Consider the following 113,002-nt stretch of genomic DNA (forward strand, 5'->3'; position numbering starts at 1 on the left):
TATTCCTTTTTGTAAAACATAAGGCATTTGGTATTGAGGGATGAATTTTCCTCCCACAATGTTGCATTGGTTCAGGCCCTCCTGGACCCGTGTGTAAATGGGTGTGTGCTTATTCTAAGTGCATGTGTTTCCCAAAGGAGATGTGATTTATTTTTTTAAAGAATTGGAACAAAAATAATCCAAATTTGCCTCACATTTCCTCTTCAGCTCCTTCTATTTAGGTGTATTTAATGAACCCTGGTGTAATCTGAGAGTCAACACAGTAATCCATTTACTAAACGCATATTCAGGCTCCTTTTCTGGACAAAAAGGGAGGAGGAGTGGTGGTGACAAAATTCCAAGTTCTAATGAGGTAATTTTTATTTTTGAAAATTCATATGGAATGTTTAGTCTTTGAAAACTGTTTGAGTCATTTTAAAGTTTTTCTCCCTAAAACATTTCCATGCTATACACAAATTTACTATTAGGACAGTCTTAGATACATGCATCCAATCTATGCTGCTTTCTTCAGGATTGTGGTTGGCAACTTGTAGCTCCTGTGTTGAAAAACATGATGACGGTAAAAATCAATTCTTCATAGAATTGCTACTGGAGAAGTTAAGGCTTTCCTTTTTCTAAGTCTTTTCACTTTTTTTCCCTAGTGATCCGTATTACTTGCTGAAAAGAAATTTTACCCCTAGTGTCATCCTTTGTGTATGTGCATGTGTGTGTGTCAAATATTTAAAACATTTAAAAGGAAACAATTGGATATTAGGAGGGACATCTGGCTATGGTCGTGTAAAGAGGTCAGCCAATCCTTCCTGCAAAAAACAGATATAACACTAAAGTTGTCAAAAACAACCATGTTGGGGCTCTGGAAATTGACCAAAGGCTGACAAACTGAGAATTGTTTATTTTTTAAAAGCTTCTCAGCTTCAGGTTAGAACCACTGGAGTCTGTGGCCTTCCTACCTGGGGCTTCCCTCACCCCCCGCCCCTCCCTGCTTTTCTAGCCCTGAGCTGGTTATGAAAACCAGCAGCTTTGTCGCCAGAGGGGGTGGACTCGGTGGTGGAGGGTGAGGGCGGGTACAAAACCCATGATGTCAATTAGAAGTGGGAACTTGGAAGGACACAAATGGAGAAAACTCAGTTCTGCTGGCCGGAGGTTACAATTCCAGATGGGCAAGTGGCGGAGCAGCAGAAATTTAATGTGGAGATCCCGAAACTGAGTCATGGAAGGGCCCTGGCCGATGGGAAACCACTCAACCGGTGCACAGATCCCTCGGAGCCATGGGCGTGGATGGAAGGCTGGGGGCTGGAGGTCTTTACCCAGCATGGCCTCTGCTGAGCACCAGGAGCGACCTCTGGGAAGCTGGACTGAAAAATAAAAACAAAAATGTCAAACTAAGCAGACACATCAGCAGCCACACTCTCCTGTGGGGGAGAAAGATTCTGAAATTTAAATCCAATCAAGCTAGGCCGGGGGCGGTGGCTCACGCCTGTAATCCTAGCACTCTGGGAGGCAGAGGTGGGCGGATTGCTCGAGGTCAGGAGTTCGAAATCAGCCTGAGCAAGAGCGAGACCCCGTCTCTACTATAAATAGAAAGACACGAATTGGCCAACTAATATATATAGAAAAAATTAGCCGGGCATGGTGGCGCATGTCTGTAGTCCCAGCTACTCGAGAGGCTGAGGCAGGAGGATTGCTTGAGTCCAGGAGATTGAGGTTGCTGTGAGCTAGGCTGACGCCACAGCACTCACTCTAGCCTGGGCAACAAAGTGAGACTCTGTCTCAAAAAAAAAAAAAAATCCAATCATGCTGAAAGAAAATCAGAATCAATAATTGCTACAATATAATCTAATCATCCAGTTTTCAACCAGAAGTTGAGAGCAATGCAAAGAAGACAGACCCATACTCAAGAACAAAACCGTCCAAAGAAACTGTGTGGGCCTAGAGTTTGGATTTAACCCACAAAAACTTCAAAGTGGCAATTGTAAATGCAAAGAATTAAAGGAAAGTATGTTCAAAGATTACAGAATAAGATACTAAACACTTGCATACTTATTACCCGACTTTATCAAATCTTAACGTACCATATTTTCTAAATAACCAAAACCTTTTTATTAAAGGAAACTTTGAACATAGACACAAAAGTAGAATAAAATAACGAAGCTGCAGGGATGTGGGGCCTGGTGTTCTCTGATGCCCCCTCAGCCTACCTGGGGCTCCTACATCGGCCTAATCTCAACCCTCACCTGGGTGAACCCAGGTAGTTCCTTACTGCAATTGTATCCTGTGATCCTCTCTACCTCCTGACTTCTGCCTCAAATGTATTTTCTTGGTTACCGAAAAGCTGTTCTGGTACCATAAAATTTATCTACTTATGACCTTAGAAAATCTTTCTTCCAGCAAAGCCTGTATTTCAAGATTGTCTCATTGTAGATTTAAAAAAGTCTAATGTGAAATGAAATTGTCATCGTCCTGCTGTCATAATTTCTCATCCTAAGCCAACTTCCAGTATAGCTTTACACTGGGCTTTTTGGAATAAAATGTGCCTTAGAGCAATCCCAGCGGTGATGAGAGATCCAATCCATAGATTAACATGCCAACACAAACTCACCAAATGCCCATGAATATTACTGGCAGATCTGGGTCACAGATTTCCTGAAGAAAAGGAGAATGGGTTAAGGGAGAGGGGAAAAAAAGAGGAAAAGTCAAACTTTCATCACACATGTTAAAGTGAAAAATACCTACTAAAACTCATTTTTAAATTTAGTTATATAATTCTTCACAAACAGAAAACTAGAAAGAAGAGTTAATGAATTTCCATGAACCCATAATCCAGCTTTGACAATTATCACAGTTTTCTCAGTCTTACTTCATTTATCCACCATGATGTTTTTAGCATGACTTTCTATAATAACTGATAGATACATAAGAAATTAGCAGACCTTACAAAACTAACAATAATTATTTTTCAAAATATATTTTTATTTTATTTTTTTGAGATGGTGTCTCGCTATATTGCCCAGGCTGGCCTGCAGTGGCACGATCATAGCTCAATGCAGCCTGGAACTCCTGGGCTCAAGCGATCCTCCCTCCTCAGCTTCCCTCGCAGCTGGGATTACTGGTTCGAGCCACCACACCTGGCAACAATAATTCTTTGTTATTATCTAACACCCAGTCCATATCCAGATTCTCTCACTGTATCAAAGGTGTGTCTTTTTACACACTTGGTCAATTCAAGTCAGGATCCAAACACAATCCAAACGTTGCATTTGCTTGTTATGTCTCTGTGCCAGTCATTTGTCTCTGCTGTCAGATCCAATCTGAACCATTCATTGTCCTGTCCCTTCCTTGCTCTATTGGTATCCTGCAAACTATTCTTCTCAGGCTCCCTTGCCAACCTTGCCTTCCAGTTGAGTTTAGCCAATGGGAAGTACATGTGGGACACTTGAAAGATGGGAGGAGGTGAAAAGCCAGGGCATTTCTCCCAGCACTCTGCCTCTGGCAGTGACCCCATCACTTCAGTGGGCCAACTCTCCCTGGCAGTCTCCACTGTGATCCTGGGCTCTGGTAACATTATCTCACCTTCTCCTTTGGTACCTCTAACCCTACAGGAGGTAGTGGCTTCCTGATGTCACATATCTCTGGGCCACCCCAACATTCCATCTCGCTCTTTTGCTTTTTCAACACTTTTGTAACTAGTTCCCTGTATTAAATTCCTCTGTCAAACTACCTGGTACAGGCTGCTGTTCCCTGGACAGATCCTGATTGATACTGGCTTTCCCCCCTCCCTCTCTTTGTATTTCTTTACACCATTCTTTTTTGCTATCAATGCTTCCTTGTGGATCTTTTAATGTTTTCCTCTATTCTCTATATTTCTTGCAAATGGGTAGTCACATCAGATCTAGAGCCATGCTGGGCAGTATGAGAACTGCCAGCCACGTGTGACTATTTCAATGTACACTTAAGTTAGTTAAATTTAAATAAAAGAGAAAAATTCTCACTGGCCACATTTCAAGTGCTCAGTGGCCTCGTGTTGGGCAGTGCAGATACAGAACATTTCCTCCACAGCAGAAAGTTCAGTCAGACATCGGTGGGCTAGATGTCTGATTAGATTCAGGTTCAATACTTTTAGGCAAGAATACTTAGGAGAGAAGACTTACACTGGAAGAACTTAATAGCTGCTTTCAAAAATCAATCCGAGCCGCTGAGAAAGTAATAATTTCTCATCAGAATCACCTGGGGTGTTTGTTAAAATGCAGATTCCTTAGCCCCCACCCCATCCTCCATAATCACTGGATCAAAATCTCAGGGAGTAGGGCCTGTATGAATTTTAACAAGCATCTCAGATGATTCTGTGGCACTCTGACACATTCAGAACCACGGTAAGCTCTTTTTGCACTTGTGTTCTAACTGTAAACACAGAACCAGCAAGGAAAGGGCTACAACCAAAATGGCTTGAAGTAGCTGCAGGGTGGTAGCAGGAAGGAGTCTGTAACTAGAGAAGAGCTGATAGGTTCTAGAACATAGTTGACCGTTTAAGTCTAACTGCCATGCAACTCGCTTCCTATGGGCAAGGTGTGCCTGTCTGGGTGGATTTCACCAGCCCACCAAAAATGAGAAAAACAAGTACAATGATGTTTCATGAGCTCCAACATTCAAGCTACGAGAGAGACCCAGTATCTCTGACATTTGGTATGAAAAGTTCTTTCTCTTGTAAAATATGGTGACATATGATGGTTGTGCATATTTTTGTTTTTATTTGGCAAAATTAAAAGTTGGCAGCATAATATTGTTCTCTCCCCTATTTTTTTTGAGGTACTCGATTTTACTAGCCTGGCAAATTCAAGAATCTGGGATCCACTAATAGGGTCTATCTGATGTGGGTTGTAAATAGGAAATGAGGTAATTTGAGCATCACACCATTTTACAGTTATATTAAATATATTAGGTTTGCCTCAAACCTCAATCCAAATTAAGTGTCAGAAGATAGACAAGAGTGAAACAGAAATGGCAAATTGAAGAATACCATTAGCTATTCCTTGAGTGCAACTCTGGGGCTCCATGGCAAAGAATCTGCTTGCCGAAAGCCTTTATTTATAGTGCAGATCCCATATTTTGCACATGATTACATGTTAAAACCACAGTCAGTTAAAACAGTCCATAAGAAAAGCCCTCATGTTTTCATTATTTGCTGAATTTCCTGGAAATTCCAGGTATGTGCAGAAAGGCATGACATTCTCAAACAAGTCGGTTGCATTAGAGTACAGTTAAAACCACAAGGAACGGGGGGAAGAAATCCTGGAGCAAAAGTTAGGAAACCTGGGTGCTAATCCCAGTTCTGCCTCTAATTATATGAGCTCAAGCAGTTGTTCCTCTGGGCCTTAGTTTTCATGTTTGCAAAGTTAGGGGGTTACGGTAAATGACTCATAAGGGTCAGGACCCAGTCTCCCCCTCTAGGCAGCATCTTTTTTGAGACACAGTCTCACTCTGTCGCTGGGGCTACCGTGCAGTGGCGTCAGCCTAGCTCACAGCAACCTCAAACTCCTGGGCTCAAGAGATCCTCCTGTCTCAGCCTCCCCAGTAGCTGAGACTACATGGCGTGTGCCACAACGCTGGCTAATTTTTTTCTATTTGGAGTAAAGACAGGGTCTCACTCCTGCTCAGGCTGGTCTCAAACTCCTGAGCTCAAGCAATCCTCCTCCCTGGGCACCCCAGAGTGCTAGGATTATAGGCATCAACCACCGTGCCTGGCCAGCATCTTTTTTTTAACATTCCCAGGACTGGTGGGGGCACCTCCTTGTGTGCCCCGCTGGTTTTGACCTGTGCACACCTATTTGCACTACTGACAAATTGTGGTTTAAAAAAGAAGAGAGGGGCCAGGAAAAGATTTTTTATTTTTATTAAATTATTTTTTTTAAGTTTTAATTATTATGGGTACATTACAGTTGTATATATTTATGGGGTACAGGTGATGTTTTGATACAGGCGTACAAATGTGTAATAATGCAATTGCTAATTGGGGTGTTCATTACCTCAAGCATTTATCATTTCTTTGGTTAGGAACATTCCAACTCCACTCTTTTAGTTATTTTAAAATATACGATAACTTATTGTTGACTGTAGTCACCCTGTTGCGCTATCAAATACTGGACCTTGTCATTCCATTGAACTATACTTTTGCACCCATTAACCATCCCTACTTTATCCTTTCCTCCCCAGAGGGAAATATTTGCAACATAAATGGCAGTGGTTTATCTTCACTCTAGAGAGAAAGATGGGCAGAGGAGGTAGGGAGACAGTTGATGCTCCCTAGAGTTTCTGGCTGAGATTGCTGCTTGTCCTACCATGTCCATTCTCTGCTTTCCCAGTGAGAGAATTCCAGATTTTGAGATAAGTAGGTACGTGATTCCTCGGAACACGGACTACATCTCCCAGCCTCCCTCGCAGCTAAGTGCAGCTGTCAACTTCTTCCGTCCTGTTTCTTGAGTGTGGGTGTGGTCGTGGTGAGCCATCCTGGACCCTGTAGAGGTGGACAACGCCCTGGATGACTTCATGGGACAGAGCTGCCATACTGTCCCTAGACAACCAGCCTACAAACTGCAACGTGAGAGCATATATCCTTTATCATCCAACGTAACCACTGAGCTGTTTCTATTTTGATAAAAGCACCCAAACCACCACCACCCAAAATCCTCAAACGAAAACTATCACTGGGGTGGAATCTTTTTGAACTTTTCTTTATAATAGTCCACAGAAAGTGAAGTGATTGCCCTGACTTCATGCCTGATAAGTCAGGAGAGTGTGTAGATTTGGGGGAATTTCCCAGAAGCAGTTGAACCTTCCGGTCTACAGAGTGAGGGAGAAATTAGGGATGGGAAGAGGGATTTAGTCAAGAGTCATGGGCATCATGGGGCCAGGTGAAGCTACGGGACCGTTGACTATTCCCAGGACTGGAGGGAAGTGAGAAAGAGTGGACAGGTTGGATCTATCTTTAGAGGATTCTTTGGTTAGGGAGGAAGAGAAAGAAAAGGGCTGGATAAAATGTACTGAGAGTCACAGAGCAAAAAGCTAAAGTCACGGATGCAAGAGAGGAGACAAGTCATCAACATGCAGTGCTTTAGAGACATGCACTCATTGGGAAGTCTGATGGAGGAGGAGCGAGGAAGCCTACGGGGTCGTCCGGAACAACAGAAACCCCCCACCTGGCCCCAGGTTGGGAAGATCTTTTTGGAGTGGAGCCCTTGCCCAACGCTGAACTCAGGTGTTGGCTGTTGTTTTATAGTACACAGAGTTCACTCTCTGTGGACTAGTAGTCAAAAGGTCAAAAAGATTCCACCTCAGTGATGGTTTTTGTTTGAGGATTTGAGGTGGTGTGGTGGTCTGGGTGCTTTTTTCAAAATAGAAATTTTCTGATTGTTTTGGGTCAGGTTTGGATAATATAAAAAGCAAAAGGCTTTACTAGTGCTCAAAAATGGGAGAGAGAGAGAGAGAGAGAGAGGAGGCAATGATGGAAGGGCCCGGGGTGTGTGTGTGTGGAGGGGAGAGAGAGAGAGAGAGACAGAGAGAGAGAGAGACAGAGAGAGAGAGAGAGAAATGATGGAAGGGCCCAGGGAGTTCTGGAGTATTCCTGGAGAGCTAAGGCTGAGGGAGGGAACTGGCCGTGGAAGCAGTGAGTCAGAGAAAGCAGGCTGGGTACGCTGGAAGGAATGAGTGTTCTAGAATCAAACAGGCCTGGTTTGGGCTGGAGTTTGGACTGTTTATTACCTGAATGGCCCTAATCTCTCTGGGCCTGTTGCTTTGCAAAATGGAGGGTTCCTATTTCGCAGGGTGATTGTGGGGGGACCAAGGGGAGGGTAGGTGTAGAGTCTAACATGATCATAGACACTCAATAACATCCCCTTTTCCTGTTTTGCATTTGCCTGTAGAAAGGCATTATGGTGTAAATTATTTTTGGAGAGTGGAAAGAACATAAACAACCTTATTAATCCAAATATATCATTAAATGTATAATTTTGTGGAGTTTCCCTCAATTTGACATATTGCCTTTTTAAAATAATTGCTCATTTGTCTTCCAACCCAGGGCACAGTGAGGAAAGTGAGCTTCCCTGGAACCAGGAAGGTCTCATTCAGCCCATGACAACCTCTTACATTTATGCCACAATCTACATTTTGTAAAGTTGGTTTATTGTTTTGATTGTATTTAATTCTGATGAGGTGGGGTAGACGTTGGGATCCCTATTTTGCAAATGAAAAAAAAAAAAAAAAAACTTAGAAAAAGAAGCCAGCAAGGGTCATGCGGCAGTTCATGCCAAACTAACTTCATTTTCTTTCTGAAAATAAACTTGCTAGACAAGGAAATACTATGGATAACATGTGTTTTGATGTTAGCAGAACATCTGACCGTCTCTCCCAAAGTCTTTGTGAAGAACGAGGGGAATGAGGAAGCTTGATATCTAGAAGAGAGAGGAGTCCAAAGTTGCAGAGGGGAGAATGAGGATCCACAGACAAAGCAGATTTGGGTTGAACTGAAGACAAAATCTTCTAACACTCTGAGACAGGCTCTTTTGTGAGGTTGTGGTTTCCTCGACCATAGAAGTGGATAATTTACTATCTATTAAAGATATTTTGGAGGGGATTGTGGGGGGAATGGGAATTTGGACACAGTGACAGTCATGAAGATACCTAACTTTTATTTCATTCCCACAAGCACCCTGAGAGGTAGGCGTGACCGACTCCATTTTGCAGGTGAGAAAACTGAGCCGTCAAGAGGTTAAGTGACTTGCCCAAAGTCACCCACTGGTAAGTGGCAAAACCAAGACTCAGGTCTGAGTCCTTTCTGGCAATCTTCATTTTCTCCCTCCTTCTAACCCTACAACATTAAGATGGAGACAATCTCTGGTCCCAGATGAGTCTCTGGACAGTTTTGTTTCAAAGGTTCTCAATTTGCTCATATAGAAAACAGGCATAATGAGTTTCTCTCTCCCTGTCCTGCAGAAAGGTTGAGTGGACTAAGCAGTTTAACACTCTCCCTACCCTGGCAACCAGCTTGACATAATATAATATTAATATATATTAAATCAAATTAACCTCATATATTGAACAGGTAATACATGTACATGGTGCAAAATTCAAATTATACCAAAAGGCAAGCAAGAAAGATCAAATTTTCCGCTCATAGCTGTACTCCAGCTACCTCCCTAATTTCCCACCTAGGAGACTGTCACACAGTGAATGTTTGTGTCCCCTCAAAACACGTATGGTGAAATCCTAACCCCCAATGTGTTGGTTTTAGGAGGTGAAGCCTAGGTCATGAGGGTGCAGCCCTGAGGAATGGAGTCAGTGCACTTATGAAAGGGACTCAGTTTCCCTCTTTCCATGATGTAGGCCTACAACGAGAAGAAGGCCATCTGCAACCTGGGGAGGGCCTTGGCCAGAAGGACCCAAACATGCTGGCACCCTGATCTTGGACTTCCAGCCTCCAGAACTGTGAGAGTTAAATGTTTATTGTTTAAGCCACCCAGTCTATGGTATTCTGTTATAGCAGCCTGAACTAAGGTGAACAAAGCTAACAATTGCTCACACATCCTTCAGGAGATGTCTTTTCTGTACACGTGCAAGCAAGACCTTGTGTTACCTATTTTTTTTTACAAATGGTGGCATGCTGTACCCACAGTTCTACTTCTTGTACTTAGTAACATATTAGATTGCTCTATGTGAAGTTACCAATATTCTACTGTTTGTACCTACAAAATATGTTGGCCATCCTTCAATATCAGCACATAAGGAGCTACTTCGGTCTTTTTTTTTTTGTAGAGACAGGGTCTTGCCATATTGCTGGGACCAGTCTTGAACTCCTGGCCTCAAGCGATCCTCCTGCCTTGATCTCTCAAAGTGCTGGGATTACAGGCTTGACCCACCTTGCCCAGCCCTTTTTTTTGTTTTTGTTTTTTTTAATAAAGTGTAACATAAGACTTTACAAATGTTAAGTGTACACACCCCTATGTAACCAGCACCCCCGATCAAGAATTAGAAAAGTACCAGCACCAAGAAGGCCCCTGTGTGCCCTCCCAGGCACTACCTAACTTTGAATTTTATATAAATGGAGCTGGCCAGTATGGACCCTTATGTGCATAGATTTGTTTAATTGGTTGCATAATAGTCCGTCTTTGCAAGTCTCTTCCTTTGTTTAACCCTATTGGTGCCCTACTGATGGACCATAAGGGTATTTATAATCTTCTGCTGTTACAAACAGTGGGAGGATGAACAACCTTGTAAAGACAAGATGTTTTAAAAATATGTTTTATGGGAAATTGCCAACACATACAGAGTAAATAAAATAGTATAACGGATACTCGGCTTCAACAACTGTTGACATTCTGCTGTTCTCGTTTAGAGTAAGGAATTTTCAAAGTAGGATTCCACTTACCCCAAAAACGCCCTTTGGAAAGTCTGGAAATGTAGGCTGCAGAGGCTCAGCGTGTATCAGTGAATAGCTGTGTGACCACGGGGAAGTCACCTAACCTCTCTTATCTCCCCCTCCAGTAAAATGGAGATGACACTTCCTACCGCATGGCGCGGTGGTGAGGGGCAGGACGGGGATCCGCGCGTTCCCGACGGCGGGAAGCAGGTGGGAGGGGGCGCGTGGCGCGCGGCCAAGCCAAACAGTGTGGGATCCCGGGCGTAGTGAGCGTGCGGGGCTCGGCGTCGCGCCCCAGCGTTTTCTCCGCCGCTCTGCTTTCCCAAACCGTCGTCCCTTTGTCTTTTCAAGCCACCTTTTCACTTGCTAAAGTCACTTTCGAGCCCGTCCGGGGACGAGGGCGGGGACAGCAGCGTGTCCTCACCGAGGTCTGCATTGCACAAGCTCAGGGCTCCAGTGAGCATCGCGGGGTCCCACCCTCCTCCTCGTCCCCACCCGGGCTTCGGGAAGAGCGGGCGTCCCCCCAGATCGCTTGCCCGAGTCCCCACCGACCCCCGGTCCCCGCAGCCGCGCCGCGAGTCGCGAGTTCGAGTCCCCCCTCCTCCCGCGCCACGCCCGCGCCAGGGGCGCCCCTCCCCCGCGGCCACGCGGCCGGCCCCGCCCTCCCGGGTGGCCGCCGGGGTCCCCGCGCGCCGCCCCCCGCCCGCCCCGCAGCCGAGCGCGCCGGGCAGGCCCCCCCAGCGCGAGCGCCGGGCCTGGCAGGCGCCCCGAGATTGTTGTGAGGCGTCCCGCCAGTTGGTGAGCGCTGTAATCTGAACCAGCTGTGTCCAGACCGAGGCCCCATTTGCATTGTTTAACATACTTAGAAAATGAAGTGTTCATTTTTAACATTCCTGCCCCAATTGGTTTAATGCTGAATTACTGGAGAGGGCTAAGCAGAACCAGGTGCTCGCCCCGTGGGCTCTGCAGCGGCTCGGAGGACCCAGGCGCTGCCCGCGTCCTCTCCGCGACTCGCCGGCGCGTCTGGAACGGAGTCCCGCGGCCCGGGGCGCCAGGAGGCCGGCGCGCTCGCCCCCGCCCGGTCCCGCCCGCTGCTGGTCCCGCCGCCGCCGCTGCCCCGCGCGCCTCGGACATGCCCGGACTCAAGAGGTGGGCGCGGGCGCGGGCGGCTCGCCCTCCCGGCCTGCAAACCGCGCGGACGGCGGGTGGGAAACGGCTGTGGCTGGGGTTCAGGCTGGGCCAGGATGTTGGAAAAGGCATTAGCTAGTGATGCAATGACATCGCTAATTGCAAAAAGCTGCGCCTCTGCGATTTCCATCGCCAGCCGCCTTTTGGGAGTGGGGATTTGCTAGCAGTTTCGGAAGTCAGCATCCGAGAGGGCTGCAAAAACCTCGGCGCTGCTTTCCTCTCTATTTCTCTCTCTCTCTCTCTCTCTCTCTTTTTCTTTCTGGAAGAGCAGAAACTTCGTGTGCCTTCTATAAAAAAAAAGTTTTTTTTAATGTAGTTTTTTAAATGTGGGAGAACAATCACTAGTTGACTAGCAATTCCTAGCAGCTACTCTGCTGCGTGGGGCTGTTGGACAAGCAAACGGGCGCGCTGAACGTCGCAGGGCTGGACTTGCTCTATGTCTGTGCGGGACTCACAGAGGGCATGGGACCCAGAAGTTTCAAGCCAATGAGAAGAGGGGACTGCACACGCAGATACATGTAAGCAAATGTTTTGCTGTCCTTTAAGGAAATTGCAATTCCAGTCGAGTGATCCTTAAACCTTGAAGAACTTTACATAGATGACATCTGTATAGGTTTTATTCAGCCAACTCTTGAAAGCATCGCTGCTTTAAACAAATTAACTGTGTGTGTGTGTGTGTGTGTGTGTGTGTGTGTGTGTGTGTGTGTGTGTGTGTATGCTGAAAACTAAGCTGTAACAATGTCATCCTGGATTGGGGACCGGCACTTCTCTGTCAGACGGTCCTGATATTGGTTCGTCTCTTCCGCTTTCATTGCATCTTAGGCTGGTGCACCAAGTGGGTGAACCCACCTGCTTTAGAAAGTTCCCAGCAGCACCAACCCTCCTCCCCCAATATTCCTACAATCAGTTCATTTTTGGAGTTTTTTAGGGTTTTTTTTTCGTGACAGAGTGCAGCTATTTGTGATGCTGTGAGAGCAACGGTGCTTGGGTATTATTTCATTTTAGGAAAACCCGCTCTATTAGCCTGGAACCTGTTTGGCACCCCGGGACCCAACTCTTCTAGGAGGCTGGGGTTGAGGCAAGACCTGTCCCCCAGCTGCCGCCAGCCAGAGGGAATGGGAGAGCGGGGTGCAGAGGGAGAAACGGGGTTAGCACGCCTTTTCCACTAGCTCTTGAAGTCCACTGCTTTGCAGTCAGCCTGTTCTGTCTCCAACATAAACGAGACAGGGTTTTATAACCAACTGAAAGGAAACTTCATGCGAAGAAACAGGAAAACATTGAAATTCATAATATACAGACTGGAAAATAAATTTGTTATTGTTCTTTCATTCCTTCCAGATATAAATCTGGCCTTTGCAAATATCAAAAAGCCCTGGGATTTGGCTCTGCACTTTATGAGGTCAGAGCTGTCTCCAGCGTTCTAGAACCTGGCTCGCATGGGCGCTTAGATGAAATGAAAACTTGTGGACGCTCGGGGTCTTTATTCTTTGGATTGGGGACGAGAAGGAAATGGGTTTGCATCTCCTAGCACCAGGTTAGGGCTCTAACCTCGCTGAGTGCCACCTTAACTCCAGGCCCTCTAATACCCTGGGTTGCTGAATCGGATGAGCCATGTGTCCTGGATGTCAGTGAACTTGGTAATCTATCGAACACTCTGTAAAGGGAGGGATTATAATGTGGCAGTGCATGTTGGCAGCAACAGGCCACTGAATCCAGCCAGGTCCCTTGATCCACAGGTCCTTTAAAATCACCTCCTCCAGGAAGTCTTCCCTTCCTGTTCCTACTCCCAGCCTTCCTGCTACAGCACTCAATGGGGATATCAGTGCCCTTGCCAAAGTCTACAGACGTTACCGATTCATGCAGCTCTCCAACCAGCTCTCTGGGTAGTGACTGTTTCATAGTCTTGCATCTCTTCCGCCTGGTGTCCACACCTGCAAGCGGTAGTTGCTTGGTTAAATCGCTGCAGAACTGAATCATAGCACTAAATAAAGCTCTGCATTTCATACTATACTGCATTCCGTAGATTTTGCATTTTTCCACCTTAACCATGTTTGAATGTCCAGTTTAGTATGTTCAGTACATTGACATTGCTGTGTAACCAATCTCCAGATCACTTGTCATCTCCCACAGCTGAGTCTCTGTAGCCATTAAGCAACAATTCCCCATTTCGCCCTCCCCCAGCCCCCTGGCAACCACCATTCTATTTTCTGTCTCTATAATTTTGACAACTCTAGGGACCTCATATAAGTGGACTCATATAGTATTTTTTTTTTTTTTTTTTGAGACAGAGTCTCGCTTTGTTGCCCAGGCTAGAGTGAGTGCCGTGGCGTCAGCCTAGCTCACAGCAACCTCAATCTCCTGGGCTCAAGTGATCCTTCTGCCTCAGCCCCCTGAGTAGCTGGGACTACAGGCATGCGCCACCATGCCCGGCTAATTTTTTCTATATATATTAGTTGGCCAATTAATTTCTTTCTATTTGTGGTAGAGACGGGGTCTCACTCTTGCTCAGGCTGGTTTTGAACTCCTGACTTCGAGCAATCCGCCCACCTCAGCCTCCCAGAGTGCTAGGATTACAGGCGTGAGCCACCATGCCCGGCCCTCATTTAGTATTTATATAGTATTTGTCTTTCTTTGTGAGTGGCTTATTTCACTTAGCATAATGTCCTCAAGGTCATCCACACTGTAGCATGTGCCAATATTTCTTCCTTTTTAAGATTGAATAATATTCCCTTGTATGTTTACACCATATTTTGTTTATCCACCCATCCATTGATGGACGTTTGGATTGTGACCACCTTTAGGCTGTTATAAACAATGCTCCTCTAAACATGGGTGTATAAATATCTCTTCAAGTCCTTGTTTTCAATTCTTTGGGGCGTAGAAGTAGACTTGTTGGATCATGAGGTAATTCTATGTTCAATGTTTTGGCGAGCTGTCATTCCTATTTTCTATAAAGGCGACACCATTTTTATATTCCCGCCAGCAGTGCACAAGGGTCCTAATTTCTCCACATTCTCCCCAGAACTCATTAGTTTCTGCTTTTTTTTTTTTTTTTTTTTTTTTAAATAACCATCCTAATGGGTGTGAAGTAGCATAGAGTTTGTATTTTTTTTTTTTTTTTTGAGACTGGGTCTCACTCTTTCCCCCAGGCTGGAGTGCAGTGACATCATTATAGCTTACTATATAATCTTGAACTCCTGGGCTGGAGGGATCCTCCTGCCTCAGCCTCCTGAGTAGCTGGGACTGCAGGCATGCGCCACCACCACAATTGGCTAATTTTTCTATTTTTTCGTAGAGACGTGGGGTTTTGCTATGTTGCCCAGGCTCATTGAGAACTCCTGGCCTCAAGTGATCCTCCCACCTCGGCCTCCCAAAGTGCTAGGGTTGAAGGCATGAGCCACCTGGCCCAGCCGAGTTTGTGTTTTTATTTATTTATTTTTTTTATTTTTTTGAGACAGAGTCTCGCTTTGTTGCCCAGGCTAGAGTGAGTGCTGTGGTGTCAGCCTAGCTCGCAGCAACCTCAAGCTCCTGAGCTCAAGCAATCCTGCTGCCTCAGCCTCCCAAGTAGCTGGGACTACAGGCATGCGCCACCATGCCCAGCTAATTTTTTCTATATACATTAGTTGGCCAATTAATTTCTTTCTATTTATAGTAGAGGCGGGGTCTCGCTCTTGCTCGGGCTGGTTTTGAACTCCTGACCTTGAGCAATCCGCCTGCCCCAGCCTCCCAGAGTGGTACGATTACAGGCGTGAGCCACTGTGCCCGGCCAGTACGAGTTTGTGTTTTTAAAGTGTACTGGTGACCGTGATTTTACTGGGTAAAACCTGTGAGTGATGAGGGGCCGAAGTGCAGGCTCAGAGGGGATTAGTGGCTTTTGAGCGGCAGAGCTGGCTTGGCCCCTGGTTTCTTGGCTCCTCCTCCTAAGCTTTCCTGCTCTTTCCTTTGCTCTGGGTTGAGCAGGTCCCTGGGTCCTCTCCTCCTGCCTGCTGGTGGCAGTTCCCCAGCCCATCCGCTGACCGGAGGTTTTCTGGTGGGCTAAGTGACTTCCGTTACACCTTTTTTTCTCCATTTTACTCAAAGTGCCTCATGGTCCCACTTTCTTTTCCTTTTGTCATTTGAGGGCCTGTTGGCTTATTCACTCTGTAATCATTTGAGAAAAAAGACGCTTAAAACTCAGGCAAATCTCGTGTCAGGGGGAAAGATCTTAACTGGTTAATACCATGGTGGTGGGTTTTAGACCTTTTTTTTTTTTTTTTTTTGAAGCAGCAGCAAACCCCTTTATTAAAACGTGTTATCTAACACGTTATCCCACTTTATGGAGCAAGCAGAAGAGGCATGGTTATGTTCGTGATGGTTGGGGTGTCTGGAATCCCTTGGCCTCTTCTACCCAGACCTGAACACATCTTGGGCATTTATATCCACCTTCTCACCCCTGCAGGATACTCACCGTTACCATCCTGGCTCTCTGTCTTCCGAGTCCTGGGAATGCACAGGTAAGATTTTGATTTTTTCGATTATCTAGAAGTGTATTAAAAACCAGAGTGAGGCAGTCCAGCCATGCATTTTAGAGTCCTAGGCTTGTGGAGGTGGGAGGGGCTGAACAGTTCACCTAATCTGAGCCCTTCATTGCACCTGAGGCTACATCCGAGGCTGGGAGAAGTTGAGACTCAGCCCCAAGTGACATCATTTACTAGGGGCAGAACCTGGCAGATCTAGGTGTTCCAATGCCCCGTCCAACACTCTTCTGAGCAGATCATACTGCATTTATGTCCCACAGAGGGCCTTTTTATTTTGAGACAGAGTCTCGCTTTGTTGCCCAGGCTAGAGTGAGTGCCGTGGCGTCAGCCTAGCTCACAGCAACCTCAAACTCCTGGGCTCAAGCAATTTTCCTGCCTCAGCCTCCCGAGTAGCTGGGACTACAGGCATGCGTCACCATGCCCGGCTAATTTTTTTCTATATATATTAGTTGGCCAATTAATTTCTTTCTATTTATGGTAGAGACGGGGTCTCGCTCTTGCTCAGGCTGGTTTCGAACTCCTGACATCAAGCAATCCACCCGCCTCGGCCTCCCAGAGTGCTAGGATTACAGGCGTGAGCCATCGTGCCTGGGCCCACAGAAGGCCTTGATTTATCATCAGTGTTAAGAAGTAAAATGTGGGGCAGTGTTCCTGGACGATAGTTCCCCCAGGATGCCCGCGTGTGGCCCCCAGGGGCCTGTGTGTGTCTCCCTGTGCACACCCCCTACTGGAGGGGGCGGGCGAGGAAGTCCCGACATGCCGCGTTGAGTAATTGAGCTGCAGACCTGGGCCGAGACCCCTCCTTGAAGGGCCGGGTGAGGTTAGGCTCAGGGCAGGGTCCGGGGGAAGCCTGCAGCGCCTGCACCATGTACGGCGACAGGAGGCGTGGACCCGTGTGTGCCAGCCCTTGAGCAACGTGAGCAGATGCCTCCTGAGAGCTCCCAGTGGCCTGTTTGTGTCTCCGGCTCAGGGAAGAAGTGAGAGAAGCCCCACCTCTGAGCAGGGCTGAGGGCTGTGGACAGGGGAGTGTCTTCTCCCTTCATTTTAAGAATTTTGAAACATAGTCAGGCCTCTGGGGATAAGAGGGATCTTGGGAAGGGTAATAAAGCATTTTAGACCTCGGAGGGACCTTGGAGTCTTCCGACCCAGCCTCGAGGTGTGCAGACAGGGACATGTGGACCCAGGGAGGGCCAGTGGTTAATTACAAGATCTGTTTACTGCACTTTAGGAACTTGACATATACCGTGTTTCTCTGAAAATAAGACAGGGTCTTATATTTATTTTTCCTCAAGAAGACACGCTAGGGTTTATTTTCATGGGATGTGTTATTTTTTTTTTAAAGTACGGTACAACAATCTACATTTATTCAAATATAGTTAAGTCATCTTCTTCTGGAACATCATCATAACTCTCCAAACCCCGAATTCCATCCTGAATTTCTTGCTACTCTATTTCCTTTAGAACCATTGGCCCCAATCTCTCGTGTTGAGCAATAGAGCTCTCATGGGGCAGATGAGAAGGGCTGCTTGTGTTCTTTACCGCTCAGTGACGAAATGCATGGGTTGTGCAGATACCCTGCGTAGCCACGCCCGTCACTGGGTCTTATTTTCAGGGTAGGGCTTATATTGCGTAAATGCTTAGAAATCCTGCTAGGGCTTATTTTATGGGTAGGTCTTATTTTCGCGAAAACAAGGTATTAACACATGTAATCCTTACAATCACTTAGAACTAAGTACATACTATCACCCCCATTTCACAGATGGGGAAACTGAGGCATGGAAAAGTCGTGCAGCAAGCAGGGGCTACAGTGAGAATTTGAAGCCAGGCAGTCCAGCAGAGTTGAACCCACGCCAACACTTAGTTGGAGAGCCTAGGCTGGAACTCAGGTCTCCTGGTCTATGGAACTTTCTGGCAAGCCTCCTGGCTCCTCTGCTCCATTTTCTTTGCCCTGAGGCCCTCGCCTGGGAGTGCAGGCCAAATGCATCATCTCCACAAATCAACCCACAGCTCAGGGAAGCCCAACCACTGAAGCCTTAGGGAAGGCCAGAGATGGGAGCTCCCACAGCCAAAAACACACCTCCTGGGCGTAATCCTATATGATGTCAGGCTGCAGGGTCTTCTCCAAGAGCCCACCGATTGTCTACCCCCAAGACATTTTTTCAAAGCGCGTAAAGTTGTAGCTCAGGTTGTCCATAAAACCTACAGACCTCTGGGATTGTTGAGATCTGTGTCTTTCTGGAGGCATCTTCGTGTAATTGTCTTGCTACGGTCGAAATGGAGGAGTTTCCCCAGTTCTGTTTTTCTTAGAAAACTGACTGCATCTGCTGTGTAGCTTTTATTTAATGTGCAAACTTCAGAATCAGGTAGAAGATTTCATGGGGACAGGGAATCCATACTGGTTGCTTTAAAGGAGAGGTTACACAGCACCCAAAGAAAGCGTCACTGCCCTTGAAAGCAGCATCCACTCCCAGAAAGGAGATAAACACAGGGCAGGCTGCACTGGGCGCCTTAGATGTGATGATGATGATTATTATTGCCTTTCATAACTGAAGCATTAAGCCTGATAACCATCTGCTACAAATGAAGCAATGATGCAGGGAGTTTAAAAAGAGATGCTGAGTGTAAACAATTATAAGAAAAAATTAAAAAAAAAACAATAAATAAGGGTTATAATGCAAGTATTGGTGTTATGGATGCCTTTTTTCTTTATTCCATTCCCCCAACTTTCTGCGACGCAGCTATATACTTTTATGGTAGAAAAGAGGTGAAATGACCGTGCCTGTTTCTTCTCTCCCCTTCCCTGCAGGCGCAGTGCACTAATGGCTTCGACCTGGATCGCCAGTCCGGACAGTGTCTAGGTATGAGCCACCAAACGTCCTTCGTGGGGTGGGGGCATTCGGCCCCGTTGCAGGGCCGCTTCCTCCCTGGCTGTCGTCCAGGGTCGTCAAATCTTTGTTAGCCTTGCCCGTGGGAGGACGTGACGCGGTGATGTGAAATGATTGGACCCAACGATGCCCTTTGATCCGTCGCTTCTCTGTGCCCGGCCCTGGGCTAGGCTCTGCGGGGAGTCAAAGAATCGGTCTCTGTTGTGGCTTAAACGACACAAGTTATCTCCCAGTTCTGTAGGTCGGAAGTCCAGCGTGGGTCTCTCCCAGAGGAAAATCGAGGTGTCATCAGGGCAGTGTTCCTTTCTGGAGGCGCTCGGGGAGGCTCCATTTCCTTGCTCATGGGGGTTCTTGGCAGAGCTCAGTTTCTTGTGGTCGTCGGACTGAGGTTCCCATTTCCTTGCTGGCTGCCAGCCCAGCCCCATTCCCCGATTCTAGTCGTGCCCTTATTCCTTGGCGACGGCCCCTCCCTCCATCCTCAAAGCCAGCACAGCCAGTCAAGTGCCTTTCACGCTTCAGATCTCTTCTTTCTCTGCTGTAGCCTCTCTCTGATCAATCCTTCAGCCTCTTCTTTACTTTTAAAGACTTACGTGACTGCATTGGGACTACCCAGATAATCCTGGATAATCTCCCCATCTCGAGGTCAGCTGATTAGCAACCTCAATTCCAGCTGCTACCTGTAATTCCCCTTTGCCATGTACCCTAACATATCTACGGGTATGGGGATTAGGAAGAGGACTTTTACTGAGGGGGCGCATTCTCTTAGCACACCACACAGTGGGAAAGATGGACTTAGACGTGAACTTTGAGACAGGGTGGCGGAATGAAGTAATTGCAAAGTGGAGGTAAAAGCCCTGCAAAAGAAGAGGAGAGAATGATGTCTTATGTCCAGGGTCAGGAAAGAAATTGTCGCTGGGGGTCACATTTGAAATGGGTGTTGAAGGATAAGTAAAATCCTGAGAAATGGCATTCTGGGTAGAAGGGACAGCATGAGCAAAGACTGGGGTGCACAGGATGTTCAGGGTATAGAACAGTGTGTCTTTGATGGAGTACAGGGCATATGAAAAGAATAAGACATCATCACTTGCCCCCAGTTTGTTTTCTTTCTTTCTTTTTTCTTTTTTTTTTGGGGGGGGACAAAGTCTCACTCTGTCACCCAGGCTAGGGTGTCATGGCATCATCCTAGCTTACAGCAACCTCAAACTCCTGGGCTTAAGTGATCCTCCTGCCTCAGCCTCCCAAGTAGCTTGGGACTACAGGCATGCGCCACCGTGTTTGGCTGATTTTTTTCTATTTTTAGCTGCCCAGCTAATTTCTTCTTTTTTTTTAAGTAGAGACAGGGGTCTTGCTTTTGCTCAGGCTGGTCTTGAACTCCTGACCTCAAGCGATCCTTCCGCCTTGGCCTCGCAGAGTGACAGGATTACAGGCATGAATCACTGTGCCCAGCCTAGCTTTTAAATTATATTTGATTTAGGCCAAGTCTTTAGTCCTCCCTGAGCTCACATCAACTACGCATCAGAGGGGAGATAGATGGCTTGAAAAATGACAAGTGGCAAAAAATAAAGCCCTGCCCTGGGAAATCTGGAAATTTAACTCCACTTTGATTTAAAGGAAGGCTCTGATTTGAAGTTGTGCCAAGGGACAGAGAGAGAGAGGCAGCAGCCTTCTTTTCTGGCCCACCGGTTTTAATGACAATTTCAGGCTTCAAGCTAGAGCACAAGCTGCTGCATTCTGAGCCTCAACGTTCCCCTTTCCGGAGATTGTCAGATGAGGTGAGGAGGGGTGGTGGCTGTCGGGATGCAGGCATCTCTTCCCCAGCCTGAGTCCCACGTAGAGCAGACGCCAAGGCTGGTGAGAGGGCCCCTAGGATACGGAATCGGGTCTGCTGCTCACTCGGGCCAGAGTTCAGGCCTCCCCCGTGCCCACCCTAGCAGGGCCCACTTTCTAGACAGCCCGCCCACCCCTCCAGGCCTAAGAGGCTGAGCACCAGCCAGGCTGGAAATGGGCCCTGCTGGCTGCACAGTGTGAGCTGACTTTAAAGTAAGACTCTTGCTTTCTTAACAAGTAACTTGCTCTTGCCCAGACCTTGTCTGTCTTGATGCAAGGGACTCTTTCCACCCTGCCCAGCTGTTGTTATTTGGAATAGAACTGGGAACAGTTCTTAGGCCTATCCTAGCTCAGAGTGACATGTTTTTAGATGGTATACCCACAGATAAACACTCTTTATTCTAACAGTTATATATTTATTTTTATTGTTTCTATTTATGCTAATCGAGAGTGTTTTTCATGTGCTGTAGTCATGTAAGATTAAAAAAATTCACTTACTTGGGTTTCAAATGTGGGTTCATTTAAAGAAATGCATTAAGCAAATGATAGTATGGGTTTGTATTAGTTCATTTTCTGTTGCTTATAACAGAGTACCTGAAACTGGGTAATTTATAAGGAAAAGAAATTTATTTCTTACAGTTATGGAGGCTGAAGAGACCCAGATCGTGGGCCGGCATGTGGTGAGGGCCTTCTCGCTGGGCAGGGCCTCTGCAGAGTCCTGAGGTGGTGAGGGGCCAAGCGTGCTAGCTCAGGTCTCTCCTCCTATTTTTTTTTTGAGACAGAGTCTTACTCTGTTGTCCGAGCTAGAGTGCTGTGGCGTCAGCCTAGCTCACAGCAACCTCAAACTCCTGGGCTCAAGCAATCCTCCTGCCTCAGCCTCCTGAGTAGCTGGGACTACAGGTACACGCCACCATGCCCAGCTAATTTTTTCTATATACTTTTAGCTGTCCAATTAATTAACTTCTTACTATTTTTGGTAGAGATGGGGTCTCACTCTTGCTCAGGCTGGTCTCGAACTCCTGAGCTCAAACGATCCACCCGCCTCGGCCTCCCAGAGTGCTAGGATTACAGGTGTGAGCCACCGCACCCCGCCTCTCCTCCTATTCTTGTAAAGCCATCAGCCTCATTCCTATGATAACCCATTAATCCATAAATGGATTAATCCATTAATGAGGGCTGAGCCCTCATGAGGTAATCACCTCTTAAAGGTTCTACCTCTCAATCCTGCCCCATTGGGAGTAAGTTTCAATATGAGTTTCGGAGGGGACATTTAAACCACAGCAAGGGTTTTGTGGACATGGTCAATTTCGTGCTGGTGGTATTTGAAAGACTGCTGTTTGGGTGGCGCTGGTCACTTCCATTCGGTTCTGCCAACAGTGGGAGTGCCTGCCTGCGGCGAGCGGGCGCTGTCTAGGTGTTGGAGAGCAGATGCTGGTGGAGTGTGTTCGGGGTCCTTCGCGCCACTCCTGGTGCAAAGCTCCGCTTAAATATGCCCCGTGCACAACGCGTGTAGGGGCCACTAATGCTCGTCCTTTCTTGGCCCTTGCAGATATCGACGAGTGCCGGACCATCCCCGAGGCCTGCCGGGGAGACATGATGTGTGTGAACCAGAATGGCGGGTATTTATGCATCCCCCGAACAAACCCGGTGTACCGAGGGCCCTACTCGAACCCTTATTCGAACGCCTACTCAGGTCCATACCCCGCAGCCGCTCCACCGCTGTCGGCTCCAAACTACCCCACGATCTCCAGGCCTCTCATATGCCGCTTCGGATACCAGATGGATGAAGGCAACCAGTGTGTGGGTGAGTGGCCCGGCCTTTCCCTCGTCCCTCGGGCTTGGCGAGGGCCTTGTCTGCGTCCAGCACGTCCGCCCCACATGGGTTGTTAGCTACTAGTCAGTGCACCAGCAAAACAATGCCTCACTTTCTACATTCTCTCTCTCACTCTGTCTCTCTCTCTCTCTCATCTATAGATATGAAAACAAGTTCATACTTCCTCAGTTAAATAACAAACGCATCTGGTCAGACTTAGTAAGTAAATCCCAGAGAGAGAATCTAGAAGGGGCCCGAGCTCTGTATTCAACACCCCTCACCCTTGAAAGGCACGCGTGCTCCTGCAGTAGACGAAGGCTTGAGGGCCAAGGCCAACTGTTCTGGGAAGAAAGTAGGTTCCTTGGGTGGGAACTACTGTTCTTTTGGCCAAAAGGAGCCTGTCTGATGGGCACGCACAGCAAGGGTGGAACTCTGGGAAGAAGCAGACGTGGGATACCATGAGCCACCAAGGGACTGGCAAGGGGTGTGACAGTGTCTTAGAGAGCTTTGGGTTCTGTCGGCCAGCGTGGCCTTGGAGGAGCAGTACCCGGATCCTCCCTGGTCCCTTTGACTGTGGTCACACCAAAACCTTGTACGTGTCTCCAGCGTTGGCAGATGGTCTAGAGTGAAGGCTCTACCCTTTTCTGATTGTGCACACCATCTGCAAAACCTTTCTGAGCCTGGACCTCCATTATGTGGATATTTATAAATTACATGCATACCCTGTCTTACTAACGGTTTGAGGAGCATAGAGGTCATGTAAGAACCAGGAAATTTAAAAGGATGTGATCAAAATAAAAATGAGTTGAAGTTCTAATATTTCCTTCCTATACCCCAAAGGTTTTGGAGACCATTAGTCTACATGGTGAAGTTTTTGCTGGTTCCATTTCAGGGCTCTAGAGTGTTGAGTTGTAACCAACCCTAAGAGAGGCTGTGCTGGCTATATTACACTACTTTCTATGTTTTTGTTTTTTTTGAGACAGAGTCTCACTCTATTGCCCAGGCTAGAGTGCCGTGGTGTCAGCTCAGCTCACAGCAACCTCAAACTCCTAGGCTCAAACGATCCTCCTGCCTCAGCCTCCCAAGTAGCTGGGACTATAGGTGCATGCCATGATGACCGGCTGCTTTTTTCTATTTTTGGTAGAGACAGGGTCTCACTCTTGCTCCGGCTGGTCTTGAACTCCTGAGCTCAAGCAGTCCTCCCACCTCGGCCACGCAGAGTGCTAGGATTACACGAGTGAGCCACTGTGCCCAGCCTGTCTTCCATATGCTCATGGGAATGAGTGTGCGTTTCCATTGGAACACATGTAAAAAACATGCAAACAAGCGTGCTTCAGAGGTCAAAGGGAAAATTGGATACACCTGAACTCAAGCTTCTGCATTCTTACTGGTCTCAAAGGCTGTGTGTGTGTGTGTGTGTGTGTGTGTGTGTGTGTGAGAGAGAGAGAGAGAGAGAGAGAGAGAGAGAGAGAGAGAGAGAGAATGGAGCTGGTTGATGTTTACCTTGGATACAGATGAGGATGCGAAGGGAAGGAGGGTGGCCCCAGTAGAGCCATGCACTCCTCCAGCTTTCGTAGGGAAGATGGGAACATACTTCCTCATAACAAGCAACAGAACAATAGACCATTGTAACTGGAAGGGACTTTGTGCCAATCTTTAACTTCAGCCTCTTCATTTCGTAGAGAGGGTGATGTTAACTCCAACCAGTGGGGTGTCACAGAGGTAGGATGTGAGTCCAGCTCCCCTCACTACTCCCCTGTCCACGATTTCCTAACTATATGACATGACCTCACCCATCTGGTAGAAAAGAAATGCTCCTAAAAGAAAAGGCAGAAATAGAGAAGTGCAGGGGGGCAGGGGTCCTGCTGCTCTTCCAGGGGACAAGCTGAGTAACCAGCCCTACACGTGCACATACTGAGGTGAGGACGAGGGTGCACTGCAGGTTTTGGGGAGGGGGCCTTGGTGGCTACGGTGTAGGCAGCTCTCGCTGATGTCTTGGGCAGTCCCACTGGCCGCTCTGCAGAGCGGCGGGGAAGTGCTGCAGGGCTCTCCGAAGTGTCTCCCTCCCTCCCCCAGACCGCTTTCTGGGGTCCCAGTGCCCCCGACAATGAGGACATGGCTGGGAAGCCTATTCATCCCGTCCCTCTGACGTCATGCCGTTTATGGCTCTGAACCTGTCACACGGGAGGTGCGGAGCCTTCATAATGGCCCTTTTGTGAGAAGAATACAATCTAGGAACCCCAGTGAGGACTGGCAGCAGGCCCGTCCATTTCCAAAAGTGCAGCATTATGCATTCATGCGTCCCCGGTTCTTCTAACTTCCCTTCCCTCCACCCCGTGGTTTCCTGGTTTACAGAGGACTTTCAACCAGGCCCTGACGGTCCCTCTGGGCATTGTAAGAGGTGGCATGGGAGGCGGGGACAGGAGGGACTGGGAAGGGAGGCTCCTTCTACCCACTGTTCCTTCCAGGAACGGGGATGGGGAGCGGTGGGCCTGGGAACAGGGGAAGGGAAGCGAAGCATGGCGGCAGAGGAGGGGAAGGGAACCAGAGGGGAAATTGTTAAGGAGGGACAAGGAGATGAGTCTGGAGGTGTCACTGCCCAGAGAAGGAGAACGTGGGTGTTTTCCAGAGCCGGGCTCCGGCCCTGTGGCGGAAGCATCCTATGAGCAGGGTGTGTGTCGGAGACAGGCAGGAAATGTTCCTGAAACTTTAGCATGCTAGGAGAGGTGACGACATCTCCAAAGGAGTCTCGTCCCCCTCCTCATCAGAATAAAAAGTAATAAACAACAGTGGCAGCAGCAGCAGTAATAATATCAGACACTTGGATAGTGCTTGCGCGCCGGGATCCTTACACGAGTTCATGCACTTAATCCTCATGACAACCCTCTGGAGTGGAACTGTTAATATTATGGTTCCTATTGCACCCATGAGGAAGCTGAGGCACAGAGAAGCTCAGAAACTTGGCCAAGGTCACACAGCCAGTGAGGGGCCAAACCGGGATTCGAACTGTTCATGCTCTGGATAAGGAAACTGAGGCTCAGCGAGGTAAAGGTTGGTTTGTTCAGGGGCTTCAGAGGGTCAGTATGGGAGCCAGGATTAAAAGCAAGGTCTGGCCGGGCACAGTGGCTCACGCCTGTAATCCTAGCACTCTGGGAGGCGAGGCGGGCAGATTGCTCGAGGTCAGGAGTTCAAAACCAGCCTGAGCAAGAGCGAGACCCTGTCTCTACTATAAATAGAAAGAAATTAATTGGCCAACTAATATATATAGAAAAAATTAGCCAGGCATGGTGGCGCATGCCTGTAGTCCCAGCTACTCGGGAGGCTGAGGCAGGAGGATCGCTTGAGCCCAGAAGTTTGAGGTTGCTGTGAGCTAGGCTGATGCCATGGCACTCACTCTGGTCTGGGCAACAAAGTGAGACTCTGTCTCAAAAAAAACCAAAAAAACAAAACAAAAAAAACCAGGTCCTTCTTTTGCTCTCTTTCTCTCTCTCTCCTTTTTTTACTTTATTTTATTTTATTTATTTTTTTGAGATAGAGTCTCACTCTGTTGCCTGGGCTAGAATACCGTGGCGTCAGCCTAGCTCACAGCAACCTCAAATTCCTGGGCTCAAGCAGTCTTCCTGCCTTAGCCTCCCGAGTAGCTGGGACTACAGGCATGTGCCACCATGCCCGGCTAATTTTTTCTAGATATTTTTAGTTGGCCAATTAATTTCTTCCTATTTATAGTAGAGATGGGGTCTCACTCTTGCTCAGCCTGGTCTCGAACTCCTGACCTTGAGCGATCTGCCCACCTCGGCCTCCCAGAGTGCTAGGATTACAGGTGTGAGCCACCACACCCGGCCTCTCCCTTTTTTAAATGAAAGTTTCTGTTCCGTAAAATTTTGAACCCAGACAAAAGTAGAAAGACCACAATGGACACTTAGCTCCTTACCACCCAGATCTTGTCGTTCTTGGCACGGGCACAATCTCCTTTCTCTTTTACCCCTCCACTCAGTGCATTAATTTAAAGCAAGTCCCAGACGTCATGCAATTTCATCCTTAAATACTTCAGAATTATCTCTAAGAGAGAAAGATTCTTTACAAAAATTTCAAAAACATGCCCCTCCAGCCACATTTAACATTATTAAACCTACAAAAGTCAACATTAATCCCTTTTTATCATTAAATATCCAGATAGTGCTCAAATTTCCCTGGTTGTCTCATGAATGCCTTGTGATTTCACAAATGGTCAGCATCGCTGCAGTTTCTGGACTAACCTGGCCCTAGCAAAAGGCTGCTTTCTTAGCCACAAAACATTTCACAAATGCTAGTTACTGGTGGAGCCCCTAACTGACACCAAGCCAAGTTGGTTAGCGAAACCAGAACTCGAAACATCCGCCCAGAGTGGTGACAAGTTGAGCCCCAAAGGGGATGAGCATGTGGAACCATCTCGACAGCTTCTTTTCTGTTGGTTTGCTCGATTCAGAGTCAATAAAACAAGGTCTACAAATTGCTTTGGTTGACAAGTCTCTTAAATGTCTCTTGGTCTTTATTGTTTCCTTGCTACTTAACTAGTTGAAGAGGCTGAGTTCTTTGTCCTGCAGAATGTCCTACGTTTGGGATTTGGCTGGTTGCACTCTGTGGTGGTCTTGAACTTACTCCTTCCTCCCCTGTAATTTTCTGTAAACTGCTGGTGGATCCTAGAGACCTTGATTTAATTCAGGTTTCATTTTGGGGCAGACCACTTCGTAGATAACATCTGGATCTTTTGCCCTCTCCACACCCTGGTTTCTTTTCCTAAATTATAAGAAAATCAGCCTTGAGGAAGCAAATGGGTACCCCCTTTCCCTGTGGTTTACTCTTTCTGGGCTTTGGACCCACTTCTAAGGAAGCCTGGCTCAGCACCTGGGGTCCCAGCACCTCTGAGCTTCCTCCTTGGCTTCTCTGTTTTGGGTTCCACTTTAGGAGGTGACAAGACCCTGCTCTGTCTGGAACAAAGTGTGTGTGGCCTTGGGTTTGCGTCCACAGGCCCCTAGATATAAAGCTGGATCAGTTGGGACATTTTTTGTAGACAGGATGAACAGTGATCCAAGAATTACAGCCCGTGAGCCAAGCGAGTTTTGTGTCATTCATCTTGGCATGAGGGTGTGCAGCTCCAGGGCAACCGCCAAGAGGGTGATGGGACTCACGGTGGGTTGGAATGTGTCACCCAGATCCCGGACCCTTGGGAGATCTGGTGACCAGATTCTCAGGGGAGGGAAACCAGACAGACACAGTTAACTGGCAAGGAGGGAAGGGCTGCTGGAGGGAGTCTTGGCCATCCAGAACAACACAACCAAGACCCAGACAGGTTCTCCCTCTCCCCCTCCCCCTCCCATCCTCTCCCCCTCCCCCTCTCTCGTAGGCTGGCCAAACAGGCATCCCCCAGAAGGACGGTTGGGGTTAAGGATGGTGTGTGTTGAAGGCTCAGGGTGTGGCATCAGCTGTGGCTGAATGAATGGCCGACGCACCCACCATGTGGGCCTGTGTTCAGGAACCTTCCTCTCGTGGCCTGCTGCTTCTGAGACCCGGTCCCTGAATGCGGCTGCCACTTGTCTCTTCATGCTCATCCCCTTTGGGGCTCAACTTGTCACTGCTCTGGGTGGACATTCCAAGTTCTGGCTTTGCTAACCAACTTGGCTTGGTGGCAAATTAAGGGGCTCCCCCAGTAACTAATGTTCGTGAAATGTTTTGCGGCCGAGAAAGCAGCCTTTTGCTAGATCCACGCTACTCCAGAGACTGCAGGAATTCTTCGGCCATTTGTGAAAATTACAAGCAATATCTTTATTCTTTCTTCTGGCCCGGGATATTTTTGTTTAATCAGAGTGCCCAAGCAGGCAGAGAGCAACACATATGGATCCTTTTGGAAGATGGATGGTGTTGGCCTGAGGCTTGCTCTTGAGTTATTTTTCCTGAAAGCCAGCCAATATTTAGTCAAGTGATGTTTACAGAGCGCTCATTGGTGCCAGGCGCTGGCCTAGGCACGGAAGAGGACATGGGGTTTGCGCACAGCCATGGGCTCTCTCTAGAGCGTGTGGTCAAAGAAGGCAGATGAGACAGAACACAGCAGCTGAAATTCAAGGCAGCCTCTGGTAAGTTCCTGAGATGGTACAAAGAGAAGGCAGAGATGGGAAGACTTCTAGAGTGGAGGGGGCTGAAACTTAGAAATCGGACAGGCCGGCTGGGCGCGGTGGCTCACGCCTGTAATCCTAGCACTCTGGGAGGCCGAGGCAGGCGGATTGCTCTGCTCAAGGTCAGGTGTTCGAAACCAGCCTGAGCAAGAGCGAGACCCCGTCTCTACTATAAATAGAAAGAAATTAATTGGCCAACTAATATATATAGAAAAAATTAGCCGGGCATGGTGGTGCATGCCTGTAGTCCCAGCTACGTGGGAGGCTGAGGCAGCAGGATCGCTTGAGCCCAGGAGTTTGAGGTTGCTGTGAGCTAGGCTGACGCCATGGCACTCACTCTATCCTGGGCAACAAAGTGAGACTCTGTCTCAAAAAAAAAAAAAAAAAAAAAAAAGAAATCGGACAGGCCTTGGTTCTTACCTTGGTTTGGCCACTTTTTACCTGTGAGGTCTGGGGCTTGGTTTCCCCAAAGCCTGTATCCCAGATTACATCTAAAAACACTTTGTCCAGTGTCTGCATGGAGCATCACACAGTAAACGGTAATTGGGAAGGATTGTGGAGGTGCCTGCTGAGGTCTTGGGATGATAACCCATGGAAAGATCTGGAGTCTGAAGATGTACTGAAGGCCTAACTCTTTAACACCTTTCAAATGACCTCAAATTGAGCTCAGGGCACACCCACCTTTCAGGCCTCCAGGGGCCTTTGCCCAGCTAGGACTTGATGAGGCTTCGCTCAGAATCTGCTTGGAGATGCCATCGAAGCCTGGGTTTATTTAAATTGTAAAACAAAACTGCGGGAAGTCAGTCCAGTGTGGCGAGCGGATATGGCAAGGCCGGGAGCACGTAGAAACCTCAGCCCTCAGTGCGGCCGGCTGTGGCTGGCAACGATGAGGGAGGACCGGGTGGCCTCTACTTCCGCAGATTTTTCTTATTTTTTGTTCAGGCCTCCGGCTCGGGCTGTAACTTGAAACTCAGTCCTCAGGTTGAGACCAGAAGGAAACCGCGTGAAGCTGAGGCCACAGGGTTCTTGAGCTGCTGAGAACGCCAGAGCCAGGCAGGCCTGGAGGGGCAGGGGGACCCAGGATGGAGGCAGGGGCTCCACAGTTGGGTGGCGCTCAGATGTCCCTGTGAACTGGCCCCAGCAAGCTTGTCACGAACAGCCCCCAACCTAGTTTTCCCAGCTTGCGTCAAGTCTTTCTCTATCGTTGCCTGGGACCGTGGGCAAACGGCTTAACCTCTCCGAACCTCAGTGTGTCCATCTGTAAACAGGGATAACAGTACAGACCTCCATAGGGAATTTGGTGACTTAAATGAGATAATGCATGTAAATTGTCTAACATGGAGGCTGGCTGGTGGTAAGGGCTTAATAAGGGAGATATTATCATCATTGTTTTCATTATTTCAAATCTCATCATTCCCTTATGATTTCTCCTACTCCAAACCCCTAGTCTTGTTATTCTGTTATTGTTTTTTCTTTCCTGTGGGAATTAGATTTAATAGCATGTGCCTTCTAGAGGGTTGAGGGTTGAATTCCTGCCACTTTTCAGCAGTAGGAGTTGAGGTGAACTGGAACTTCTAAGGGTAGCTCAGCAGAGCTTAGAAAAGTCTTATCATTTAAAATATTTTATGTTCAGAATATGCTTAGATTGATGGGAAAGGACTCATAAAGAAATTGGAGTAAGGGAAATGACAGATGTATGTATAAACCCTGTAAAAATTGTTGAAAGTGTTAAGAGCCAGCATGTTCTAATTGGAAATCTAGCTATAACTTAGATTTCCTATTGGCTTAGAGAATTTATAAAGAATGAAGTGCAATGATAATTGCGTATCCCTACTTGGTCATACTGGACTGACTTCATTCTCTTAAAATACTCAGTAATGACTCAAGTATCTGGCTATTAACATATACCCTAGTTGCCATTTTTTAATTGCCATGAGCCAAATATTTCTTCTATACAATTGATCCATTTATTTTAATGGCTGCCTTTCAATTTTCATCTTCCTTTTCTTGCTGCTACCCATCTATGATGTAGACATTAGAGGAAAAAAAATGTAGTCACATTTTTTTGATGGAAAGACTTTGTGTTAAAAGTGAACATTTTGAAGGTTTTTTAATTGGTGAGAGAAACTAGCCTGGAATAATGCTACCAGAAACTGAGTAGAGATTGTCCCTTTTGAAGGTGCCATTCTTATGAGCCAAGAGTTTGGTGTTTAAAAGTTCATCTTGGGGAAATAATGTGTAATATAATTTGAAATAAAAGTATAGTAATCTTTAAAAGAGCATTATATGCATGTAAATTGTCTAACATGGAGGCTGGCTGGTGGTAAGGGCTTAATAAGGGAGATATTATCATCATTGTTTTCATTATTTCAAATCTCATCATTCCCTTATGATTTCTCTTACTCCAAACCCCTAGTCTTGTTATTCTGTTATTGTTTTTCTGAAAATATTGTGAATGGGGTGAATTTGTTAAATGAATAACTTTGATAAAGTTTTCGTGCACAGGCAAAATGTATTCACTAGATTTCTATGTAGTGATCTGCTTTTACTTTGTAATTTGTAGTCCTCAAAAGACTTTTTTAAAAAATAAAGTCCATCCTTACAAAAAAAAAAAAAAATCACCTAGGGAATGCAGATTCTGGCTCCAGGGGTCTGGGCTGGGCCGTGGGTTTCTGCATTTTCTCACGAGCTCCCAGGCAAAGCGATGCCACTGATCCAGAGACCACAATTCGATTAGCAAGACCCTAGTCCATCTATCTATTTTTTTTTTGGACAGCACTACATTTTAAAAAAGGTAGAAACTTAATTTTTAAGTGTAATTCCCATTTTGCTTGCATTTGTTAGAAGAATGTATTACTTTTATTTAAAAACTAAACAAAAACTGAAAAGGAATTATTTTAGAGCCTAAATTGAAGCATCATGCTGTAGTGGTAAAGGGACCAGATAAAATGTCAGTAAGAACTGGATTTTCATCCCAAATTTACTACTTATTGGCTGTGTGACATTTAGAAAGTCACTTGGCCTCTCTGGTGTAAGTTTTATTGTCCATAAAAAGAAGGGATTGTATTACATTACGGGGTCTTAATCTGGGGTCAGTGGACGGATATCAGAGGATCTATTTTCATGTTTCCCCCCCCATAACTGCTAATTGAAATTTAGCATTACTGACCATTATGTAGGCAACAAGCTATAGGACTAGTAGAAGTTCCTATGACAGTGTCAACAAGAAAATCAGATATTTACATATCACATGACAGCTGTGGCAGTTATTTTGAAATGTTTGAAGTATTTGAAATATTTTGAAATGTTATTTTGAAATCTCATTCATGCTTATCACTTCAAAATTATAGGAGATAGTATATCTGCTGCCTAATCTTGTTCTTTAACATACCGATAAAGTGTATATATATATTTTACAGCATCACACATTTAAAAAATATTTTGATCACTGTATGTCAATATCATTGCTTTCCTTTGTAATCCCCTGAGTTTTATTTTATGCAATTAAAATAACTTTTCTGAGAAGGGGGCCCGTAGGCTGCAAAATAGGTTCAAGGCATACACGCAAAAGGTTTAAATTCCCTGGACCGGATGATTTCTCAGACTCCCAGCTCAAGGATGTTCTACTGTCCTAAATCTTCCCAATATTTAGGGAACATGATTTTTGTGCCCAGACAGTCTGGATTTTCTGTTAACTGTTTCTCACCTGCATTGCTCAGGTAACGTGGCCCTTCTCTACTTGGGTGTGATTCAACTAGCGCACAGGCTCGATGACACCTTCTGTTGGGACTGGCCGATTTCCATATATAAGGAAGTGCCTCCCACTCCCAGCTGTGGCTGGCTTTGGTAGTTGGCACCGGTCTGTGGTGGGGTCCAGCGCACTGACTGGCCTCGCACGCTGGGTGGGGCCCCACTGGTGGGACATGCCCGGCCCTTGGTGCCTTTGTGTAGTAGGTCACTTCCCCAGTGCCTAGCATGGAAGTTTTTTCAATGACCTACAAGTTTTTCTTGGCTCTCGTCTTATGTTCCTTGGCCTGGTCATGTTTCTTTTAATTATATTCCACTCTGGAATTAGCCGGTCGCGTAGGAAAGCAAGAGGTGTTGCAGAGGAGAGACGAAGTGTGGGCTTTTTCACAGCAGGACCATTCGGCTCTGCTTCCTGGTTCTGGCACAGGTGGCTGCATCACCAGGTCTCCAGAGTGTGCCCGCTGGAGGACAGGAGGTCACAGGTACCTGCAAGGGTCCAAATAGCCTCAAACGCCAGGGCTGGTTCTGAGCAGACTGTTGAGCCATATGTTTTTTAAATTCATGGGAGGTGCATGTAATGATGCTTCTTAAAGAGGTGCAAGCGTGCTAAATGTGTTGAAATGGAGGAATGTGATTGTAATGCCTTTTTTGTTGTCAAGGCTAGACATAGATTTCTTCTCAAACATCCTTTTGATGTAAGTGGATGGAATCCATCACTGGCTAACTCCAGAACAGAATCACTCACAAAGGTTCTGTACATAACTGAGCAGATTCTGTAGATGTTCTTCATGGCTCCTATCTGCCTGTAGGACTGGTGTCCACGTGGCATCTGCTGCTCCTGCCTCCAGCCCAGCTATAATGCAAGAAACAGAGCGATCTGAGGGCTGTTTGTGCTATCAGGAATGGATTAAATGAAATGAAGAAGTAAACACACCATACAAATGCAAGGCATTCGTTTTACGAAGCGTGCATGCCTGAGTACAATAAAACTGATTGAAACAATACATTAGGAATCACATTGGATGTTGCCAACAGCAGCCTCATGTAAATAACTGATAGTCCCAAGTTGTAGTATCAGCTGTCAGGAAAGGAAAGATCTTTAGTGGACCTGGAGTGGGCAGTTTGCTATGCCAGGGAAGAGCGGGAGATCGTATGACGGGTCGCAGTGGAAAGATCGTGGACTTGAGAGTCACACAGACTTGGGTTTGAATCCCATCGCGGCATCGTGTTGGCTTTAAATCCTTTGGGTGTGTCCCACCTACAAGACGGGATAATAACGCTTATCCGCGGGATTGTTTTGAGTCTTAGCGAAGGATGTGCTGTGTGTCTGACAGTCAGGTCTGCTCCCCCTAAACTGTCACCTCCATCATTTCCTCTCTTCCTCCTGTACCTGCAAGCTCTTTATCTGGCAGGAGCAGCAACTCTGCTGGCCTCACTTCTCAGCGGTCCCAGCCCAGTCGCAGGGCCAGACACGTGGCAGGTGCCTGTTGGCTGCTTATCCCAGGTGGTGGTGGTGGGGCTTTAGAGAGGGAGAATTGAGGGGGAGGCATCTCCTTTCAGTTTGTGACCACATGCTGACACTTATCCCTGGCTGTCTGCACTCTGACCCCACTCAGGCTGGAGAGGCAGCTTTTGAGCCTTTCTCTGGGGCGCTCTCGGCCTCTGGGAGCCCCGAAGAGCAATGTAGGTATCTTCGTTCTCTCCCTTGGGATGGGAGTCTCTCTCTGTCTCTCCCCATTCATTCTAAACACACCCTGTACCGACCCCTCCCGGTGAGCTGGGTGCTGAGAGGGGACTAAGATGACCGAGAAACTCCTTGTTCCTTGAGCACCCCGTGGGCGGGGCTGTGGCCACGCTGTCTGCCCCACATCCAGCTCGGTGCTGGGCACCACTGGCCCTCAGGGAGCGTCGAGTGGAATCGAATATACAGCGTCGCAAAGGGGCTGCCGGGAAAAGATGGCCGTGAAGAACCTTCAGGTCAGATCAACTTGCGGAGAAACCTACCTTCACTGTCCTTTAGAAACTCTGTGAGCGGCTGGGCCCTTCACACCTCGAAGCCAGGGCTTTGCTTGTGCTGTGGGGGAGACTGGCTCCCAGAGGTCCGCCGCCAGCCGGGGCCAGCTCCCCGCACAACTCCAGAGGGCGCCGTTCAATTGCATGATATGTCCTTGGAACCCCCTGGAGCCCAGCAGCCACCCTGAGGCTCCTGTTTGTCTTGGAAACAGAGGCGCATGCTTGAGGAGGGGTCTCTGGGCCCTCTCCCTGGGGGCTGGCAGGGAAAGGACATTCACAGGATTCCTTCCCTCCAGAGGCCACAGACATCAGACTGGATGTCAAGGCCTGACCTTCCGTTCCCCTCCAGCTTGTCGGAGCCAGGCCAGAGGGGAGACGGGGACAGCCGGTGCCGGGCCTGCCCCAGGCAGCCAGCAGCCAGACGCTGGGGACGGACGGCGGGTGTGTTGGGGAGGGGGGGAACTGGGATACTCGGGGTCTTGTCAGTGCTATCTGATTTTCTTTCAAACTGAAACATTTGTGGAGACCCAGCCAGAGTAGATTTATGAGCCCTACATATTTCACAGGTCTTAACATGTCCCCCAGGAACCAATGAGGTCAGACAGGACAGATTTCGCATCCGGAATCGGTATGAAATTGGCATCCTCAACAGTTTCCATGGGAGGGGGGTTAAGAATTTGAGGGAGATTATAAGAAACAATGCAAAGACAAAAAAAAAAAACAACCAAAAAAACACACACACACAAAAACCCAGACTCTGCCTCATTCCCGTAGGGGAAAAAGACAAGCCATCTGTTTTCTGCATCTGAGCTGGTGAGGGCTGGCGGTCTCTGCCGGGACCCCCATGGCTGGGATGAAGCATGATGGGGCAGGGCTGCCTGGGCGGAGTCGGGAGGGACCACATCGTCCCGTCCTGGTCCTCTGTACATACACCACAGCTGTGATAGACAGACCAAAACTTGTGATTATTTAACGTCTCTCCACCCAGCGGACCTTTCTCTGTTGCCCACCACTGTGTTTCTAGCACCTGATAAATATTTGTTGAACAAGCAGGAAAGCTACAGTATGAAGAGGATTCAAATGAGAAAGAGAAATTGATCGTATCTCAGGCACAGTTGTCCAAGTAGGTTCCTTTGTTATCGCCGATGGAATTTATTCTTGGCAGAAGTTGGGTGGGTGGTTGGTGGAAATATGGAACCCAATATGTAAATAATGACAGCCCAGTGAAATGGGACAGCAGCGCGAGTGGGTATGGGGCGCTCTGTTGGCTCTGGCTGGAGTGGTTGCAGAAGCTTTCCCTAAGGACAGGTGTTGCACACCTGTGCATGCACTTGATTACACAGGTACTGATTCAGCCAGCGCCGGGAGGGGGTCTGAAGATGAGCAAGCCCCTGCCCCTGCCCTCAGAATCTCTCAGCCGAGCGGGGGTGTGGGGTTGGGGAGGGGCGCCGTGCAGAGCTAATCGGGATCTGTCCGCCAGCCGCAGCGTGGGAAGTGACTGGCGAGAGCGGGCTGCGGTGGGAGCGCTCACGGGACTGGATTCCACGCTGGGAATGCATATGAGTCTTTGGAGGATTGAGTAGGATTTTCATGTCAGAGATGGGGAAGGGCACTGCGAGTCGGGGAAGAGTGTGGGCGGAGACACTCGGAGGGAAGAAAGCTCCCTGCGTGTGGAGGACTGCTGGTGAGGGCCGCCTGCCCACCGTGATGCCCTGTGATACCCAGCGTGGCTGCAGGGCGGGCACAGGCTGTGGCTAAGACGGGGCTAAGAAGGCTGGCTGGAACTAGATCGGGGGTTTCTTGAATGCCGTGCAGTCGACTTGGGTCTCACTCTGTGAATGCTCGTGTTTGAGTGGGAGAGTGGTACGTTTCCATCGGTTTAAAGGAGACTTCTGATTTAAGGGCTCAGCCGACTGGAGGCCTGGTCTAATCTTAGCACTGCGACAAGCTCCTTGGGTGGCGGTGCTCCAGCTCCTTCTCCTTCTGGGGCTCCATTTTCCCATCTGTCCAAGAGGGGCCGGGCCATACTCGCTAAGGCTCCCTCCAGCCTTAATCTCTCGGGATGTGACGATGCCACGCAGCCAGGCGAAGGGCAGCTTCTGAGACAGGTAGCTTCTGGAGACTTTTTGGAGCTTTTAGTATGCTTCATGTTTCGTTTGAGGCAGTGATTTTCATGTAGTCTGAGCTCTCGAGGCCACCTGATAACTGTATCGCTTCCGTGTTCTCGGGGTCCTGGGCAAAACCCTCATTTGAGCCTGAAGCAGAGATGAGCCCTTTGCCAAGTCCCCCTTAGAAAGGGACATCAGTGGATGGATGAAGCCGACTCTGACTGTGATGACAGTACATTGCCTGGTGCTGTGAGCAATAGGACACTGCCTTTATAATACCTGGAAGGAGTTTGCAAGCAGCTGGAGCAAGACACAAGCTCCTTAGGAAGCCCGAGGAGCCTCTCAGATTGACCAATAAGGTAGAAATGTAAGAGTTCCACAGCCAGACGTTTACGGGAAGTCCCCCACCTCAGACCTCCTAAACAGATTCTTTTTCCAGCATTGTCTCCATCTTATTTAGCTCCAGAAAGCAGGCAGTGGCCGGGGGCCAGGTGGCATTGGCCTGCAGTCTGGTGGCTTCTCACTGTGGGAGGCTGGATGCTGTGGTCACATCCTTCCTTGACTCCCTTCATTGTGGTAATTCCCCCTGGGACACTGCCTCTTGCTTTCCCAAATGCTTTCTTCTCCACTCACTCACTGATTTCTCACAACAGCCTAGCGGGGAGGGCAGGCTCAGTGACATTGTTCCCTCCATTTTAGAGGATCTTTAGAAGGGCTCTGTGGCTGTCTCAGCATCTCGGCGCTCACTGTGGTTTTAGGCTGACGAGCATGTAGGCTTGCTGACTTTAGACCTTGCCTATCCCAATAAGATCGTGGCCACGCTGGCTCCTTTCTTCTTCCTCAAATATTTCAGGCTCCTCCCCACCCCAGGGCCTTTGCACTCTCTGTTCTTTCTGTTTGGAACGCTCTTCTGGCTCTTCATGTGGCTGGCTTGTTGTCCTCTTTCAGGCTTCAGCTCGGTTCACTTCCTTGAGGAGCCCTGCCCTGACCGCCCTGTCTGGAGTAACACTGCAGTTACTCTCCCTCACGGCCTTTGCCATTTTCTGTCTCAAATGTAAGCGTGCATTAAATCACCGGGAGGGCTTCAAACACAGGCTGCGGGGCCCCACTGCCGAGTCTCTGCTTCAGTAGGTCTGGGGTAGGCTCTGGGCTTCCGTGTGATGCTGATGCTCCTGGTCTGAGGACACACTTTGAGAATCACTGATTGATAACTGTCTCTTAACGCATTTGCTGGTTTAGTGTCTGTCCCATCTCTTAGCTGTGAACTTTGCAAAATGTTACTTTGTTCCCTGCTGTGTTCTACTGCCTGGCCCATCTCTGCTGCTTGGTTGAGTGTTTCTCAGCTGGCTGTGGACCAGAAACTCCATCAGGACCCTTTGTAATCATCCTACACCTGAGAAGAAAGAAAGTCAAGCATTTACAGAACTCAGGGAGCTACTTGGTCTGATGCCTTCTTGTCTACAACCTTTTTTTTTTTTTTTTTTTTTTTTAAATTTTTTTTTTTTTTGAGACAGAGTCTCGCTTTGTTGTCCAGGCTAGAGTGAGTGCCGTGGCGTCAGCCTAGCTCACAGCAACCTCAAACTCCTGGGCTCAAGTGATCCTCCTGCCTCAGCCTCCCGAGTAGCTGGGACTACAGGCATGCGCCACCATGCCCAGCTAATTTTATATATATATATCAGTTGGCCAATTAATTTCTTTCTATTTATAGTAGAGACGGGGTCTTGCTCTTGCTCAGGCTGGTTTTGAACTCCTGGCCTTGAGCAATCCGCCCGCCTCGGCCTCCCAAGAGCTAGGATTACAGGCGTGAGCCACAGCGCCCGGCCTACTACCTTTTTCTTTAACATTTTCACACTTGAGCTTTTTCTAAGGATCATTATTAACTCTGTGTATAGATTGCATGGATCATTTTCATAAAATCCCAGGTGATGAATTGGACTCTCTGGGCTCAAGGAACGCTGTTAGAATTCCAACCAGGTCATGGGGCCATAAGGGTAAGAGAATGAAAGTTTTCTGACAGGCTTGCATAGAGCACTCCTTCCAACTCCCAGAGTGGTACTTTCAGAACCCTTGGTGTGTGAGGCCTCCTTTGGTTTCAGAACAAAGTTAAAATTTTTCCAGACTGGAGTTGGGTCTTAACTATGAAATTTTATCTTCCCTGACAAAGAGGAGTTGAAGACCAGAGGTGATTACGGATTCCCTGAAGCTGTCGCTGTGGCCAGGGGAATGCTGACCGTGGGCTCGGGCTGATGCGGCCCCATTCTTCGTCCCCCCATTGGGGGTGGGGCTCCTTTGAGGAGCCACAGGAAATGGAGTGTGCGGGTGGGAAGCGTGGCAGGGAGGAGAGTTGCCAACTCTTGGAGAGATCACCACGTGGCTGCCATGGACTGAGCATCCTGGGGGGAACGAATTCTGCCCAAGGGAGTTGAGGAAGTCTTCACAAAGAGGGGACACGTATCATTTAGCTAAGAAACCAGGGATGCAATATGATTTGATTTGCCCAAGATCAACTAGGAAGCCATTTGCAGAGCTGAGATAAAGCCCAAAGTCTCTGGTTTCTTTTTTTTATTTTTATTTTTATTTTTTATTTATTTATTTATTTTTTTTTTTGAGACAGAGTCTCACTTTGTTGTCCAGGCTAGAGTGAGTGCCGTGGCGTCAGCCTAGCTCACAGCAACCTCAAACTCCTGGGCTTGAGTGATCCTTCTGCCTCAGCCTCCCGAGTAGCTGGGACTACAGGCATGCGCCACCATGCCCGGCTAATTTTTTTTTTTATATATATATCAGTTGGCCAATTAATTTCTTTCTATTTATAGTAGAGACGGGGTCTCGCTCTTGCTCAGGCTGGTTTTGAACTCCTGACCTTGAGCAATCCGCCCGCCTCGGCCTCCCAAGAGCTAGGATTACAGGCGTGAGCCACAGCGCCCGGCCTAAGTCTCTGGTTTCTTAATCTCAAAAGACAGTGTTGTGTTGTGGAAAGAGGTTGGATTCAGAAGCTGAATGACCCGGAGTGGGTCACTTCTCTGTGCACTAAGACTGGTCTTTAAGATTAGTTTGGATACTCATTCTTTGTAAGGTACGGGAGATAACCAGTGGCCAATACAGAACCTCCCATTGGCAACATTGGGACCTCTGATTTTGTTTTCCTGTGTTAACTTTTGTATTCAGAGCAGTTTTGTCAGGATAGTGTTTGTCAGGATAAGGTGAGTTGGTGCATAAAACTGAGCTACATTTTTTAAGTGGCTCATGGCTTCCGTTCCTTAAACTGGAGTCTGATTTCATAAGAATTCTCCCCCAAACCAGCTACGTGGGCATGCCAGCCTTAACCCTCTTTGCAAATCATACAGTTGTGTTTTTTCCATATTCAAGCTCAATGAATAGTTGTATTAATAAATTGGGCTGCTAGCATTATGTCCTTCCAAAGATGTAGAAAACGGAGCAGGAGACCCTGGTACTTTAGCAGGCAGACAAGCCCCAGATGGGATGATAAAAGAGAAAGTCATTAAGACAACAGAAGATAGCGCAGTTTGGCTTTTGGCTCTGATGAGGAGGGAAGGCTTGCCAGGATCACATTCCAGAACAGCCTACTGACCGTGGAGAAGAATATGTGTGGCTCCAAAACCCAGCGCAGAGAGCCACACGCATGCTAATAGGGTCTCGTCAACAAGAACGCCGAGATCAGACAGGGGAGGGAGGAGGGCGAGGTAGTCCCTTTCCCTCTGGAAGCTTGGGTAGCAGCTCCCAGTGTGGGAGGTGCTGGGGCCAGTGGGAAAGCCCTCAGAATGTACTAGTTTGCTAGGGCGGCCATAACTAAGTACTGCAGACTGGGCTGCTTGGACAACAGCAATGTATCATCTCACAGTTCTGTTGGCTACAAGTCCAAGACCAAGATGTTGGCAGGGTTGGTCCCTTCTGAGGGCTGCAAGGGAAGGATCTGTTCTCGGCTTCTCTCCTTGACTTGTAGCTGGCCACTGTCTCCCTGTGTCTTCACTCTGTCTTCCCTCTGTGAGTGTCTGTGTCCAAATTTCCTCTTCTTGTGAGAACACCAGTCATATTGGATCAGGGTTCACCCTAATGGGCTCATTTTAACTTAGTTATCTCTTTAAAGGCCACGTCTCCAAATGCAATTGTATTTGAGGTTCTGGGGGTCAGGACTTCAACATATGGATTTTGGGGTATACAAGTCACCCCATAACACAGAACACATTCTTCTTCCTCCAGCAGGGACCTTTCTGAGGTTTGAGACCACTGAGAACATGCCATTCTTTCTTCTTACCCTTAACAACCCAGCCTGTCTGTGGATTTCTTCTAGGCAGCTTTCTTAGACCTTTACCCCCCTCATTCCAAGCCCACTGGAAAGCCCCCACTTTGAGTTCCCAAAACACTTTTCTTATATCTCCATTGGGGCATTTATTACCATCTACCTTTTTTTGTTTTGTTTTTATTTTTGCTTTTTATTGATACATAATTTTTGTACATATTTATGGGATACGTGTGATATTTGGTTACATACATACACTGCATAATGGTCAAGTCAGGGTATTTGGGGTGTCTGTCATCTCCAGTATTTGTCATTTCTATGTGTTGGGAACATTTCAAGCCCCACTTCTAGCTATTTCGAAATTTACCTTAGACCTAGAAATGCACCTGTGCTCCTTGCTTAAGAAAGCCTTATGTCTTAGGGGTCTTTATAGCTCCCTCACGTCCCTTACCTTTCATATCTTGCATATAGAGTGGGGTCGATAATGTTTACTGGCCTGTTGATAGGTCAGACGTCCAAAAAAGTTGGGTAATAAGTGCTGGATAAACAGGAAGAGGAGGTCGTTAGAAAACAGCAGCATCAACATGCCTTTCCTTAGACTCTTTGCACTCCTAGATAAAGTCAAGCTACTGGATTTATAAAGAAAAGAAGCCCTTTCCATCCTTCCATCCTTGCTTGACCACAGCAGGTCAGCGGAGGAATCCGCAAACTTGAGCGCTCTGCATTCTTAAACCCCCGGGGTTCAGAGAGAATGACTCCTTTGGCCGGTCTTGAAGAAGCTCTTCAATCACATCTTAAATAATGGCATTCTTTGGGTCCAGCTCTAGGGCTACGCCTCCTTCCGCCCCCAGTCCAGTGACCTTCTGCCTCCTTGTTTCTTGGCTGAGAGTCGGGTCGGCTGTTGAGAGCAAAAGCTGTTTCAGCAGAGTGAGGGGTCCTTCCCACGAGTCCAGAGCCACACACCCCAGAAAGCCTGACTGTGCAGAAACAGCTGGCTTTTGGCAGGCTGGCTTGGAAAAACTGCTAATGACTTAAAAGCACTTTGTTCTAGAATGGCGTATGGAGTATGAAGAATGTACTGTCAGAAAAGGCAGTTGTCCATCTTATTAAGAGAAGAGGCATTTGAGGATTTTCCCTGAAATATCTTACCTCAACTTTATTTTTATTCTAGACGTGACCTTCCTGACTGGCACATGGGTCACAGGTGTGCCTGTTGTCAGTCCCTTCAACTCTTGGGATGGTTGGCAGGGGCTTGGGATGCTTGAGTCCTTGGGCCAAATACTTTTGCTCCCTCTGTTGTGCCTTACACATTCTGTACTGTTCTATGTGTGCCTCAACATGAATAAGATTAGGAAGGATTAATTTTTTTTTTTTTTTTTTTAGTTAGAGTCACCTGTCACCTGGGTAGAGTGCAGTGGTGTCATCATAGCTCACAGCAATCTCAAAGTCCTGGGCTCAAGCAATCCTCCTGTCTCAGCCTCCTGAGTAGCTGGGACTATAGGTGTGTGCCACCATGCCCAGCTAATTTTTCTATTTTTAGCAGAGATGGGTCTCACTCTTGGCTGGTCTCACACTACTCAAGCAGTCCTCCTGCCTTGGCCTCCCAGGTCCCAGAGTGCTAGGATTACAGGTGTGAGCCACCACACCCCGGCCTAGGAAGGATTAACTTAGGCTGATGTGTTCTGCAGAGATTTCTAGGAACACAGAAGAGGTTTCTCAATATTTACCTATTAAAATGAAGTAGATTCACTTGTTACTCTTGATGCTCTGGCTTTTGATGAAGTGGATGCCAACATCAGGACTCTGTTGCTCCATAAAGCTTGTGGGAATTTGATTAAACTTAATGTGTTAGTTATCAGATCGTTTTGGTTGCAAGTGACAGAAACCTAGCTCAAAGTCGCTTAAGCAAAACAACAAAGAACAAAAAACTACACACACATAATTTGTTTGTTTATAGCTAAGTTCAGGAGTAGAGCTAGCCTCAGACATGGCTGGAGCCAAGGGCTTAAGTAGTGTCATAAAGCCTTGGGTTTTTTTATTTTTGAGACAGAGTCTGGCTCTGTTGCCCAGGCTAGAGTGCCGTGGCGTCAGCCTAACTCACAGCAACCTCAAACTCCTGGGCTCAAGCGATCCTCCTGCCTCAGCCTCCCGAGTAGCTGGGACTACAGGCATGCACCACCATGCCCGGCTAATTTTTTCTATATATATTAGTTGGCCAATTAATTTCTTTCTATTTATAGTAGAGACAGGGTCTCGGTCTTGCTCAGGTTGGTCTCGAACTCCTGAGCTCAAACGATCCTCCCGCCTCGGCCTCCCAGAGAGCTAGGATTACAGGCGTGAGCCACCACGCCCGGCCTAATTTTTTTATATATATATATTTTTAGTTGTCCAACTAATTTCTTTCTATTTTTAGTAAAGACGGGGTCTCGCTCTTGCTAAGGCTGGTTTCGAACTCCTGACCTTGAGCGATCCACCGGCCTCGGCCTGACAGAGTGCTAGGATTACAGGCGTTAGCCACTGCACCTGGCCAAGCCTTGTTTTTTTTTTCTCTCTCCCCATTTCCTTTCTCTAATATGTAGGCTTCTTCATTTTCAGGCAGGATCTCTTAAGTGGAGGATCCTGACAACTTCGGGCTTATTTATGTCTTACCATGTTAGTAGCCTACCTCAATCCCAGGAGCTCAAGCAGAAGGACATAGTTGGGCTCTGGGAGCCAGCTTGGGTCACATCCTCAGCTCTGAGTTCATCACTGTGACTAGTAACCCATGGAGCTTTAGTTTACCCACCCCTGGAGCCAACAGGGATCTAAAGCTACCTAGAACACGTGGACTGAAAATGCAGAAAGGTGGTTCCTTAAAGGAAAATTAGGGTGCTGTTACCGGATGAAGGAAGTTTGCATGCTGGGTGGGTAAAAGCTATACCTGAGATCCCAGTTTCCACATGGAAACAGAAGGACCAGAAGTTTGTTCTAGGCCAACAGGGACAGGTAAGGAAGGGTGCACTCACTCAGTCATACATACACCCTCCCATGACATTGAGGGGTGATCGCTAGTAACAAGGGTCCTGGAGCTGCCATCTGAGCTACTCACCTGTCCTCAGGCATGCAGGTTCCCACACTGCCCCACAGAGACAATTAACTCTCCCTTTCATTAACAATTATCGGGGAGATAGTACCATGCATCCTCTTGATAGAATATCTGAAGAGATACCTCGTGCCTTGCTTGAATTTTTTTGTGCTGCAGTGTTTCTCGTCTTGCCCTTAGGGAAAACAAAAATAGAAAACAAAGAATGGTCGGTTATCACCATTTATAACCATCGTCATCATCATTGTTAAGGCACCGATGTGTATCTGATTTTATTCCATGCTAGCGTGGTGATACCTCTGGTCGTGCACTCAAATTGCCCATCTCACAGGTGCAGAGCTGTTGGTCCTTCCTTAGCTCCTGTCCGCTTATCATAGTCCATGTTGGGGGTGGCCTTGGCCTTCTCATCTATAAAATGAGAATAATGCCTAGCTCAAAAGGTTTTCTGTGAGAATTAAAAGGGAGAATGTGTACAAAGTGCATGACATTATCAGGTGCTCAATAAGATTCATAGCCATAGGTAGCCATATATTGCCTAAGACATGTTTTGTTAGAGGAACTTCTGCCCTTGGGGGAGAAAAGGTCCTTTTGATCACTTACAAAGTGTAAGACAGTTTCTGCAAGCTTTTGAATTGGAATGATGGCCCCCGGGTGCATCATGGCCCCAAGACTGAGACAAAAAAATCTTCAGCAATTAAATAATACTTTTCTGAAAATGGGGCAGAGTTGTGCTAGGAGCTCAGTACTGAGGGCTCAGAAATAGACTGGAATCTTCCATGCAAGTGTTTAATGGAGAAGCACCCATAGAAGGATCTTGAGGACAGGGACAGGATATCTGGGTCTGACGTTAGCTCTGCCCCTCACTAGGTATATGACCTTCGACAAGTCTTAAACTCCTTGAATCTCAGTTTTTTCTTCCGTAGAATGAGGATAACAATACCTGCCCTGCCACCTCACAGGATTATTAGTTGAGACAATAGAGCAATAGTTCCTATAATATAATATATATATAATATAATAGTTCCTATAATAGAACAATAGTTCCTATAAAATCTGCAGAACTAATTGTTTCCAGAGCATTTTAAAAAATCGTTCCATTATAATGTTTATCAGAGCGTGTTGTAGCTGTTGTTTATTTGACAGTCTCTCTGAGTAACCTGTTAGCTGAACTGTGGAAAGAGTGCATGCAATATTTGATACAGACACAAAATTATATGTAACTTATATGAAAACCAGAAGTTTGTTAACTATGCATCCGTGAGAACCCAGTGCCCAACCTAAGAACCTGTTCTGATACAGCTATACCTGTACTTCTCCACCCTTACACCTTTGACCTCCTTCCCAGGTCTTCTGAGACTCACTTATATCATTCAACATTATGTATCTGTGATTTCCATCTATATTGTGTATAGCTATAGTCTATTTTTTGTTTTTGCATACTTTTCCACTGTGAGACCAGACTATACCACAATTTATTGGTTCTTTTTTTGTCAAAAAGAAAGTATTGATTCTTTTTTTGTCAAAATATTGAGTTGTTTGTAATTTTTTTTGCTATTACAAAGAAGGATGCTATGGTACCCTACAACTGATCTATAAGGTATGGAAATTTGAACTTTGCAAAATGATGCTCTACTGTTTTCCGAAACAATTGTACCGATTTACACACTAATCAGCAGTGCATAAGGGTTGCTTTTGACCCACAATCTCACCAATACTTGGTATGGACAGACTTCTTAATTTTTGTCAAACTCGTGGTTGTAAAATGACTTTTTTTCTCATGTTCTTAATTACATTTCCCAGGTTACTAATAAAGTTAATCATCTTTTAATAAAGTTATCAGCAATGTGTGTTTTCTCTCTTGTAAAATTGTCCAATGTGTCTTTTGCCCATTTTTCTACCAGGTTTTCTTTCTTTCTCATACTTGTGATTTCTCAGACTTTGTCTAGATGCAAATCCCATAGCCACCTGTATGCGTTGCAGATACCGTCACTCCACTTGTAGTGTATCTTTTCTGTATCTTTATGGTTTTTTTCTTTTCTTTCTTTATTTAATTGACCTTTAATCATTCTATATTTTTATGTGGTGCATAGTGATTCACAGTGTTTTAGAGTCACAGACATTCCCAATTTTAATGTAGTTGAATTTATTAATCTTTTGTTTTGCATTAGGGTTGTGGTGGTGGCTTATTTGAGAAATTGTCCCCTACCCTAAGATCAAAAATGACTTTTTTATGTTGACTTTTTAAAGTTTTGAGGTTTTGCTTTTCCATATAATATTAAATCCATTTAAAATTTGTTTGTGTATATGCTGAGAAGTACAGATCCAATGTTACTTTTCTCCATACCGACAATCACCAGTCATCCCAATACCTTTTCCTGAATTTTCCCTCCTTTCTCCACTGCTCTGTAATATCCCATCTTACCCACCAAATGTCCACAGCTGTGTTCTCGTTCTGTTCTCTCTGTTCTGCTCCATTGTCAATTTGTGCACCAAAAGCACTTCGTGTAAATTATTATAATTTTATGATAAGTCTTATCGAATAAGACAGGTTCTTCTAATTCCTTCTTCAGGAGTGTTGTAGCTATTCTTGGGCCAAGTATCTTAAAAAACTCTGTTGAGGTTTTGGTTGTAACTACATTGAGTTTTTAGATAAATTTAAAGACAACTGAAATCATTTTATTGAGTATATCCTTGAATGTTCTGTTTCTTCCCTTTCAAAGGATTTCTTTGATATTTTTCAGTTAGGTTTTATAATTTTTCTCAAAAAAGTCTTGCACATATTTTTCCATATTAGTTCCTAGGAACCTTATAGTTTTTGCTGCTATATTAATGGTACCTTTTCAAAATTTCAGTGTTCCTCTTGTTGCTAGTGTGTAGAAATGCAATTTAAATGCAATTTATTTTCAAATGTTCTTATATCCAGATAGCTTATGAAATTCTCTTTTTATTTCCAGTACTTTGTCTATAGACTCTTTTGGGTTATTCTGACAATCACACTATCTACAAATAATGCATGTTTTGTTTCTTCTTTTCTAATTCTTATGCTTTTAATTTATTTTTTGTGTCTTACTGCATTGGCTAGGATATTTAGAATAATATCCAATATAGGTGGTGACAATGGGCATCTTTTTTTTTTTTTTTTTTTTGGAAACAGAGTCTTGCTTTGTTGCCCAGGCTAGAGTGAGTGCCGTGGCGTCAGCCTAGCTCACAGCAACCTCAAACTCCTGGGCTCAAGTGATCCTTCTGTCTCAGCCCCCCAAGTAGCTGGGACTACAGGCACGTGCCACAATGCCCGGCTAATTTTTTCCATATATATTAGTTGGCCAATTAGTTTCTTTCTATTTATAGTAGAGACGGGGTCTCGCTCTTGCTCAGGCTGGTTTCGAACTCCCGACCTCGAGCAATCCGCCCGCCTCGGCCTCCCAGAGAGCTAGGATTACAGGCGTGAGCCACCACGCCCAGCCTATCTTTTTTTTTTTTTTTTGAGACAGAGTCTCGCTTTGTTGCCCAGGCTAGAGTGAATGCTGTGGTGTCAGCCTAGCTCACAGCAACCTCAAACTCCTGGGCTCAAGCAATCCTGCTGCCTTAGCCTCCTGAGTAGCTGGGACTACAGGCATGCACCACCATGCCCAGCTAATTTTTTCTATATATATATTAGTTGGCCAATTAATTTCTTTTTTTATTTATAGTAGAGATGAGGTCTCACTCTTGCTCAGGCTGGTTTCAAACTCCTGGCCTTGATCGATCCGCCCGCCTGAATCTCCCAGAGTACTAGGATTACAGGCGTGAGCCACCGCACCCGGCCAGCATCTTGGTCTTTTTCCTGATGGTAAAAGGACTATGCTAAATGTTTCATCATTAAGAATAAGTTTTGCTGACTTTTCTTTCTTTTTTTAAATCACTAATGGGTGTTGAATTTTATCAAATACTTTTTCTACAAGTATTGGGATAATAGTATGCTTTAAAAATCTGCTTATGTGGGTAATTACATTGATAGATTTTTTTTTATTAAACTACCCTTGCATTCATTTCTAGTATAACCAACTTGGTCATGATCTAGTATAATTTGTTTAAAATATACTGCTAATATTTTGTTTAGGATTTTTGTCATCAATGTCTATACATTAAAATGGCCTGCCATATTCCTTTGTTGAATTACTCTTGCTAGTTTTGATATTCACAGATCAGCTTGATAGAGTGAGATAATTTTTTCTTTTCTATTCTCTGAAAGGCTAGAATGATCTGTTCATGTATATTAGACTTTACTGTTAAGATTATTAAGGTCTGATATTCTGTGTGTGTGAATGGGAAGATTTTTAGCTACTGATAAAATTTCTTTAATAGATATGGGACTGTTTGGGCTATCTACCCCTTCTTAAGTCAGTTTGGCAAAATTATATTTTTCTAAGAATTTGTCCATTTAAAGTTTTTAGATTTATTTGTGTGAAATTATCAAGCACTCTTTATATTATCCTTTTAATCTCTGCTGAATCTATGGTTCTATTGCTATTTTCTTTCCTAATATTGTTGTGCTAACTCTTTAAAAAAAAAACAAATATTGTCAGAGTCATATCAATTTTACTAGCCATTTTCAAAGAATGCATTTTTGGCTTTGTTGATCTCTTCTTTTTCTTTTCATTTTGCTTTTTATTTTATTTCTGATGTTTACTATCTTCTTTCTAAGTTTTGGATTTCTTTGTTCCATTTCTAATTTCTTTCTTTTTCTTTCTTTTTGAGACAGAGTCTCACTCTGTTGTCCAGGCTAGAGTCCATGGCATCAGCCTTGCTCACAGCAACCTCAAACTCCTGGGCTCAGGCGATCCTCCTGCCTCAACCTCCCAAGTAGCTGGGACTACAGGCATGCGCCACCATGCCTGGCTAATTTTTTGTATATATTTTAAGTTTTCCAGATAATTTCTTTCTATTTTTTTTAGTAGAGATGTGTCTCACTCTTGCTCAGGCTGGTCTCGAACTCCTGAGCTCAAAGGATCCATCCACCTCGGCCTCCCACAGTGCTAGGATTACAGCCATGAGCCACTGCGCCCAGCCTTCTAATTTCTTAAGGTGTTTGTTTAGCTCATTATTTTTAAGCTTTTCTTCTTTCCTAATATCAGCATTTAGGACTATGTATTTCTCTGTGTGTCATACAAGTTTGGATATACAGTATTCACATTGCTGTTAAGTTGTAAGAATTTTTCAATTTTCACTGTGATTACTTCTTATGGTTTAAGATTTATTTAGTGGTGAGTTCTTAAATCCTATGCATTTTTTGGTATTTAATTTATCTTTTTGTTATTGATTTCTAACTTCATTGCATTGTCATCAGGGACTGTTGTCAGCATGATACTGATTCTGTGAAATTTCTTTGGAACATGATTTATTCACTTTGGTATCCACAGTGCCAAGCACAATGCCAAGAATGGAGAAGTTGTTTGGTAAACATTTGCTCCTATAATGAATGACAGATGGGTGGATGTCTATTGACCAGGCGTTAGGGAAATTATCTCTTCCTGCTCAGACAAACTATCCAATCCTACCAGCTACCTCATATTCAAAAATAGCTCTTTGAAATGAACACCAGAAATATAATGCCCCACCCAAGGTTTTCTGTCCTGCTCACCCCTTTCCTCCTTTGGCCTGGGAAGCAGACACTGAGTGCATAGCTGAGAGGATGCTTTAAAACCGGTTAGTGCAAGGCCATCAGACTCAGTCTTGAACAGAATAGATTTAGATAATGGCTTTCCCACTTATTTCTTCTATGACCCAGAGAAGAGCATTTTTCTCTAACAGTAATAGCCTCTATAAATATATTGTAGACAGCATTTTCCTCCAGTGGAATCTCTTATCACATTGAATCCCCCAAAATACTCAGGCATGATCATCTCATTTAAAAAATGGGAAAACTGACACAACCTAGTTAGTGGTGGGGCTGGTTGAGTTCCTGGTCTGTACTTTTTGTTCTATATGCTGACCATGTCTGCTTCATTTTTACACTTATGATGATAGGATAGTAACACTTTATGTTTGCCTAAGAGAATATAGGTAGACAAAAACTCCTGAATTTTGCTTGTAAAGGGCATTTGAAGACAAAAAATGAAAAATACAAATCCATTCTACACTACTCAATACTGGTTGGCTAAATGAATGAATGAATCCACAATCCTTGTTTTTATGAGTATATTTTCTTCTTTTTGAATCAACAACCACTTTGGCCTATTAAAGAGAGAATCATTATCTTCTTGGTCTTCTCCTAGGCCCCTGGGAAGCACTTTTTGAAGATGCTTATCACACAAGTCTCGAAAGAGGTCCAGAGGGAAATATGACAACATTCTTATTCCAGAGCAAGTCTCAGGAAATATCACAATGTTTATACCTTATAACAATATGTATATATTGCAACAATATTCAGATATTATCATAATGTTCATACATTATAATGATATTTATATAACAATGTTTAGGTAATAGCTACTTGACATGGGGCAGATCAGAAAATAGGCAACTTAATTATGCTCCAAAATCCTTTTTAAAGTGGCATCAGGTAAGGAGCTCTTTGCCACGCAGGTCACCCCCTCTTTCTCCTGACTTGCTAGTAGTTGGTCTACAAGGTCACACCCCCACTTTGTACACAGAGGAGAGCTGTGGGCATCTCTCAGCCCTGCTTCTGTCTTTTCCTCTTGCATCCTCCAGAGGGCCTCCTTAGCCCTGCATAGGTGAGAGGTTTGGGCAGTGAACAGCGAGGGTAGGGAACTCAACTGGACCACGGAAGATTCCGGTTCACGAACCTTTCCAGGTAGAAGAGACCTCATTTTTTTTTCAGAGGAGGAAACAAGCTGAGAAGGACTTGATTGAGGGCCCCTGTCAAGCTGGTGGAAAGTTCTGGACTAGAGCCAGGCTTTCCGTTCCTTCTTTTTCTCTTCTTTTAGGAGGTGGGCTCCCTGTCCCCTCCCTCCCCTCTCTTCCTCTTTTTCTTCCCTCTGCTTCTTGATGTGAAAAGATACAGTCAGTCTTGACTCAGGCCCAACTCTGTGCCTGCCACTGGGTTAAGAACTTTACTTACATGTGATTCTCATAAATCCCCATGAATTAAGTGCCATCATTAACTCCTTTTACAGATGAGGAAACCGAGGCTTTTAGGAACTAAAAAAAAAAAAAAAAAAAAAAAAACAACTACAAACAAAACCTTAAAAACTGATTTAAAATCACATAGCTTAAAAAGCAAAGCGGCCAGCAGGATTTGAACAGGGTCTGACTCCAGAGCCTGTGTTCCCTCCTATCTGTGTTGGCTTCTGAACCGAGTTGCCAGAGGCTCAAGATGCCCTCATCGTAGTCTAGACCTCTTTGCTCCTGCTTCCCTGCTTCCCTGCCCCCATCCCTCCTCCTCCTTCATCGTTCTCTCCCTCTATCCCTTTTCTCCTGGATTCTCTGCTCCTGTTCAGTGATACAAGATTCTAGTTCATTTGTAGAGGAGGAAGCTACAGGACAGCCGCTGTACTCTTCTTCGTGGGGTTTTGTGTTAGATTACAGGTTAATTACCTAAGTAGGAAAAAGTTTATAAAATTTAGAATGGAATTCAAATTTGATTTACAGATATTAACCTTTTTATTGTGCTAAAAACACACAATATAAAATTTATAATCTTGACCATTTTCGAGAGTACAGTTCTGTAGTGTTAAGTATATTCACATTATTGTGCAGCAGATCTCCAGAACTTTCTCATCTTGTAAAACTAAAGTTCTGTACCCATTGACCAATAGCTGCTCATCCCCCCCACGCCCCAGTCCCTGGTAACCACCATTCTACTTTCTGTCTATGAATTTGACTACTTTATTTATTTATTTATTTATTTATTTATTTATTTATTTATTTATTTATTTCAGAGTCTCACTTTGTTGCCCAGGCTAGAGTGAGTGCCGTGGCATCAGCCTGGCTCACAGCAACCTCAATCTCCTGGGCTCAAGCGATCCTGCTGCCTCAGCCTCCCAAGTAGCTGGGACTACAGGCATGCGTCACCATGCCCCGGCTAATTTTTTCTATATGTATTAGTTGGCCAATTAATTTCTTTCTATTTATAGTAGAGACGGGGTCTCGCTCTTGCTCAGGCTGGTTTTGAACTCCTGACCTGGAGCGATCTGCCCGCCTCGGCCTCCCAGAGTGCTAGGATTACAGGCGTGAGCCACCACGCCCGGCCTTGACTACTTTAAATACCTCACAAAAGAGGGTTTGTACAATATTTGTCTTTTTGTGACTGGCTTATTTCACTTGGCATAATATCCTCAAGGTTCATCCATGTTGTAGCATGTGGTACAGATACTTACTTTTCAGCCAACCCTCCCAGCATGCTGTAAGGCAAAAGGATTTAGTTCATTTAAATGCCACAAAGGTTTACATGGTGGAAGTGGATGAGTGTGGGCTGCACAGCCAGGTTCTAGTTCTGTTTCCGCCAATTACAAATTATGCTGTTTTGGTCATGCTACTTAATTCATCCAGGTCTCAGTTTTCCTACCTCTAAAATGGGGACAATAGTATAAACCTCATAGAATGGTTGGGTGGATTCAATGAGACAATGCATAAAACACACTCAGCACAGTGTCTGGCACATGGTGAGCCCTTAAATGCAGCCAGTCATTGTTAGTGTGATGGTTACTACCTACATGGTAAATAGCTGAGTGTTATAGGTTAAGTATTAGCTGTGTGCCAGGCACCATACTAGGGATGCATAACGGATTAAGGTATGGTCTCTGTCCCCAAGGAGCTCACATTTTGTAGGAGAGAAGAACTCATGTGTGTCTGGTTGTCCCCAGTGTGCCTTCCAGAAGCCCAGGGCATGTGCTGACTCGATCCCCTACCTACTCTCAGGAGCTTTTCCTAATCTTCCGGCTTCCTACTGCAGACCCCACGTGGATGGAGGACAGGACTGCAGCGTGCCTTCCTTCTCCTAATGCTTAAGCTGTCTTCACAAAGGATGGTAGTCCACGGTAGCTTGTTTTCATTCTTTGACTTGAATCCCATCCGAAATGAAATACCAATGTCCTTGGGGGATAAAGAGCCAACCATTGGAAGCCCCCACATCCAGGTCCTACCTGGTGATCATGACCTTGGCCAGACAGGAGGCCAGGCCTTCCTGGTCAAAGGGCTTTAGTAGGTGATGTCCCAAACACTTAGGAAAGGCAGGATGTAACTCAGTGGGAAACGAGCATTATTTGAAAAGTTTCCAAGAGAGCCTCCTTCTTGGGGAAACAAATGGAAGAAAACTGATTGTGTTTATAGAGAGAGCACTTGTATTCTTCCTCTTCATCAAAAATAGAGTGGAACAATGCTACCCTTGGAATTAGGAGGCTTGGATTCAAACTCCAGATTTACTGCTTGTGACCTGGGATTCCATGGTCATGATACAAACCCTTGGGTCCTCAGTTTCCCCACCTGTAAAAAGAATGATGACACATTCCTTGAAGAAGTTATTTTGGAGTTAAATAAGATCATGCATGTGGAAGCATCTAGCACAATGTTTTGCAGAGGATTGGCACCCAATAAACGTATGTGGAGTTCAGATCTAGGTGTTTGTTCAGTGCCTAGATTTTAAATTTTATTTTTATTGCTAATTGTGGTAAAATACATATAAGATAAAATGTACTACCTTAACAATTAAAACAAAATATATGTTGAGTTTTTATTCTAGTGTATGGAAAAATAAAGGTACATGAAATTGCATTACAACTTAATGTGTGATGTAATAATAATATAAGAACCAAATTTTAGGGACACCCATCTTAACCATTTTTATGTGTATGTTTGCTAATGTTAAATATATTCATGTTGTTTCGCCAATCTCCAGTACTTTTTCATCTTGCCAAACTAAAACTCTATACCCATCAAACAGCAACTCTTCTCTTTCTCCCTACCCCCAGCCCCTGGCAACCACCGTTCTACTTTCTGTCTCCATGAATTTGACTAATCTAGGTACCTCATACAAGTATATTCATGCAGTATTTGTCTTTTTCTGACTGGCTTATCTCACATAGTATAATGTCTTTAAGTTTCATCCATGTTGTAGCATGTGTCAGAATTTTCTTCCTTTTTAAGGCCAAATAATATTCCCTTTATGTATTACCACATTTTTTTTGGTCCATTCATTCTTTAATGGACATTTGGGTTACTTCCACCTCTTGGCTATTGTGAATAATGCTGCTGGTAACATGGGTGTACAAATACCTCTTCAAGATCCTGCTTTCAGTTATTTTGTATGTATACCCAGAAGTGGTGTTGTTGGGTCATGTGGTAACTCTGTATTTAATTTTTGGGAGAACCACGATACTTTTTTCCATAGCAACTACACAATTCTACATTCCCACTAACAATGCATATGTGTTTCTCCACATCCTTACCAACACTTGTTATTTTCTAGGTTTTTGTTTTTGTTTTTTTGTACTTTGATAGCAGCTATCTTAGTCTGTTTTGTGTTGCTATAACTGAATACCACAGACCAGGTAATTTATAAAGAATGAAGGTTTAGCTCATGGTTCTGGAGGCTGGGAAGTCCAAAGCATGGTGCTGGCATTTGGTAAGGACATTCTTGCTGTGTCATAACATGGCAGAAGGCATCACGTGGCAAGAGAGCAAGAGCATGTGTGGCAGCTCAGGTCTTTCTTTTCTCATAAAGCCACCAGTACCATTGTGTGGGCCCCACCCTGATGACCTTATCTAACCCTAATTACCTCTCAAAGGCCCCACCTCCAACCAACATATGAATTTTAGTTGGCTTTCCCACCCTCTTAGTACCTCACAATGGCAACCAAATTTCAATACATGAACTTTGGGGGGACACATTCAAACCCTAGCAGTAGTTGTCCTAATGGGTATGAGGTGAGTGACCAGTTTTTAAATGAATACTCTATGCCAGGCACTGTGCTTAGAATAGGGGGCTACAAAAATAAATAAAGTATGGTTCCCACCCTTGAGTCACTCACAGTCTTATGGTTGGACTAGGCCAGTGTTTCTGAAAGTATAAACAATTGCACCGGCATCCTCTGGATGCCCACTAAAAGCACTGATTCCTGGGACTGTCTCTGGACCTCCTGAATCAAAAGCTGTATTTTTTTTTAAACAAGCCTCCAAGGAGATTCTTATGCATGCCTTTGGGTTAAATCATGAGTTCTCAATTTGGCTGCACATTCAAATCTATGTCTGGGACTCTCCTAGGGGTTCTGATTTAACTGGCCTGGGGTGGGATATATTTTAGAGCTTCCCAGGTGATTTAAATGTACAGCCAAGGTGGAGAAAGATTGGACTAGATGATTTCCCAATTCTTTCCAGCTGTACAATTCTGCCACCAGCAGCACTTTTTAGTTCAGCAAATGTTTATTGACTTGTCTCTTCTGTGCGAGGCTGTCGGTCAGCTAGGGTGGGAAGGTCAAAAGCAGACTGGGCTCAAGGAGAAAGGCTTGATCCATCCATACTGACCACCAGGATAACCTGCGGGAAGTCCCCAAACCGAGAGAGGGTGGGCTCAAGGAAGCCTAAGGAAGAAGTGTTTACAGAAGATGGGAGAGGCTGACCGTGCCAAATGCTGCTGAGAAGCTGTGGAGGATGAAGACGGAGAATGAGAATAGACCATTGGATTTGACATTGAGGAGGCCATTGGTGACCTTGATGAGAGAGGCTTTAGTGGAATGAAAGAGAAGGAAGCCTGACTGGAGTTGAGAATGGGCAATATGGAGGCAGACCAGTGGCCGTAGAGGACAATTTCCAGGAAGTCTGTGGCAGAGGGGTGCAGAGAAATGTGGTCACCGAGGAAGTACAGTGGATCCGTTGTTTTTACTGTTTCTTTATTTGAATTTCCTGCACTACTGCCACTAACACTTATTAAGAAGCATTTATGAAGAACCCAGTTGAGCCGGCACTTATGAACACACTCTTGACCCAACCTTATAGTGTCAGGGAATAAAATTTGGGCGGGGGGTGCTACCTTATTGTGGCTTTTGGTTTTTTGAAATATGAAAGTCAAATTGTTCTGATTGAAGCTAACTTGGAGAGCTCATCAAAATGTAAAAATTCTTTCCAGTTTTTACTGAACTGCAAAGGGCTAGGACTTCTATGGGTGTCTCACTGGGGAAAACATGTCCTGGGCCTGAGAACCAATTTCACTTCCCACATGCAGGAGAAGATGGCTGTATTTTTACCCCTTCTCCTCTCTCCTCTTTTCTCTCCTCATCTATCTCCTCCTCTTTTATTTTCCTCCTTCCAGTTCTTTCCACCTCCATTCTCCTCCTCCTCTTCCTCCAGCCTCCTTAGCTTGGCACATGATGCCTTTACAGATGGGCCCCCTTCTGATCCCCCTGGGCTCACCCACATGTGTCTGCAGCGTTAACTGCTCCAGTTCAGCCACTCTCTGCTGTGCCTGTCATGACTCTGTGCCTTTGCATGTGCTGTTCCCTATGCACTTCCTTTGGCTAACTCCTACTTACTTGTATTAAGACACACACTAAGCCACTGTAACAGAGAGGCCATCAATACATTCATTGGTTTACATAAGAGAGAACTTTATTTCTCTGTCATACTACAGTCCAGAGGCAGGTGGTCCAGGGCTGGTAGGGAGGCTCAGGGTGTAGCTTTGGTCTCTGAGTACAAGATCACTGCTCCAGCTCTCACCATCACACCTGCATCCCAGCCAGAAGGAGGACAGAAGGGACAAGGGGACCACATAGCCCATTCTGTTTAAAGGCACGATGCAGACATTGTACAGATTATTTTTACTTATATCCCACTGGCTGGAATTTAGTCACATAGCCACACTTCACTGTAAGGGAAGCTGAAAAATGTAGTCTTTAGTTGTGAGAATGGATATTGGAGGATGATAGTGTTCTACGGCACATGGTCCTTCTAGGGTCACCCAGATGTGTTCTACTGCAGGAAGCCGTTCCTGGGAATGCCCTCGTTCTTCTCTCCAGCATGACGCTTACCATAGTGAATCGGGATTGCCTGGTCCCTTGTCTGTTCTCTCTTAGACTGTAAGCAGACATGGCTCATGTGTCATGGATCTTTGAATCCCTAGTACCTATGAGAGTATTGGCCTGTAGTGGATATGTATGGCAGAAATCACCCTGAGCATTGTGGGTGGTGGGACTCAGGTACTTCGCCCTTTCTGGCGGGAGGGGGTGCTGAGTGGTCTGGCAGTTCAGCCAGTTGGTTGGCCCACATGGCCGTGCTTTGCCCCCTCCTCCCCCCACCTTCCACGCTAGGGAAAGCCCTGTTGTATGTTCCCATAACCCTCTGCAGTGCGCTTCCCTGCTCACCTTCAGGTTCTAGGAGGGCAGGTGATGGTAGCTCTGCTTTAGACATCAGGAGGCTACGGTGCAGAAGGTTGAAGTGAAGTGTGAAGTGTGGTCACCACACAGTGTCCACCACACAGTGAAGTGTGACTATGTGACTAAATTCCAGCCAGTGGGATATAAGTAAAAATAATCTGTACAATGTCTGCATCGTGCCTCTAAACAGAATGGGCTATGTGGTCCCCTTGTCCCTTCTGTCCTCCTTCTGTTTTCATAGTCATGCTCCAAGAGTGACCCAGCAGGGAATGATTGAGGCTTATGATGGGCTGATAGAGCCCTTGGGGGGAATTTGCATTCCTAGGTGTTCTCACAGCCGGCACTGGGCTGAGGGTTTTGTCCCCAGCCCCAAAATTAGATTGGATTTCCTGGTCGTGCCCTAAGAGGTCCTGTTGATGTTGATTTTCAGGCCAGGAAGAAGGTGTATCTTTTCTCTTCTCTGATGTTCCTCCATCTTGTGATTGTTGAGAATAAGTTCTTTCTCATCTGGGATGTCAGGCTCTCTGGGGAGAAAAGGGGAAACATAATTTATTCCATTAGGCCAAGCACATTGCTGTGGACTGAATGTCCATATGTTGGAGGCCTAGTCCCCAGTGTGATGGTATTCTGAGGTGGGGCATTTGGGAGGTGATTATAACTGGATGAGGTCACAGGGTGGAGCCCCCATGATGGGAATGGTGCCCTTATAAGGGGATGGAGAACCCTGAGTTCTCCACTCTGTGGGGGCCCTCACCAGAACCTGACCATGCTGCTACACTGATGTTGGACTTCCAGCTTTCAGAACTGTGAGAAATAAAGACCTGTTTTTTAAGCCCCCCAGTCTTTGGTATTTTTGTCATAGCAACCCAAAAGGACTAAGACACAACCTCTGGAGGCTGTGGACTCTTTCTGATCTGCCCTGGGCTGTGGCTAGGGTGGGAATAGGCCTGTGGGCTCTACCAGCTTCAGCCTGAGGCTCCCCTGGAGCTGGAATTGTCAGCAAAATGTCCACCAGATCATCTTCATCCCATGGGAATGAGACATGGGCCACAAAGGAGATAGAGGGCTGGACTGGTCTCTTCTGATGTCTGGTGGCTTAATTGAATTTCCCTCTTGCTTTTGGAAAAGTCTTAGAACAAAGTGTCTGCATTTTCAGTATAATTCACTTTTATACTGCCAAGTACTATGTTAGGTGCTTGCAGTACAAATGTGAATAAGGCCCATTTCCTGCTGTCAAGAAAGGTTCAGATGCACACGGCTAACTATATTGTCCAATGTAAGCTGCTATAAAACTAAATGTGCTTTGCACATGTGCGAGTAGAAAAGTAGGTTCAACATGCCATGCTGCCAAAGTATAAAAAGTGTGCGGTAAGATCTCTAAGGAGGGAATGTAAAATTTTGAGTCGTAGAGCCATGTGGCCATTTTTGTGCTTTGGATGATTCTGGAGGTTATGTTTAGTGTACGTTCAGCAGAGAGGGATTGGAGGCTGGCAGATGAGTTATGAAGTTGTTGTAATCATTTAGAGAAAAGACAGCGAGGACCTGGAGGCTTTGGGGTGGGGCATTTAAGGAAAGAGGGGAATTTGCAAGATTTCTGGCAGGAGGATTGCCCGGCCCTGGCAATTGTGTGAGAGCAGGAAGTGAGGGGGAGATTTAAGAATGACGGAGGTGGCCAGCTCAGGATACTGGAGAGTGGTGGCACCGTTAGCTGACACTGACACAGAGTGTTGGGAATGGTGTGCCGGTAGGAGGGGACAAGGAGACCCCAGGTGATGACGCTGAGGATAATGGAGCATGGCGGTGAGGAACAGGCGAAAAGGGAAGGAGGGGAGGAGCCGGCAGGGAGGAGGGGAGATTCCAGGATCCAGAACCCATAGCAGTTATAGACTGTGTTCATGAGTACTCAGTTAAAAAGGGACTCTCTGTATCGGAGGAAAGACATTGTCCTTTCTCCTAACTGGAATCTTTTGTACTTTTTGTCATCACTTTTGTGATAGTATTTTTTTGTTTGTTTGTTTTTGAGACAGAGTCTCACTCAGTTGCCCTGGGTAGAGTGCAGTGCCATCATCATAGCTCACTGCAACCTCAAACCCCTGGACTTAATCCTCCCACCTCTGCCCCCTGGAGTGCTGGGATTATAGGCGTGAGCCACTGAGCCCGGCCTGGTGACAGTATTTCTAAGAACTTAGTTAAGATTCAGAGCATTGAGTTTATTCATAGGAAATTAAAACACCACCAGTGAACTAAAGGGAGGGAGGGAGAACCTTTTGAAAGCACATGCTGCCCTAGCTCAAGGCATTGCATCACTAGGCTGGGTGGAGTTGAATAATGGCTCTGTCTGTTTTGGCTAGACTGTGGGAGTGTCTTTAATAAGACTCCAAAAATCACATTACTATTATAACCAGCAGGCTTTATCTTAGAGAGGAAAGAATCCAGTTAGGAATTGCCACTTGAGTTTTGAATGCTTAAATTCCCTTCTAGACTCTCTTGAATACCTTCTGAAACTCTGAGCAGATTCTATGGATACGGAACCAGCTACCACTCAGAATGGTGTAGCATGTTGCTACACAAAGTGTGGTCCCTGAGCCATCAGCATTGGCATCGCTTGGAAGCTTGTTAGGAATGCAGAATTCACTGAATTAGAATCTGCGTTTTAACAATATCCCCACTGATTCATATGCACATTAAAGTTTGAGAAGTATTGGTCTGGCGTGGTGGATTCCAGATATGGTTTTGCATTGGATTTATTTAAGTAACTTTGAAATAATACTGCCTTCCAAGCCTCGGCCTCAGAAATTCTGATTTAGCCAGGCAATTCTCTCGGGTAGCTAGGTTTGGAAACCACTGGCTTGTGTAGATTTCAAAATCTTTTCTCTCTGTCGATGGACAAACAGCAAGAATTTTAGTAAATGGAAATCTGGTTTGAGCTCCACGTCTGTTTGCTTTACATTCACAATAATGGCCACAACCTCATGCCTTTATAAAAACCACACATCTAGATCGACAATAAGCAGCCTTGTCTCCTTACTCTCAGGACATCTCGATGCATGATACTGGAGACGGGACATGTGCTTTCCCTTACCCCCATCACAGTGACCACGCATTGGCAAAAGTTGAATGGTCTTGGCTGATTCACTGCCCGATTTGAAAGCAACTGAAGTCAGCTGATGTTTACCAAGCACTCTGTGGATGAAAATAATTACCCAAGAACCAAACAATGTGATCCCCATTAGTTGCATAGTTTGTCTCTGCAGAAGGTCAGAGCTGGAAGGAGCCTTTCAGAATTCTGCTCAGGCTCTCACTTTATGGCTAGAGAGAGAAAATCCACATAGAGGCTGGGGCCTGAATTCCAGCTGGTTTCATCCAAGAGGGAAGGATATTTTATTGTTTGGAAAATGGACCACATATTTGTTGCCTAATCTGAGGCGCAAAATGAGCTTTGTATTCCACCCTTAATATCAAGCATTGGGGAGACTGCTGTAAACACAGAAAGATCTGGCTCCTAACGATCGCCCCGGACCCCAAGACACATGGAGTGCAGATGTCCTAGGAATTCAACAGCGAGTTCTCAAACGCTGAGATCTTTAATTAAACAGGTGTTTGGGAAGTAGGTCCTGTGTAGCTTCCAGCCTTGGCTGGCTTGTCTTGCTGAAAAATGGCACCGACCCAGCCCAGCAGCAGCCCTGAAGCTGGCTTCACTTGGAGGTGTAGGAATGTGCCATTGTTATTTTCTTCTTTCTTATCAAGCCTCATTAGCTTGAGCAAGGGAGGAACAAAAACGGGCTAGGAAAACATGTTATTTCACTGGGTAAAAATTTACTACCAAGGAAATGATTTTTGCCACATCCAAAGAAGGAAGAGTGGAGGCCTTGGAAAGGTGTCGTCTTCCAAGTGCTCTTGGACAGCTTCTCCCAGTGTCACCCAGTGAGAATGTTCCCCTTTGGCTGATGGCCGTTCTCACCGAAGCTGGGACATTCGGCCGAGGTTATGTACACAGGCTCACAAAGTCCGACCTGCTTATTCCTGGAGCAGAGGGGGCCCAGGAAGAGGGAAGAATCACAGACTGTGTAAGGGTTGATCGTATGTGGCTGCGGGGTCCAGTAAGACACCCACACCTTCACGCTCTTGGATGCCTACGGTGAGAGTCATAGGTGGAGCCGTAGATGCCCAAGTGCAGATGTAGAAGCTGAGAGCCCGCGATGAAATGTACCCTGCCTTTCTTTACCTCTCACCCACATTGCCTACTGCACGGCTGGGGCTCGACGGGGAGAAGTCCTCGGCTTTGACCGTGGTCGAAGCACAGAATGAACCATGCCTTACGGCCCACCGAGCCCCCGCGCTGTCATGTCTGGTGAGTTTGGGAACAGAGTCTGCAGGAGGCAGAAACCAAGCCTCCCCTGTCTTCCACATCTGTTAGAAATGGCACCTCACTGGGGACGGGAACTCAAATCTCCTGGGCACCTGCAGTGCGCGAGGCAGTGGGGTGGGCGCCGTGCACATGTTAATGTACGAACTCCCATAGCAACTTAAGAGGCAGCTCTTAGCCCTGTCGTGCAGAACACCCAGCCATCTGAGAGGTTAATGAACTTGCCCAGCGTTATGTGGGTATCTAATGTGGGAACCTGGATTTACACCCAGTTCTGTCTGCTCCCCAAATTCTTATTCGTTTACCCACTACCCTTTTCTAGGAGGGCTCAGCCCTGTGGTATTTTTTTTCTCTTAAACTTTTGTGCTGGAAGAATGGCCAGAAAATATTCTCCACCATGTGGGCATGGGGGAACCATTAGTGTTTTGTTTTAGTTTGTACAGTTTTTAAAGGACATTTTCCTTCAGATAGAATTTGTGTTATGAAAACTGTTTAAGTATTTTCCCATTAACTTTCAGGAATAAATGCTGACAGATAAATGCATGTATGTATATAATATGAGCTGACATACACATGCATGTTATTTATATGCAAACGTATGTATGCATATTTATAGTAGTATATTAAGTCCATTATATCCACCTATAGAGATTTTTATGTAATAACTGGTGAATTAACACTAAGATCATACTTGGAACCATTAGTTTTATAGGGGACAGAAAAGTAGGTTGTATAATGTTTTCTGAGAACCAGCCCGCTCCCAAGCGGAAGACATAAAATGGGCACAAACCAACAACACACCTGGCAAGTCCTTCACCATCCAGGAGAGAGCGGAAGTGCCAGTCACCTGGCCTCCTCTGCAGACTCCTCTCCAAGTGCTAAAACTGTCCGTGGGTTTGTAGCCTGCAGCCTCTTCTTGTGCTGTCCCTTGATTCAGAGCGGAAGATTCTGTTCATTTTCTTGTTCCCAGGATTGTTGGACAGTTGTATTTTGATGTGTTGAAGCCAATTTCTCCATCTGGTGCCTCTGTATTTGAAGGACATTCTTTTATTCCTTTAACACATGTGCCTAAAGGACATTCCTTTGTGCGTACTGTGTACCTAGCACACCTGCACACATGGAGCTTCCTGTCTGGCTGGGGACATGAGACATAGCTAGGGGTATGAACTCCTTAAATGAGCATCCTTGACATGTGGTCCTGGGCCTGGGAACCCATTCTTCCTGTGGCCTCCTCAGAAGACATCAAGGAGATGACATTGATGGCTTTTGACGACTTTCCTGATTGAGCAGCTCTTGTTTCAGATTGAGAAAGCCACTCTGGGGACATCTAGAGGGAGGGTAGCAGTGCAGATACAGTTACACAGGTAGGCAGGGGCAACGCTGGGCGTTCTGGAAAAGTTCCACATTCCACGTTCTGGAAAAGTCAGTGCGTGCTTTCCTGCAGTTGCCAGGGTGCTGGGCACAGCGGAGAGACATTGCCCCACCCGGAGAGAACCAGGCCATGGTTGCTGTGGCAGAATCCTCCAAGTGCCCAGGCAGCTGACAAAGGCCACAGCCCCCAGGAGGGAGCAGGGAGCCGGCAGAAGGACTCTCAGTGAAGTCTGCTTCCTGGAACTGTGCTGCGGGAGGGAACATGCTTGGTGCCAGCTCTGCCAAATGGCCTGGAGGTTTAGGAGGATATGTGTGCGCGTGCACACACACACACAGAGCCACTGCAGAGCATAAAGAATGAATGAGTGAATAAATGATTGAATGTACCCAGCATTCTTTTCTCTTAGGAGACTCTTCCTAACCATTACACAGGAAAAGAAAGGAAGTAACAAGCTCCGTTTGTACACGAGGATAATGACACTTGCTCAGGTTGCTGTAGCTTGTACTTTTCCACTGATGCAGAAAGGGAGGCTCTGCCAAAGAATGTCCTTGGAGTGATTCAATGTATTTTTCCTTCTGTTATTTAAGTCAAATGTATTTAATGTAAGCGATTCGGCTGCGAGCCGGAATGCGGGATGCGTCTTTCTGCCCCGTGTGGAAACCCACCGTGTGAACATTTCCAGTTTCAGTTCCATCGGGTGTGTGAGCTGTGTGTGAGCTGACAGTGGTCTGGGTGGTGGTGGCTGCTTTTAAAGCACACACCCCAAAATGGTCTGGTCAGCTGGTTGGCTGGGGAAAACCTATCTGGGGGCTTAAAGGCATTAGTGTTTGTTGTTCATGCATTCATTCATTCAGTAGTTATTGTACATTGACCGTGGACACAGTAGTATGCCAGGTGTATTTTGAGGATACAAAAATAGGAGAACACACCCACCCCAAAAAGCTCCAGGGACTTACTGAGTTCTCAAAAATATACTTTGTATTGACAATCCATTAAATGAGTGAGTGAAAGTCAAAAATTTAATTTTTAAAATGTATATCAACAGAAATGGGGTACAACTGAGTTAATTCAGTAAAAGTGATGGTGTTTCTAAAAAAGTGAACTTCAAAGATTTTGTTTGTAGGCCTGAGTACTTGGCACATGCTTGTGTGTGTGAGCGTGCAAATACACACCCATGTTTAGGTCCTTCATGCTCTTCTGAGCCCAGGCTGGCCTACTTGAGTGTGCCAGTTTCTCTCTGCAGGACTTTGCAGGCATGTTCTGTGTCACAAGTTGCACAAGCACAGAAGCTTGGGAACTTGCTATCGCCAAGGGCCTCCAACAGTTCTCCCCCTCTGGTCTCCCTCACCCTTCATTCCCCTCAAGGCAGGAAAAAGAGCAGAAATTCCTGAGGCCATAGTGTTCCCAGGGCACAATCACCATCCATCACTCCCCGCTGGGAAAATGTAAACATGCACTGGCTGATAGTGGCATTATTTATTGTCGTGGGCTTCGATATGGATTTGAGCTGGGGCGGCTCATGGCCAAGCATTATTCACCTGCTCCCCCGGGAAGCTCTGCTCGGTGGGCACAGCGGGGTGGGAGGGAGGCGCAGGGCAGAGGCCCAAGTCCTTGCGGCTGAGCACAGGGCTGGGGATTTGCCGCGGAGGCTGCCCATGGTCAGCATGTCAGGGTGGGATGGAGGCTGCTGCCACCTTGGAACCAGGTTCTGGAAGGCTTATCTGTCAGTCGGAGTGAAGGCTGATTCCACATGATGCCAGACACCTGCTCATTTTGGGGTGGGGTAGAGATTGATCAGTGTTGTTGGTGTCAAGTTGTTGCAGGTGGGTGGTGGATTGTGGCAGTGTCACTTGAACCCAAGGGACCATTGCTTACCTTATCGAATGTTTCACTGTGCTGACTTCCTGAGTGTGCATGACGAAAAGCCCTGTGCCACATAAGGCCCTTGTTCTCAAGGAACTTACACTTTGGGGTCCTAGACACCAACCACCCCCGCCACATGTAGTCAAAGAAATCACCTGGATGGGTGATGATCAAGTCTGCAGTTTGCAGTGTCAAGAGGCAGAGGTGGGATCACTAAAAGGCAGCAAAATCACCTCCCTCCCCCCTCTGCCCGGCCTGCCAGCCTGCTCCTGAACCTGCTTGGTCGCGGGCGATAGGACCTGTCATTCCTGCACAGACTGGACTTGCAGGCAGGTGGGGAGGGCTCAGCTCTCAGCTCGGTGCTTATTAGCTCTTCCAGTTCAGTTTTCCTATCTGTAAAGTGGGGGTCATCAGCCCAGCTCACGGTGATGTGAGAATAAATACGGTAACAGGCGAGGTGCCAGGCACACAACGCGGGCTCAGCGATGCAGCTTTTCACAGGAGTTCTGCCTGCGCGATGGTGGGCGTGCAGGAGCGGGGGGGAGAAGGTGGCGATGAGCACACTGTGACTCAGTAGCGAGGGGGAAAGGAAGGTGCCCCGCTGACAAGGAGGAGAGGCAGATCCAGGGTGCTTGGGGACCTTGCGGAGTGCATTAATACGTGAATGTTAGTGAAAGGTCTCCTTTAGGTCAAAGCGAGTGTGGTGTCCAGAGGTCGGTTTCAGCATCCTGGGTGCTCTCCCTGAAATGCAGTGTAGGGGAGAGGGGGGAGAAGGATGTTTCGGTTTAAACAAAGAGTTTTGAGCACTGTGTATAGTGCCTGTGCCAGATGCCTTGGGAAACATGACCACGAATACACGTGGCCTCAAGGCCATATGTGGCCCTCCATAAACCCAAGCGTGACCCCTTGACCGAATCCAAACTTCACAGAGCAAATCCCTTTATTAAAAGAATTTGTTCTGTAAAATTTGCATTTAGTCAAAAGGCCACACTCAAAGATCCACATGTTGCCCCATGGCCTCAGGTTCCCTGACTTGGATACAAGAACCTTTACTCCCACAGACAGATGGTGGTGGGCTCCGTAGCAGCACAGGGAGACCCACTGTGAGCAGGGGGCAGAGAAGGGCTAGCCCCAGGAGCTCTGGAAGGGAGGGAAGACTGGAGGGCTCCGGAAGCTCCCTGAATGGGCAGGAGCCCCAGGCCGAGAGATTTTCATGAAGGATTACAACATAGCGACTGGACAGTCAGCTTCTTTTTTCTTTTTTGAGACAGAGTCTCGCTTTGTTGCCCAGGCTAGAGTGAGTGCCGTGGCGTCAGCCTAGCTCACAGCAACCTCAAACTCTTGGGCTCAAGCGATCCTCCTGCCTCAGGCTCCCGAGTAGCTGGGACTACAGGCATGTGCCACCATGCCCGGCTAATTTTTTCTATATATATTAGTTGGCCAATTAATTTCTTTCTATTTATAGTAGAGACGGGGTCTCGCTCAGGCTGGTTTTGAACTCCTGACCTCGAGCAATCCGCCCGCCTCGGCCTCCCAGAGAGCTAGGATTACAGGCGTGAGCCACCATGCCCAGCCTGACAGCCAGTTTGTCAGCAGGGAACATTTCTTTAACTTCCACTTTGCTCTCAGTGGTGTTTACCATAGTCCTGTGCACATAGTAGGTACACAGCAGACCCCTGTTTAACACATGAATGAATAAACCTAATACAAAATACCTTTCTAAATCAAGCCATGGTTATTGTCAAGGTGGACATATTTGCAGAGAGCGATGGCATAGGATGGCAGAAGAGTGCCTAAGGATGTGCGTTCCCTCCTTGGCCATTTCCCTTTGTGGATTTGTGGTGAGCAGACTAGCTCTGCCCCCTTCAGTTAGAGGTCTGCGTCTCCCAGAGGTGCCAGCCTATCAGCGAGGTGTTTCCATCTCTTTGGGTGTAACCCAGTAACTTTACCAATGGCCTCCCAGCCAAGACAAGCAAGCCACTGGCACCTCTGGTGGCTCCAGGGCTCTAGACAGACGTAGGTGACATTCTTTGGAATATGTCTGTGTTACAGATGTGGACGAGTGTGCGACGGATTCCCACCAGTGCAACCCTACCCAGATCTGCATCAACACGGAAGGAGGATATACCTGCTCTTGCACCGATGGCTATTGGCTTCTGGAAGGCCAGTGCTTAGGTAAGAGCTCCCTGGGGTTCACAGAGACTCTTGGAAGTTAACGGTTGCCAGGGATATTGAGAAAGGTGGGCAGAGCTGGCTGCCTAAGGGTAGTAAGCTTTCCTTTGTGGGGGGTAGGAGGGGCAGAAGGCTTTTGGGCTTCCGTGCTTTGCCACCCTTGAAAATCAGTTGTCACTGTCACCATGATGTCCTCATTACAGTTTTTGAATGTATTTTTAAGGGCTCGAGTTTGATTTGACCTAGACCTTCCTCCTGCCTGCAGGAGGTTTATATCTAAGCCAGGAGGTGATAGAGGTAAGGGTTATTTTGCACTAGTTAGAAATTATACTAAGAAAAGAGAGCACTTTTGCTTAGTCGCAGAAATGTTCTATGTCTCAAATGTGGATTAGTAGATTCTGATCTCACATGGTTCCTCCCCCAGCCATGCCCACCCCACTAGCAGTGGCCTTCCCTGCTGCTCCTAAGGCGTCAGTCGTTACCAGTTAGAATTTTTTCCCTTGCAGTTGGCATCTGCTGTATGATCTTTCTGTTTGTTTTCACTCGAGGGTTGTTTTCCTTTCGTCCCCTCTAGTTTTGGGTTTAGCCGAGTGAATGAATTCACGGCAATCTCTAGCTGTCACTTCAATTTCTAATTCTAGGGTGCGATTTCTGTGCTGTTTTTCCTTGGCTTGCCAGTTTAAATTCTCTAAGACACTATGCTGTTGCCTGAAAGTCAGCCCTGGAGGATCTGAGAAACCGATCCAAACAATATCATGGAAACAAAAAGAGAGAAGGTGCTTCTTTCCAAGTCTCTCTTGATTGGGGCTGAGTTTGGGACTGCTTTGAATCCCCGTCTTAGTGTCCTCCAGGCCTGATAAGCCAGGCTGGACTTGGCTCGGTTCTCCTTTCCAGGCACGCACACGGGCATTTGTGAATATATGATGGTTCCTGTGCGTTTAAACCAACCTCTGCTATAATGGAAAATTTGATGCCACCGACTTCAACATAAGCAGGTCCGCGAGAGGGAGTTATTTGTACAGGAACTTAATGTGTAGAATTTCAGAGCCGGAAGGTATTTTAGATATTATGTCATTGAACTTTTATAGAGGTGGAGACCGAGACTCAAAGAGAAGGAATATTCTGGACAAAGTTAAAGTGAGTTAGGTCTGACAGCTAAGTCTCCTGTGTCTCAGTCCAGTTTCCTTCCCACCACAAGGGGCGCTAGGGAGGTAGAGACCCGCAGGCACAGGCCCCATTATGGAGAGAGACCTTAGTGCCAGGAAACCTCTCCTGATCTGAGGGGTGTCAGCAACTCGAACCTTCCTCTGCCTGGGAGGGTGGTTCTCTTCCTCGGAGCGGGAAGCTTTGGAAGGGATGTTCATGGATGTCTCACACAGTGCCACGGGGCACAGCCCGCTCACGTTTCACATCTGAAGTAAAGCCTTTTCCTAATTATGGCTGAACTCATGCCTTCCCCTGGCCAAATTCTCCTTTCTCTTGCAAAATGCAAGTTCCATAGCCACCCACCACCTGCTCTGTGCACCTTTGGAGAGAGTGCTTTTGCAGGAAAATGAGGGACAATGGGCTGCCTTCTCTCCAAGGTACTCGTAGGCAAAGGGTACCCACTCCAGTCCCTGCTGCCTCCCTGGGCCTTGGCGATGTGCCCAACTGCACTTGGGGAGAGGTCAGGACCAGCACCTGTATAAGCTAGGGGGTTATCTAAGCGGAAGCTGCCCAGCACTCAGGGGACAGTGGGGTGGGCCAGGTTTTAAGTAGCTGGGACTCAGAGGCAAAACAGAGTCACAAGGCAGGGCACAGAATCAGAGGAGGGCTGAACAATAGGTAAGGGATGGAGATGGGTCTGGGAGGTGGAGTCCTTTCTGGCAGTAGGTAGTAGCAACCAGGCACAAGGACTGAGGTTCTGAGCTGGCTTCCAGAGTCCCGGATGGATCCTGGTTCAAAAGGAAATAGAGCACCAGGAGGGAACACGGTTTGTTTAGGGGGAAGTGGGGATGAGGACCAGTTACAGCTACAGTCGGATCAACTGGTCGCAGCAGCAACCTGCCCAGGGAGGACTGTCTCTGTCTCCAGGCTGGTGATTTCATTCCCGCTGCAATTTACTCCCACAGTAGTAAATTCCCCAGCCCACCATCCCATCCACTTGGGGTGTTGAGAAGGGCTTTCCCAATGGCATCAGGCTCCCCATTGATGGATGCATGTTATGGGGAGCTCATATTGCCCAGCTCTGGTCAGAGGATCCATTCACCCTCAATGCCACTGCTTTCCCTGGAAAGGCCAGCGATGGCTTGGAAGAGGTGCATTTATCCAGAGTTTTATGTTCGCTCTGGTGCAAGGAGGAGATCCAAGGCTAACTCCATTTATCCTCATGTTACTGGATTCATGAGTCTCCAGACTAGCCGCCCAGCTCATCCTGGTCAATACTGGCTCTCATTCCTCACAGCTAGACATACTCATTAATGGAGCTGGCAAGGAGCCTTATTGGAGTGAGGCTGTGGATTCTTCTTACATGTTAAGTGGGCTTGTCCCTTCCCAGGGCAGTGAAAAGTTTATATAGTATCTAGGAATTGAATCTTAATGTTGGATAAATCTTAGCATTGGATACAATCTGAGAGGCCATCTTGCCCAACATCCCACTTGTAGCAGAAATTTCTCCTACAACTTCTAGGATAGGTTCAGGTGTTCATGGGACTGAGATGGGTGGGCGAGGTGAAAGGCTGTAGGGAGATGTGATCCAGAGAGCACCACCATCTCTGGTGCTTAATAGGTACCATCTGGCCCTGGTTTCCCTTCCCTTCACGACCCTGCTGCAGAAGCCATAGGCAATCGTGCCATGCTAGTGGTGGCATCAGTGAGTGAGAAGGAGACCTGTCTCACTTTGTGTGTTTCTGTTTCCAGACATTGATGAATGTCGCTATGGTTACTGCCAGCAGCTCTGTGCAAATGTTCCTGGATCCTATTCCTGCACATGCAACCCTGGTTTTACCCTCAATGAGGATGGACGGTCTTGCCAAGGTATGTGACATGCATGATAACTGGAACACGACGTGAAACACTAGCTGCAATCTTCCTCGGAACCTGACAGCTGGTGTTTGCGGGAAGCACTGCTGTTAAAGTGTGTTCCTGTCTGCTGTCACTGTCACAGAAACCTGAGACCTGGACTGAGGTTATGTGAGACATCTCAGAAGTGCTCTGGGTGTTGCTAAGGGTAGAATCACAAGCATCCGCCAGCTGGGAGCTTAATGGTCGTGGATTTGCTTCTTTTTCTGCAGCTGCTATCCAGAAGTAGCTTTGCCTAATCAGAAGTTTTCTTGCATGTCTTGTAGCCTGAGTTCAATTGCTGAGGGCAGAAGAGGGGAAGTCAGAACCCCTGACCCTTGATGAATCATGAAATAAACACATATGCACTATGCAGGGCGTTCATGGGCAATTTTGAGGCCTCTCCCTACAGTTTTCCCTGTAGCCCTTGCCAGGAGGGCTTGTTACTTAGCAAAGAGTCTGGTGGGAGCGGCCACTTCCCCTACCATTCAGCAGGCCTGCAAAGCCAGAATGACACAAAGGCATTTTCTCACTTTCACGTGATTACTTCAAACACTGATAAGGAAGAAAAACAAACTGCAAGCCTATTGTGCTTTCAGTCTGAGGGTTTCTTCTGCTCAGGAAGTGAATGGGGGACTTAAAACCCAAGGAATTAGTGCAAGTCCTGCTCTGGCCCCCGGCTTGCCCCCACCCCGCCACCCCCCAGCCCGGGCCTCCAGCCCCTGGCAGCTGCTAGGCCCAGGTTGGAGGCAGTGCCGGGATGCAGAATGAGGTCTTTGTCTGGAGACCTCAGGTTTTGCAGGGCCCATTTCCTTGTCACACCATTGGAGTGCTGGGCGGCAGGCTCCTGGCCAGCCAGTTGGAGGATATTATGTCTCCATTAGTTTAATCATATCTAAATCGTCGGGTAAACAGGAAGGCATCAGTGTTAAAGAGCTTGATCCCGAATTCTTTCTGAGTCTCTCCTCCAAAGCTGGTTCTGTTCATTGTTCCAAGAAGTCTCGACTGTGTTCCTCTTGCCAGGAGAGGTCATTTTCTTCTGAGAGCAGAGGCTAGACTGGGAGGTTAAGGAAGCAGATAGAACAGAGGCCCTTCCTCCCCACTTTAGCAGGGAGCAGACACTTGGCTCGTTTGCTGCTGTGCTAAGTGGCTCAGGCAGATGCAGGTGGCTCTGTGCCCAGGCAGAGGCTGGCACGGTGCACCCAGAACGTCCTGAGGCACAGCCAGGCCCAGCAGAGCCAAAAGGCGCCAGTGTCCTTTAGGCCTCTCAGGGACGGCTCTGTGACAAAGAGCAGATAATACACCTGGCAGTGCCAAGTCAAGCAGTGTGACAAAACAGCAGGCACAGCACGCAGGCCTGGACACGGGCACGTGGCCACTGGGATATTGCATCAGCGGGGCCCGTGGGCAGCACAGGATGTTACGTTCTCCATCGCGCTTTTGCAATCCTCACACCTCATGCATGGAAGAGTCCTTTGCCTTCTCCAAAGCATTGTTATGTCTGTTCATCTCACCGAACCCCAACAATAGCCTTGTGGATAGGCAAGCAGGTGTTTGTGGTCCTGCTTCACAGATGAGGAAATCAAGGCTCAAAAAGGTTAAGCAGCTTGGCCAAGGTCACACGGCCAGGAGGTGGCAGGGCTGAGAGCAAGGGCCCAGCCTTGCTGTCCAGCAGCAGAGTGGGCTGCCGGCTGCTCTCAGAGGCTTCAGAGGGGCATTTGGAGAGGGCTGGCTGGAAGGGGCAGCGAGAGTCCCAGGGGGCGGAATCCCCTTGGTCCTGCTGCTCTCCAGGAGGGTGAGACTTGAGCTCATCATCTCCATGTGGCCAGACACCTCTGGCCAGAAGCCGAGGGTGCCAGTCCTGATACTCACCAGCGCCATCCCATTGGAACCTGCACTCTGGCTTAGCACCAGGGGTATTTTCCTGCCCGCCCCTGCCTCGCGTGGAGAAACCCCAATCTCCCTGGGTGCCAGGGCGGGCTGGTGTCTCGCCGACCCTCCCCGCACGGCTGTTCATTAATGTATCTGTTTCCCTCCAGACAGCTCCCAAGCCACCAGGAAGCAGGAGCTCTGTGGGCACGGGATTAGCCCTCCCCTTGAAGCAGAGCCTCTCCAGCTGCTCCCCAGGAAGGTTTCTAACTCTGAAAGTGCTCAAATCTCTAGTCAGGGTCTGAAGAGGTTTACCTGGACTTTTGGAGAGGGTAGAAAATCTCTCAGCTGGAACTTTGGCATGTGAAGCGTGGGAGAGGGGCGCTTACAGTGGATAAAGGGGTTCCTCCCTCACCTCCCCTGTGAGCTGTGCAGAATGAATCCTGGGTATCATGGAAAGACCCCTGACTCATGTTCCAGTTCCACGTGTGCCCTTGTTAGCTTGTGCACTTGGTTGCCTCTTTCGTTCTTCAAAAATGTTAAGCAGCTTCCTTGGTGTATAACTGATGTACTATCATAGGTCCATAATTTCATTAACTGAGACATATGTGTAGCCCCATGAAAACATCACCACGCTCACGATAATAAATGTCCCATTGCTCCTTGTGCCCCCGGATGCTCTTCTCAATCTATTTAACCTGTAAAATGGGGCATTTGTCCTGAAGCAGGGTTGTAAGGATTGAGTGAGTGTGAGATCTTTTTATAATTAGTGAAGTTATTTATGCATAACAAATGTCACTAAAATGGTCATGGTTATTTGTTTCTCTAAAACTTCAAAGTCAGCGAGGGCGTGAGAAGAGCTAATTGGCGGTGGAATGAGCAGGTGATGGGGAGGAGCAGGGGTTGCCTGGATGTTGGTGAGCCTTGGGCGGTGGACTCGCTAGCAGGTGTACATGTGTATACATGTATACATGTATGTGCAGGTATGTGTGGACATGTTGCTTTCCCACTTCTGACTCTCAGCCCCACAAGGGACATGTGGCCGGAGGCCCTGGTCCTTCAGTGAACATTTTGGGGTCTGAGATCTTGACCTGATAGGTCCCGGGCGGAGATCCTTGGTATCTGTGAATCCACTCTCCTGGTGGTAGTAGAATTTTTTTGCCAGTGCATTTTTCTGCCTGTTGTGAGGGTGTTTGGTGATGTGCTCTGACTTTCCACAGATGTGAACGAGTGTGCAACTGAGAACCCCTGCGTGCAAACCTGCGTCAACTCCTATGGCTCTTTCATCTGCCGCTGTGACCCAGGATATGAACTTGAGGACGACGGTGTCCATTGCAGCGGTATGGGCCTTGGCACTGGAGCCTTCCACCTGTCCGAGGGGCCTGGGAAGGGGTGGAGGTCAAGGGCTCCCCTCACAGGTGTTTCCTCTCATTTCCCGGACACATGTCCACGTGGGACATTTCCCAGTGCAGTGGAGCCACAACCACACAGAACACAGATGAGTCACTTCCTGAGCGGTCAAGTGGAATATCACCACCTTGTCATCTGAACCCTAATGCAAAAATCACTGGAGCTACCCCGGAGGGCCTGAGAAGGGGTTGACAAGGGAGAAGGGTCACCCAGTTTTGCATGTTGGTTTGAGAACTATCTGTCCTCACCCAGAACAGACTCAAGTCCTGGGGATATCACAGACAGTATCTACAGAGTGCGGTGACCCAGGATAACAGCACATCTCATGAGGGGGTGGGGGTGAATGAGATCATATATGCAAGTGCACAGACTTTGTGAATTCTGAAGTCTCTGGAAATAATCAGTGTCTAGCTCCAGGCCTGGCACAGACTGAGCATGCAAAAAGTCATTCTTGAATCAAAGGATGAATGATTGAGTGTTGAATAAATGAAACCTTAATAATTTGTTGTGAGAACATAGATGTGGTGGCTTAGTTGGCCTCCTATAAATTCCTTCCGGCCCAAGGAACTATGATTCTCTGTTCATGCTAGTTTGTTGATTCTAATATAGTTTTCTTATTAACCCCCTCTTTTTTCCCCAGAAAATTAAATTTTATTTTCCAAGATAGTTAGAAAACTATTACTAAACTACTCGCAAACTTCCTGAGATAGGAACCACATCTTACTCATATTTATCTCTGTAGCATCCAACACAAAGCCGCATACAAGTTCTTACTGTCTTTCTATATTTTCTTCCCTCCTTTCTTTTCTTTCTTCCCTCCTTTCTTTTCTTTTCTTTTCTTTTCTTTTCTTTTCTTTTCTTTTCTTTTCTTTTCTTTTCTTTTCTTTTCTTTTCTTTTCTTTTCTTTCTTTCTTTCTTTCTTTCTTTCTTTCTTTCTCTTTCTTTCTTTCTTTTTTTCTCTTCTTTCTCTTCTTTCTTTCCTTATTTTTTGTGAATGTTGAATTAAAGCAAACTCCATTTCATTCACTTTTGGCATCATCAGCAGTTGTGAATTAGCAAAGTCCAAATTAATAATGCTTCACTGTATTTTTTAAAATAAGTGGGCCATACACTAGAGTGTGAAAATCTTTTTGTCCTGCAGAATGGAAAGTTTCCTAATCCTGGGTTTCATGGTAACAGGAACTGACCCATGCCATGAATGAGACTTGTGTGATCGCTTCACTCAGGACTGGAGTGTTCTAGGGACAGAGTTCCCTGAAACAAACGAACACTCTCCCTGGGGCCAGGAGAGTCAGAGCCACAGGCAGGCAGCTACAAGAGCCTTAGACAGATTAAATATCAGTCTCAGAAACAGAAATAAAATACCTGCAGGCATGAAAAGCCACTTTCCTCCTCAATTTCAGTTCCCTCCTTGGCAGTCCTTGGGGAATCCGAGCCAAGGAACTGAGAGGTGTGCAAAATGTAGCATTATGTGATGGGATGATTTGTTTCTCCAGAATTCCCTGCTAATCCACGGGTGTTTATTGGCCATGAGTAGAGGCAGTATGGTAGAGTGACTTGGGAGCCAGAAGGAGCTGAGTTCAAATTCTGGCTCTACTGTTTACTATTTCCCTTGGCCAAGTAAAGTTTCATTCTTTGTTAAAAAAAAAAAAAGTCAGCCAACCAACTAACCACCCGTATAGGGTGGTCATAAAAATTCAACAAGCTGGTGTACCTAAGTGTCATTCCATGTGAATTCATCTTCCCTAAGTGTAAGAGACTTTTGGCTTCTGAAGGAGCTTAAATCCTTGCTGATTTGGCAAGGATTGTCAGTTGACTCAGTTTACCCCAAATGGCCAACTTGTCCTCCATGTTCACTATGATGTCCACATTCTGTAAGACTTAGCCCGACCCCTGGACACTGCAGGCTTTCTAGGCAGGGCTGGCGCAGAATAATGGTGTGATGCAGGAGAGTTTGTTTTCTGCACCTTCCTACTCACCCGCTTTCTGTGCGTCTCCATTTTCCCCGGCACCGTTTTCCTCAGTGTTATCCCAGCTGGAGTGGCCCCTGTGTGCAGCCCCAGACCCTTCCTAGCCTTGTCCCCTCATCCCTCAGGGATGTGACAAGCTGAGCTGATCCTGGAAACCACAGTGGGTTTTCATGTGGAGGAGTGGAAACAGCCTAATGTGTGCTCCCTGCCAGAGACGGGGCTTGTATTTCAGCCTTCCAGTAGAGGCTAGAGCCACAGCCCTAAGTGAAGGCTGGGAATTGCAGACACAGAGATAAACTGAGTGGGGTCTGTTACAGCCCCTCCCTGCCCAGTGGGAGGTGGGAGTAGGGGTAACCCTCTCCATCTGCCCTGGGGCTAACCCTGCTTGGGGCATTGCCCCAACCTCAGGACTCCCCAGACCCCCTGATTTTAAGTCCTGAGCATAATTCCTCAGGGAGGCATTACAGCATCGTGTTTACGAGTGCAGGATCTGAAGGCTGGCTGGGTTCAAGTCCAGCTCTCCTACTTATGCGTTATCAGTGAGCTTGGTCAAATTACCTAACCTCTGTGAGCCTCCATTTTTCTTCTGTAAAATATAGGGAGTAATAGAACCTCCTTCATAGGGTCGAGGTTGGGCTTAAATAAGATGAGCAAAACGTTTAACTCAGTGCTTGGCACGGGGTGAGCCTGAGGAATTGGCAGGTGTCACTACTACTGCTACTAAAGGTCTGAACAGGATCTGCAAACCTAGAAGTAAACTAGGACACTCTCCGTTATGCTGGGCTGGGGCCGGAGACCTGGGGCACGCCACAGCTCCTGGGGGGCAGGGAGGGGGCATCACAGAAGCAGATATTACCAGGGCACGCTTTACTCTCCAAATCACCACCCTAATTCTGCTGCCTCATGACCCACCGTCCGAGATGGCGGCATTAGGATGTGACAGCCGGCATTAACCCATCGGGGAGAGCAGCCCCGTTGGCACCGACACCCTCTCTGGGTGATTGCAGCCACCAGTGGTCTGTGAGTTCGAGAGTAATCCGAGGACATGTCACATGGGGAAACTAGTGAGAGCAAGTTTTCGGGAAACAACAAATGCGAGAAAAACATGTTTTCTTTGGCGTGCTTATTGAATGAGGCTCGGACGGGGGTCCCGTTGCCAAACTGCGTGTGTGATGAAGAGCTGCTTTTCTGGAAGTCTGCTTCTGCATCAACTGCCACAGCCTATGCGGACAGGCTGTAAATCACGCGGACAGCGGCTCCCCCTCCACATCCCACCGCTGCAGACTGAGGGTGGCCCCGCTCCAGGCTGGCTGCGAGCTGCTGCTCCCATGTCCCATCTGCCTGTCCACCCCACACCACTCCAGAGTTGTCTCTTTCGGGGAGAATTTTTGGCACGATGAAGTTTTAATATCATCAATACCACGGCCTTCTGGATGTGTCCCCCTTAGTTGTGATTTTAGGAACAATACTGTTGTTCAACTTGGTGGGCGGGGAGAGGGGCGTTTGGAGGGGAGTTGACACTGCTCAAGTTGCCCCTTCAGAAGACCAGGGCCTGGCAATGTGTCTTGGGTCTTAGGGGCGAGCTGTCTCTGTACCCAGAAAATTCCAGTGGGAAAACTGATTTCGGCCCCTCAGGCAGGTCAGAGGTGGAGGGTGGATTCACCTACAGGGTAAAACAAGTCAATGATGAGTAGAACTGCAGCCAAACTGGAGGCAGAGGCTGTTGAGAGCTTGTTGGAGGTGCATTCAGCTCCATGTAGGAAAGAATTTTCTGACAATTAGAGCTGTCCCAATATCCCCGGGTGTCCTCAGTAGGTAGTGAGCACTCCATCACCAGAAATGTTCAAGAAGTGAACCGACAACTTCTTGGCAGTAAAGCCTTTGTATGTATCAAGAGAGTGCAAGGGCCACTAAGTGCCCATCCTCACATCATCTGTGATCATAAACAGCAGATGTAACTTGTCACCTTCAGATATGGACGAGTGCAGCTTCTCTGAGTTCCTCTGCCAACATGAGTGTGTGAACCAGCCTGGCACGTACTTCTGCTCCTGCCCCCCAGGCTACATCCTGCTGGATGACAACCGAAGCTGCCAGGGTAAGGCTGTCTGGAGGGGTCTGGCTGGGGGAGGTGAGGTGGGGCTGACTCAGGGTCGTCTGACATCTTCACCTGGGGAATCATGTGCAGCCTCAGGAGGATGGCAGGGGTGGGGGTGTCAGTGGGTGCTGGCAGTTCCCAGAGTGACAGCCCTAGCCAGGATGCCTGGGTGGGTGTCATCCCTCCCTGTGAGCTATCCTTTAGCCAGGACATGGGCCACTCACATTTCTGTAAGGAACTCTGCGGATGCCGTGGTACCCTCCAAAGAGTGGCTTCCCGCCTCTTCACACAGATCTCTGTGGCCCCTCTGAGGACCGTTCCAGACCCAACCAGGACTTTGTGTCCTAGGGGCAGCTTGGCCAGCCTTCCTCCACTGACTTCCTAGAGAATGGTTGCCAGGGAGACCTCATGCACCTGAATGCTATGTCCCCCCAAGGGTGGGGTCCCAGGCTGTGAAAGGGGTGGGTTTTTTTCAGATTGGCTGCTTGGCCTGATTTCTAGCCCCATGTTCCCCGCACCGGGGGGTCTGTGCAGGAGTGACTGACCCAATGTCAGCCTCCTTGAAACCTGCCCCATCCCAACACCAGGCAGGAATTCTCCATAGCGGTGCTGGGCAATGGAAACATCGTGTGAGCCACCACTGTGAGCCATCTGTGTAACTTTACATTTTCTAGTAGCCACATCAAAAGACTAAAAAGAAATGGGTAAAATTACTTTTCATACCATATTTTATTTAATGCAATATATCAAAAATAGTATCATTTCAGTATGTATTCAATATAAAAATTATCAATGAGATGTTTTACATTTTTTTGTGCTAAGTTGTCAAAATCTGGTGTGTATTTTCTACTTACGGCACACCTCAATTTGGACTGGGCACATTTCAAGTGCTCAGTAGCCACGTGTGGCCAGTGACAGTCATATTGGATGGTCCAGCTCTGTAGTAAGACCCAGGCAGCCTCCACTCCCGCCCCACCCCTACACACACCTGGCCCGGGGCCAACACCTTGGACCTGCTGCCCTGCCTCAGCTTCTCGTCTGCCCTGCATTTCAGACATCAACGAGTGTGAGCACAGAAACCACACGTGCAACCTGCAGCAGACCTGCTACAATTTGCAAGGGGGCTTCAAATGCATCGACCCTATCCGCTGCGAGGAGCCGTATCTGAGGATCAGTGATAAGTAAGTCATGGCTTCCCCTTGGGAAATGGGGACATGGGTGAGGGGTGAAGCTCAGGAAACTTCACCCCAAAATATGATTCCTTGGAGTAAAGAGTATTTTGAATTAAAGGACCTTAGAGATCAGTATTAGAAGGGGCTTTTCCCCAGCTCAGGAGGCTGGCAGTGTGGGGTAGAGGACAGTCACCAGCCAGGACATCAGGACACCTGGCCTGCTACCCACTGCATGTGCTGGAGTGTGTGAGTGTGTGCGAGTGTGTGTGTGTGTGTAGGACAGAACAGAGTAGAATAGAACAGACTGGAATAGAAAATATCAGAGTACATTGCACATAGCAAGAGTCAATTTTGATTTTTGAAACTTTTATTTCGGTTATCTGTGTGCATACTGGTTTGCAGCGCAAAATGTGTTGCTGTGGGTTGCTGTCAAAAAAGTGTGCAAAACATTGTGTTACAAGTTATAAGATCTGAAACACATCCCTACCTGCAATGAAGAAGTATTTTTCAAAATGACCACAGCATACAGAAAGAAACACATGCACAGGCACGCGCATGCACGCACACACACACACACACACACACACACACACCACTGTTCTCTGTTACTCCCTCACTCACGCCAGAGCTATGAGAAGGTTCTCTGGAAAGCTCACCAAGAGGAGAGTCAGGGCTCTTGAACCTCCTTTCCCCTTTAATGACTTTGTTCTGGATACACAGGGTCTTTGAGAGCCGGGCTCCTCAAATGTGACACACATAGGACCCACCCAGGGATTTTGTTAGAGACGGTTTCGATTCAGGGGGATTGGGGTGGGGCCCGAGAGTCAGCCTTTCTGGCAAGCTCCCAGGTGGAACGGATGCGTCCCTGGGCTGCTCTGGGAAGAGGGAGTTGCTGGAGAGTTCTCAATACTGAGGCCATTTAGCTTGCTCTAATCAAGTCTCTTGACATCATCATGGCCAACATTTGATTAAATCACCAGATGGCAAATACTAGAGCTGAGGGGAGAATTAAAGTGAAGACAACTTCTGCAAGGTGAATGCGCTAGGACTGTGGTTTCTGCTCCTGGCAAACTAGGAGTTCCTTTTCCTTCTCTTTTAGCCTTTATTTAACCATCTCACCTCTTCCTTGGCCTCTACACACACACACACACGCACACGCACACACACATGCATGTGTGCATTGCTGCCCACCTCTCTTCCAGCAGTTGCCCCTGGGCCCTTGCACTGGGGATAAAAGGACAAACCAGACACACACCTTGCCCTCGAGGAATGCAACCTCTAAGAGAGGAATTCATGTGTTACCAGTGTGGTTTCCACTCTGATCAAAAATTGGCAAAAGAGAGGACAAAGCTGGGATAGGCGGGTCCTTTAGAGAGGCCGTTACTTGTTGCTAAGAGCTGTGCTTCTAAGCAACCCTCTGGAACAGGGCTCTTTGACTCCTGGTTCAAGGGCCCTTTGTGGCAGAGCAGAGCTGCAGGCAGCTCTGCCTGGCTTCTACCCCCAGTTTTCTCTGGGTTTCTCCAGGCCACCCTCGTCTGGCCCAGTTCAACTCACAGGACGGAGCTGGTGTAACCAGTGACGTCTCTGGCATGATGCTGAGAAGGCTTGGGGACTCTGTCCCTCTAGACCCCAGGCGCCCCCTTCCTGCTCCTGGTCCTATCCGGGTGTCCTGCGCTCCTGCCAGCCTGAACGGGACTTGCCCTCACCTCTGCCCATGCTCCAGAATGCCCGGCCTCCCTGCTTTTGTGCACACACGTCCTGCCACATGGAAACATTCAGCCAGAGCCGCCCGCCTCTCAGACTTCAGTTCGGATGCCACCTCTCCCAGCTGTTTGTCATCTTTTCCTGCTGGGAGCCATCACTCCTTCCTCCAAACTTCTTTTAGGAAACAATGATTTTCTGCGTGACACGTGACATTTTAATGTGGTCATTTTGGCGCCAGAGACATTGAGACTTGGCTATTTTGATGTGGCCTTAAAAAATGAAACTTTAAAACTTCTTTGTATTCATTCGTTAAATGTTAGCCAAGCTCCTGTCGCATGCTGGGCGCTGTGGTTTTTGCCCTTGTGGAGCTTAGCGTCTAGAGGAGGAAAATGACATTAAACAAATTGTCATACAAATGAATCCATACTCATAGATTGTGATAGGTGCCATCAACAAGAAGAATAAAAATGCATGAAAAGAAAGAGTCGGCTGGACCTGGTCTAGACCAGGGAATCCGAAGGCTACTCTGGGGAAATGACATTTGGGCTGGAATGGCAGGGCGGGTCGACTTTAACTAGACAGAGAGTGGAAGAGCAGAGGGAACAGCGTGTGCAAAGGCTCTAAGGCAAGGGTGCCCTTGATGCTTTTGGGGAATGGAAGAAGCCTGGTTGCTGCAGCCTGGTGAGTGCAGTGGAGGGTGGCCTCGGAGGAGGCTGGGGAGCTTGGCGGAGGCCAGACCCCATGGGGTCTCAGAGGCTAAAGTGGGTGTTTAGTTTTTATGTAAGTCACAATGGGTGGCCACTGAAGAGTCTTAAGCAGTGGAGAGACCTATTCTGATTTATGGTTGACAAAGGGCACTCTGACGCCCTAGGAGGCCATCACAGAGGTCCAGGTGAGAGAGGATGGTGGCCTGACAACCTTGGCAATGACAACGCAGATGGCGAGAGTGGTTGGGTTTGGAATCTACTTTGGAAGTAGGGCCGACGGGTTTTGTGGCTGGATTGGAAGTTGGGGGGAGAGCAGCAGAAACTCGGCCAGGCTGACTCCCAGCATTGGCCCCCAAGGCGTTTATCAACAGATGTCTTCATCCTACTGTGAACTCCGACCCCTGGGTGGAGTTTAGGGGGTGAGGTGCTTTGTATTAGAGATGTTTGTGTCTGGGATTTATTTATTTCTCCCATTAGAAGGTGGACTATTAATATTAAGATAATATAACTTTTAAGACCAGGATCTTATTTATCATTGAATTTCCAAAGTGTCTAATGTAATGTCTGGTACATAGTAAGTTATGAGCTCGTTTGTTCAATTGTACTCCACACAGACTGCGATAAGTGCAATAGAGAATGTAAAAGGATCCCCCAGAGACGTCAGTCTCATATCAGTGTCTCACTGTTAAAATCTCTTAATGAGTGTCTATGGCTGAAGAAGTGAAGGACTATGTGGCCAGTGGTACATTTTGTTGCCTAAATATGTGACAAATATTAAGTGCATTAGAGAATGTTCCAGTGTTCTGAAAACCAGAGATCTAAGGTTTATGTTCTATCTAGTATCCAGAATGTCTGATTGGTGAGAAAAGGCCATTCTCTAGGAAACAGAGAGATCCCTTGCCTGCTGGAGCATTTTTAGACTACAGCCAGGAGCAAAGACAGTCTACAGTTATGGTATTTAGATGATAAAAACGGGACGGCCTCATTTTCAGTGTTTTAAGAGAAGCAGCAGGCACAGCCAGCACGTGGAAAGGATTTACTGAGTTCTTACATGATTTCCTCTCCTTCTAGCCGCTGTATGTGTCCTGCTGAGAATCCTGGCTGCAGAGACCAGCCCTTCACTATCTTGTACCGGGACATGGACGTGGTGTCAGGACGTTCTGTTCCCGCTGACATCTTCCAAATGCAAGCAACGACTCGCTACCCTGGGGCCTATTACATTTTCCAGATCAAATCTGGGAACGAGGGCAGAGAATTCTACATGCGGGTAAGAAGAGGGAGGGTGAGCAGGGGTCCCCATCTCTATCAGTGACCTTGTGTTGTCTCTCCTAGGAGCATGCTTCGTGGACACAGGTAAGAGTGCAGCCGGGAGGGACAGGTGGGAAGAGAGCAGAGTGGAAGGGGTGATTCAAGGTCTTGGTTTCCACCATTTTCTCTGTGGCCTTGCAAAAGTTGCTTTTCCTTGGCGAGCCTTGGGACCCTCATGTGTGAAAGGAAGAGTTAGGCCGAGATGCAGTCTTAGGTCTCTTCTAACATTCTGTGCGAGAGGCATTCATGTCTCCATTTATCCACCCACCCATTTGACAAATATTTACGGAGTACCTACGATGCACTTCTAGAAACTGAAGATATATTAATAGCAGTGGAGAAAACATCCCAAATCTTTGCTCCCATGGTGCTTACGTTCCAGCGAATGTAAAGGCATGGCCACGGAAGTGGCTTTATCAGCATTGTCCAGCACAGTGGCCGTAGTGCCTCTTTACAGCTAAATAAATTAAGTAAAATTTAAAATAAAATTAGGCTGGTCTGAAAGTAGTGAGTTATCTCGATTGACTGTTCGGAGTCAGTCCTTGTTCTACCCTTTCCCCACTTCTCACTACTGTACTTGGCTAATCTCAAAAAAATAAAAATTAAAAATTAAAAAAATAAAATTAAAAAGTTCTTCCATGGCACTAGCTGTATTTCAGGGGCTCAGTAACCACATGCGGCTACTGCATGAGACAGCCCAGACGCAGAACATTTCTGTTGAGTGGCCAGCACTGATTATCTGTACCAGTACAGAGTTTAAAGCGCACATCCTAAAATATGTTGACTTTTCTGTAAATTGCATACATGTAATACCATGCCAATTATATTACTGAGCTTCCTATCCTGCAACTTCCAGGGTGATCACCCCTCTTTAGAGACCACTGGCTTAGAGCAATGTCTCTCACATTTCAGCGTGAATTTGGGCGCTTGTCCAAAGAGCAGACTCCAGAGAATCTATTTCAGAAGACGATAAGTGAGGCCCAGTTTCCTGAGGCTGCTGTAACAGATACCGCAACTTGGTGGCTTAAGACAATGGAACTCTATTCCCTCATGGTTCTGGAAGCCAAAAGCCTGAAATCAGCTTCAGGGAGCTGCGATCAGGTGTTGGCAGGCTGTGCTTCCTCCAGAGGCTCTAGAGGAGAATCCGTTCCTTGCCTCTTCTAGCTTCTGGGGACTGCCAGCACTTCTTGACTGTGGCCGCATGACTCCAATATGTGCCTCTGTGGTCTCATGGCCTCCTTCTCCTCTGTGTGCATCAAATCTCCCTGTGCCTCCCTCTTGTAATGACACTTGGGGTTAGATTTAGGGCCCATCCAGATAATCCCCCTGTGTCCAGATCCCTAATCACATCTGCAAAACCTCTTTTACCTTATAAGGTAACATTTACAGGTTCTAAGGACTAGGGCCTGGGTATCTTAGGGGGCTGTTATTCAGCCTGCTGTACCCAGGAATCTGCATTTCTAGCAGATACTGCTTGTGATCCTGCAGGGTCACGGTGGGGAGCTATACTCACAGGATAGGCGGCACATGGAAGTTCACCTGCTTCTGTCAGAGACCAGCCCAGGGGCCTATGAAAGAACCACATATCTGAACTGTCTAGGACCTCTCTCCCTGGCACGATCTTTCAATCCTTGCCTCTGTGCCTGGTATGGTCTATAAACAGGGAATTCTCATAAGCAGCAGTTTGAACAGATTTTAAAAAGCCCTGGGGACTGGTATATCCTCATTAATGTGTTTTTGGCAAGACCCTAACAGAACCAGGTCACATGTGATGACACGACCTGTAGAGTTAGTGTAAACCTGGTCCTGTAGATGAGCAAGCAGGGTCAGGGGTTTCAGAAGAAGCTGGAATGAGTAGCGTAGAGGAGCTTCCACAAGATGAAAAAGATGGAGCTGTGTTGATGTCTGTCCTTTCCGCAAACCCATAAACACAGGCTGTCCAGCAGAAACCCAATCTGTGAAGCTTCTGAGGGTTTGCTATCAGCTCAGGCCACTGGCATGCTCCCATCCAGCCTCTCTCATCTGTATAGACACTGTGGGTCTCAACCATAGGATGCAAAGATGCCTCTCTTAGGGATTTATTATCAAGTACCATCACTGCTACCATCTGCACCTGGTTTTTTCCCCATCTGAGCAGGACAAAGATCTGCAGAGGGCGGGCTTGTCTAGGTACGATTTCACTGGTCCACCTGTGTTTAATGGGATACCACCCACTAAAATCTCCCCAGACCCAAACATTCCCTGTGGCAGCTGACTTGTGATAAGCGCCCAGTGATGGTCGGGGAATGAGATTGCCCTCCAGGTGGACCGGACAGGAGGAAGCCCCCCTACAGGGAAACTTTCTCTAGATTGTCACAGCAACTCGCAGACCCTTGAAACTCAGCGCTTTGAGCTGTATGTGGCTTGTGCCACCTCTGAGAATGTTGAGAAGGGCCCTAATGATTTAGTATTTCTTCAGAAGAGGGTGTCTGGACGCTGCTGGGACAAAGGGAGGTAGGCCTGCCATGAGAATGGCCGAAGGAACTTAAGGATGGGGGAGGCGGCTGCTGGTTGAAAGGTCCCAAGAGCTACACCTGGGAAGAGAAAAGGGGTTTGAGTGGAGGCCCTGTGAAGCCACGGGGCACAGGGGCAGGAAGACAGAGAGAAACCAGCAGATAAGGCAGGACTTCCGGGTGTCCCAACTGTCCAAAGCTGCAGGACACTCCCCGGGAGCCACTCCTAGCTGTGCTAGCGTGGGCCCTGCAGCCAGGCTGACCTGCTTAACTCTGCATTCTACAGTGTACCAGACCTGGGGTTACGTAACCTCCCTGGCCTCAATTTCCTCATCTGTACAGAGGATATAATAACAGTATTTACTTTAGATTAGATGAGATCATCTACTTAGCACAGCGCCTGGAACACAGAATGACTGTTTTGTCAAACAAGCGGGCTTTGCTGGGGTTGCTTTATTTTTCCCACCCTTCTGGTTCAAACCTGTGCACCCCTGGGCGACATCTCAGGTTGATCCCATAGGATTCGCAGGCACATTCAATTACTATTGGATCGTCTCCTGTCATGTTGGAAGTCCATGCTGGTTTAAATGGAAACGTCACCCTCTCAGCCTCTCATTCAATGTACAGTTTCTCCCTTTCCCCTGGTTCAGAGCAGGGAAGGGGTGTGGTTGGCCTTTGTACTGCCCTCTTCTTCCCCTCCCAGCAATGACAGTGCTGGCTCTGGCTCCTCCAGGGGTGGGGGTTGGGGCACAGGCATGAGGTTGGGAGGGCCAGGATCTTCCTCGATTGTTGCCATAGTAACCAGGTGTTGGCACTCTCTCTGGGGTAGAGACCCAAAAGTTCTTGCTTTCACAGGATGCTTTTGTGGAGTTTTTGGAGATTTGCCTGAGGACTTGACCCTGACCAGTCCCTGATGTGGGCAATAGGGCCAATTGTTGACTAATTGCCACCCAAACCACTCTGCCTCTATTTTTGGTGCTGTGTCCCACACAGACTTTCCGTGGTGGTAGTGGGGGGAATGTCACTGCATCCTGGCAGGCAGACCTTACGCATGGACCTTTCAGGACACCAACATCAGCTCCCTTGCAGTCCCCTCTCCTCACTGTGGCGTGGAGCAGCCCTGGGCTCTCACCTCTAAACTTCTCCAGGAGAGAGACCGGTAGCACTCTGCATCCTTGAACTTAAGGGGTCTCACATCTCCGCACAGTTCTCTTGAAATCCCCTCCTGATTGAGGTGGAAGCTGGTAAATGCATTTAATGAAGCGTATGTAGGCTGGAGGTGGTGACAGAGCGAGGGAAACAGACCTGGCTTTGGATCACCACTTTACACGTCCTTGTACCCGCAATAATAACTACACTCAAAGCATCAGCAGCGAGTCGTGTGTAGTGGTCAACATGTGCCAGGCACTATTCTAGGATAGCAATATCAAAGGATAGCTTTCTGGATAGCAATCTTTTAAATCTTCTCAACAGTCCTATAGTATAGGATTGTTCTCTCATCCCAGCCTTGCAGACGAGAGCACGGAGGCACAGAGGCTGAGCGACCTGCCCAACTAGTCTCGCAGGTAATAAGCACCAGAGCAAGACTTGAGCCCGGGCAATCGGGCACTAAAATCTGTGCTCTTACATTTCTCTTTAGACTATAGGGTATCTTGCCCTACTCTTCCAGCTGTAGGGCCTCAGCAGAAACTGAGATGACAGGAAAAGTCTACTTTAACATTCAGTAACAGTAGAAGAAGGTATTCAATAACTGCTAGTTATTGTTGTATAGATACTGCCGTTGCCACTGCCACTGCTGCTGCTGCTGTTGGCAGGAGGCTGTGAGCTCCTGGGCCTTGGAGGGGTTGGGAATGCTACCCACGGGGCTGGAGCATCGTGTGGGAGGTTGGGGGGACGGCCGCTCAGGCTTTCCTACCCTGAGATTCGCTGGTTGGATTACAAGCCCTGGAAGCAGCTTCATCTCAGCTAGCAGGCAAGGCACACACACCCGTGCGCACACATGCACACACGCATGCATACACATATACGCACACGCACACGCCCCGTTCACAACCTTGTTGGCTGTTATTTCTGTCACTGAGCCCCGGCCAGAGCACTGGTGATAGGCTTTAGCTGGGAGGCGCAGGGACACAATTAGGGCCAGAAGAAGGGGCATGGTCACGGGGTTCAGACTGTGCCAAAGTGCATTTACTCCGTGACACACGTGGATCAAGTGGCAGGGCCAGGGGAAGCTGACTTGCCACAGCCTGGCTGCTTGCCACATGTCAGAAAATGCTGTCCCACAAGGTGACTCAGAACAAACCCGAGTGTGTGGGATCAGGGCCAAGAAGACATATGGCTGGTGGGCCGTTCACAGCCGACTCTCACCGAGGTCGGCTCCACTGGTGGTGTCATCCGTGTGCATTCTTACGTCACCAACGTTTGTTTAGCACCATTATATATGTGGCTTCAAGTCAGGCACTGAGAGTTCCTAAACAAGCAGGATGTGGCTTCTGCCCTTGAGGAACCCACACACACTATAGTGGGGAGGGGACAAACAGCCCGGGGACACAACACAAAGTGGTTCTCAAGTCAAGTGCCGTGGGATGGTAAGGAAGTGGAGGGGTGCTGAGACCCCATCATAGAGGAGGGCAGTGGTTCGAAGCATGAGTTTTGAAGCCAGATCCTCTAATACCATGCACTAGTTTTGTGACCTTACGTAGTATCCTTAGCATACTTAAAGTGTAGGTTTGTGAGGGTTAAATAAAAGATGTGTGAAAGATTGTAGACAAACACTTATGTCATAACCATCACCATCACCACCACCAGCAGCACTATCCTCCCCCTCCTCCTCCTCATTTTGCACCAGTAGGCCACCAATGCCCAGAGGCTCTCCAAAGGCCTATTTCATTAATGCCCTGACTCTGCCCTGCAAGTTGAATGAGGAGTGCGAGGTGGCCGTCCTTTCCCGGCAGGCACTCGAGTCCTCCCAGGCGCTTGTGGGTAGGCCTTTCTCAGGGTGCTACCGATCTGACCCAGCCAAAGACTGGACTGGCCGACTTCTGAGGTTACTTCCAAATGGGAGAGTCTAGGATTTCATACTTTCATACTCTGGAGACATTTACCAGGAAAGCCCAAAGGAACAACTTGGAAGTTTCCACGTGCTACCTTCCCCCTTCCAGACCTTGGGCTCTGCAGATCTCTCTCCGGAGGGGTGCCCCCAGCTTCGAGTCCTCAACTCATGGCTTTTGTTCATGTAAACAGCGAAAGCTGACAAGATATTTGTATAAGTAACTGCCACAGGCATTCCCCTGTGTGGCTGTACCCTCTGAAGTCCTGGCCCAGGGCTCTGCAGTTTTGCAAGGGCTCACAAGGAAGTCAGAGCAATCTTCTGCATGAGAAGGTGCCAGTTACGTGAATGCTGACGGGAACAGAGGGAGCCAATGCCAAGAGGAAATTATGTGACTGTCAGGCTGCTGATAGCCCAGCGACAGGGGAGGTCCCGGCACCTGGCCCACACCTGTCTACCAGCCCCACCCTTGTCATACCTGTGGCAGCTCTTGGGGATGTTCAGAACTTTATGGGGACCCTCCCTCTATGAAGATAGAAAAAACATTTGGTGTGTCTTTAAACAAGCCAGTTTCCCGGATTTCGCAGAGCCTATTGCTTTCAGTTTCTGGGCACGAGGCTGGGCTCTGCAGTTATGGGAAGTCACTGTCCAGCCCGGCCCTGTTCTCCCTCATGCTGTTTCCTCTTCAGGTGCCTAATATCTATCTGTCCATTGCACCGACCCCTGAGCATCTCTCTTCAGGACAGTGCCAGGGAGAAGCAGCAACACACACACTGGTCTCTTCTGTTAATTGCGCAGTGAAAGCGGCCTGGGGCTGGTCAGACAGAAACACCTGAAAGGAAGCCCTTCACTCTTCCAGGAGTAGCTGGGTCACCCTAAGCAATTACTTAACCACACTTGACCTCCATTTGCTTACCTATAAAATGGGGAAATAATGAGATATACCTTTCATACCGCCCTTAGACAAGGGCAGCCAAGGTCCCCTGCCTGGGTCCTGTGCCTTGAGGTCAGCACCTCTCAGTTATTCACGTGCACATGAATTGCCTGGGGATTGTGTTCAGCTACAGATTCAGGCTCATTAGATCTTAGGTGGGGCCCGAGATTCTGCATTTCTAACAAGCTCCGGGTGATGCTAACACTGCTGGCCCAGGGACCACAATTTGAATAGCAAGGCCTCTCAGGGTTGTTATGAGGATTAAATAAGTGGATAGACATAAAGGTGGCTAGAAGAATGCCTCACACAGGGTAGGTGCTCAAATGAGGTCCTCTCTCCCAACCTCCTTGAGGTTTTTAGAAAAGGATTCAGTGGAACAGAAAGTTCACATGAAATTATTAGGACCAGAATGTTAGGGGCACAGAATGGAGAAGCTGGAAGTGACTCCAGGCTGTTGAGAGGGGGGGCTCTTAAACACATTTCACCTTTCCCAGGCATCACCTGAAAATGTACTGAACTAGGAAATCGTGGAATGGGCCCCTAGAATTGTTTGTTTTGAAAAAGTATACCAGGTGTTTTTGGTGCCATTTATTTGGGAATTATTAACCTGGTCCAAACTCTCATGCCAGAGACCCAGAGAGGTGGAGTGACAGCCCTATGTCATGCAGAAGTTTGGCCAGTGATTCGTGGACCATTCAAGATGTATTTTCTGAACACCTGCTGTGTTCAAGGCACCATGCTAAGTTCTAGGTGGACTCAGTGGTGAAAAGACCCCTCTTCTTACAGAGCTCATAGTCTGGTGGGTACCTAGACATCACACATGGACCAAATAGTGTGGACAGTTACACCAGGTAATAGGTAATACACTTTCCATCCTATGCACAGCAGAGGGTGCAGTGGCAGAGGTCACAGGAGGACCTGACTTAGACTGGGGAATCAGGGAAGGCTCCTCTTAGGAAGTGACCTTCTAGATGAGACTTGCAGGATTAGCAGGAAAGAGCCAGGTGGAGAGTGGGCAAAGCCAGGGGAGGAGGGTGGCACCGAGGGGATGCCAGTTTAACTGAGGCGGGCAGGGGAGCACCCTGGTTGATGCTGCTGAGCCACCACCCAGGCCTTGGGCTTACATCAGTCATTCTCTAACTAATGTCCCTGGTTCTGTCCACAGCAAACAGGCCCCATCAGTGCCACCCTGGTGATGACCCGCCCCATCAAAGGGCCCCGGGACATCCAGCTGGACTTGGAAATGATCACTGTCAACACCGTCATCAACTTTAGAGGCAGCTCCGTGATCCGACTGCGGATATATGTGTCGCAGTACCCGTTCTGAGCCTCGGCTGGAGCCTCTGATGCTGCCTCTCACCAGCACCAAGGGACAGGAGAAGAGAGGGAACGGGAGAGATCACGAGAGCCAGACCGACGTTACGCCTTTCCTGCTGAACGTGTCCCCAAGGAGTCGGCCCCGATGCCCTGACCCCCACCCGTACCATTGCAGACCTGTCACTCTGAAGGCCACCCCCAGCTCCTAAGATGCAGTTATCGAAAAGTATTATCATTGGCCCCTGATGTGAGATTGTCGGTGATTTTCCAGTTTATTTCCTTTTTTTTTTTTTAAAGAAAAGAGATTAGGTTTGCTGGAGTCTGAGTCTGTGTCCAAAGACTGTGAACAGCTTGCTCTCGCCTCTTCCACTCCTTTCTCGCTCTCCCTGCGCCGCTGCTTTGCAAGGCCCCGCGGGCTCCCGGGGAGCGCTGGGCATAGCTAGACCGCTTCTCGCGTGCACTGAAGGCCATGGAAACGAACCACTGCGGGACCTAGGAGTTTTTAAAGAGTCTATTTCAAAATCACGTCTGGTATTTTCAACCATAAAAGAAGTTTTAGTTGTCCTTAAATTTGTATAACTGTTTAATCCTTTCTTGTTCATTTTGAGTATGTTTTTTTTTTTTTTTTCCAAGTAAGCGGTAGAATTACTTCAAAAGGCCTTCCAACACATGTTACATTCTGTCTTCTCAAACCCGGTCACCTCTGCATTTTAGCACAATGTTTTCTTTGAGGACCCCTCAATCTTGCTTTCTTTAGAATTTTTACCCAACTGGGTTGGAAGGCAGAGATCTCCAAACTGATTAAACATTCGAAGAGATCTTGCGTTTGGTTCATTTTGACATCATAGATGATTCGGCAGTTGGGGTTGGTTCTAGTTCTGTTGAAACCTTTTATTGTGTGCTGGCTTGGAAAGCTCTCCAGAGAGCTAGGTAAATTGGTAAATTTACCATCATCTAAGGTAAATTGGTGGCATGTTGGGGGCAGAGACATAGGGTGGCAGAGAGGTTAGGGGAAGCATCAACCCTGAGTCCTGTTTTATTTGATTAGAAAACAACCAACAATCCTTCTCCTATGTGGATTATGTCCTGTACTCTTGCAGAACAGGAATGCATTCAAGTTACTTTAAGCCAGTGGTCCTCAACCCTAGCTGCATCGAAGGACAACTAATAGAGCCTTGAAGAAAAGACTGATTTCCTGGGACCTGCCCCAAGAGACTCGGATGTCGCTGGGCTTAGGTCGGGCCCAGCCATCTGGACTTTAAAAAACTGTCATAACTACCCAGAGTTGAGAATGCATTGTTATAAACCCTACAAAGAGAGAGGAGGACAAACGCAGTGCCCAAGCCCTAGCCACCTTGCCCCCAACATCTCAGTTCCTCTTCCTGATCAGGGACTCTGGGTTTCCTTCAAGTCTTAGAACTTTGCCCCTGGGCAGGGGCAAAGAGAGTCAACAGCGCAAGTCACAGATTGGAGAACAGGCTGGGACAGCTGCCTTTATGTTCCATACCAGGAATCGGCCTGAGGCTTCAGGAGAATAGTTTACTCCCTGATGGCCGAGGCTGGGTCTTCGGCCCGATCTATAGATGCTCCCATTGTACGTGGTGGTGGTGGTGTGTTTGTTAAAGACCGACATAGTGCCAGGAGCTGTGCCCTGGACCGCCAGGGTTAGTAGGCGTTTCATGGACCCCCAATAACCCCAGTTCCTCAGTGGAGGGAGATAGCATGTTCAGCTCCCACAGTGCCCTGGCCGCTGCAGGTGTGCCTTCCTCACCCACAGATCATTTCTTGCGCCCACCATACCCCTAACTTTGCTCTTGGTCGTGGTTATTTTTTTCTCTAACTAAGCACATCCAAACCATGCCCAGCTGTGCTCCTTCAGACAGGTTCAAGCAATGCTAACAATAACATCAGCAACAAATGGCTCGGAACGTTCAAAGCTCAGAAGACAAAGAGCGAAGACCAGAAGTGCGAAGGAGGCAGCGGCCCTCCCCGCGCCCGTGGGGGGAGGCTCAGGTGTCAGCAGCCGATGTGGGTCAGACACGCTGAGCAGCAAGCGGCTCTGAACCCCTGACTCTCAACTTCTGACAAAGAAGGCAGGCAAGCTTTGTCTTGGGGATTTGAGGGCCCATTGGTTTTAGAGGTGCCACATTTGAAACCAGACCTGAGTCTCTAGGGCTTGGGATTTATTAATATTTGTTCATGTCAAAATGTGGCTTCCTGCTTCTAAGAAAAAAGGCACAGGGAGACTCATAAATGCAGGCTCAAAGGGCTTCTTGGACCTCAGATTCCTCTTTCAAAAAACATGGTCTGATGAGTTCAGTATAAATGAATCAGAAGCATGTGGGATCCATTTACCTTAAAATACACTTGGGCCTGAAAATTAAGGGAAAAACGGCCTGGGGCGAAGTGTGTACTGTCAGGCCAAACCCAAAACATTTGGGAAACAGTTCCAGAGGCTCCCGGAACCCAAAAGGCTGTTTGCTTCACTCTGTCTTGGGAATCGTTGGATGTTGGGTTTTTTTTTCCTCCCAAGACTGGGGTAAGCCCGCCCTCTGAATGCCCACGGTGTGTTCTGCTGTGGAACCTAATGGGGCTGGCTGTTTTTCGGACCCTGAGACTTCTGGGCTCCCCTTGCCTGTCCCTTGTCAGCTTTGCCCCGTTCAGGAGCTGGGCTGAGAGCTTGTCTGGTGACCCCTGCTCCAAACACCCCATCAGGTCCTGCAGAGTGCTGGGCGCATGGTGGAAGGGGTTCACGTTCAGAGTGGGGACACTTGCAAAAATCTTTGTGTTGTCACTTCATCTTCTCAGTTCCATATGGGTGAAAACTTCCATTCAGTTGCTTCTCATTCTAAAGTTTTGTGATTCCTTGAAATGTACTTTGGGGATGACAGCCAGCATTTCCATTAAACTGCAAGTTCAGAGTTTCACAGTGGTTTGCCAATCATAACACTTTCTAATTGGCACAAAATCCGCCTACCTTTCGCCTCTCGGGCTTGGGTAACACGCTTAGAAATTTTCTTAGGTAACAGTCTTGGCCCTTGGGGTGTCATTTGTCCAGATGGTGGAAACATTTAAGGAGGTCTGATTACTTCATTTTCAGTCATTTCAAGGTATTTTTGTGGCCTGGGTGTTTACTGTAATGTGCCCAAGTTGTTCATCCTGAGCCAGGAGGGTCACCCACAGAGAGATGACAAAGGAGCAACTATTCTTTACTCCCCTCTTGCCAGATGAAATCCTATTTGTAAAAGGTCTTTGTCAAGGGGGGACAACGTACTTTGGTGGAGCATCTACTTTGCTTGAACCAGTTGCTGGATTCAGAGACATGAACAAAAGAGACAATCCACTGATAACACATTTATCCACAGGTTTATGCAGCATGTGAGACCACACTGGGATGCAACGTGATAGGTGCATTAGCAGTGTGAACAAAAATCATTTTAGTTAGATTTTAATAATTTTTAACATGTATCTATTTTATACAACAAAAGTTCTTATGAATATTTATAAACATGTTTGAAATTTAGAATAAGATGACTTTGCTTGGAATTATTAAATATATAACACTTAAAGGAAACACTAAATAAATGTTAGGTAACAATTTTCTTTCTTTCTGATAAAATTATATACAATTTGTATGTAATTTGAAAGGCAATATTTTCTTTCTTAAAAAAAAGTGAATATTTAGTAAAGCTCTTTTTATTTTGGAATTGGCCAGTGCTCATCAACTGCAAACAAATACACAGATTGTTCTCTGTGCTGCTATTTTTGTTCTCAAATTCTTAGTCCCTTTTCTTAACAGATGGCTGACATCATCATTAGAATCCCTGAAGCATAACTAAAGGATGTTTTTTAAACAAATAACCAAGAGGCTCCAGGACAAAGGAGTGTACAGAGGCAAGATTTGTCACTTTTGTAGCTTTTGTTGGGATGACAGCCTCCCCTTAGAATCTCAGACTGGCTAATGGTTCCTAATAATGATCTTAGCCAGCAGCCACCAGAGAAATAAACCATTAAAGTGAGAAAATAGGTGTCAACATAGGAATGATTTATTGAATTGCCATTGTTGATGTTCTCTCATCCAAGGGAATTACATGTTGACAGGCAGGAACTAACAGCACTTTTTTTCAGGAATCTGTAATATTATTGAGCAATGATGTAAAAAATGAAGATGGGGTAAATTGTGCATAGACACAAACATCAATGTTATTGTGATACCTATTATCAGGACTTGATAAATTATTAACATTCATTTAGGGCCAGAGAGTCATTGGATGGCTTAATTCCATTTAAAAGTAGTTTTTGTTTGGGAAGGAATGTTTTGGTTTCAACATATCTCTTTTCCTAATTCTTACTTTCCAACCTTCTACTCAGAATGAATTTGATGTTGCAAAACTGGCTTAAATCTCAAGACAGCTACTGTACTTTAAAATACATGCTTTGAATTCTTCAGAGCTTTAATGTACACCCCACTCATAATTTATCCCTAAAGGGGAGTGTGGATGGCTGTTATTTTTGTGAATGTTTTCCATCCCCTGATCTTAAAACTTTTACCAAAAAAAGCCACGGTTGATACCAAGCCATGATATTTGCAAATACCTTAGCTTTTCATAGTGATGCTGTAGTCTGGAGTTTTTTATTTTCAGTCTTGTTTTGTTTTTGTTCTAGTTCCACATTTTAAAAATCCTCATGGATTCTACCCCAAAGCTGGCATTTCCGCATAACATCTTGCCAGTCTTTCTAAGAAGCAGCAGTATGGGCCAATGACACGGCTGCATTTTTATTGTGCAAAGACGCTGTTAAAATCCTAATCTGCTTCTTTCAGTAAAACCATAGTCAAGGGGATCCTTTCAGCTCAGAATTCATAACATATTTGGGGAGAGCTAGACCCCCTTGATCCTGCATTTTATTTTATTTTTCTTGTTTGAACTTTGGAATATGTTATCTTTTTAGGGCCTCAGTTACCATTTTAAAAATTCCAGTGGCATCATTTTTCAACATAAAAGCCAGGACTTTTCACAAATAGGTGGTGAAGAGCTCCTAGGTGTACTGGAAGAATTTTGGGACAGCAAAGCACACCAAAAAGGAGTAGGTTGCCTCATCTGGAGCACGTACAGGGAGGAGAAGAAGTAGCTCCTTCCAGCTAACGCCGAGCCAAAGCACCTGTGCTGGCCACACTGTCACTGTCACTCCAGATGCGGCTTCCGCCTTGGGAAGGCACCGGAGGCTGTTCTTCTTAATTCTCACCAGATTGCCCTCAGCCCCCTTCTGCTCCTTTGCTGGTTCATTAACAAATACCAACAAACCTGCTGATGGCGGAGGTGAGAAAGAGGAGGAGGAGGAGGAGGATAGAGAGGGAGCTGGCTCTCTCCCTCTTCCTCCCGGGGTTAAACCCTGAATCCCTCCCCTGCCCCTTGACTTCTGAGTAGAGCATGGAGACTCCTTTGCCCTCCCCCCACCCTCCTCCCATTTCTTCCCTCCTGTTCCTCTCTTCTGCCTCTTCTTTCCTTCTCTGCACTACCCGTCCCCCACCCCACTCTGCCTGGTCTCCATCCTCAAGTTGGAAGGTGGGAGTCAGGGTCAGGTCCTGTCCAGTGAGAGGGACAAAGGACAAAGCTGTTCACGTGTTTTTGCTGCTTCTCCCTCCAACTTCTCTTTTCTTTTCCATGTATACCGAACCAATCTCCAGAACATCCCTTCCTGAGCAAAGACATGGCTTCCTTTTTCTTGTCCTTATCCTGTTGTTTCTGCCTTCAGAAAGAAAGTAGCTACTCAGTGACGTGGGCATGGGTCTTCCTTGTGCTGTTCTTCATCAGGACCCGTTCCCAGGGCTCTTTCTGATCTCCTGGCTCTCCATTCTGGGATCACCCCTTGTCCAGGAGCCAGGCTACCCCCACTCCTTCCCAGAAATGCACTTTTAAAAATCTTTCCAGCACTCCCTTTGTCCCCAGTCTTCATGGCTTCTAGTGGCTTGACGTGGTGTTTTTATTCTTCATGTAATCTGGAGCAGAGAGGCTGGGAAAAACTGGAGTCCCTTTAAGTACAGGACAGTACACAGTCTCCAAAAGGCCCCCGTCTCTTTGGCAATAACAGATAATCTTTAACTTTCTGTGTAACATGTAGTCTTGCACTCTTCACAAATGTATAGAATTATTCATCCAAATGATTTCCAAATAGTACATTTCGAGTGATTTCATGGACAGTAGTCCTATTCAGATCAACCTATATCTCTGCAACCCCTCTCATATACGACTTTTTCAGAGTAGGGTTGATATGTGGCCATGACTTAAAGGATGACCAAGAATTCTTCAAACATAGAAGCAGGGAAGGGCATTAAGAAGATCAATGTGGCTGGAACAAGGAAACAGGGGTGTGAGTATGGCAGGGAGTAATGGAAGTGGAGGCCAAATATTTATGGTCCTGGTCACCTAACTCAGCTGGGCTCTACTATGGAGGCCAGCATTGCACAGGCTAGTCCATAGCGATGCTAATCAATGCTCCAGGATCAAAGAGTTCACTTTTTAAAAACAAAAACAAAATAAAACAAAAAAACAAGTTAGGGAATCTGAATCCTGAATACCCTTTGGAAATAGTCACAATTGATTTTAGAAAATTAAAGGTTCTTAGAAGTCCTGCAATGAAAAGGAAACCTGTTTAATTCTGTATAAAGGTTAACCAAACTTTTTTGCAAGGAAATTATTTACCCCTTATCCCCTGACCCCTGCAACAACTATTAACATCTCTAGAAGCAGTTTTCCGTGGAGGCTGGGAATTGTTCTGTGTGCTATGGGGAGATTCGGTAGGGTTTTTATTTTGTTTGGTATTGTTTTTTAATTAGGGAAAGGACATGATCTTGTTTTTAGGAAGATCACTCTGGAAATGGTGTATGGAGGTGGGGAGATGAGAGTTAAGAAAAATCATTGCAGTTGTTCACATAAGAGATCATTATGTCTAATCTCTCAATTAAGAGGAAGGCTGACTAGTTCTTTGCTTAAAACTCTATTGACATCCCTTCTGCCCACAGGTTAAGGTTCAAACTCCTGAACATAATCAACAAAGCCTTCCATGGTCTGGTTCCTGCTTGCTTCCAGGTCCAGCTCCTACCACTGTACCCTCCTTTATAACAAATTCTCAGACAGACAAACAAACAAAACTCCCCAAACCGGAATGTCTTATATACTTCCTCCAGCTATTCTTGCCTGAGTTCTTCTTGTTGGCTGGAGTGCCTTTCTTCTCTTTGTCCACTTGGCAAATGCTTGTTTGTCTTTCAACAGTGGTCAGCTTCTCTAGGAGCTTTCCAGATCTGCTCCTGAACTCCACGGTCTGTGTGCCCCCCTCACTGTATAAAGCAAATCACCCCTTCTTTATCTCCAGTGCTTCTGTGCACCTGAGGTTCCAAAATGCAAACTCCTTCATGGCACCATTTTTGTCACCATAGACTTGCAGGCTAGCACAGTGCCTGGCACACAGTAGGTGGTTGGTATCCTTTTGATGATGGGAATTGACAGAGAAAATGGAGAGAAGGGGAGAGACTCAGGAGAAATGCAGTAGGTGGCGTCAGTAGGTCTTGGTGATTTATTGGGTGTGGACACCCAGGTAGCTAAGGGACACCCCGAGGTGAGCTAAGGACCTCAGGAGGAGGAGTTTTGGTAGATGGGGAAGATGAATTTCATTTTAAGCTTGCTTTTTTTTTTAATGTTTATTTTTGTTGAGGTAAGATTTACATACCGTGAAATGCATGGCTCTTAATTCCACAGTTGGACAAATAAAACATGCTGAATTTGAGATGACTGTAAGACATCCAGGTGGAGGTATTCTGAGGATGGTCAGCAGTATGTACTGAAGGAGAGAGTTTGGTGCTACAGATTGAGCTCTGGGGTCCCAGTGAGAAGGGTGCAGATGAGGCGGCCTCTGGGGATGAGAAGCCAGGGCCAGGCAGCCGTTGTGGACCAGTGCCCACGTCTGGATGCTTGGATGTCTGGAGTCCTCTCGCTGCTCACTGGAATGTTTTCTTCTTCCTTTGGCAGACTTCTGTTTCTGTTTTGGCTGAGCTAGGCTTCCGTTTTGTTGTTGATTATTTAGGATGTGGAAGGGTTAGAAAGTGTACAGGAGAGTGCAAGGGATATGGAACGGGATGGTCACAGTTAATTGGGAACATGTGTAGAGGACCCATTCTTTGATCTGCGTGACCAGATACACTCATGAACGCGGTGTTTCTTCATCCACTCACCGAGAGTCAGCCAGTGGCTTCCTGAGTGAGGGACGGGCTCCCAACTCCAGCCATCACGATCACCACATACAACACAGGAGGAAAGAATTCTGAGATAAATAAAATGACTCATAGCCTGAGATGAAAACTGAAAATTGCATTAACTATGCCACCTGTCAGCTTCCTGAAGCAACGGAGTCATTTGCTAATTAACTCATTGGGCAAATAAATGTTCTGGGTTGGAGGTTAGCATTCATTTCTCCCCAAAGCACGGTGCGAAGATCCCTAGCCTGGAAGTCTAGACATCTTTGGTTCTTTTTCCAGTTCTCTCTGCTGTGTGACCTAGGGCAAGTCACTTGGCTTCTTGGAGCCTCAGATCCTGCCTTGGTAACCTGCAGAAAATGTTCACTCTGAATCCTGTATTCACTCAGTTCCTCAAGGAATATTTTTCAAGCTCCTACTCTGTTTCTGGCACTGGCTCGTTAAAAATCCCCTGCTAAAACAATTTTTTTGCTCTGGTCCCTGGCAGCGATCACTTTTAATTCAAAAGCATGCTTCTGTTCTTTATGCCAGAGGATGGAAAAGCGTGCTGCGCACCGCTCTGGTTGGTTCTTTGTAGGAATTTTGTTCTGGCTCAGAGGACTGGGTGTGATAGTGCCAACCTGGTAAGGCTGGAGGAATGCTGGGATTGGACTTGAATAGACCTGGATTTGGGTCCCAACTCTGCCACTTACTAGTTTGTGAACCCCAAGTAAGGTACTTTGGTTCTCTGAGCCTCAATTTTCTCATCTGTTAAGTGGGGATAATAACACTCACTTCCTCGAGGTGTCTTGAGAAATAAGATGAAGCACGTGGAAGTGCTTGTCATGGCGAGCAGAAGTCGCCCCGTGACTTTCTTCACCTCAAACATTTCAAATATCCAAGCCACTCACCTGCGCCACGACTTAGTTTATAAACAGTTTCTGGAACTTGAAGGACTAAAGTGGCCTTATTTCCCTCAGTATATTCTCAGCACTTTCCTTCTCTGTGCACTTCAGAGACTTGAAATCAGGCCCATTTCAACTTCACTTTCTACAAACTGGGGCTGTGGTTTCTGACACCATTTTCACATTGGCAATGCATTGTGGGTGTGGCAGGGAGCTAGTTTTAATTAAATTTTATTGATAACACCTCCAAAAAAAGTATAGAATTATAGACCATGACAGCTGAAAGGATGCAGAAATTCTGTCATGAGGATCAACCGCCTTGTTTACACTGGGGACTCTGAGGTTGGGGCTGGGGGTATTGACCAGTCCCAGGTACCATGGTGAGTTAATGGCAGGTTGGCAAGTAGGTCTCTTGGTCTAGCTCTTGGTCTAACTCTCTTTCCCCTAAACCACAGAATGTTTCAAATTCTAAGACATTTTAATTTCTTGTATCTCAAGTGATCTGAAAGCTATTTGCTTAACCCATAGGACTCTCCTTGCCCTTTTGTACTGAAGAACATTCACTAGTTTAGACCACTTTACTGACCTTTCACAAGAATTCATTGAGGTAAACTCTGATACCACAAGGGACAGCAGGAACCACAGAGGCCAGAGTATGTGGCAACTCAAATTAGAGTTGAGACAGAATATGCACCATTGGAAAAGGACAGAAAGACTTCAGAGGCCTTGAGTGAACAACGGACTACTGCCTCTTCGGTCTACAGATCCGTGATGCAGACAGGGTTCCCATGTGGCGCTCTGGGCTTTGACATTAATTAAGGTTATGAGTGAGCAGCCACAGTGTGAACAGCTCTGGGGGGCAGCGAGGCAATTGGCGATACCACTTGAGGACTACCATGCACACCTCTCCTTCCCTCCTTCCCTTCCTTCCTTTCTTTCCCAAACTTATCTTGAGCACTTTTTATATGCCACGTTCTTAACTCTTCCCCTGAAGAACTAGTGATCTTTTTTCTCCTTGGTCTCCCTTCAAAAACTCATCTGTCATTCTTCCTCATCTCTCCACCTTTTGTCCTTTTGTCCTTCCTTCTCTGTCACCTCTCTGGTTTCCCCTTCCTCTTGTGTATTTGTTTTGTAACCCAGAAGTCATCTCTGGTCTCCTGCCCTATGAAATATAGAATATATTGCCATGAACTACTCATCCCATGTCCTGTGGGATTCCAAAGCCCTCCTACGCTTCTAAAACTCCCATGGGAGGTGCAGGAGGGCTTCTGTTTTCACTGTCACCTCTGGCTCCAATCTCTGAATTTCTCTTGAATTCATTTGGTTCATAGGCCTTTTCACTGGCACCACGTTGGCCACCCCCAATGAGCCCTCGCCAGTTGACCCTGACATGAAACTCTGCCTCTTCCTTGATCTCCACAAAAACAAAATGAAACAACACTATACGGGATTGAATAATGTCCTTCCAAAATGTATGTCCATCTGGAACATCAGAATGTGACCTTGGTTTTTGCACATGTAATTAGGTTAAGATGAGGTCGTACTAGGATAGGATGAACCCTAAATCCAATGACTGATGTTCTTGTAAGAGGAGGGGACACGCAAAGATACACAGAGAGAAAGAAGGCCATGTGAAGACAGAGGCAGAGCTGGAGTGATAAAGCCACCAGCCAAGGAACACCAAGGAGTTCCAGGAGCCACCAGAAGCTAGGAAGAAGCAAGGGAGGATTGTTTCCCAAAGCCTTCAAAGGGAGCATGGCCCTCTGGACACCTTGATTTTGTACTTGTAGCCTCCAGAACTGTGACAGCATAAATTCCTGTTGTTTTAAGCCACCCAGTTTGTGGTGCATTGTTATGGCAGCCCTCGGAAACAAATGCACTCCATTCACATTTGGGCGTGTAGTCAAATTTACTGAGGATTTGAGAGTAGAGGGCGGGACCAAGAGGAATCTACATTTTGGCTCTCCCTCCCTACTATTCCGCTGGCTCCCTCTTCTACCACCCATCCTTCCTCTTCCCTGCTCTCCTTGCCTTTCATCCCTTCTTCCTATGAAGTCCCCGAACCTCAAATTCATCTTATCCTATTATACAGAACTCCAACTCCCAAACTCAGCTCCCAGCGCTCCATTCAGGTCAAAACCCCTCCAGGGGAATGGCAGCCCCCTCTCAGCAGGGAGATGGGGATTTCTAAAGCTATTCCTGTCCTCCTTTTGGGAGGACATTTTCCTCCTCTACTCCCTGTCTTCATCCTACCAGAGGCAATGGAGGAGGCTGTGCCAGCCCTTGCCCTCACCCTGCCCCTCAGCACGCTCAGGGCATGGAGTGGGGAAGTTGTGAGGAACCTGTCATCTGTCAGTCTGTCTGGCCTGATTGTCCCCTGTGTCTGGATGCTGCCATGGGCATTTCAGAGAGATGCTAAAGGAGTACAAGAGGTCTGAGGAACACTCCAGAAGACAACCAATCCTTAGCTTTTCTTCTTTAAAGGTTTTGTTCAGTTTGGTCTTTTCCATCTTCAAATAAGAATCTCTTCCATTCTACTTCCTCCTCCTCCTCCTCAGTATTCCGTCTGCTCCTATGTGTCTATGTGTGTAGAGCTTTAAAAATTTTTGCATTCATTGTTTTCTTTTATTTTTTTAATGCTTGAACATTTCTAAGACCCATGGGGCAGTATTTTTCTTTCCAAGTTTTGTAGGAAATAAGGAAAATCGAGCCCAGGGTAAAGCAAGATCATCTGTGTTTAAGAGACAGAGGTTGCCCTACACCCCAGGCCAGTGCCCTTCCTGCAAAACCCATGGCTTCCTTAGAGTGGGTGTGAGCTGTAGGCTTTAGCCTGGAAAAATCCATTTCACTGAGACTAGCCATCTCTGGTTAGAGCTAGAGCTCTGGATACTTAAGCTTGATTCCATTTCAAAACCATGCTGTGTTTTAAGAACAGACTTCTAGCCTAATTTTAAATTAAGGTTATTAATCGGTTTCAGGAACTCTGTATTTTGACTCTGGCTTCAGAAAAGTATTCTTACTAGGTTACACGAATATTTTGAAATTCAGTCCTTACTTTTTTTTATTCAATAAAAGTTTGCACAAACAATGCATCCCACAGGAGAAACTTACGCCAGATCCCAGATGTTTAACACGTTTGCTTCAGATATTAGAGTTCATGGCCTCTTGTGCTTGTTAAACCAAAAAATGTAAGCTCATAGAAATGAGTTTTAATAACGAGGAGTGCTGCAAGGTCAGGCTGAATTCTGGGCAATTGCAGCACTTCAATAACCTTTTGATCACAGATTGTGTGTGTGTATGTGTGTGTGTGTGTGTGTGTGTAAATTTTAAAAACAATCCAAGGAGTGAATTCAGTGAAGGGGAGCATGAACTCTTTAGCTTTGACTCAATTCCACTTAAATTCAATCTACACAGAAATGTTCAAAATGTTCCTTTTCTAATCCTGACATTGACTCTAGTTTGTAATCACTTACCTGGGACTGCCATTCAATGAACCAGCTGTCTACCGATTAGTCTTGGGGTTCAGAATGCCATTAAAATAGTGAACAGGTACTGGGGACTGACCGGGCCAATAATTAAGCTATTTTCTTTGCATATATCATATCATTTAACCCTCCCATTTAACTGTCACTTTCTCTACTACCACCTGAATCCCAGGAACCCTCCTCCGTCACCTTGATTATAGGCAGAGTCAGCTAGCTGGTCTCTCTGCTTCCACCTCTGCCCCCCTGCCCCTAGCAGTCTATTCTCAATGCAATAGCTGGAGTGATCAGTATAAATGTTAAATTAGTTCATGGCATTCCTCTCTACTCCAAACCCTTCAATAGCTTCTTCCCCTATTTAGAGTAAAAGCAAATATGTGATAATGGCCATGCCATCTCCTTTACTCCAAATCCTACCCCATGCTCCTCTGCTTCCTATTTTCCAGCCTCCTTTGTCTCTCTCTCTCTCACTTGCTACAGTTGCTCGGGCCCTCTCACTGTTCCTTAAGCACACCAGGCATATTTCTTCTGTATGGTTGACTGGGCAAGCAAAGGTTAAAGCACACGTATTAGACCACATCTATTAAGGTAGGAAAGTGGGAGGTAATTTGTTTTAAAAAATTCAGAAGTTAATGATCTATCGGTGGGAGTACAAAAAAAAATTGAAAGTCCATGATAATTCATTTTTTTCCAACAATCTTTGCTGTAGGAAATGTGGCCAAAGACAAGTTTCCTTATAATTTGAAAAAGTCAAGGTTGGCGAAGCAAAGCATTTTTATCCCAATAGAATAGAATTGTTTAAAGGTTGTTCATTTTCACCTATTATACAACATTAAGGGTTGTGAAATTTACATTATGGTCATCTAGTACCTGGAATTAACTTATTGAACCATTGAATGAGCAATGATACATGAAAACTAAGGCTATCTTGAATAGTTGGAAAATGAATCAGTTGAGAAAATATGCTTCAGAGAATTCAGAAAATACTTTTTGAAGTACTAAACCTTTAAACTAAATTTAGTCATTTTCATGGACATTAAAAATAACTTTGACCACTTTTTGTCTTAGTAGCCAGATTCTACCATGTGCAAGGTTTTACTTGGTGATGATTCAGGATAAACATCAGTGGCTACACTCTGCTGAATTATTACTGTAATACAGTGTGTAGGTCTGTCTGCCCCTCAACTGAATGGCCCCAGGCTGCTGTGCTTCTTGAATCCTTAAGTTTTCCTTGTATAATTTTACATGGGCTTTTGGGAAGGCAAAAATAAGTCATAAATAGGCAATTTGAAGTCTGAGAATTTTGTGGGAGCCTCAGCCATTGTGATGCTTCCAATGGGAGAGGTAAGTTTACGTGCTAATTATAAGCGAAAGGGCCTTAGATGACTCTAGAAACCACCTCCTTCTCCATTCTGATGCTACTGCAACGGCATCCAACAGCCCTAGAGCATCGGCCACTTATAGAACTTGGGACCAGAAACACTCTGACACACTGTTTAGCCGAAACAGAGGGAGAACAACCAAAGATAGGATTGGGGGTACTGGACACAGATTCCATTCACTTTGTAGCTTCTTTATAGGAAGCTCTGTTCGTGACACTGAAATTATTATTTAGCCCAAGACTGACTGAATCTGACAATGTAAATATTTATACATACACTCTATTGTTGTAAAGTGGTCTTCATCATATAATGCACATTTAAATAGTGCTTAAATGCTTTTGTGTTTTTTCTTTCATTCATCAAATATTTGTTCCGTCTCTACACCACTGTCCCAGGCCTTACAGCAGACATTGGAAATGCAAAGATGAATGTGGCCTCATCTCTCCCCATTTTCTTATTTTGATCATCATAATGACCGTGAGAGGTTGCTAGGGCAAAGGTTATTATTATCCCCATTTTGTAGAAAAGAAATTGAGGCTCAGGGAGGCTTTTGTACTGTGACAATAAAGTAGTAAGGCCAGAACTTAAATTCTCATTTTCTACCTCTAAATCCCATTTTTTTCACCCATTTCCATGCCATAAACAATACTAAGAGGCAATCACTTAAAACAAATGAAAATGCATGCAAATCACAATCAAATGAAAATGCTAAAGACTCAGTGCCAAAGAATCTTACAGTACTCATATTGTTTCTTGTGTTTAAGTGACAAGAACTAAATGTATTAACTTAGGTAAAAGATGTACTTTTACCTAAGATGTACAATTATAGGCTTATAATTAGTGCGGTTTATATACTAGACATATGGGAAAAGTAGGGGTGAAACTTATCTCAGGACTGAACTCAGCCAAGGAATCTAACACCTTTGGAACACCTCACAGTTCTTATCTTTACTTCTCTAAACATATTAACTTCATTCTCCTTTGTTATAAGTTGACTTCTTCTGCCTAGGAAAAGTGGCCACCAAAGTCTTCTATCACTAAAAAGAGGACTGCCTGGTTTTTCCTATTTATAGTTTGGAAAAAAAAAAATCTACAGAAGGATTCTGATTGACCACCTTGGGTCAGATGCTTTCTCATGAACAAATCAACTTTGAGTAAAAGAGTGAAATCATGGAACTCATAGCAACCACACAACTTTGGGATGGAAGAGGAGTGTTCCTCATGATCAGATTAAAAATAGATGCTTACTCTGAGCATCCTAAACTTAACTCACACAAAAAAATTTTGTTTTCAAGAAATATCCTATTCAATTTCTAGAAAAGAAATATTTGCTAAAATCCTTCACAATGTTGTGCTGTGTTTAAAGGAGTCAACACAATGCCAAAGGTATAGGGGTAGCCAGACCAGGAAGAGAAAAAGGAAGGCATCGTTTTGGAGGTGGCCCAGAGCAGTGAAAGCAAATCACGAAGAATGGGGAGATGGTGATTATGAAGAAGATCTAAGCATATAGCACGACCGAGACAAAGCTGCATAGATTTTTCAGGCGCAGCTGTAGTCATCTTGGAAAAGATAGGAGGCGGAGTACAAAACTCCTGGAGCTAGAAAGGCTATTAATCTTCTGGTCCACTCCCTTCGTTTTTCATATGAGGAGACAGATCCAGGGAAAAGTAATCTTCCCAAGACTATCATAAAGCCTTAGTTATTACATTGGCAAAAACAATGACACCAATTCTTGCGTATATCAGGAGGTTTTTCTTCAGAGGGAAATTGGAATAAGTTACCAGAAGTTGAATAGTGCATTCTCCCCACCCCCAATAGACTGACCGTTGCAAGAGAACAGGTATAAATATGCAGATAGCTAATGAAGGTGAAATAGGTGATAAAAAGGGAAGATACCAGAAAAGGGGGTAATGGAAAGGTTAAGAGCCAAATGGGTTTTGAAAGTGGGCAACCTATACCAAGCTAGATCCTCCACTGTCTTACTCAGGATAGTCATGATCCTGTGGCTTTGCTCCTAGTTATCATATGCCTGGACTGGCCACAATCTGAGGGTTTTCCCATTTACTTGTCCCTTTTGTCAAATGTCCTAGATCCATTCTATCCCACAGGAGCAGCAATGTGGTTTGGGGAATTTATCTCAATTTAAGGGGTAGGCCTGATTAGTGACAATGGTGTCTTATCCTGTTTGCCAGTATTGGTTCAGGAATGAGTATGTGACCCAGTTCTGACCAAAGAGATATGAGGAGAGGTTTGTTGGCTTCTGGAAAAGCTTCTCTCACAAGAGCAATCCAGGGGGAATTCATTCTATCCCCCTTGCCTGAACTGAAGGAAGAAGGTCCTACTGCCCCTGATAGCTGTTCTACGACCACAAAGTGAACTAGATTGAGGATGAAGCTCACATGACACAGAACAGAGAAAAGGGAAGGAAAACATTCAATGATAAATGGTTGAATTGCCAAATCAATGACTCTGAAAGCTGATCTACATTTGGTTTCCGTTTAGGTTAACAATATCAGTTATCTATTGTTGTGTAACAAAACTTTCCAAAACTTAGTAACTTAAAACAACAACCTTTTATCATTATTTGGTTCATGAATCTGCAATATGGGCAGGGCTCAGTGGGGAAGGCCAGTATCTTTTCCATGAGGTATCAGCTGGGGCAGCTTCATGAGGGCTTGGAAAACCCACTTCCAAGATGGCTTACTCACAAACTGGACAGCTGGTGCTGACTCCATCAGATGTCCTGGGCCTTATGCCTTTCCACGTGAGTCTTTCACAAACTGCTTGGGCTTCCTTAGAGCATGGTGGCTGGATTCCAACAACAAGCATCCAAAGAAGACTAAATAGACATTGTATCACCTTTTATGACCTAGCCTTGGCCATCACATAGGAACATTTCTACTGTACTGGTTGACCAGTCACTAAGACTAGCCTAGATACAGTTCAGAGGACATAGATTCCAACTCTTGTCAAGAGAAGTTTCAAAGAATTATGGACATGATTTAAACCAAGACACCAGCTAAAATATTTATTTTTATGACCATTTGAATTGGGTTTTCTGTTATTTGTGGCTGAAAGCATCCCGATTGATACAGTTAGTGTCATCTAGCTGTGGGCAGCAGGATGTCCTAAATTAATAGCTCTCAATCACAATGCCAACTGTAACAAGGTTACCAATAATTTTTTTTTTTTTTTTTGAGACAGAGTCTTGCTTTGTTGTCTGGGCTAGAGTACTGTGGCATCAGCCTACCTCACAGGTAACCTCAAACTCAAGGGCTTGAGGGCTCAAGGGATCCTCCTACCTCACCCTCCCAAGTAGCTGGAATTACAGGCATAAGCCAACATGTCTGGCTAATTTTTTCTAATTTTAGTTTTTTGGCTCATTTCTTTCTATTTTTAGCAGAGACAGGGTCTCGCTCTTACTCAGGCTGGCCTCGGACTCCTGAGCTCAAGCAATCCTCCAGCCTTGGCCTCCCAGAGTGCTAGGATTAGAGGCATGAGCCACCATGCCTGGCCAGTAATTTGTTACTAGTAATTTAATACCAAGGTTTTGCAATTATTTACTTTTTAATTATTTTCAAATCAGAGCAGAATCAAGCCTACTTCAAAAATAGCATAAGTGTCCTTTATTTTAATTCAAGTAGAATTCTCTGAATGGGGGATAAAAGGATGGAATCGTAGCAAGGACACTCCATATGGTACATGGGAGCTTTACTCTAGGTTGAGAGCTATTGGCCAGGATGCCTCTTTTGATAAGAGAGTTGGAAGAAACTTTAGAGTTTCTTTGTTCAGGCTCAAATTCTTTTCCTTCTCACATAAGCTCCAGTTAAGCCAGTGAGGCTGAAGACTTGTCACCAGGCATTTGACACTCTCTTTCTAGTTCTGATGATCTGTCAACAAGGAAAGGGAGAAAGAAATTCTTCTTGATCTTCTGCATTGTCCCACCCCAAGATTATATAATGCAACAATCCATTTTTTAGTGTCCACTGTGTTATATCTGCTAGGCACTGCAGATATAACAACAGTAAGATGGGTTTCTCTAAGAACCTGGAAAATAAACAGAAGGCAGTTGGAGAGCAATGAGAAGCTACTTAAAATTATGTGCTAACCCAGGAATTACAGCCTTACAGAGGGAAGGAGAGTGAAGAAGAGCTGAGCATTTGCTGGAGTTTAGGACGCTTCTCCATCTAGAGGCGTAGCAGCAGATCCCTTGGCCCTCTCCTCCTCAGCTACGTCTGACTGGACCAGGGTGAGCACCTGACCCAGGGATGCCCGACCATAGACACAAGCCAGCAACCTGTGTCTTGTGTGTGGCCTGGCTGGAAAATATGAGCTGAGCCAATCAGATTCTTTTCCCAGGAATCTGGAAAGGGAGAAGCAGTTACTTCTTAGGTGGTGGATCCTGAGCCCAAGGGTCTAGTAGATTTACCACAAGCATGTCAGTAGAGAATGGGGTGCAGCCTGCAGCTTTGAGGGACTGGAGACTCAGAGAAGCTGATTGGGCCATGCAGGTGTGCAAAGAGATGCAGTCTCCACCAATGAGAGGCGGAGCAGTATCTGGGTGCCTCAGGTCCTGCCCTTTCTGAGGCCCGCTTGTTCAGATTCCTGGATACATTCCCATCATTTCCTTACAGTAGGGAGAGGACTAGAATACCATTTCTTGCTCTTTACTTGAGCTAATTTGAGTGAGTTTCTGTTAGTTGTAAACATCAGACCCTGTCTAGAATAAGTCAAGAATCCACAGAAGAGATGATGATTCCAATGGGCTTTGAGTAACAAATTGGGTTTACGTAAAGATAACGCCTGCCTATGTCTGTCTGGGCTTTGCAGTTTTCCAGCCAAGTCTGTGGTTTAGTGAAAGGAGCTTGAGCTTTAAAGTCACACCCAGCCTTGGGTTCAAATCCCGGCTCCTTGATCACATCTTCATAATCTTGGAAAAGTTACTTTTCCGTAAAGGCTAGATAATAATATCTACCAATTCTTACAGGGTTGTTGCAGGAATTAAAATAAATGTAAATATATGACCCATTAGCACAGTGTCTGGCATGTCAGAGGTCAATGGAGAACGGCAGCTGTTGTCATTCCAAAGCATATTGATGTGCATGTTTGGATGGGAGAAGATAAGTAATTCTCAACCCTCCTCTCAGTAATGTAAGGTTGTTTTTTGGTTTTTTGGTATAATTTTAAAAGGTTTATTCTGAGTCAAATTTGAGGACCATGACCTGGAGCCATGCCCAAGAACCCTTGAGCAAGTGGACTCGATGTGGTCGCGTTACAGTCTGGTTTTATACATTTCAGGGATACAGGGGTTACAGGGAAAGTCATAAATCAACACATGGAAGGCATACATTGGTTTGGCCCAAAAAGGTGGGCCATCTCAAAGGAGGGGGGGCTTAAAGCTTATAGTGTTCCGGCAAGTGGTACAGCTAGTGTTACAGCTCTTGGACAGGGAAAGAACCGAGCGGAACACGAAGAGTCGGAGAACAGTCTTTATTCCACCAGCAGGCTCATCCGACTTCTGAACCCCCTTCCTTGTTTTCCTCCTGTTTTTTTTTTTATATGTACATGTTTTTATCCTTTTATTTCATCATATTATGAGGGTACAAATATTGTTAGGGCTACAAATATTGCCCCTGCCCCCTCCCCCCCTCCCCAACGTGCCAGAGATTCAAGTGTGTCCAATCCCCAGGTGGGCCGCACTGCACACATCATGTAAGTATACACCTCCTCCTGCCTGCCCACCACCTGATAAAAAGTTTTGTTTTGATTTTTTGATATTTTGGTTACATTGTATATCTTTGCCTCTCCCTAAGAAGGGTTAGAGTTATGCCCTTCCCCTCCAAAATGCTCACCACATCCCTAAGATTGGGTTTCTCCCCTGCCCCCAATCCCTGGTGAACATTACCACCATTTGAGAACCATAGTTTTAATCAGTCAGTACCAATTAGATGGAGAGTAGATGTGTAAGGTTGTTTTGATTGAAGTATTTTACATTTCCCGGCATTGTTAGAGTGGCTTTGTACCTTTGGGCCGTGTGTGTGTGTGTGTGTGTGTGTGTGTGTGTGTGTGTGTGTGGGTGTGTGGGTGTGTGCACATGTGTGTTTGTTTGGCAAGGGTACTGCTTGGCTCCCCTTCCCCTCTTCCTGCTGAAGTTGTGTTCATTATGTTCTGGGACGCCTCAGTGTTATTAATCAGGCGTGCGGGATGAGATGAACAGGGGTGATGAGTTGGTCAGGCTGCCAAGCAAGTTCGTGTTTTGCAGGAAATGCCAAATTGTTTCCTGAGGGGATGTTTTTAGGAATGGAAGGGTATGCTTTTCTGGCCCTCCCAGACTCCGTCCCATCCCTTGAGTGCTGTCACTTCACAGGGTGATGTGATAGCTCTTTAAAAACCACTTTACGGAGCTGCAGCCCAGCTGCGCTGGAAGTGAATTTGTGTTGTTTTTTTCTTCTGGTAAATATAACCCATGTCAAGTAGGAAATGGATTACAGACCTCCCACATTTCCTCAAAAAAAAAAAAATATATATATATATATATATTCCTAGCAACATCAGTCCTTTCATAAGCTAGAAGGGTGGGAGAAGCTAGTGAAAGGCTGGGAGTGGTGGAGAAAGAAGGAATGTCTGAAAAAATAGTAGAAAGCATTTCGAGGCCCCTCCCCCTTTTAATTCATACAGAGACCAATGCATGCTTTAAACTAACAAACTAAACATCTTAACTAAAGTCTTAAAAATGTCTTTGGATATTTTGTCCATCTGCCAAGCACATTATTCATGAATTCTCCTTATGGATTTGGAACACATTTAAAGAAAGAAGAAGAAAGCTTTGGCATCCTAAGCTGCCTGGGGATTTTGCTGGACGTAGGAGTTTTCCTAAAACTCTGATGAAAGCAAAAATTACAAATGATAGGCTTTAGACTGCATTTCAGATTGTGATTTTGCACTCAAAATCACATTTACAATGATTACTCTTCAGAGGTAGCCTTCTGAGGAGGTTTTTAATCTTTCTCTTCTCTGCTGTGACAAATATTTAAGTTTTACAATTAACTCAAAGGACAACAAATATCAAATAGAATTTTACTAAGGGTCAGAAGCTGAATTCTCCAAATTACTAATTGGTGATCCCTAGTGCTTGGGAGGGGAGCCCTGAGCAAACTGGTCTGGAATTGTGGGGCCACAGTAGGGTTAGATTTTCCCCATCCCAGAAAACCATAGTTGGAGGATATGCCAGGTAAATATTGCTGTGTAACAAAAAGTCCCCAAATTCTATGGCATAAAAAATGATCATCTACTATTTCTGACATGTCTGCTGCTCAGCTGGGTTTTAGCTGTGCTAAGCTGGATTTATCTGGCATGTCTTGCTCCATGGGTCTCTCACCCTCCTTGTGCCAGCTGGCTGACCCAGGCAAATCTTTTAGCATTGGCAGAAGCACAAGGGGTAAGCGGAAACACCTGAAGTCTCATAAGGCCTAAGCTCCAAACTTGAACACTATGACTTCCACCTCATTCTGGTGCCCAAAGCAAGTCACATGGTCAAATCCAAAATAAAGGGTTAGGGAAATATTCTACACTCCTTCAGCAGAAGGAACTTCAAATTCATAGCACAGAGCATGGATACAGTGCAGGAAGAAGTCCTGGGGCCAATGCTATAATCTACACAGAAGAAGGGCTATGACCAAGACTATGTCTCCAGTGAGTAGAATTACACAGCTTGTCTGTAGCTGTGACAGGTCAGTCCTTTCTGTGGTATTAATGATGGCTATCATAACTTGATGCTATTAAATATAACTCCAATATAACTCCTAACTCTCCTAATATTGGTTCCATGTCTTTCCCCAGGCAACCATTTGATTATCATTTAGCTTCCTAGTTGGCTGTTTCTGTAGGGCATAGTGTTTTGGCCATAAGATAACAAATGTCTGGGCCCCGCAACAATCCTGTTTCTCGTTCTATATTAATAGACAGGTACACTATCGTCTACTTCTAGTGAGCATGACCAAGCTTTCTTCAAGAGAGGCTTACTTAGTATGCTAAAGAGGAAAAGAAGCAAGTTTCTAAGCTTAAAGAGCTGAAAGTCAGTTCTTCTGTCATGTAAGTTCGCACTATAAGGGCAGTGGACAATCACTCTCTCCTGGGCAGACTTGTACCATGGTGTGACTTTTACCCAAATTTCTGCAATTGCTATATATAACCTGAGCACTTTTCCTTTAATAGTGGAAGTGAAGGGTGATACAAGCCACATAATATTACTGTTGGGCAGCCATGTACATGTATGGTATATCAGAGGAGTTCAATCAGGGAAGGAGATCCACCAGAGTATTACTGATCTAGGAACAGATCTTATAGAATTATGGGAGAAACTAGTGAAATAAAACTCTGAAAGTGAGAATGAAGGATCAGAGAGAAGTCACTAAACAGCCCTCCTGAAGCCCCAGTACAGGCGGACTTGTAGGGTCAGAACTTGCAATGAACTTAGGAAGCCAGGCACAACCAATTGCGGACGTGGTACCCAGGAGGAGAGCTGTGGAAAAGTCTGTAGATAGCTGTCACCTCTTAAGTTGCTGCTACTTCTGTATGTCTTCCATTGAGCACCCGGAGGTGAGCTTGGGTCCTCTGGTGGTCAGCAGGGCCAACATTTGGGAAGAAAAGCTACATATGGGAAGATGACCAGCCAGAACCTGCCAGCATCTTTGTGCCTGTCTGCCACTGAGTGTAGTCATGATGATCTTTAGAGAGAATAGCTCTGCTTCCCTTCTACCTTCCAAATCTTGCCCAAATTCCTCTTTTTGGTCAATCTAACTTAGAACTATGGAGGGACAGAAATTTGGGGATATGTAGTTCCGGCTTGAACACGTCAACATGGAGTCTAGA

At 46.4% G+C, this 113,002-nt stretch overlaps 1 protein-coding gene and 1 long non-coding RNA gene across 3 annotated transcripts; one reads left to right on the forward strand and one right to left on the reverse strand.

The window, feature by feature from the left end:
* Nucleotides 1–362: 362 nt before the first annotated feature.
* Nucleotides 363–10,801, reverse strand: LOC142871368 (uncharacterized). The gene is made up of 3 exons (XR_012919615.1): nt 10,415–10,801; nt 6,333–6,508; nt 363–1,355 (listed from the first exon to the last, which is right to left on the reverse strand). It is a non-coding gene; the product is annotated as an uncharacterized LOC142871368 (long non-coding RNA).
* Nucleotides 10,802–11,098: 297 nt separating this feature from the next.
* FBLN5 (fibulin 5) lies at nt 11,099–90,953 on the forward strand. Of its 2 annotated transcripts, none has more exons than XM_076003770.1 (11): nt 11,099–11,554; nt 16,032–16,086; nt 18,917–18,968; nt 22,372–22,626; nt 66,950–67,072; nt 69,968–70,084; nt 73,198–73,317; nt 77,330–77,452; nt 78,507–78,633; nt 82,107–82,302; nt 89,984–90,953. In XM_076003770.1, exons 1-11 carry the CDS (start codon nt 11,316–11,318, stop codon nt 90,143–90,145), a joined length of 1,569 nt encoding a protein of 522 aa, XP_075859885.1. In that variant the 5' UTR covers nt 11,099–11,315; the 3' UTR covers nt 90,146–90,953. The 2 variants fall into 2 exon arrangements, with proteins under 2 accessions (XP_075859885.1, XP_075859886.1); XM_076003771.1 differs by lacking the exon at nt 11,099–11,554 and adding an exon at nt 11,726–12,111.
* The last annotated feature ends 22,049 nt before the right edge of the window (nt 90,954–113,002 follow it).

Source organism: Microcebus murinus, chromosome 6 (assembly GCF_040939455.1).
Source record: "Microcebus murinus isolate Inina chromosome 6, M.murinus_Inina_mat1.0, whole genome shotgun sequence".
In the NCBI taxonomy this organism is placed as follows: domain Eukaryota; kingdom Metazoa; phylum Chordata; class Mammalia; order Primates; family Cheirogaleidae; genus Microcebus; species Microcebus murinus.

What these genes read in the sequence shown, in the direction of transcription:
- FBLN5 (XM_076003770.1), top strand. Translation starts at nt 11,316, where the DNA reads ATGCTGAATTACTGGAGAGGGCTAAGCAGAACCAGGTGCTCGCCCCGT. An exon ending in CCAGTCCGGACAGTGTCTAG is followed by an intron (nt 18,969 to 22,371) that starts GTATGAGCCACC and finishes TGGCCCTTGCAG; the next exon opens with ATATCGACGAGTGCCGGACC. An exon ending in TATCTGAGGATCAGTGATAA is followed by an intron (nt 78,634 to 82,106) that starts GTAAGTCATGGC and finishes CTCTCCTTCTAG; the next exon opens with CCGCTGTATGTGTCCTGCTG.